Source organism: Phaenicophaeus curvirostris, chromosome 2 (assembly GCF_032191515.1).
Source record: "Phaenicophaeus curvirostris isolate KB17595 chromosome 2, BPBGC_Pcur_1.0, whole genome shotgun sequence".
Classification (NCBI taxonomy): Eukaryota; Metazoa; Chordata; class Aves; order Cuculiformes; family Cuculidae; genus Phaenicophaeus; species Phaenicophaeus curvirostris.
The window spans coordinates 797061-920025 of NC_091393.1; the positions used below are offsets into that span (position 1 = coordinate 797061).

The 122965-nt window shown below is 39.2% G+C and overlaps 1 protein-coding gene across 2 annotated transcripts; it reads left to right on the plus strand.

Annotated features, from left to right (window-relative positions):
* The first annotated feature begins 18687 nt into the window (after positions 1–18687).
* LOC138717583 (autophagy protein 5) lies at positions 18688–98110 on the plus strand. 2 transcript variants are annotated; one of them, XM_069851103.1, is made up of 8 exons: positions 18688–18760; positions 19300–19460; positions 25382–25509; positions 32738–32816; positions 38665–38827; positions 51058–51152; positions 70329–70446; positions 95776–98110. In XM_069851103.1, exons 2-8 carry the CDS (start codon positions 19353–19355, stop codon positions 95910–95912), a joined length of 828 nt encoding a protein of 275 aa, XP_069707204.1. In that variant the 5' UTR covers positions 18688–18760; positions 19300–19352; the 3' UTR covers positions 95913–98110. The 2 variants fall into 2 exon arrangements, with proteins under 2 accessions (XP_069707204.1, XP_069707205.1); XM_069851104.1 differs by lacking the exon at positions 18688–18760 and adding an exon at positions 18913–19022 and having other exon boundaries at positions 19292–19460.
* Positions 98111–122965: the final 24855 nt, after the last annotated feature.

Consider the following 122965-nt stretch of genomic DNA (forward strand, 5'->3'; position numbering starts at 1 on the left):
TCACCCTGAGCTTGGTGACTCAAATGCATTACACGTTTCCTGGTTTAATAGTTCTGAAAAGCAGAGTTCATTTTCTTTTTCCTATAAATATAAGCTCTATTTTTTTATGTTAATAGATGTTGATGTTGAAAGTTTTCAATAATGCATTTCAATAGCAAACACAAACATCATTAGACAACTTCAGTCACATCCAGAGATCAACATGATGTCTATTTTTAGGCAAATACTAATGTTTTCTGTATAATTAATACCCTTGTACATAAAACCACACAGAACCACCTTCTGTAACTCAGATCCCTCCGTCTGAACCAAACACCTGAGAAAGAAATAACCTCTAATGTATTTTTTTTATTAAATTCAGATAGCACAGACACATTCTCGCTACCCAGGTGCCGCTGTTAGAATCTGAGCAGTACTAACCAAACCAATTCCTGACATTTCCCCAACCTCAACATGCCCTGTTGTCAATTACCTTCCCCTCAACACGCTCTGCCGCTCAGCTGCCCCGGTGCCACAGAGTCACTAGGTTGGAAAAGACCCACAGGATCGTTGAGTCCAACAATTCCCATCAATCACTAAACCATATCCCTCAGCACCTCGTCCACCCGTCTTTTAAACACCTCCAGGGAAGGTGACTCAACCACCTCCCTGGGCAGCCTGTTCCAGTGCCCAATGACCTTTTCTGTGAAAAACATTTTCCTGATGTCCAGCCTGAACCTCCCCTGGCGGAGCTTGAGGCCATTCCCTCTTGTCCTGTCCCCTGTCACTTGGGAGAAGAGGCCAGCACCCTCCTCTCCACAACCTACTTTCAGGTAGCTGTAGAGAGCAATGAGGTCTCCCCTCAGCCTCCTCTTCTCCAGGCTAAACAACCCCAGCTCTCTCAGCCGCTCCTCATAAGGCCTGTTCTCCACCCCCCTCACCAGCTTCGTTGCTCTTCTCTGGACTCACTCCAGAGCCTCAACATCCTTCTTGTGGTGAGGGGCCCAGAACTGAACACAGTATTCGAGGAGCGGTCTCACCAGTGCCGAGTACAGAGGGAGAATAACCTCCCTGGACCTGCTGGTCACGCCGTTTCTGTCACAAGCCCAGCTGCCTTCCCGGCCCCCTGGGCACAGGGCTGTCACGGCGCTTCCCCGGGCTGCGCGCAGCCTGTGTCCTCGCGAACCTCGAAGCGCTCGACGGTCACCGCTCAAGGGACACTTCGCCGGGCAGCAGCAGCTTTGGAGCGCGCTGCAGGAGAAGCGGCGCCGAGCTCCCTTTTCCCCATCCCGGGAGAGGCACAAACCCACAGCCCCGCTCCCGCCCGCCCGCGGGGGTCGCTCTTACCGCGGGGCCGGGGCTGCGGGGGCTCCGGGGGCTGCGGGGGCTGCGGGGGCTCCGGGGCCGGGGCCGCCGCGGGGCCGCTGCTCCTTCTTCGCGGGGCGCCAGCGGGGGAAGGCGGCGCGGCGCTTGGGCGCGGCGGGGCGGCGGCGGGGGGCGGCGGCCGCCCCCTCGGGCTCCGAATCCTCGGACTCGCTGCGGGCGAAGAGGCGCTGGAAGCCGCCGCGCCGCGCCATGTCGCGCCCGCAGCCCCGCCGGGGCTCGCTGGGGCTCGCGGCGGGCATGGACCGGGGCGGCGGTGGCGCCCGCCCGCCCCGCCGTATGCGCTTTAAGAGGGCGATCCCCTCCCTCGCTCCCTCCTTCCCTCCCTCCCTCCCTGCCACCGCCGGCCGCGTCGGTCCCTCCCCGCCGAGCCGGCCGCGGCCCCGCCGGTCGCGCAGGAAGGGAGCGGCCCGCGTGTGATCCGTGCCCAGGGTGCGCATTACGGGCCATTATCTTGTTATTGTTCCCTGACGAACCCTCGGGTGCCACCCGGACACGCGTGCGAGGCGCGGGGAAAGGCTGCGCGCCCGCTCCGCATCTCCCCGGACCCACCGCGCATCTCCGCATCCCTCCGGACCAACGCCGCATCCCCCCGGACCGAACCCATCCCCGCATCCCCCGGACCGACCCCTCATCCCCCGGACCAACCCCGCATCCCCCGGACCGAACCCATCCCCGCATCCCCCGGACCATCCCCGCATCCTTCTGGACCAAACCCATCCCCACATCCCCCCTGACCGACCCCGCAACCCCCCGGACCCACTCCGCATCCCCAGACCGAACCCATCCCCGCATCCCCCTGGACCACACCCATCCCCGCATCCCCCGGACCAACCCCGCATTCCCCGGACCAACTCCGCATCCCCCTGGACCAAACCCATCCCCGCATCCCCCTGGACCAAACCCATCCCCGCATCCCCCGGACCAACTCCGCATCCCCCTGGACCGAACCCATCCCCGCATCCCCCGGACCGACCCCGCATCCCCGCCCGGGGCTCCCCAGGAGCCGGCGCACCCCAAACCCTGCAGCGCTGCTTTTTGTCCCGGTGCCCGCGACATTAATTAATTGGCTGCTGATCCCTCTCCCGGGGAATAAATTGTCCCCGGCCGCCCTGCCGGTCCTCTGCCGCCGAGGAGGGCGAAGCGTTTCGTGGGGAGGCAGAGATTCCCTCGCTGGGGCTCGTGTCTCTGCTGCCTTGCGATGGGGAGGGTCATCTCGGGTCGCCTCGCACCAGCCCCTGCCAGGACCTGGTGGTCCCATGTGTCCCTCGGTGCCTTTAGGGATCTTCTCTTAGACGACCCTGAGGTCTTCTCCAGCTTTCCTTAGGGCGCTTGGCATTCTGTGCTGTCCTAAATCATAGCTAGCGAGCACGCATTTGTCTGGTAGAAGGAGATTTTAGCATGTTTTTCTCTTTCTGATTTTGCTTGCTACTAGAGACTGTAATTGTCTGCTAAATTACTGACGTGAAATAATTAAAATGTTGGTGCATGGAAAAAACTTCAAATTCGCTATTAAAAAATGGTCATAATCGGCCAATAATTGACAAATTAAGATGGATAAATTAATGCTGAGGTTTTTACAGCAAGAAGGCAAGGATGTGATCAAGGCAGGGGAAGACACAACACAGAGGGGGGTTTGCTGAGCAGCTTAGCCTCACCTGTACGACTGTCTTACCCGAAGCAGTGTGTACACCTGTATGAGGGGCAAATTCAGTTATTTTCCTGAGTTGTGTATAATTTACTTAGCTAGTGGTTACCTAAACAGATTAACCTATGAAGAAAGTGATTTTCCACAAAATTAAAAGAGGTGATCAGTCACGTGTGTCGTGTCAAAGGTGGGGAGAACTGGAAAGGTAGACAGTTGTACCCTCAGGAAATGTACAAAGGATCAAGAAAAATATGTCACTTTCAGTAAAGCAATTTATACAAGCACGGAAATAATAAAATAATAGAATCACAGAATACTTGAGGTGGGAAGGGACCTCTGGTCTAGTGCAGACCCCCTGCTCAGGCAGAGTCCGTAAAAGCAGTTTACTCAGGACCATGTCCATCTGGGTTTGAAGGACCTTCGAGGACAGAGACTGGATACCTGATGATGAAAGGTAGCATGCTGTCCTTGATGGGTGGTTAGGAAGAACGTACAAGGTCCTCTTTGCTGTACCTGGATAGGATTTTTGGACACTGACTACGCACTGTGAAGATCCAGATAGCTATACCTGTTCTCTTATTTTAGCCTAAAGTTGTTCCTATTTCCTTGACTAGAGATCCACAACTGGCATAACCATGGCATTTTATGGCATTCACTGATGAATAAGCCAGATAAATGCATTACTAAGTATTTGTACTACATTTTCATTTAGGTCTCAGTCATAATTGGGATTCTGTTGTGCCAGTGCAAAGGTGAATAAATTGGTGTTGGTGAGCCGCTCGGCCAAACAGCTCTGAAGAGAAAGGTGTCTGGGCCACTGGACAGTCCTGGCATCTCCTTTCTCTGCCACTGTACCCAATACGTACCCACAGGCCAGGCAGCCAAGGATATATTCAGCAGACCTGTGCTACTTCATTACACACACAAAAAGATATGTATGGCCAGAAACCATACAGTTTAAATCACAGAAAAGAAAAAAAAGGAAAAGTGGAAAGCGTGCATCTTTTCAAATCCTTTTAGATTTTCCTGGCAGGGTCTGGATCAGCATTAGCACCATAGAGTACCTAGAAGAAGTGCAAAGTTAAATATCTCTCTGGAACGACACATCTAAGAAATAAGCCTGCAACATCAGCTTTGAGGTGTCCAGCATTTGTGCTTTAGTGCTAACTTATACTACAAAATCCTGATACAGAAAAGTAGGTGAAGGGGATTTGGTTGATAATACTTGTTCAAACTTTGGCCAAAATTAAAGTCTGTGTGTTAAATTATGGCACAACACATGATCTCGATCCAAACAGATTTGTGGAGGCTCTCTACTTGTAGCAGTAGTTGTTCTTAAGCTTGTTTAGAAGATTTGGATCTCTTCTTTCAGGAAAGGCATTTTAAAGACCATTAGTTAAGACAAAAATCCATTAGAATTAGCCAGTCATTTAGAAAACTTTAAATGATGGTCATGTTTATGTCAGCCGCCCTGACACATGCAGTAGAACAAGTCGGTCTAGCTTTTTATCTAAACCAACAAAGTTTTGCAACAGTTCATAGTAATTCCTATCATAGAAAGGTATTATGCAACAAATTATCTTTCTCCTGTTTGGTTTCATTCCAACATGGTGAAAAAGAAGATGATTTGGTATCCAGATTAAACTTTATCATATTCAATATCCACTGAGCTTGAGTGCACACATTTTTACAGAAAACCCAGATATGTGCTAAATTTTAAATTACAATGAGAATCAGACAATTATGACTCAAAGTTTGTGAAGCTGTAACAGCAACTAAATGACACACAAGTTGAGATAACACTACTCAAATCATTGATCTCCCTTTTTTTTTGTTTCAAAACAGAAGTGCTGTTCTAATATAAAAATGTTTCAGTAAATGGCACAACATATGTGAGAAAAACAATTTGAAGCCCATAAGCAAATTATAGAAAAATGGGAATGGACTATCATCAACTCTAACACCAAATACTTACGTGCTGTTCCAATAAAGGTTGGAATTTTCCTCCAGAAACAGTGCTTTGAAATTCAGGTAATTCAGTGTCAGAATATATGAGGAGTGTTTTGGGTTCCCGCACTTCGGAGCTGGTGATACAAGAGCAATAAAGTATGCAGAGGCCAAAATCCTGCCTGTGTCCCACATAAAACACCCAAGACTCAAACTATAGTCCTGAAATCCCTCATTCATTTGACACCTAACCCTATCGGCACCTAAATTCTAGAAATGCCTCCCTGTTTGTCTTCAAAGTCCACCAGGTACTTACAGATTCACGGCTTCACGTGCCCAGAACTGCCTCAGTCTTCACAGACTGAGTGTTGGGTACCCGCTTCTTGTCTAAGTACAACAAGGAGCTACAAAATATACATTTCTCAATCCCCGATGCGACTCCCTGTGCTTGGCATATTTAGGTCTTGTTTAATACATGTAGTAATAGCATGGTCTGTACAAAATGCTGTACTGGATTCAATTTTTTTCCAGGAGTTCAAGGTACAATAATAATGACGGAAATGCTAGCTGTAATTCGGAAATGTCCTACCTATAAGGGGACATTCTACCTCACGGTTGTGTCACCACTAATGTTTTCTTTCTGTCCCAACAAGACTAGAGGCTCCCTGGCTACACTTGAAAAGAGTAGGAGTGAGCCCCACTCCATGCCTTGAGAAAAAAGGCATAAATAATGTCCTCAGTAAATTATCAAACATGGCAGGATGTGGGTGATCATTTCCTGGTGGTTAAAGACAGCCTGGAATAAAAAATGGAAAATGCTACTAAATATTATGACCAAGGAAAGCCAAGGCTAGGAATTAAATTAGCTCAGGAACATGCTAACCAGAAATGTAGCCAGAGAATCCAAGAGACCCTTAAAACAAAGAGCAGAGCAAAACCCCATAAAGATCAGCAAGTCACAGGGAACAACTTTGGAAAAATGGCAAGCACTGATCAAACGAGACTAGGACTAAGGAATCTGGAAGCAAGAGCCAGCGATTTCAGCTTCAACCAAGAAGTAAATTTGGAAGCCAAGAAGAATTTGTGGGATTGCCTTATGTACCTGGTACGTGGGGCAAAACATCAATCAGGCTCAAAGAGCCTTCACTTAGTCAGAGTTGTTGTTGTGCCAGTTGCCATGACTTACCTTGGTCTGTCTGGAGGACACACAGCCAGATTGCCTGGGGATGCACTCAGGGAAACACACAGGCACTGAAGCTGAAGTAGATGGAAGCACCTCAGGCTCTGAGGGCCATTTTGGAGTGGGGATGAATTTACATAACCTCATGCTCTGAATTTCTTCTTACTTGAACACATTGCATGATTATTTCGGGCAGTACTTTAGTTTTGTATGCTGGATGCTTTTGGTGTTGTTTTGAGGTGTCTCAATTCCATCATGGTCCAGTTTGGGTTCTTTGCCATTTAATGTCATCTGTGAGCCGGTACCTCTGTTGAAAGCATGTGATGCCCATCTCCTAGGTGCAAGTATTGATCAGATCAAATAAAAAATGCATCAAATAAAAAAACCACATGACCCTTGTTGGGGCAAGATTTCACCTTAATTCTTATGATAACTTTGACTTAATTTGTTATCCAGTTATTCTTAGATAGTTCTGCCAAAATTATTGATGCTGTAAGTTTATTCCTTAAACAAAGTGGTCCACAGCAGATAGGAGTGGGCAGGATTTGTAATGGAAAATTTAATTATTCAATTCCATATTAGTATGGTTTCTTATTCTTATTGTTGCTGTAATATACAAACAATTTATCTGAGCCTTTGAGAATCATATATATTTATAGACGGAAGGTGTGATATAGACCCCCCCTGCTACCCACGCACCTCCTGTCAGCTACTCAGAGAAGAGTCTTGCAACCTATCTTTGGCCTTTAAAGGGGCTTTGGCATTAGAATCCTTACAGTCTAAGGGAAAGAAACAAAATATGACATGGAGTTGTATAACTCTAGTACTTACCCATTAAAAGTGCCCCACAACATAGTCATGGTGTAGCCTGTGATCTTTAACTAGAACACGGAGTTTTCCAGTGCTATCCACAGCAGTCCTATTTCTTTTAATGTAGAAGTGAACTACTTCTGCGTTAGTTACTACCTCCATGTAATACTCCCACCATGATGCTAACAGGGAGAGTGCTCTGTTTGATTTTCATGCCAGCTAGGTGCAGTCCATGAGTTCGGGCAGATAGCCAAGGAGATTTCAGTTATGAAACTGTTCAAGAGCTCCCAGTGTAGAACATCACTTCTATTCTTGCTTGTATAATCACGGTAGTAATTTTCATTCCTTCTCCAATCATCTCACAGAAAACACTGTCCCACAGAAAACATTTATTTCAGGGGTTTTCTTCTCTATTACCTGCTTTAAGTACTTCTATCATTCTGTTCGTGACAAAGCAGTGCTACTGTTCTCTTAATGGAAATTGCTTTTCATTGAAGTGTCGTGTTGGTACCAAACCAGGATAACACATACATCCCACTTCAGTCTTGCTCTTAGTATCCAAATATTGCGTTCTTCTGGCCCCTGTAAAAGACTAATTTTTTCTCTGTACATTTTTCATCTCATAGTTTCTACAAAGCTTTCAATCTTTTGACTTGCCAGTTTGTATCAAGAATTTACATAAAGATTCTGTGTCTGGTCTCAAGCTGATGCTCAAATCTGTAAAACACTATATATGTGCTATGTTTTTCATACCAGCTCCCTTAATGTCAACTTTGGTTCGCTATGGCACTTGTTTGGAATCTGAGGTTTTTTCAATTAGTAGTTTTTTCCTTCCTGAAACTGTAACAAGAGAAGATAAAACAGCTACTAGAAAACAGCCTCTATAACTAGACTGAAACAAATGCTAGGGATGCTAGAGATGTTACTCAGAGGAAAGAACTTTCCGCATTGAGGCAAATTTTCTGTTTCTTTCTCATCTTAGTGGTCCTGTAGATTCTGTAGACAGAAACTGAGTGGGAGGTGGAAGATGCTGCTTCTCATGAGGGCAGGATGCTGTTGACTGGCAGCATTGTACTGCTCTGTGCATCAGGGCCTGCAGGGATTTTTAAAATAATAATAATTTTTTTAAAAAGTTAGTCCTAGCACTTTGCTTTCCTGAGGTCACATCTCACAATTTAAAGGTATACTGGCAAGACCACAAATAACTACAATTAAAAAATACCAACATTAGCATAATAATAAGGCATATAATATAATAGGAATATAATACTGGTAAATTGCTAATTTACTCCTTAATATCAAGATATGCTCATGTTTTCCTAAGCAGGGATAACTTTGCTGAAATTTATATCTTTAGAGGTTAATATTTTTTAGCTCTGTTTCTCTTTTTCTGTCTGGTTTCCCACTAATTATTGTGCTTTGTACTGCTACAGTATTATGGTTGCCCAAAATCTAGGCTATAGCTCCTGTTCTTCCTCTGCATTTTAATCTAAATTTTAATTATTCTGTAGGCTGAAATGAATTTGGAAATATGACCTTAGAGAATAATTTTAATTTAAGTTTGACTAAATCAGCAATGCTATTCTATTGTATTTTCATCATATTCTCATAAAAATCTGTCAGCCAGCATAGCTTCAAGTTAGGATATGATCTTTCTCTTTTAGTTTTTAAAAAGGCAGGCAGAAACTACTGTGAAATTTAAAACTTATTATTTTATAGAAATCCCAAGTATATTACTTTATCAGCAGCCTTGGAAATTATATGCATAATTATTGGTTGCTTATTATTATTTATACTAACTAACAGAAGAGGTGAGAAATGTACAAGCATGCAGGAAGGCAGGTCTCTATCTTCAGCAATTTATAGTCTAGAACTGAAATGCTCAAGATTGAAGTGTAAGCACAGCTGATGAAATTGCTATGGGATATGAGTGTCCTGTGACAAATCCAAGAACTATCCAGACTTCTGTAACCTAGTTCAGTTCTAAAGAATCTGCAATTAAATATTAAGCTGATCAAATGCAATTAAAAGTGTAACTGTTCCTATAGATAGTTCTATTCTCTCCAGATAATACAGCAGCATTACTAGGAAATTGAAACTGTCTGTGCTTGAGGACACTGTGAAATCCATCAGCCAGTGCCACTCTGTGCAGCCATCAGCTCTGCCCTCTTCACAGATGAATCTAAACCTTGCACCATCCCATTGAAATTATCCAGAAGAGGAGGTGTTGAAATGGCCTGACAAAGAAAACCAGTTATTGGAAGTCCCAGGGAGTAGAAGCACGAAGTGGTGTTGCTGCATTTGCTTTTCCCATGATAATCAGTTGCAATCCCAGAGAATAAGGGTGTAATATTTAAAACAAGCACAGAGAGTGACTGTGAGAATGCAGGTCAGTGAATTTCTACTGTCGATAAACAATAATTAGGGAGTTATCTACTTGCTGGTCTACAAAAAAAGTATGATAGAGAATGAGTAAGCTGAAATTTATTCAGTCTTTGTAGCCATGCCCTTCCCAATTGGTTATCAAGGAAACTATATACTTCCAAGCTGAGAGAAAAAAGCTGTCACAGACCAAAAGAAAGAGTTAGAATAATGAATATGAGATGAAACAAGTTCGGAGGAATTCTTACAGGCTGAAGGACACAAACAAACGGACACTGTCTTTAAAGGACCTTGTGAGAAGATGAGAAACAAAGTAACAAGGAGGAACAGGACAGATCTAAGAAATGGAAAAATAAGATGAAAAAGTAGAACGAGATAGAAAAGCAGAACACATCAAGGCACAAAACCAATTGGTTTTAGCCAGTCATATGTATAGTTTAGGCACGTGAACAAGTAGCAAAACCCAATCACTGTAAAATAAACGGCGCATGTTTTACTAACTAACATATATAAAGAAGCCATTAAGCCTAAAAAGGGGTCTTCTGTCCATCAGACAGGAGTTTGTGCCTCAGTCCCCTCAATCTAGCAATGGACTTTCCCAAACACCTCTAATAATATTGTTCTTATTTAAAATATTTATTCATAGAACACCAGCTTGGAAGGAAACTCAAGGATTATCTGGTCCAACCTTACTTGGCAGAAGTATGGTCTAAACAAGATGGCCCAGCACTCTATCCAGATGAATCCTAAAAGTGTCCAGTCTACCACTTCCCTGGGGAGATTATTCCAATGGCTGATTCTTACAATGGTGAAAAATTTTCCTCTTGTGTCCAATCAGAATCTGCCCAGGAGTAACTTGCACCCAATACCCCTTGTCTTTTCTTCTGTGACTCCTTGTGAAAAAGGAGTCTCCATCTTCTTTGTAGACACCCTTTAAATACTGGAACACAGTGATAAGGTCTTTCCTAAGCCTTATTTCTCAAGTCTGAACAAACCCTTCAGTTCTCTCAGCCTTTCCTGATGTGGAAGAATTCCTAGTCCTTTGATCATCTTTGTGGCCCTTCTCTAGATCCTCTCCAACCTGTCTACAACATTTTTGTATAGCAGGAACCAAAACTGAACACAGTATTCTAGGTGTGGCCCAACAAGTGCCTAGTAGGGTGACTTCTTTATCTCTGCTGGTGATGCCATTGTTGATGCAACCCAGCATCCTGTTGGCTTTCTTTGCTCCAGCAGCACACTGTTCACTCATACTGAGCTTGTTGTCCACAGGAACCCCAGGTCCCTTTCTGCAGAGCTGCTTCCCACTTGGGTAGATCCCAGCCTCTAACTATAATTGCACCATTACCATATGTTTCTGCTCACCTATCTGGCCCCAATTGTGGCGAGACCTTGAGCAGGTCAAAGATAAATGCTGTCCTCTAAGTTGTGGTAAAGGGGCCAAGGTATTGTTCCTTTATCATCCTACCAGCCAAGGAGATAGGCTCAGTAGATGAGGATGCATCTTGCAGATCAAAGCCAGTGTGACTGGTGTCACAGGCGGGGCCTTTGGCTTTTGTGCCCATCGACTGTCTTCTGGGAGTAAAGACTGGTGGGGAGTGGTGGCACCTGCATGAGAAAGAGAGGCAAGAGCATTTTTCCCAACAGTCTTGCTAGTCTATTGAGAAAGTCTATTGAGAAAGGCTCCATCAGGGTATGGAGATCAAAGCCTAAAAAAAATTGGAGAAACGGGTTTACTTTAAGTTACTAAGAGAAGTGAGGAAAGTATGTAGCAGAGTAAAGATCCAGACTTCAGGACAGTGGATTTCAGTTTGGTGAAGCAACAGGTAAGCATAAATCCCTAGGGAGCCAAGAAAGAAAAATATCCCATTAGAGCTGATCTTCAGGAAAAATATCCCTGAAGCGCAAGAATGGTCCACTGTGATTGCACAAGAAGATGGGTAGTTATGACAGGCCATGTTGGCTAAAAACGGAATTTCTAGCTGAACTCAGACACAGAAAGGAAGCAAGAAGGAAATGAAAGCAGGGACATGCTACCAGTACATCTACTAGTGTCACTCAGGCCTGCAAGAGTCCAATCAGGAAAGCCAGGCTGGGGTTGAAACCACCAGGGAATATAGAGGGCAACAAGAAGGACTTCTGCAGGTGAGCAGCCTCAGAAGAAAGATGAAGAACAATGTAAGCTCACTGTTAAATAGTGCAGGGAAGCTAGAAAGAATCTAGTGACAAACTGTGTAGAGAAGGCTGAGGTACTTAATGCCTTCTTTGCCCTGTTTTTTACTGGCAAAGCCAGGTTTCCATGCCAGGTAGCAAGCTGGAGGAAATTAGGTACTACCCACCATACAGGAGGATCTACTTAAGGAGAATTTAAGTCATTCTGGACATGGGACTAGAAGAGATTAATCCATGGAAGCTGACATGGCTGATGTCTTTGTGAGGCTCCTCTTTATCATCTTTGAAAGGCTACGGCAACTATGGGAAGACCCCAGTTGCTGGTAAAAGGCAGATGTTACATGAATATTCAAAAAAGCCGTGAAGGAAGACCTACAACCTGGTCAGCTCCTGGGAAAATTAAGGAACGAGTCCTCTCCATTTCAGGCACATGAAGGACAGAAGGATGAATGGAATCAGCCAGCAGAGATTTGGCAAGGTCAAATCATCCTTGACCAACCTGATCGCCTTCTATGATGAAATGGCTGGCTCTGTGGATGAGAATTACAGATGTGGCTTATCTGAAGCAAGACTTTCAATAGAGCCTTTCATAGTATACTAAACTGAAGAGATGTGGACTAGATGGGTAGACTGCAAGGCAGATGAAAAACTGGCTGGACTGCTGGGCTCAGAAAGCAGTGGTTAATTGTTCAAGATCTAACTGGAAACTGGTTACTAGTGGCATTCCTCCAGCGTGAATACTAGGGCCAGTGCCATTTAACATTTTTATTGTTAATGACAATAAAGGACAATGAACTGCAATGTACATTTGTTGGCTTTTTGGATAATAAAAACTGGGAGGGGGAGTGGCTGCTATGCTGGAGGGCTGAGCTGCCACTCATGGAGATCCCAGCAAACAAATGGAATGAACCAGTGTAAAAATTATGGAGTTCAACAGAGGCAAAAGCAAACTCCTGTGCAGTAGTGAAGGCTAAACATACAGTGGGCTATGTTAGACACAGTGTAGGCAGTGAGTCAAGTGATTGTTTCCCCCTTATTCAGCACTGATGAGGCCACTGGTAATTACATTTCCTATGGAACATGATAGATTTCAGGGCTCATAAATTTTTTCCTCCATCAACACTAATATCCATCCTATTTTATATGCATGATGTGCTTATTTTTTTCCTGGGAAATCAGAGTAATTTAACAACTAGCACATAAAACGGTTGCGCAAATACAACAAAGAGGCAAAAAGAAAGAACTCGTATCCAATATTAATTTTAAATTCACTAAAAAGTCTTTGTAAATTTAAAATTTCTTATTTCATTAATGGATAAATAAAGTTATCAGAGTTTCAGAACTTGAGGTGTCAAGACTTACTACAAAACCATCAAAGAGACACTGGAATCACTAAGAATAATTCTTTCACTGAGTAAAGCTGCTGAAGATCATCCAGTCATAACACAAAAAATTATTTTGTCCGGAATAGAGAAATCCTGTATTTTATTACATATCACTAGTATTTCCTTTCAGAAAGCTGAGAAAGAAACTGTCGTCTATGCAGTTATGTTCAGGTGTAATTGACACACATCGTTAGTTTTACTGAGAATAGAAAATTACTTTTCTGCGGCTGTGGTGACTTGTATGGGCAGGGAATATGGCTGCTGTACCTACACCACACTTAGTACTGTGTCATCGAAGAACCCATATGATATTTGATAATTTATTGCAATAGTATGTCATCTTTCATAAGATGGCCAGTAGACAAAAAGTTGTAATGAATATGTGTAGATTACAGTGTCTAACTCAAACGCTTTAAATGATTCAATATAATGTAGTAAAGAAATTAAATCCTTATTGAAAGAATTTTAATACAATGCTGTACAGCAAGGAGTCTTCTTACCAAGATGTAAAAGATTACTTGTCAATAAACAGCATTTAATGCTAGTTTCAGTTCTGGGAGTTCCTAAGTACTGGATGATGCATGGTTGCCTAATGTCTTCTCGTACGAAGGACTGGCCTGCCCTTGTCTCAGAAGTTGACATCCCAACAGCATTGACAGGAGATTTCTGTTCAGATTAAGGGTGAAAAATCTTGCCAAAAATAAACAACCTAAAGGCTGTTCCAATAGCCAAACAGCACAGGATTATTATATTTTTGTTTTACTTCCTGGCCATGCTATGATTCAGCACTAAGACAGTGGTGAACCTCCATCATAAATGGCTAAATTTATGTATCAAACATACATAAAGCTAATCCTGTCACATACGGATAGTGCCGACAAAGCCATTAACCTTTCTTTGTTTCAGGATTCCCAACAGAAAAAAATTGCAATCACTGAGAATCATCATCCTACTGCCTTTTGAATACAAGACACTCCTCTTTGATAAGTGGCAATACTTGACAGAGAAAGTATTACTTAGTTAACATGCACAGGGATAAGAATTTCACTAAAGGAGTAAATGGCTGTTGGCATTTTTAATGCATTAAAAAAGAAGAAAGCTTGTGGTCTGATTTACGTTCATATGGAATCTCCATGCATACATATTGCAAAATCTTTCAAAATGGTGATTTTTCAAAAGTAATTTTTTTCTTCCACAAGCATATAAATTAAAATTGTATCTGGAAAACATGCACCATCAGATGTGGTACTTGTGTCTTGTAATATTTCCAGACAGGTCTGGGATGAATGAATCAGCTTCTCATGTAATTAATCAAATTAATTCTTACTGTGAGTAGGTAGCAATGAACTATTTAGCTACATATAAATAGCAGCATTATGAGTTTCATTTGACTCTTACTCACTGCTGCATGTTAAAAGGCATGTATAATGATTCTCACAATCTGTTTTGTTTACACACTCAAAAGACAATAGCTAAGAAATTAAAACAAAATATGTTTTGCTTTCTATTGAAAACTGTTAGGGAAATTAAGGGAAAATACTAATGGTTATGCTAATCAGTTCCTTGTAAAGCAACACTGGAATAAGTTAAGTTTCACATATGTGTGTGTGTCCTGCCATTGATTTAATGGAGTCAGGATTTTACACAAAGAGGAACCAGGCCTGAATAAAAGGATTTTTTTTGTCCACCTGCCAGGGTTCTTTGTTAGCCGAATGAATAATCCTTATTTTGTGTTTACGTAGGTGCCGTAAAATACCAGTTCTATGGAAGCAGCAATAAATTTGTTTCACATAATCAAAGCAACAGATATCAGTTATCCCAGCTATAGCAAATTATACAGGGAAATACCATTTCACATTTTATTTCAGGTAACTTTTCAGCAATGAAACATTGGTGTAACTTGCCTTCACCAACGTGATCTATAATAATTCCGCATCTACTCCTGCTTTGAGAAGGGGTGTTGGCCTAGAGGTCAGGAAAGGACTCCAAAGGTCCCTTCCCATCTAAATTATACACTGATTCTGTTTACAAATCTTCATCCCCACTACCATTACACAAAAACATAACTGCCCACAAATATGTAAATAATCTGTTCCATTTATCTTCTTTCTGCTAGAATTAATGCATCTTTAATTATAATCTTTTTCTTTACAAGCATCCTCACATTCCATACGTACTCACTAACAGGTGTTTTGATTCGAGTTCCATTAGGCAATGACTCACTGTGTATTGTCTGATGATGAAGTTTAAAATGGGGGAGTACTGCTTGAGGATCTTTAGAACTGGAAATATGTTTAATGAGCTTTTCCTCTTCCAGCTTAGGACCCATTCTGCTGAGTGATGATGCAACTTAAAGCATAAGATAGCAATGTGGAAACCAATATGACAAAGAAGGTACTTCTTTATTGTAATCGTTTTGACTTTTCATCCTAGCAATTCTTTTTAATGTTTGTATTCATTATTTATAGTCATATTAATATCAAAGTTGGCATTCATTTCAGGTTTGCTCTATTAGTTCAGTAGTTACACTACTTTTCATATGCTTACCTACAACCAAGTTCATCTCAGTAGCAGGGGCCCATTTACCTGTAGAACTATTGACTTTATAATTTGCATATAATATAATAATGCCCAGATTTTACAATGTATCTTACAGCATCTGTGCCTGGTAACTATATCAGCGGTTTGCTAGGATGTTTAAATAGGAAGATACTCTACATAGCAAGTTATCTTGTTTTGTAAATTACTGTGTTTATTCTCATCTCAGCATCCTGTATCCAGATCAAGCAAAAGACTTGAGCACTCAGTAGTATTTACTCTTCAGCCTATGGAGAGGAATCTCTATGCTGACTCAAGTCAGTGCCTATGTTGCTTACATTATTCATGAGAGAATAATGCAAAAGTAAATGTTTAATCTGTTTGGTAGCTGTCATTAGTAATTGACAGAATACTGAGCATATGCATACTATTAGTATTATTGCTAATAGCAGTGCTTGCAGGCTTCTTCCTGCTCATGGGGAAAAAATGAGTGGGAGCAGTTGTGCCAATGTACCATTACCTGTTGTGATGCTTTTAGAATGATCAGTCAAACCCTCAGCACTACCAAAACCACCCTTTCTGACAAAAGTAGTTTGAGGACTCATAGGTGGAAAGGACAAAGAATAAACCTGTGGTTCTCCTTGATTTCCTGTATGGAAATACAGATGTGCAAAGCTTTCTGAAAGTTTGCATATATTGTAACCAGAGCAAATTACTTTTTGTAGTGGTGCTGGCACCTCACAGCAGCTCCACCAGTCAATGCATCTTCATCAGACCAGTTTCAACAGATCTGTAACAGCATTAATGAGGTGCCTTGCAGAAATCCAGAGAGAAGCAATGGCCAGTACTTGTGGGATGGATGCCTTTGTAATTGTGGAATCAGTTCTGCACAGGTCTCCATGGAAGTGGCCTTCCGCATCCAGAAGTTTCTGCCATTCCAGGTCCACAAGGCAGTCATTTCCACATTGTCCTTACTACTTAAACTGTTGTGAGTGCAGAGAAATACTTCTTCAGGAACCCCTCCCCTTCCATCACCTTGGTGGAAGCATGACCTTTAGAGGTGCTGTCCAGAATGTTCACCCAAGGCAATTGTAAGTTGACTGTATTTAGGAGGATGAGGGAACTGGTCACTTGACAGCCTAAAGCCCCTGCAATATAGCATGTGCTATGTGCCATCTTCCCCTGTGCTTTAGGGCAGACCATACCAAATATGAAGTTTGCTCCAGGTATATACCAGTTTACTTGTGTTTTCTTTTTTAGTCATGTGTCAGAAAAAAACTTGGAGAGAAGACAGGGTAAGTTTCACCGTGTACATTCCAAATTACAGAATTGCCACTGCTAAACTTTTTGCATATAGAGCATTAACAAAAAAAGTTTGGGTTTTTTTCTAGTAATTTATAATAGGGATCGTGTTTGGAACATTATGTTTCATCAAACAGGTTATCATGACTGGACAAAAATAAAACACGCTTTTCAGATGGCTAAAAAAAAAGGTAAAATTCCCCAAATCATACGGTTGAATCAGCAACATAAAAATTCATTAAAATGCCCGGCTTTGGGCAAAATCCGCAAAAAGTCAGCGATAACTGTAGATAGTTCTTGAATTCCTTAAGACACCTTCAGCAGCAGCAGCCACTACGTGACATCTGGTGGCCACACGCCAGCATAGCAAGAACATGGCACTACTGAAATTGCAGTGTGCCATCCACATCAGGCAAACCCACATTTTACCAGTTTTATTTCAAATGTTAACTGCGAAAATATTGGTTGTGATAAATTTGCTACAGTTGTAGGTCATGCCACAGAAGAACCAACTTTGACAACTGCTAGCGTGTGACACATGCTAGGAAGGAATGTCTGATACATCTTTTCCTTGAAATTATAACACTGTTGCACTTCAAAAGTGCTGTACTTCCTGTAAAATCATAAAATCATTGAGGCTGGGAAAAACGTCCAAGATCATTCAATACAACTGTCAGTTGCAAGACATAGAGATGGGGATTTGCAGAGCAACAGAACTGCCATAGATGTTGTTTAAAATGCAGAGATGGCATTCACTGTGAACTTGCACCCTCTGGGCCAATAAAAACTGGTCCAGAGTGATGCTGTGATGAATGAAAGATGTTTCTGGTGGCAGCAGCTACTCCTCACCCTCCTGTGATCGTGGCATAACAGCATGCCGTATAAAATCTACTAAATAAAAAAAGGAAAAGGGAATCATAGAATCAGAATGCCTTGGGCTGGAAGACACCTTAAAGATCATCCAGTTCCAATCCCCTACCATGAGAATGGCCTGCAACGGCCTCAAGCTGCACCACGGAAGGTTCAGACTGGATATCAGGAAAAAATTTTCATAGGAAGGGTCACTGGGCACTGGCAGAGGCTGCCCAGGGAGGTGGCTGAGTCACCATCCCTGGAGGTGTTTAAAAGATGGGTAGACAAGGTGCTCAGGGACACGGCTTAGTGGCAGATAGGAATGGCTGGACTCTGTGATCATAGAATCATAGAATAATCAGGTTGGAAGAGACCCACCGGATCATCCAGTCCAACCATTCCTATCAAACACTAAACCATTCCCCTTAGCACCTCGTCCACCCGTGCTTTAAACACCTCCAGGGAAGGTGACTCAGCCACCTCCCTGGGTAGCCTCTGCCAGTGCCCAATCACCCTTTCTGTGAAGAATTTTTTCCTAATGTCCAGCCTAAACCTCCCCTGGCGGAGCTTGAGGCCATTCCCTCTTGTCCCGTCCCCTGTCACTTGGGAGAAGAGGCCAGCACCCTCCTCTCCACAACCTCTTTTCAGGTAGCTGCAGAGAGCAATGAGGTCTCCCCTCAGCCTCCTCTTCTCCAGGCTAAACAACCCCAGCTCTCTCAGCCGCTCCTCGTAAGACAAGAGGTCTTTTCCAGCCTGGTGATTCTACGATTCTATGAACAACCCCAACTCCCTCAGCCTGTCCCCATGGCAGAGATGCTTCAGCCCTCCGATCGTCTTCGTGGCCCTAGGGGAACAATGGGGCAAGAGATAACAGAAAGCCTAAGCGGTTACACTGTGCTAAAGATCCTCAGAAGAGCATTTAAACCCGCAAACACCCACCCTGCTGCCGCAGCCTCCTCACCGCCCTCAGCCCCGCCACCCGCTCCGAGGTTGAGACCCCGCCTCTCGCTCCGCTTCCGGTTTCCGGCGGGAGGAGGGGGCGTGGCGAGGCCGGCGTGGCCTGTGCTGGGGGCGGGGCCTCGGTGAAGGGGGCGTGGTCCGTGCTGGATGGGGGCGTGGCCTCAGCGAGAGGCGTGGCCTCGGCTCAGTTCCTGCCTGGCGCGCGCTGGTGGCGCGGCGGAGGTAACGCGTGCCCCGCCCCCCTCCTTCCCCCCCCCCCCAACCCCCGTCCCCAACTTCCCGCGCGGGCGGGAGCTCCCCGGGGAGAGCGCGCGCCGCCGCCCCTCGCCGTTCTCCTAGCGGCCGATCACGGCGCTGCTGAATCACCCCGGGCGGCCGGCGGGGAGGGCTGACAGACAGACAGATAGATAGAGAGACAGGCAGACGGACAGACAGCCCCACCCCTCGGGGCCTGGCCACTAGGCCCCCAGCCCCTCGCCCCGCGGTAAAGCCGGCGCCCCGGGGGTGGCGGGGGACGGGCCCTTGAGGGTCGGGGCGCGGTGGGGGCTTAGGAGACGCTGATTTAGTCGCCGCCCGCCCTGTGTTTGTAGCTGGGAAAGCGTCAACTCGGAGGCCTTGATTCCTCGCGCTTTTTGTACGCAAACTGCTGCGTTTAAGGTCTTGGTTTGCGGGAGAGCAGTGAGGGGAAACCTTTCAGCGAGGCGAGTTTTACTTGCGGGTGTGCTGACCTTTTCCTTTTTGGGGGGGCAACAGGGTTGCAGCTCTAGCAGAAGGAACGAGCTGATCTACATGTGCTTCACTGTCCATTGGAAGAATGACAGATGACAAAGATGTACTTCGAGATGTGTGGTTTGGACGAATACCTACCTGCTTTACTCTGTATCAGGACGAGATAACTGAGAGGGAAGCTGAACCTTACTATGTGAGTATTACAAAAGCAGTCACAGGTACTCCAATGCCATAGTTATGGTTGTTTCCTTCATTGTCATAATTTGTGCTGCTATGTGTTGTGGTAAAAAACACCAACGCGTTTTTTCTTCTTATGCTTGGTCCCTTCTGAAAGTAAACCCTATGACCGCTCTGTGTGGTACATCTCTTTTTACAGCAGTTTCAAAACTTTAAGCTTCTTTCACCAGTGAGATGAACTTATCACAGAAAATTAAGATCTTTAAAAAATTATGAAAAAGTCAATAAGTAACTAGGTACAAGGGGCAGGTTCTACAGGTACTCATGATGAGTTTGTATGTTCTTGGATAATGACCAGAAGATGAGAGAGAAAAATTTTCTATTCCCTTAGAACCGAAATAACTTTGGTCATAGCTTTGTGCAGTCTTAAACACAAATATCAGGTTTTTTTGTGACACAAAACTCATAGTGAACACTGGCTCCAACACTCCTGATTATGGACTTTTCCTACTAGTTTTCTTTTCTTTAAATGCTAGCAGCTGTGAAAGATACAGCTATAGGAAAAACAGCTACAGTGTCTGAACTGGATTGTTTTGATGATAAAAGTGAGGGTAATGAATATATTTGAATTGTAACTTGGAAGAGCCTTCTGTAATCATGTGGCACTTATTTATAGCATGCTCAGCAGTTTTCATCCTTTCAGCATCTAATAGATATTTGGTTGATAGAGAATGTTAGCTGACTTAGGGAAACTTAAATTTGAAACATAACAAGTATGTGGGAGGAATATCTTGTACTATGAGTTTTTACGTGATTCTGAAATCCTTAAATCTTGCCACATCCTATTCTGCTCTTTTTGAAAATATTGCTGGATAGAACTATTTTTTCTTCTGTATTTAATAGCATATTTATGTCATCGGCTTTCTCATTTACAGTTGTTCCGTGGGTTTTTGAAACCTTAAAGCATTAATGCTTTTCATTTAATAATGACAGCGCTCATCTTCCCCTATTCTAATTTCACCATTTGTAAAACAGAAGCATTTTTACTTCTTGCAGTTAACCTATTGCATCTGAGCTATCTGGAAGTCTGATTTAAAATTTTTTTTTACATATACATGTAAGTTTAAATATGTATTTATATATTGTATAAAAGTTACGTAAAAGGTATATGTTTAAATACAGAGAGACGCAGTCCTGATCTGTTTAACATCAGCATGGATATCCTGAAACCATGTTATCTTCATGGTGTGGAAAACTTTCTAAGCCAGGGTGGTAGTTTTAAGATGATAGGGTTTCTTTTATTTACTCTACTTGGAAGTGTGCACAAAAATTCTCATGGCTCGATTCTCTATTTCTGCAAAATCTAGTCATTCACTAATTGCAACTCTAAAATTTTAGCTTCTTCCTTTTTCAGGTCACATTGAAGTTGATAATATAGCTTTGCTTCTCAAAGAGACCAAAGATTTACAATAGTGAAAGGTACAATAACAAAGCTAAATCCTGGTTTAGTTCTCATGGTTTTGGAGTGCATCTGCGTTAATGTTTTTGTTCAGATTTGGAGTGCATTTTTGAAGCAAGTCTTCCCCCTTTCCACTTGCTGTGCCCAGGTTTGCATCATGCAGCAATCTTGTAGCCCACAAGTTGAATCATTTTCACGTGAAACTGAAGCAGATGATGTGCTTCAGCTGCTGATGGGTATTTAGTACGTGGGGTCAAACTGGAGCTAACTTGAAGTAAAAAATGTATATGTAGTGAACATTCCCAGCCCTCAACACCAGCTGTTCAGCTTTGTCTTGTCTTATCACGTCTCAGTACTTCTTAATATAGATAGAACCTCTGTGTTCCAGACTGCCTTCCATAAACGGGAAGGCTGCATGGAAAGGAAATACTGGCATCATTATGTTAAGGGGGGATGAGAATGCTGCTCTGAGAAATGTGCTTTAAAGGGGAGGAAGACAGAACTGGAGGGTGAGGGGTTAGAAAAGCAAATCAGAATCTATAAGAAGGGCTTCACGTTCTTGTGAGTGGTGTGACAGGAGGCCCTTGTCTCTTAGATGTACTAGCACCACACAGGAGTGATGTGTGGACCTATCGTATTATGACACTGCGTGGAGGTAGCAGAGGTGACTTAAAATAAGCTTGTCTGTCCTTTGGAAAGAGTAGTGACATCAAGACTAAATAGTTCCAGTAAAACACTGTCCTATTTCTTCCTGTAGATGAGTCAGGTAGGTTTCTGTAGAGTTACACTGGAAATGAATAGGTCAAGTTTCTTTGGAGTGTTCCAGATGCTTGTGTTTGGAGTGGAAGCGTAATTAGGAACAGCTAGGTTCAGCTACCTTTGCTGAACTATCTAATTTTTCTTAGTCCTAAAATTGTTAGGGTATTATTTTAAAATGGTGTACCATCTACCTCTTAGTGCAAACAACAGTTAAGAAATAAAATGTGTATGGGAAGCAGAGTACCATTAGCTGAGATTTCTTAGGTGTAAAGAACAAAACTACAGCAGAAGACAATCTTAGAATGATATTAAGGGACTAGGCTTTACTCGGCCACTCCTTAAGCTTCCCTAGTGCTAAAAGGGGTTTTTAAGATGTCTGTAAGAATGAGCAACATGAAGCCGTTCAATGTTAGGGTGCTTAGTTTTTTCATCCTGGATATGTTGATGATCAGACCAGTCAGGTTCCTGTTAAATCTAATTTTTTTTTCCTGTTTTGTAATCTGTTTTGTGTGTGAAACGGTGTTTTGCCTTCCAACTAAATCTGTCGTTTACACAAAGATATATTGCAAGTGTTGACTTGGGCATCAGGAGTTCCTTGCATTTCGTTTAACCTTGACAGAAAGCATTCCTAGTTATTGTGATTTAACACTGTATTAATACACAATATGCAAAAGGAAGGTGGTGTGGTTTGTGTAATTGAGGGGGTGGCATGTTTTAACCTACTAGAACTTATTCTACCCATTGATGTGTTTGGAGGTTTTCTTAATTTAATGAGGAGAACTCCTGATCCTGTTTGCTCTGCTCCCACCTGCCTCAGTTTTGTAGAGCTATTTTGGATTAAGCAGAGCATATATGAATTGTGGGCATGTTTTTCACAATTTCTTTCAAAGGTAGGGCTAGAAATCATAACAAAAGTAGTTGATTAAAAATGAGGCACAACAATAATCAAGAACTAGTACCTGCTTATTGTAATAGGATTAAATAATTACATTGGATATGGACATTGACTTCAGAATTTGGATGTGAATGTGTATTTTAGGCTTTTTTCGTGATCTCAAATGGTATTTCTTTAGTTGTTAGTACTGAGTGATTTGTGTATCTTGTCTTCATTACTGTTGCAATGGTCAGTCTTATCGCAACGGATTGTGAACATCTACTTGGTTTATACCATGTACTCTGACTACTTTGAGGGAGTTGATGCCAGCTTTGTGTTTTTATACCAAATGGGAGAGGACTTATACAACTAGGTTGCTGGTGGGAAAGGCACCCAGCCTCAGTTAGCATTTCAGGAATCCTTAGTCGGTGTTGACGCTTACAAGCAATTAAGTCACCTACTGACCGTTTTAGACTTCTCTTGAATCTTCTTACAAATCTGTCCTTTCTAGAGGAGAGGACAGGACAGATAGGACTCCTGAGCCACGTAGTTCAATTGAAAGTGGGGTTTTCCATTCAGATTTCATTGTTAAACGTAATGCTTGCCACTCAGTATGCTGTGTGTCTGCCATTGAACAGAAGGCAGAACGGCAGAGTCAGTTGGCAGACAACTTGGATCAAAACTGGACTTATCTACTGTTTAGTTCCTTGTGTGTTTTATCATGCACTTTCCTTAGTTATTTTCTGTCATGCAATATTTAAATTAATTATTAAATCTACGCTAAAAATGTACTCAGCCTATTAACAACTTTGTTACTACCTTGTCTGCATATTTACTCAGGCAGTACTGTGGGTCATTTAATTTATGATGGGCATTCTGTCTTCTAGTGTATCATGTAGTGATTTATCAGTCCTACATTCAGGTTGCAGTTGGTTCGTTACTTGCATTGTTGGATATGTTTGATTTTAATTAGTGTTGCTTTAACCTTTAGCACAAAGTCCACTGATAGAAGGTTATTTGTCAAAAGAAGACAAAAAGAAGGGAATTGAGCAAATCTGACCTAGTGGAATGAGTTTAACTTGGATTAGTATGTCTTGTCATATAATCATGTGGTTTTTTTCTCAGTTAGGTATTATTGTTCTAAACCAAGAATTACTCTCATCACTTATTCATGGCTGTTCATTCCCGGTTTCTAGAAGTATTGTTGTAGGGTAGCTGAAGGCTGAAAGGATCTCCCATGGAAGGGAAAGACTGTAACAAGGTAGAAGAGGTAGGACTGAAAAAGGATTTTAGTAGGTGCTGCAAATGCTCCACATCTCTGATAAACAGACAGTTCCTGCTAACCTGATTAACTGTTGGATTTTGTGCTCCGAAGAGGCCCATTGGGAGTGCTGGTCACATTCTGTTCAATTCAGTTAAATGCTGTTTGGTTATTGTCTGTGATCTCTAATTAGATTGAAATTGAAGCTGTGTTGTTCTTCTACACTACAAACTGAAGTAAAATATTTGGGAGAAGAAGTTAGTTATGTAGTTTAAAGGGTTACGTCAAACACTGCTGCAATCAGTAATGCTTTAATGTATTTATAAGTTCCTGCATGGCTGTGCTGCATGCAATATGTTGAAAATTGGCTTTTGTAGTAGTCCAAATGGGTGTCTCTATCGGAATATACCACTGTTAATTTGACTGTAAAGATTACACTGAAATAATGTGGAATTATTATGAAAAATGTTTGGGCTTGACTGGAATAGCCTAGGCTATATTGTCTTAAGAACCATCAGTGTAGATATGTGAAATTAGTTTAATATTTTATCTTTCTCTAAATATGCAAAATATAGTTTACGTCTATACATTCCTTTGACCTATCCATTTTATTAATTAGGAAATTAAAATAAGTTTGCAGAATGAGTACAATTAGTCTGTTCCAATGCTGTATGTTATTTTACAGGGAGGTTAATCTTTTCTCATTGGGGTACTGAAAGGCATTGTTCATTAAAGCTTGCAGACTGATTCATCTGAAGTAAATGTGCTATACAGTCATCATTTGGTGCGTTGACACAGTCTGCTTAGCTGCTTTTGGTAGGCATGAGACTTGACAAAAAGAAGAGAGAGGGGCTGCAAATAAAAATAACTTCTATTTTGGATAGCGCATAACATTACTCTTGAGGAAAAAAAGATAGTGTACTAGAAAGTTGTGAGGAGGTGTCTTGTTTCAGCTGATAAAATGTAGGCAGTTCTCTTTCTGATTTTTAGTAGCTGGGCGAACGTTAGTGGAAGAATCAGAGTTGTTTTGAGTAACGTTGAATTGGCCAACTCAGTGCAATGAAATTGTCAGCTATTGTAAATCCAAAATGCAAATGGAAACCAAACCATTAAGCAGCCAGTTTTCTTTATTTTTTTTTTTAAAAAAGAAAGGTATTTCCATTTTGAAATAATAGCTGATGCACAGTTGCTTATTATATTCAATAAGAAGTTAGAATATGTTCCTGTCTGTTCCTGTGAAAGAAGTTAAATGTTTGATTCTTTTGCGTGTTTGAATACAGAAAAGCAGAAATTGAATTCTGCTCTTCTCTCTCCCAGCACACTGAGAGATTCAAGAACTTATTTTTTCGCTAGTTTTTTTTGTATTAGTGTATGAGATGCAGAACAGCAGTATCCTCGGCGTGCATAACTTTATAGCTTTTCATTGACCATTAATAAGTGAATTGTCCAAAAGACGTCCCACCTTAAAGGGTGAGAGAAGAATGTTGACTGAATTCTTGTTATGAAAATACATGCTTGTTTCAGATTTTTATTAATTTACAAAATTCTATGTCTACTTAAAGCTTCTGTAATTTTTTTTTTCAGTTGCTTTTGCCAAGGATAAGCTACTTGACATTGGTAACAGACAAAGTGAAGAAACACTTTCAGAAAGTTATGAAACAAGATGAAGTTAGTGAAATATGGTTTGAATATGAAGGTACACCGCTGAAATGGTGAGTTTATTTAACTTTTTGTCTGTACTCAGTTTATCAGGTAATGAGTTATCAAGTTCAGCGCAGTGTCAGTACTCTTCCTAAACTAATCGCTCCATTTGGTTTCAAAGATGGCAAAAGAGGAGGCATCAGCTAGGGAAAACATGTTGTTTTAGAAAAACAGAAGATGGTTTATTGTTGAACATATTTTAGATTATTCTGCTTGTACTTACTGCATAAGGTAGATGTTATGCTGCACCTATTGTTTTTGTTCTAGTTATTACTGAAATAGGAAAAGCCTGTGGGTTTCGGCTTTACTGTTTCTTGCAGTCAAATTGCCAAATAAATCTTTGTTTAGCTTATTCTACCTTCTTAAAAGATACTTAGTAACACAGATAGGAAGTAGTATTTCTGGAATCTGAATGCAAATAGTATATATGCCTAAAGGTAATCAAACATGCATAACTTTCACTTTTCACTGGTGTGATACGTGCTTGTGCTGTAAAACAGCTCAAGTAATCTAATACTGATGCACAGGCTCTTGTTGAATTCAGTTAGTTCAACTTTATTGAACTAATTGCTCTTGATTCTTTTTTTTATCTGTTAAGTATATTTTTTTATATAATTTTATACTAAAAGTATATATTTTTTATTTTTTTTCCCTGAGAGACCGGGGAATTGGACTGCCATTATTCCATTTACTTAGTTTTCATAAATACTGTTCATCGGATTCCGTTTCTTTTTATTTCTGCCATAAAGAGATTTAAGGAAAACATCATGAGAGCTGCATTGCTTGTTAGCTCTCTGTAGATAGCATTAGCTGTCCAGAAAGTGTTTAGTATTTTGAATGTTGGAGTGGTATCATATCTCTTTCCTATATCACAATGGGAAAGAAAACTACCAATGCCTGGTTTAGCTTCTGGAACCTGGATTGTCTTGTGATTGTCAAGCATCACATCATGGAGCCTTTTAGATTTCATGATACAGTAGATCTCTTCTAGTCTTTTGCTTCTGAGACTGACCTGGTGTAAGCCTTGAAAATGTGTAAATAGAAAAGCATAAAAACTAGCCTTTTTTCCCCACTTTTTCAAAACTAATTGGCAAAACCAGCTTTAGACATCTATTTAAATTATCTGGAACTTAACAGTGATTGGTTTCTTGGGGTGCCATTGTGACCTTGAGTCATGGATACTGTCTAAATAAACAGCAAGGTACTGAGTTTATCCCAGTGTGTTTGTCATCTTAGATAATGGGAGGAGTCTTTGCAAGTTTTCATTGAAATTGTAACAAAAAAGGAAAGAGATGCTGTTATTTCAACTAAGTATGGATCTATATTTTCTGTAAGTTTTCAAATACCTCGATGTTTGAAATAGCATTTAAAGAAATGTATAGAATATAGGTGCAGAGTAAAAATGTAAATTATAATTCTAATTTTAAGTTAGTAAACTCACTGGACCTTGAAATGAAAATTAATAGTGTAATTATGATGTGTTAATTAGGGCCCTAATCTTTTGGAAAATCTAAGTGTATTCTGCTAGGAACAGCTCCATTGATTCCAGTGGAATTGCTTTTCTAGCGAAAGTGCTATCTGCAAACCATTATTTTAGGAGAATGGCAGTCTCCTAAATAGATGAAGCTTGTTCCAGCGAAGGCCCAAGTAGCAGAACTGAGAACTAGATTGAGCTAGTGGTTTGCTGAGAAAGAATAGCAAGTGTTTATGCTTAGTCTTTCTAAGTGTAACTTCTGTGTTCAGAATCAAATGGAACTTGCCAGTAATACTGTTTATTTCAATGATTTACTTTGCGAGGTTGTATTGCTTACAGTGTGTGTGGTTTCACACCTGTTTGGGATATAGTGTATCTTTTTCAGCTGCAGCTCTTCTATTTTTCAGCAGGGTTTTGGAGGAATTCTGAAACATAGTTTCAACTTCATGGTCTGCAGCATCGTCAGGCCAGGTTCCTGAGGACCATGCAGCTCTCTGGTCTGGAGTTATGGGGGCCTGGAACCTCCCACTCAGGCTGTTGTTGGGGGCCAAGGTGATCTCCTTGCCTGCAGGAAGTGTGTGCTGGGCGAGGGTCTGTGTTACCAACCTGCAGGAAGAGGTCAGCAGACTGTGCAGTGTCAGACTACAAAAGGAAGCAGATCAAATCTTCTCAGACACCTTGCAGCTACAGGAGCCTAAGCCTACAACTACACTGAAGGAAATACAGGGAGAGTCTGTGATTATTGGGTTGGAAAACAGTCTCCGAAGGTATGAAAGGGCTGGAAGCTTGTGACTTCTGGCAACAGGGGGAAGACTTCTCCACCTGCATTTCTATAACTACAGTATAGGTTCAGTGCCCTGGTTCCAGGGTCTGTGGAATCTTTGTCCAGGGATACATCTGAGGTGGCTGAGCCTGAACTGTGCAGGGGCACCAGGAAGAAGTTGCAAGTGAAGTGAAAGGTCAGGATTCTGCTTACTTCCCTTTATCAGTCTCTGCCATTTTATGGTCGCTGCAGCCACATCTGCCACTGATTGTCACATCCAGAACTATTTTGTCCAGCTAATAAATAACAGATTCAGCTGAATGTCTGCTCTTGTCCCATCAGATGCCTGTATCAAGAAATCTTGACTACTTGTGCCACCATGTTGCTTTTCTAGCAGATGTCACAAGATTAACAAGAATCAGATGCAAAACCACCTTGAGTTGTTTAAACACAGTCTATTTCCTTGGCTGGATCATGTAATCTGTAACAAACTCACTGTGATGTTGCCCTTGCTGTGCTGTTCTGTCCTCTGATCCTGAACCACGGATCTCAGCCAGTCTTTTGTCTGTCCCCTTGTTTCATACATCTAAGCTGCTCTCTTGCTTGGAAGACAGCCTTCTTCCCTCATCTGCCCTGCCTGTCTTTCCTGAGTAGCTTGTGTCCATTCATCTGCAACAGCGTTCCAGTTGTGCAACCTGACTCATCATATCTCATGTGGAGCTCTAGTTTCTCCTGCTTGTTTCGCAAGCTGTGTGCGTATATATATGTACACCTGTGGTAGACTGGTAGACTGTCTTCTGCCCTTTATTATCCTTTTGAGAGCTCCCTTGTAGCTCTCGCTTTTCACCTCTTGCTTTTCACCCATGTCCATTAATTTCCACTTCTCTGTGGGTTGTTATTCAAGCCCCTGTTGTTTATGGTCTAAAGCTCTCCTTACTAGGCTGGCCAAGCAAAGATACTTTTGTCCCATTTGGGTGGATCCCATTTCTCCCTAGCAGTCCTTTATTACCAAAGAGTGTCCTGTGGTTGTAAAAGTCAAGTTGCTGTTGTCACAGCAGCACAACTGGTTATTGACCTGCGGTTATCAAACAGCATTCATCCCTCTCTGAACCTTTCTTCTTCAGTGGTGAAATTTTGGAGATGCCGCCTTGCCCCTAGAGCTCTATAGTCGCACTTGCTGCAAGGGAACCTTGAATGTATCGCTCAAAGGTTTGTGCCCATGTGGTTAAACAGCAAAGGGCTAATGATCCCAGCACAAGACAAACCTTGCCAAGTCTCTGCAGGTAGCAAGAGAGATTGGCAGATGGGGAAGGGCTTTGTCCCCTGTAGGGAGGAGTCGCCTACCACTATGATTGCTTCCTCCTGGTGTGGATGTGCTATTTCAGTTACTCTGATGCTTCCTCAGAATTTCCAGCCCCTTGTCTGCCATCAAGACAGTGACTGCAGGTGGAGGAGCCTACTTTCTCTTGCTAGAGGCTACAAGACTTTTCCTCTCCCCCCCCCACCACCTTGCAAGTCTCCTTTCACCACTCCAGTGACTGCAGACTCTCATCTCTGCAAGTTCTCGGTGAAGATGCCATCAATCTCTCTTTATCTTCCCTGGAGTTGTGCAGCCCTCTGGCCTCATGCAGCTTCTTAGCTTGATGACGTAACTTCTTCAGTAACACATACCTCCTCTATACAAAGACATTTCCTCTGCTTGCCCTGAGGTCCCAAGCTCTCCTGGCAGCTTCAGACCTGGAGAGCTGCATTCTCTCTCAGGAGCAGTGCCTGAGTGAAGGTTTCTGATGTAACAGGGATGGTGTTTTTCAGCATCTGCTAGGGGATGATATCCTGTAGTTTGTTACTATCCAATTAGAGTACTTGCACATAACCTTCAGTAGAGTTTGTCCCCTTCCTGTGAATTGTGCTGTAGCCCTGGTAGTCTCATACATTTCTCTCTAGTACCAACTGGGTGGATGCTTGACCCTTCCTAATCAGGAATCGGTGGGAGACGAAGAGTCAAAGCACCGTTTGATCAGACACAGCTGCCATCTTGTTTGAAAATTCTAGTGTTTGCTTAAAAAAAAATCTAAGAAAAAGGAGGAGGTGAGACTATTTTCCAATGCAGCCAAAATTTCCCTCAATGAGGTGTTTGTTCATAGAAATACCAAACATCAGATTTTAGCCGCTTTATACCATTAGTACCCCAGACAATACTGGAGTATAGGATTAATTTTGTCCTGAACTTATCAGTTCATGTGGCCTATCCTACTGAATTACCATAGTAAATTATTGTAGTCTGAAAACAACCTACAAACTCATGCTATCGTTTTCTGTCTTGGGTTCAGGAAGAAGTTGTTAGAAAAGTGGTAATTAATTTTCCTTACTGTCTGCCTGTCACTTTCAAAAAGATTTTAAGTACTTAATGTGGTGTTTTCTAGGACTTCTGTCATGCTCTGAAACCACCTCTGTATAGTGATAAAAGCAGTAATAAATTGACCATGGCTAGTAGTCAATGTGCTGTTAGACTTTTATAGATTAAAGTCTTTCCAGAAAAACGCATTATTCTAGCAACTTGTAAAAAAAGATTTATGGTCTCTTAGACATTTTCTCTTTGATATTTTTCTCACTAGTTCCTTTGAGAAAGTTCTGCATGGTGTGTCTTGTCCTGGGCTCCCATTCTAGTTAAGACCAGTTTGAGTTCAACAATCCAATAATATTTTTTCCAAGTGGTGCCTTTCTGGTCTGCACATTCCCTTAGCTGTCATGCAGTTCATTTTCTTTTGCGGGGAGGGAGGGGAACGGATGGATGGACGAGGCTTTAAAGGATCTCTTGGGTTTGAATTCGTTTGTTTTTTCCCTTGCTTGATTTTATTTTTTAATTCTCCTGATTATTGTAGGTTCTAGAGAGCATTTGTGTGTTTCTTTAACTGCAATGCCTGTTTTTCAAGTGGAAGTACAGAAACAGCGTTTCAGCAGTACCACTGGAAGCAAGATAGTTAATGAGGGAGTACTGGCTTATACCACAGAGTAGATACACATTTAAGAGTAGAATGAGGGAGTGTTTTGGGTTTTTTTTTTGATTTTTGGCTTTTTTTTATTCCGTGTACAAATTGACAAGTCCTCTTTACTTTTCAGTTTCTCTTTGTGCCTCCCTTAATTCTCAATCCTAGTTAAGAAGCCAGGTTTTATTATGAAGGAAATATAAAGAATAGCTTCAGTATCATTACATGGAGAGCTATTGTTTCCAGACTCAAAACAAAAAAACCAAAAAAATAAAGAAAAGAAAAGCCTGCATTACGTACAGGCTTTACCTAAGGCTTCCGTTGGCTTCAGATTAAGTGTCAGTGTATGAGAAATGGAATTTGAAGCAGGGCATGTCTTATATCTCAGAATCACTTCACTCATATTCTGAAATTTACATTAATGGATGGCTGTTCTTCTGATTAGAGAATGAGTTCTCTCATGGTGTGTTGTCTTCACTAATCTCATGTGTTCTGCTGTGAAACAAAATTAATTTAGGGCTGGACTGTTTCAAAATAAAACCTACCTTTGGACTGTGCAAAAAGCACAGGGGTTTTACTGAAGAAAGCTTGAGTACATGAAATTTATTTTGTATTCTAAACCGGGTAGAAAATACAGAGTTAGGGCAATTACCGATCCTTTTTTTTTTCCTCTTCTGTATTTTTTTCCTCTTCCATTTTCTTGTATAAATTGAAAGTAAGTGGAAGTTATTGTTTGTGTTAAAACCTGAATATTAGCAGTGAACCAGGATAAATCTGGACATGCATTGTGTATATACAGTTCTCAGTACTTTCTTGATTATTCCTCCTATTCTTTCCTTTAGGAAATTCGAAATGCAACAGGCAAGTTCAAGAATTGTAGTGCTGTTTCTTAATGTTTGGGTTTTTTTTCATTTTGCTGTTATGGTGACTTTGTTTTAGTTTTGGGGTTAGCTCACCCGTAGAGGGTGCTAAAGCACCGTTGTGTGAGAGTTTAGCAGGTCAGGAAATTGGCTTGGCCCAGGTGGTTTTAGAGCAATGTTCTCCGTTTATTGCTTTGTGGACTTTCAAAACTTAATACATGCTTGGCTCTGCGTCCTGTGATGATTTCCACTTAATTTGATGAAGCAATTGAATTTACATTTAAGTGCATGCTTTTCTCTTTGTAGAATGAAAAGCTAGTAAGACACTTTTGGTTGACATTTTTGAAAGATAACAGAATGGAGCTTGTATGCTGAATGCAAACAAACAAACAAACAATTTATAAAAATCTTTCCTGTGTCTGCTTGTGAGAAAATTGCAGAAAGACTTCTCAGAGTGTCTGTGGAAGTTTTGTGTATGTGATGTGTATTCCTTATATTGCTGGAGGCTGTATTTTCTAATGAATCTTAAGGAGATAAAGCTAAAAGGCAGAATGGAATATTTGGAGGAAGCAGCTTCTCTGTATAAATCCTCTAATCTAGAATACCGCTGAAATACAAAACTCTGATCTTTTTCTCTCCTTCCATTCTTCTTAAGTAAAGATGTAGAGTTCATTTTGATCTATCCTCTTTCAGCCCTTTTACAGATATTTCATTTTTTTACTTTACTACTTATTCTCCACAATGACATCAGGCAGGTGGAAGGGGGAGGAGATGTTAAAGGTCAATGTGGTATAAAACCATGTTGTTTAAATATCTGAAAACATGTTTTTTTCTGTCAGACCAGCTCTTCCTACCATTATGAAGCTTTTTAACTAAAAATACTGTATTGAAGGACTCTACAAAGCAGCTGTAGGCCACTTCTTCTGTTACAAAAGTGGCAGTGTGGGCACAGCATAGGTACCATTGGTTTAAATAATGCTTGTGTAAATTCTGGACTAAATTCTGTCAGAGACACTGTCATTTATAGCTGCCTCTATAACTGAATAAGCAGTAATGAATGTTGTTTGTTTTCCATGTAAATACAGGTATGTTAACTGTTATATGTAGGATTAAATGCTCAGCTTTTATGTCAATTTAATATCTTTTAATTTTTAGGCATTACCCAATTGGTTTGCTGTTTGATCTCCATGCATCAAATACAGCCCTTCCTTGGTGCATCACAGTGCATTTTAAGGTAAAATTGGAATATGCCTTTACTTAAGAACAAGTGAGCATGGGATTACATGAAGTTTGGAAACTAGGAAAAGGTTTCATAACTATTTTATAAATAAGTGAATGGTATGACTTAAAGGAGAGAATGTTTATTCTTCAGGAATCATCTAAAGTTTTCTGTAAATCTACAGCTGTTTTACATGATTTTATATGTTTTCAAATGACTTTTCTCTGAAAATTATTTTATTATAATATGAAAATCCAAAATTGTTTTTCAAGATGTTGCGAGACTTATGTCAGGATACGAGGGAAGAACTTTGTATAATGTTTTTAATTCAGTCATCTTGAGTTGATTTAAGATTGAGAAGTGCTCATCCTTCTAGGCACATGAGCATGGATGAGATACTGTGGAAATTCTCAAAATCAGGGAAGGCTGTTGGGCTTCATGTGGGTCCCCTTCAGCGAACTGAGTGAAATGATTTTGGTCTTGTGACAGCTTCATCACAGGAAAGACATTATTTTGATTACACATTGTAAAACCATTAGGTATGGCTTCATACAACTAGTGCTCTTTGCTCAGAAGAATACTTGTGTGGGGTTAGCTTTGGTGCAGGATTCTTTCACATTCTGAAATGTGTTGAGACAGTAATCCCAGGTATGCTTTGAAGTCAAAATCACAACTAGAAATCATGGTATTTAACTTTGAAACTTTAATTTCTCTGTTGTAAATGAAACAATGCAATAAGAAAACTGATCCAAAGGAAAATGCTGGGTTAGTAGGCTTTACTTTGTGAATGAGATTTGAGATCAAATGAAAAGCATACTGGGAAGCAACTGTACTGAATGTTTTCATTCGAACAGTTCTTCTCTTGAAGGTGTTTTAGAAAAGGCCTTGCTAACAAGAGTATTCATTATTTTTGGAAGTGTGCGGTGAAATCATAGATTGTTATGACTTCTAGTTCCACATGTTGAAACTTTTATGATGACTGACTGAATCTGAAGTTGGGAATGTTTTTGAAACCACTGGAATTGTTACACTTCTGTCTGATAAATTCGGAAAGAGCAGGGATGAAGAAACTTTCAGAGTGTTTTGAATAAACTGTAGGGCATTTGGTTTCATAAATCATTATTTTATTGTTATATGCTCTTGAGAGCTATAGGAGATAAATAGTGGCAGTGTGTGGAAGTTGCCATCCCAAAGTAGAGCTATCTTGAGAAATTAGTTGCAGCACCACAGTGCTTTTCGGTTTCACATAGTAATGTGAACTGACTTTAATGTCCTTATTTGCTGCTTGTCAAAAGATCAGCTAATTTAAGTTTTTCTCAAATGTGTACATTAAAGATGGGCAGAAGCAATTTCCTGGTAAGGCAGCATTATTTTAAAAGGTGATGTAATTTTGTTTTTAAAAATATAACAACTTGGATTAAGCACCTGCTTAATCTCTCTTCCTGTTTTTAATGTAATCTGAAAGTTTATTAAAATAAACCTCTCAAGAATTAAAGTAAAAACATAACTGAAATTTATCAAAATATGTCAAAATATTGAAGACACTTCAAATGTAACACATGACAAAATAGTTTAGGTGGGATTCCTGCCCAAGTTATTAATTTTATTTGCATGTATTTATTCTTCAAAGAACCATAATTTTTATTTGGCTTAACTGAACAGTATTAGATTTTTCTGGGGTTTAATTTTTGCTGTCATTGCTTTCTCCTTTCATTTACCAAAGCTTACAGTCAACAATAGGTATCTTAAACATCTGTAAAGAATGTTTTTAAAGGTTTTTTCCCCTCATCAGTTTTCTTTTTTCATGTTTTTAAGTTTAAACGAAGTTTATTTCTGTTCAGCAGGAGTTTGGAGGTTGACAGATACTTGTAATTGTCCTCGTGTGTTATGTACGCATACCAAATAATAAACATGCTTCTTGTTTGCATTGAGTAAAGTTTGTTCATTTGTACTTCTGGTAGGCAATACAATAACTTGAATTTATATGTCTGGTAAAGTTGAAATACACTTGCCTTCAATAGTCATAGAAGGACAAGCTTGAACAGAGTAATAAAGTCTGAGAATCATGAGAAGCTGTAGTCTGGGAAGTTGCTTTTGTTACCCAGGTGTGGCTTTATGGGGAGGAGGGGAACTGTATCCCTTCCTGTTAAACTCATCTCATGCTACTCTGTAGCGTGCTTAGCACTATTCATGTTCTCAGGGTGGTAACCAACTCTCCAGATTTTGGGCAGTAGATGGAGGTGGTGAACTGCTCTGGAAATAGTAGCAGGAGAGGGAATTGTGCTGGCGAAAAGCTAGTGTTCTCTCTTTGCTGAAGTCTGTACCTACTGGTGCCTCCCTCTCTGGTCGTGACCTGATGCAGAGCAGAGAGACTGCATCTGGTTTTGTGTAACAGTAGCGGTTGTCTTGCTTTTCTTAGCTCAAAATTGGGTCAGGTAGAGTGAAAAGCATGTAAAATTCCATGTAGTGTATGGATAAATCATGGAACTGCTAGGAGACATTGTAGAAGACAAAAGGATAAATAAGAGAGTTTTAAAATTTATATTTTTGAAAAAAAGACCACTGATAGTAAGTAAACACAAATACGTAGATGCTCTCCTTGTTACTGGATGTGTTCCTTATGGTCTTTAATGTGTATTATTGGTGTAATTTTCTGCAAAATTGGCCTAATGCAACTAAATGTCACAATATAAAAAGATATTTTGTGAACTAGAACAAATTGATAAATATGTGTGGAACAGAGTTATGAAACCAGGCTGTTGAAATTGCCCATGATAGTTTTGCTAGTTTTATGTGAGATGTTGTTTGGTGCTTCTGTCTGTACAGATGATTCCCCCTTCTTTAAGACCAAGTTTATCCTCCAAGTGGCTACCGATATGTAGAACAAAACCAATATTACTTGTGCTTTCTGAGAAAATCAGAGACAACCCTTAACTCTTCTTTCAAAGATACAGAACAAGGAGAGAATAAGACATCACCAATAAGACTACATGATGGGACCTGTTAAAACTTTCTGCAAATCTCATGGTTCTATAGCCAGGGGTGGCCACAAGCTTGTTTACAGTTGTTTCTTTATTCAGGGAACTGAATAGTTATTTAAATTTCAAATTTCATCACTATTTCCTCCAGTAGAAAGAAGGCAAGTAGAATTATAAAAAAAAAAAATAGAGATACAAGCATACATGTTCTATGTGTAAGTATAAAACTTATTATTCTTTTCCCTAGTTTATAAATCGGTGGGGAAACCCTGTTTTCTGTTCAAAGTCTCATGTAGCTGAAAATGATTCATATGCATCTTATAGATGCAGCAATGTTGTTTTCGAAGTCATCACTTTTGTGTTTAGATTTTTCAGCTTCTACTCACAGTGTTGCATAGAAATGTGTCAGTGTTTTTCTTCTGAAGAAAAAGGGTTGACAGCACTGAGGTTGTAGGAGTGTTTTCCGGTCTTCTACAGTGTTATCCCTTAGAAGGTGGGCTACATTTGTTTCACCAGCTTAGCTAGCTTTAACCAGGTTCACATATCTCCTTGCCATTCAGCAGGCCACATTGTGTTCTCTGGAACACATCCCCAGGGAATGACATTCCCTGTAATTTGAAAATGATTGGAAGAAGGTCAGTAGGGAGATGCTTACCTGTAGAATGTCCAAAAGAGTCTGTGCAGTTCAGTATATTTTAACATATATGTAATAAAACTGTTGTTTTCATAAACTTAGCTAAAACTTTGGCTTTTAACTGTGAAAGTCAGTTTCTAGGTTCCTGTATTACTTGGCATTAGGTATATTCCACTGCTTCAGCTTTTTTTGAGGGATGCCAGTGTCTCACTTTGAATTCTTACATGTTAATAACTTTTTTGATCTTGAGATAGTCTATTTCTGACTGTTCTTTTCTTCTGGATTGGTTACCAGACTGCTTTTTTTTTATTTGAGGGAGTAAGTTAAATTTCTGAAAGTATTTTGCAGGCTGATACAGATGTCAGCTGGTGAGTAACAATCGCAGTAATGCATTCCGTTCATCTTGGTCCCAATTATGCCGTGACAGTTAACTCTGTAGGGAAGAAAGAGATCAAGGTCTGCCCTAAGAGGACTTTCCATTTTGTTCTTTCCTCATTAATGCCTTTATACTTGGCCATCCTTATATGAGAGATAAGTTTTATCTCCGTCCTTAGATTTCTAGTCAGCTCTGCATACATCACTCCTAAGTAAAAATAGTGTTCCCTTTGACTTCAACACCAAACTGTGTATGCTTCAGTGGAAAACATATTAGCAGCCTTCTGTTCCCTTTTTACTCCTGTTTTTGGAAGATACTAATCCTTTTGATGCAGTTTCCAGAGTCTCGATTCGCTGTCATAAGGAGGAATCATGTATGAAATTCCATTATTTCATTTCCAACTCTTTCTGATAACCTAATGAGGAGGGAACTATTACTCTTGTCCTCAGAATTTCCTTCTGGAAAGGCAATTCCCAGCTCACTTTCATATTGCCAACTATTAGTGGTTCTTGGATATTTTGAGTTCCCATAGTTTGAAGCAATCTTCACTGTTTTTCCTGGTTTTATGTGGAAGAGGGAAGGTATTTTTTTTCCAGCATTATATTGCTACTACTGTGGCATATTAACTACATTATAAAAGCCTTTGAAATATATCCTGTTACACGTACTTGTATTTCCAAAATGGTTTTGACAATCCCTCACAAATGCTTTTTTAAATAACCAGTTTGTAATGGGTTAAGAGGAAAGGTCTTCTTGTGGAATAACAGGTCAGAATTAAAGTATAGAAATACAAGTCAGGCCCTTTTTATGAAGGGGAGTATTAACGGTGCCACTGTGGTATGGCTCTGGGGATTTGCACTATTCATCCTGGTCAGAAGCAACTGTGAAAAGATGAATAAGGAGCGGATAAAACATGCTGGGTTTTTAAACCTTTGAAAATGAAAGACAATTGATTTGTGATACTGAATGCTTGTATTATTGTAAAATGGCAAGTGATATTAAGTGTTGATAATAGAAAAAATAGCAGAACAACCCTAACTGTATACCTATACAATGCTGAACTTCTGATTAGTTAACTTCCAAAGAAATCTTTATTTGTACCTGTGTGAGGTTTGCTACTCTAATTCCTTAATAAATGAATTAGGAAATGTAGTTGTCATTTGCTGAGGGGATAAAAGTTATTTAACTAAGGAGTAGGAACTGCCCATTTGCAATGCTGAGTGCAGTGTGCCAACTCTAACCAAATAAAAAGGGTATAGAATCAAGTCCTGCAGGCTAGCAGTGGGCATGTGTATTGGATAAAGTTGGAGTTGGCAAGCATTTCCAGTATCTAGAAAAGAAAAAAAGGTATCTAAGTGGTATATATGCTGTAGTTCATGTATGTGGATGATGATACTTGGAGGAAATATTTTTTTCGAAGGCCTGCATATATATGGGTGTTAAAATGCCATTGAGAGTCAGTAGGAACTGGGTGCTTGTCACTTACTTCTCCCCCTTCTCTCCTGTTCATTGCCAGAGAATTGAACAGCTACTTGAAAACATGTTGAAATGCTTAATTTCCTGAACTTTGGATATAAGGGCTTAAATACATCTGCTGATGTATTTAAATGTATTTATCAGATTGAGGTTGGGTGACTTAGAGTAATTTCTGATTTCACTGTAAGTTTTCAACTTTCATTTTTCCTGAAAACTTTTTCACTGTAAAATTTTTGTCAGCACAGTGAGAGAATGGATGTTACCTTCTTCTGTAAGTAGAAGATTCCATCGTGCTGCTTCTGCATAAATATAAACTTTATGAAAATTATAATTTATTCTTTATCTTCTGAGATGTGCGAGATGCATTTAATTCTCTTGATCTATCTCTTCTCTTTGTAGAATTTTCCAGAAAAGGATCTTCTACATTGCCATTCTAAGGATGTGATTGAAGCTCATTTTATGGCTAGTATAAAAGAAGCAGATGCTTTAAAGCACAAAAGTCAAGTCATCAATGAGATGCAAAAAAAGGATCATAAACAACTGTGGATGGGATTACAGAATGGTAAATACAATCCATCAAATATTAATTATATTTAGGTCTAACTTGCTAATAAATATTTTTTTCAAATTTTAGTCATGATACAGGATGCAGTATGTAATTGTTCTGCAGAATTTTAGTCTAATGTCACAAAATATCCTTTTTTTTAAGTTGCCATTTATGTGATAATTGAAATGTGGCATGAGTTATTCAAGGAAGTAAATTGAGTCAGAACTCTGCTGGTTTTGGTTTGTTAAAACAACGAAATAAAATAGATAAATATTGTCTAGTTTACGTTTGTGCAACTGACAGTCTTTATTTGGGACATGTATAATTTAGTATTAACTATCTTGGATGTTAATGTAAAAAAGGTCTTCCCTAGTTTATACTTAAGGTTTGTCATTGATAAACAATATAGGTAAACTTTCAAAGAAGTTGCCCAGTTGATTAGTAATTTTACTTTTCCCTCTGCCACATTCAATTTTATTGCTGATATTACCGTGTTTTTCACCAAGATTTCTACATAGATAAGTATTGACTTGAAAAAGTCAGCAGAATAATTCAGAACAGGATGTTCTAAGATAATTACTTTGTACAGATGGCATGAATCCATATTGCAATGCAAAACCTAACTTCTTTTGGTTTTAGTGTCTCCTCTTTCTTACCATGGTTCTTAGAGACCTGTAAGTTGATAAGTTTTGTGAGTATTTCAGAAACTGCTGCCTAGAATAGGTGATAATGCCCCTTTGAATGCATTTTCTTCATCTCCTGAAGCTGTCATATTGTTACTGGTAAATTTATTTTACGGAAGCTGTAAGCATGAAGATGTTTAGTATTTTGTATCTCAACATAGGAAAAACAGTTAAAATTTACATCTTCCCATGTATTTATAAGGTAAATTAAACAGGAGAAGCTTTGAATGCAAGACTAGAAGACTTGAGGCATGTGTTTGCTTTAGACAGTGAGGTTCCAAGTTAATCTGCATTTAATGTATATATTTAATGTGTGAGGCTATTCTAATTTTTTTATTGTTTAGTGGTACTGCCTTTCATATTAAAGGTATTTCTGTAATAATGTTGAAGGTTGAGTGCTTATTAGACACTCTGGTTTCTACTTTTTATTTAATTGGGGGAGAGTTAGAAATTTTGGTAATATCTTAATTTACCATTTGAATGGTAAGATATTGAGGGATGTAGTACATACATGCAAAACTTATCATGTAAGAAATTGCACTTTATCTGATTCAGTTCAAAGTACTTCTTGAGAGATTGTTTAGTATAGACTTTAGTCAGCAAACTTACTGAAAATATATCTATTTTTTGTGAATTAGCAGTAAACAAAGAGTTCTGGTCTACTGGAAGCCAGAACTGGTATAAAGCCAGATGTTTCCCTAAAGCTTACCTTGTTACAACTCAATTTAAACTGCAGTTTTAATAATTCTGTGAAAAAGAAATGTTCTGCTGTAATAGTGTTTTCCTTGCAAGCAATTTAGTTTCAGAGAAACCAAATGCCATGCCAGCATAATTTTGTTTTCTACTTCAAGAATTATTAGCTTTATTGAAGAAAGAAATCCTGTCACCTAGTCTCGGTGCTCAAGTGTTCCCAGCAATGCACTTTACGTGCTCTTTTTATTCACGTTTTTTAAAATTAAAACTAAAAGGCCTCTAGCAGGAGTTATGACTATAATGAGTTATAATGTGAGTATGATAATGGCAAAAGAGTTGACTAAACAATAGAATGGTATGCCTTAAAGTTATTTTCTTAACCGGAAGTTACAGAACCTCGATACCCTCAACATGTAAAGTAAGAGAACATGTATGCAGTGTGTTCTCTCTGTGCTTGTCTTAGGCTCTACCTTTTAGTTGATTATTTGTCTAAGAGTATCTTCAGTTGAAGGGAAACTAGATTTTTTTACTGTTTTGCTTTATAATATTAAGAACAGAGGTTGCCTAGCAAGGTCGATTTCAAGAAGGTTTCACTGTACTTAATGAGAAATCACACCTGTGGAATCCAACACCTAAATGAGAAGTTTAAACAATCTTTTGAATACTTTCAAATGCTAATTTTAATTTCTCAACTTTTCATAAAAGAGAAACAAGAAAAGCTTGTGAAACCAAGAAAACTCTTTTTGAGCATGTTCTATCTTTCAGTATGTTTTTATAGGCTTTCGTTTGAGATGTAATAATTTTAAACCTCTTTGTGAAACAGAATGAATGACCACAAAAAAGAAAAGAAAGTAGCATTTGTGATAACTGCCTTGTAAGTAATGATGTATCTGCAGCCTTTTTCTTCTGTGAAGCTTAAAACCATTTTCTTCAGTTCTTAAATGTAGGAAGTGCTATATATTTAACAAGTGATAGCAATACTTAGAGGGTCTGTATTAAAATCATGTTTTTGAGAATATAGTTATCCAGGTTTGCTTATTTGGAGCAATGTAACTACCGGTTAAAAGTGTAATTTGGTATAAATGTTTCTGCTAGGAAGTCCTTGAACAGGTAGCATGAGAAACTTCTCAGTTTTAAGGGAAGAGCTGTAATAGTGGATTTGTGGTAAAATCTTGTGCTGGTAGCAGCTGGTAGGTATTCCTAACAACCTTTACATGTCTCATCCTACTGTTTCTTGTTTTGTGTTAATCTGCTACCAAAGCGTGAAGGTAAACATACTTTTCTCTCTATTGTTTGTTCTGTGGTTTTGCTTGTTCTTCAGACTTCAGGTAGCCAATTTTTGTCCATAAATCAGAGAATTTCTTAACTAGAACACTTCTTTTGGGATGGGTTAATCTGTGTTGCCTTAATTTTGACCAGCGTTGTGGATTTCTGCCTGTGGTAGAGAAGCAATAAAGACAGTCTGCATAGCTGTACTAACCTCTGCTCCTTTGTAAGAATTGTTAAAATTCTTTCATCAGAATTGAGGGAAAATGTTACTGCTGTTCTTGCTTTAATAGTGTTATGATGGCCATTTTTGTCATGGTTGAAGAGGATTTTCAAGTGGGTGGTTTTTTTCTTCTTGCCTTTTGTGTGGAAAAATAAAAACTTTCAGCTTTGAAACATTAAGACTGTGGGCCTACTGGTGACTCGGGATCAAATGAAATCTCAAGTGGTTTTAGGAGAGAGCTGTATTTTTTGCATGGTTCTAAGAATTAATATCTATAACTTCAGTATATAATGGATAAAGGGGGGAGTTTAGATTCAACACAGCTGCTTTTCATCAGTTGTGGAGAGATATAAGCAACCATACCCTGAAATTTTCAAAGGCATCAGTTATAATGGGTGAAGACTAGTCTTGGTATTTCTGATAGATGCATGGGGGAAATAAGCAGTAAAAACTCATGGCCATTTTTTAAGGCTTCTTTATGTATTGTAAAATATAATGAAGGCATTACTTTACAGAAGATGTTATGAAAAAAGAATGTTTATTCATACCATCAGGCTTACCAAGAGTTAAGTGGCCATATTGAAGTGTTCTTATTAAAATACAAAAATTCTGCACTCAGAATATGCAGTATTTTATCTTTTAATGCGTATGATCTCTTTCTTGTCTTACTGACAGAATCAGGCATGTGTTTTCTTGCATTTCTTTCTAAATCATACCTAAACCAGTCCAGGGCTTTTGAGGGGCAGTTGTGGTTTTTCTCGGTTATCACATTCCTGTTTAGAAATGTTTGAACTGCCAAAAAGAAAGTGTCATACGTTATCAGCGTCATTCTTGTGTTGTGTACACATAGTCCACTCAGATTTGATTATGTATGTTTCTCCAGTTGTCTTTGCAGAGAATTGGTGGGAGCAATGCTGTTTTTTGTCTCAACCTGAGATGATGAGCTGAACAAATCTGTAATCTCAACTGTTAATTGAAACTTAAATTAGACAATATATACTTAGAAAATCTGTAAGAATTTAACAGGAGAATAAATAAATGAACTGTTAGTTCTTAAATCAGAAAGTAATCTTTTTTCTTTTTCCCTGTATCACTGTCAAACTGGTAATATCTTTCAACAGTCTATCCAGATTTGTTTAATTGTGAAGAAATATTAAACAATTCTTTTGAGCTTTGACGATGGCTGTATTGGTTAAAAGAGGATGAAAATTAAAACAGCCATTACCTTCCTGGGCTGATGGTTAAAAATGTCTGGAAATGCATCAAGTTTTCTTATAATTAGTGTCACTACCTGCTTATCCTGGAGTTAAGGTATCCTGGAGTTAAGGGAGCATGGCATACTTCAGACGTTGGGTTTGCTGATATTATGGAACCCAGTTGGTTTAGTTTGGACAAATTCAAATCACTCTGCACGAAGTCAGCCCAGTGCTCTTTTAGCACTGAGCTGGGGCTGGATTCAGACAGGCCAGACCTGCAAAATGAATCAGATGTATCAGAGCAGGCCTTCTCAGGGATTTTTTTTTTTTTTTGTGCTGGTGGTGGTTTTTGTTTGGGGTTCAATTGTTTGTGGTTTTTTTTCTGGTAATGGGTTGTGACCTAGACTTAAGTGTTCTGCAGAGTTTAGTGGTTTGTTACCCTTTCTGCACAAATGACTAAACTGATGTTCCACCTGTGTGGGTGCAGTATCATGATTCTAAACTGTCATCCCCCAAAACTGGCTTTTGCTTTGTTACTCTTCTATACTGGCCTGGTGCCACTTGATAGCTGCCCTTTGTCGCAGTACTAAGGTGGGGAATTGATGGCAGCCTAAATTCATTCACCCCTTGGCTTTCTCTGCTCCACACTCAAACAAGGGGTCACAGCAGATCTGCTGTGTTTGTGAGGCCAGAGAGAATTGGCAGAAGTAAACAATCTCTTAAAACAGACTGTACTTTTAAAATTAGCTTTCTTTAGTTGCTGAGGCAGTTTTGCTTTGCAATTTGAAATGTTTCTAAGTTACTTTCTGCCAGTAAACTCCTGAATTTGATGGATGTGTTAATATAATGGTTCCTTAAATTTTAAGGAAAGCTGTATCTTAGAAAAAGCATAGCACAGGTAAAGCCAAGTAGATTAACCTAATTTGCTTTCCCTGTGCTATGCTTTTCATGGATAGATACTGCTCTGTTTTCTTGTATGTAAATGGAGCATAACCAGAGGCAAAGTAAATATTAAAATATCGAGGCTATCTAGACTTGGGATGGGCAACTGGAGGATGGGTAGAATTGTCAGGAGTCCTTTTCCCATTGCCTTCCATGGGGAAGTCTGTAACAAGCCCTGCTGCTCGATTCCTACACAGCCTATGGGTTATTTGTTTAAAAAATGTATTGCACATTTTTTAGCAGTCATCAGAGCTTTCCTTTTAGTTTAAGTGATAATACCTACTGGGATCACCTGCTTTTAGGCTGCAGAGAAATCTTAAACTTGGTAGGGTGTATGCACTTTGTTATTTGAATGCAGGAAAGAAAGTAGTTCATCTTGATCATTTTCTTATCCTGAACCTTCTCCACATAAATTGATGACCTAGAAATAAAGGGAGGTGGTGTTGAGGAAATGGTGTACTTAAAGTGAAACTTCTGTTTCATCAGTGCATTTAATAAGTGAAAAGAATGTTGGTAAATCGGAGCTCCCTTAAAACAGGGGGAAAGGCCTTTTTGGATCTGGTAGTTAACCTGAAGAGTGAAATGCTGCTTTGTCATAGTTTTTAAAATGTCCTGTTAACCTGTGAAACCTAGGCAATACACTTTTATTTCTTTATCTTCAGAATGCTACTTTGCTATAAAAACTAATGGACAAATTGCAGCATGAAAGTAAATGTGTTAAATACACTGATCTGAAACCTGACTGTACAGTATTAGGGGAGGGATCCCCCTTTTTTTCTCATTGCATCCATAGCTACATTTGTAGTGTGGCTTATGAATTAGTTTTTTGAACTAGAATTAACAGCTAACTATATAAGGAAGTTTGTCCTAATTATTCTTTGATTGTAAATACTGCTGTTAAAAATTTGCTGTAGTGCATATAAACAACCAGAGTTGAATTGATATAATTCGTATACACTATAATAGGACAAAAAAGGAGTGACAGAGCTAGGTAGCCAACCTGGAGGCCCATACCACTGTACTTGGCTATTATTAGTACTTGAGCTAGTTAGTGTGACGTTTACTCTTGCAGTGATTCCATGTCTTATTTAGCCTGTTCAGGCTAAGTAAAGCCTACTTATGTTTTACTTTCAAATTTTATTTCTGCTGCTTTCTTGTGGTATTATATAGCAACATGCCAACTGAATGTGAATTTGGAAGGTCAGACTAGCAAGCACTTCATGCGGTGGAGATATTTCAGATAAAAACTTGTGTAATTACAAGGCAGAATTATGACTACTTTAGATATGTGCGTTCATGTTGAACGTTGTTACTTTGTGACATGAAGAATACTTCCATGTATTTCTGTAGCTAGCTTCTGTCATATTAAGTCAAAACAGTTCTAAGGTCCCATCTCTCTATATCTGATAGTTACTCATGCCTGAAAATAGTCTGAAAAGACTAGTATACTTGTGTGCCCTCTTCAGATGTAGATTTGTATCATACACCATGATCTGTCAAAATATCCAAGTAACTGAAGCATTTAATAACAAGAATAATTTAACTGTGGATGGTGCAATGTGTAACCTAGGGGGAAAAAAAAAGTTTCAGTGATGCAATAACAGCATTTGAAACCGTGTTCTCAAAAAGGCTGGCACTGAACTGCAGTGGTCAGAGAGTCAAATATGTATTGGAGTCTTCCTTAAGTCCTTGATAATTGAATTATCACTGGTCTTATTGTACAATAATAAGAATAATGAGTTTAGATGGCCTAAAGCCATTTAGAGACAAGTCTTTAAATAGATGAGAAATGAGAGCAACCAACTGTAAGTACTGTTTTCGAAAAGCGCAGTACAGTTAGTTTTAAAGTGTTTAAAATATTTATCTTTCATCAACAAAGCCACTTCATGCTTGAGGCGTACCACACAAAATTTAAGTTTTTATAAAATTGGTTGAACTAGCTCACCACTCAGCAGAACTATGTATGCCTGTACAGTCTTAATCCTCTTGGAAACAATGTGGAAGTAGCATTGATACTAAATTTTGAAGAGACTGCTTTTTGGCTGTAGCAGTTAAGTGCAGTTGCTTTAAAGTTAAGAAAATAAACCTTGTATCCTTGACTGTAGCCCTCTGTATAGTACTGTTTATTTGATTATGCATATACGATGGTTTAAACATAGCTATGGATGTAGTGAATTTATGACTAAAAGAAAAAGTTGGTGGGAGCGGCTCATAGACCGGAGGGCAGATCTGCCATTCACGGGGACTATGACAAGCTGGAGCAATAGCAAGCAGGAGCCTCGGGAGCTCACAGGCACAAGTGCATCGTCCTTCATCAGGGACAGGAAAAACGCTGTGCATTGGGGCAGGCTAGGGACTGGCTGGGAAGCAGCTTTGTTTAAGTGGGTAATGGCGAACAACAAGCTGAATTAAGTCTGTCATGTGATATTGCAGAAATAAAGATTAACCATGGAGCTGCTTTAGCCCTTGTAACCCCCAGAATATAGCCAGATGGTGAGTAATTCCCCTTGACTCAGCACTTGTAAAGCTGCACTGGGAATGCTGTGTCATCTTTGGCAGCCCAGGACAAAAGAAATGTGGGCAAACAGGAGAGAATCCAAAGGGGTACTGCTAGGATGATTAGGGGCTGGAACATATGCTATATTAGAAGAGACTGGGGGAACTGCCTTGTTTAGCCTGAAGATGGATCTAACAGCTGCTTTCCAACACCTAGAAGGAAGGATTGTAGAGCAGATGAAGTCAGGCTCCTCTCAGACATACCTCCATTGGCACTGGAGTTGGGCCGTTACAAAAGAGAACAGATACAAGTTGCGGCAGGAGTAAGTCTGATGGGATATTAGGGCAGGGGGAGTGAAAGCGGTTGAGTGGAAACCTGTGGAGGTGGTCAAACCTTTACTGAGCAAGGCATTAAGCAAACTCATTTAACTTTGTGTAGATAGCCATTCCTGGGGCAGGTGCTTTTATTCCAAAGCTTGCCCTCCAAACTCACTTCCAATCTGAAGTTTTTCTATAGTTCTGATAAATCAGTTGGAGAGTCTTTGGTGTCTTAGTGCTGTGGTTGGTTCTGCCCAAGTACTCCTGGCTGTGTATAATTTCTCTGGTTCATATGGATATTAGACAGTGATGAACCACTGAGAACAGACAAAAATTTTGTGTTTTTTAAACGTGAGGATTGGACACATTTTCAGGAAGGCTGCAAATTGGTATTGTCTGCATAGAGCTAGAGATAAAACTTAATTCCAAGCATGTATTTTTTTTAATTCACACAACTAGATGGCTTAAAGAAGAAACCATGAGTTGTGTAGACAAAAAGTTTGTGTGTAAATGGTACCCTGAGGGCTACACCTATGTTTTCACTTTTTTGATTTTCTAGAAAGCTACTTGAAGATAAAAGCCATGAATTACCATTTCCTTTTGAATTTAAACAATCTTTCCTTAATTTTTGCATTAATTCTTTCTGTAATCTCTGCAGTATTGAAGGCCAACCATGTCTGGTATCTGAGCATGCGGTGACTGCATTTCTAATAAATGAATGCTTATAAATATAATGATTTAGCTGATAGATTTTTCAACTGGATGGCTCCTCCGTTATTTGGTCACTAACTTTCTGATCTTTGACTTAAAATACAGGGTCCAAAGTTATATTTCCCTTTACGCAAAGTTACATAGCAAACATCCTCTCTTGTTTAAGTAATATGAATAGTGGAGTAATCTGAAACTTTTATACTGTCACTAATCTTGCTTCTGTTGTAATCTTATTGCCGTTAATTTAAATATTGTTATTCAGATATGAACATCTGCCTTTTGCAAGTGCTTGTTTTCGCTAATACAGAAAGTCTTTAACGCATCTGCACTTTCTGAAAAGCAGATGGATTGTGGAAAACAAAAGTAATCGGATTTGACTATTGAGGGAATTCAAATACTGTGTAGACTGCATAAGCTTTTCATGAGGGAGGGAGATGAGTGTATAAAGTGCTTTTGCTGGTAGGTACAGAACAATTCTTTGTTTACGGGCTTGATGAAAACTCAGTTTTGTTTTGATTGTCAAACTTCCGGCCAGCACCTTCTGTCTTTAAGTCCTGTCTAGCCAAAGCACTAATTAGTTCTTATAGCTTGTCATAGCATTAATAGCTTCCTTAAGTCTGTTTTGCATAAACAGGAGGTACTGACACACATAAATGGAAGAGTGATGAATTCTTTTGCTTATTTTTTCAAGGGGACTGGGAAGGGGGTGTTGGATGATGTTGGGTCTTTATGTTTGTTTGTTTTAAGCTTTGAATCTTAAGGGTTCTGTTAAAGTAGTTGGTTTGGATTTTCTATTTTGGAACTTCAGGATTCTGTCATTCAGCCAGTGCTCCTGATGCTAATACAAGCCTTTTCCAGGTCATATGTATGAGTATACAAACTGGATAGCTTTTCCTGCTGCTTACTTTAAAAATGTGTGTTAGTTTTCTTACACCATACTCTGTTTCCTATAGTAAAATGATTGTATCCATGGAAAGACATTTGGAGGACAGCAGTCTTGAGATTATGAGGATGAATTAGCTTAGATGTCTTCAGACAGTGCTATACAGACAGTGGAGATGTGTCTTAAAATAACTGACTTCATTATGTCTAGTTAATTTTGTAGTAAGGTTTTTTTTCCCCTGGAGTATCAAGTGAATTGACAGAATATACTTGATTGCAAAATGCAGCAAGTTCGTCATTCAGTGTCACAGGTTTATTACTGTTATGTTTAGAAACTACAGAAACTATTAGGAATTTAAACATCTTGATAAAACAATTGATTGTGTTAAGCATTGTCTGAGCATTCAGAGAATAACCTGAGAACTCTACATTTGTAAAAATAATTGCCTTGAATAAGGTTTCCTGCATGATTTCTGGAAGGTGAGGAAGCTGGCATGAAGAACTGTACTTTACCACTGTAACACTTCTGTTCTTCAAAGACTCCCTTGTTTACCATATATGCTACAAGGGATAATATACTGTAAGTCTGCTTGTTCAGAGTTTCTTGTTCTTCTGATCCATAAGATGTGTTGCTCCACTGTATTGAACTTTGAAAACAGTAAGCCGTTTACATAACTTTGCTAGTTACTGTAATGTGAGCATTAAATAATAAATGAAATCAATATTTGTTTTATTTTTGCCCAGGTAGGGTGTTTCCAAATATGTAGATTCCTTATTTGAGAGTCTGCTGAAGCTCATTAGCTTAAGTAGGTCTTGATTGTTTTGCTTTGTGTTTCACTATAATAGCTTTATCAACTGAGTTTGTAGTGGGATGTGGTAATTGAGTATAAATAGATCAATGCCTCCTGTAGGAGCCCTATCCGTGCAATATGTGGTGAAAGCTGTAAGCCATTCTCAACATTGTTTCCAAGGATGAGAGAAGTATGCTAGATCTTCACCTTCCCACTGACAGAATTCATCAGGAGGATGCAATCATTTTTTGTGTTGGACTTAGAATCATAGAATAGTTACGGTTGGAAGGGACCTTAAAGTTCATCTAGTTCCTACCCCCTACCATGGGCAGAAACACCTCCCACTGGATCAGGCTGCCCAAGGCTGCGTCCAACCTAGCCTTGAACAACTCCAGGGCTGGGGCATCCACAACTTCACTGGGCAACCTGTGCCAGTGCCTCATCACTCTCATAGTGAAGAAATTCTTCCTTATTAGTCTAAATATGCCACTCTCCAGTTTATATCCATTGCCCCTAGTCCTCTCACTACAAGCCTTTGTAAACAGTCCCTCCCCAGCTTTACTTGTAGCCCCCTTTAGTTACTGGAAGGTTGCTATAAGATCTCCTGGGAGCTTTCTCTTCTCCAGGCTGAACAAGCCCAAATCTCTCAGGTTGTCGTTGTATGGGAGGTGCCTCAGCCCTCTGATCATCTTTGTAGGCCTCCTCTGGACTTGTTCCAACAGCTTCATATCCTTCTTATGTTGGGGATTCCAGAACTGGACACAGTACTCCAGGCGGGGTCTCCCAAGGGAGGAATAGAGGGGCAGAATCACCTCCCTCGACCTGCTGGCCACGCTGCTTTTGATGCAGCCCAGGATATGGTTGGCCTTCAGCTGGCCTTTTGGGCTGCAAGCACACATTGCTGGCTCTTGTCAAGAAGCACTTGCTGCTAATCAGGAAACAAGGGTATGGAAGTACTTTCCGAGATAAGTATCAGGAAATGCTCCCGCAAGATACCTGGCATGAATTTATTTATGATTTCTTGGAAATTCCTGCATTGTGACAGTGAATAGATTTCTGAACGTTACCTGGCTTCAGGGCTCTGAATTCTCTAATGGTTATGTGGCCAAGCTTCTTGAGAGTCAGCTGAACATTGTGCCAAGGAGAGAAAATCTGACCACATGTTACTGTTGAAGAAACTGCATTTGATGTCTTGAAGAATTAGAGCGTGTAAGGAAACATATCCCTTGCTGTTCCCCTTCTGAAGCTGCCTTCTTCAGTAAGGCTAGTGGCAGTTCATCTTAGCTTTTCATGTTCCCTTCTGTCACTTTTGGTATTGGTTGTTTGCTTGATTTGAATAATTGATTTGCATGTATAGAAGGCTTTACTGTTCTAGACCTATGCTGTCCTTAATACATTTTAAGTGCAATAAACTATTCAGTTCTTGTAATGTCTGAACAGGATGAAATGGTGTGCTGCCTCAGGCTACTTCACTAAACCTAGTTATTTGGATAGTATTAACAAAAATGTGTTTCAAACAAACTTCTGTTTTCAGGTTGTCATGAAACTGGCAGTTTATTTTTCTGATTTATATAATACATTGTTGAAGGGTTCTTATAAGACCTGCGTATCCAAATAGAAAAACTTCTTGAGGAGTTTATACTTCTTTAGTTTGTCTGTAGTTGGGAACAATTAGATGATTTTAACAAACTGTGAGACGATGTGAACCAGTAGCAGTAGAGATGGAGGAATGGGCACTGTTAATTGAGTTAATGAAATCCGTAATTTATGGCCCAGTATCTACCTAGCAGTGGGAGATACGATATGAATTCATGTTGCTTTCTCTTTCAGTTCAGTAAGTTGCCATATCACTGTTTTCATAGGAGAATGCAGATGACTTACCTTTGGCTTCAGGCTAAACAGTGAAGGGAAAAGTGGGAAAAAAATAAATTCATACAGGTCAAACTTATGTAAGAAAAGCTTGCATGTTGTTCCAATCATGTCTCATGTACTTCTTTTAGATGAAAAGGTATGTTATTAACAAAATCCAATTTTACCTTCACAGATAAATTTGAGCAGTTTTGGGCAATAAATCGAAAACTCATGGAGTATCCCCCAGAAGAGAATGGATTTCGATACGTCCCATTTAGAATTTATCAGGTAAAAGACAGTGAAGTAAAACCACTTTTACCTAACTCTTCCACAGAGGTGTTGTATACCATAATCTGTTTTCAGAGTTATACATTCCCTTTTCTAACAACATGGTAAAACTTGTGCTTTTCTTTGCAGGACCCTTGAGTTGTATCAATTAGCAAAGACTAAATAGAGTGTGTTTGTTCTAATAGGTCATTATCATTCATTGTCGTAAGTGTGTAATACCTGAGAATGCTGAGGCTGCTATACATGATGTTAGTTTGTTTAACAAAGCTAATTCTGTCATTAAAAATAACTGCTGACTATGAAGACTGCTTTGGATGTAAAATGCTCTCTTTCAGAGTCAAACATTTCAGGAGCACCACTTTTTCCCTCAGCCACTGTGTAGGCTTTTTTCTTGTTGGCGTTGGTGAAAGTGACGGCATAGGTCTGGCATCTAGTTTTTACCTTTCTCTTCTAGTGGTATATTTTACAATCCTAAACTAGCCTTGAATAATTTTTTTGTTTTAATACACCCGTGCTCTATTTTTCCCAGCAGTTTATTTGGAGACATGTTTCTTGGAATCCTTACAATGTTTTGATGTCCTCTTAGTTTCTATAGCATTAAGGTCATGAAGAAGTTTGGAATTAAGTACAGTTAAAAGCTTTTACAGAGCTCCTGTAGCCTCTCTGTAGTTCTGCTCTGTTTTGTCTTTGAAATGTTTTCACGTATTTACATTCAAGTTTTGCATCTGTACCTATCAAAAAAAGTCATTTATTCATAGCACTGAATAGTCTGATACTACTTTATTACAAGTTTTAATGACCATGCAAACCTGCACAATCCTGCAATGGGACTGAAGTAACTTTAATGTTAGAAGACATTTACTGTCATAGTGAAACCTTAGATCGAGAACGGAAGTCAGTTATTTTGTCAGAGATCATAGCAGATGGCAAGGTTTGTATAAGTATCAAAAAATGTGTCAGAAAAAGTAGTCTGCTCACAGAATTTTGTTTGGTTGGTTGCCAAGTTGTTTGTTTGTTCTCTCATAGGGTTTTTTTAAGTCTTTTCATAGAAATCACTTAAATGGGTTTTCAAAATGGAGATTTTTTGCTGTCAGAATTCTGAATAAGCTGTGAAGGAAATTTTCTATTATGTCACATGTTTTCATGCTAGTAAAGCTTTAAAAGGAAAAAAAAAGACCTAATTCAGTAATATGTATCCCTCTAGCCAGTAGTACATACTTATCTTGATTCTCATTACTTTTTCAATTGGAAAAACTTACTTGCTCTACTTTGAACTCAAAATATGAAACTAAGAATAGAAGACCAAACACAAATAAAGATGTTGCTGGGACAGCCTTTGAGAAGGTTGGTGTATATTATTTTCAGTAATGCTTTTCTTAGTATTTCTAAATATTTTCAGTGATGTTCTGTTAGCATTTCTAAATATTTTCAGTGATGTTTTGAAGAAAAAAAAAAAAGAAAAACGGATGCAGGTGTTTCTAGCTTTGTTGTTTGGTTTGTTGGTTTGTGCACTGATTACTGCTCATCATAAAAGTTTGTTTGGAGGAATTTTCAAAAAGTGTTAGAACAGGTGAGATTGTTATTTGATTCCAAGCAAGTACTTAATTGCTGTAGTTTTAACATAATTTTGCAGTACTTAGCAACAAACTTGCATATAATTCAAAAATATTCTTAAGATATGTTTAACTCCCACCCCAATCGCATTTGATTTCTATTAGTGCTGGTAGAAGTTAGCTTTGCTTTCTAATTGATTGCTTGCATATCCCCACAGAAATACCTGAAAGCAAATTTACCTTAGGTTTGTATTACAGAGGACAATTATTCCCTATGTGTTTTCACACAGTGTTGTAGATACAGGTGGATAGCAGGAATTACTAAGCATTGCTTTCAGTGAGGGGAGTTTCTCAGCTTAGTCTCCATATCTTCCATCTTCCAAAAATTATTAGAAGGAAATTCTGTGAAGTGCACTGCCTAGAGTGTATTTTGGCAGTATGAGATGGGTGAATTTCTTTTCCTGCAAAGAAGTGTACTAGATTATGGTATCAACTAAGAAAAATCAGTCTTAGCAACAATTAAATGTTACTGGGAAATGTTGCTGCAGAAAAACGCATGCAATTAAGTGATCTTGACATGCTTTTCAAGGCTCTTTCAGTTGTAAAGCTTGTCTATTAAAATAAATTTCTAAAGAATAATATGAATCATGCCTCATGTGGTATCCAAATCTGATGGTGTGTGGGGGAAGAAAGAAGGCAAAAATACAAATGCTGTACTTGGGTAAGTCAGAACTAAACTAACCACGGGTAATTTTAAAAGGATCTATCCAGAACCTCTTCTTCTAAGTGTAGCAGCTAAGATTGGACCTAAATCTTGACATCTACTGTTAGCCAAGAGACCTTGGGGAGTTATTACCAGCTTTTGTAGTCTAAGCTGTGTCCTATGGAGCTTGTCCCAGATGAACCTTTGACATAGGTGGAAACTTTTTCTACCAGAGAAGGTTTAAAAATAGTGGTTATATTTTTGTGACACTTTTACTTACCTGCGTCCAAAAAAAAAAAGTGCCTTACTTCATCACTTCAGAGGTATAAGCTGCTGTGTCTTCAGTCAACAGTTGCACTAAAACTTCTTTGCCTTTTTATATGATAGTACTGTTGAGTAGAGTGCTATTTTCACTTGTTCTTTAGTAGCATAAGAGAAAATAATAGTAATGTTTTGTGTATATTATGTGTTTAAAAGCGTTGCTTTTCTTGTACGGTATTAAAGCTAGTTTGGCTTGAGGACTTTTTCCCTGTGTTTATAAGACCAGCTGGTTTTGCACTTTCTAATTGAATAAACTGTATGGCTGACAGTTGTCAGGAAGTTTTCATCAGTCTTTGGCTGCAGGCACTGTGATGGGGCATATTAGTCAGGCACCAGAAAAGTGTCTCTACGTGCTGATAAAGACTACCCTGAGGAACTGCTGTCTTACTCTGCAGATGGGAGCACTCTGACTCTCAGTTGTGCACTTAGTTTGCATTGATTCCTGAGTCTGGGTATTTTGTTCTCTCCCCATGTCGTATGCATCTGCTTGCTGTTGCTTGCTCTCTCCTCGCCAATCTTCTTTCTTTTCTCTGGAGTCTGCCCTATGACTATATAGGATTTACGAGTGTAAATAGCATTTAATTCTTGAGAACAAAATTACAAATTATGTGAAAGAAAATGTTTTAATACAATTCATGATAAGTTCTTCTGATCATTTCAAGAGTCACGCTTGGCTTAAGGCAGGCTGGCTGTTGTGTGTTTACCAGCCCAAATGAGGATGATCTGGGATTGTTTACTTGTTCCTTTATTTGAATACTGGGAAATGCCATGGTACTGGAATGAGCATTTCCTTTGCCTCTATTTTCTAAGAGATTTAGGTTAATTTCATTGCCTTGTTACATTGTAGACCTTAACTTTGAAAGGTTTTTCCTCCCTGAATAAGATGGTGTGATTAAATTGTACAGTCACAAATTGTTTTGATGTTTTTCTACCTTAGTAGTGTGAATGAAATTCTCTATACTTAATAGTATATTGATTAAATCTGACACTTTGGTCTTTCTGTCAGAGTTGCAGTACTGAGATGCCTAAATAGTTTTAAATGTCTGCCATGACCTGTCCGCTAAAAATAGCAAAGTGGGAGAGGGAAATTAAGTGCTCAAAGATGTTCATTTGTTGAGACAAATATTAATAATCTGAAGCCTAAGCATGCCCCTTTCCAAAGTAATAGAAGAATATTTTATTCATATTTCTGCATAATTGGTAGAGCTCAGATAATCAATTGCAAAACCCATTGCAAGTATGCAAAGTGGCGTCACAGTTTGACCCAAGTTGTGACAACTACTCAAACTGACCAAACCAGATTGTCTGGAAAGATACTGGGTCCACCTGTAAAGTTTTCAAGTTATGATGACTCCATTCTTTTTTGCTAGTGGGTTATTAATTTTTTTTTTTTTTTTGTGAAAAAGGCTCTGTTGCATTTCAAGGCTGAATTTGTCTGACTCCAGTTTCTAGATTTTGTTCTGCCTTATACCACTTTCAAGTTGTCTGACTTTCTGACCTCACCTCAAAGTTTGCTTACAGAATTATTTCAACAGCTTCGTTTTTCTTTGTTTAAGCTGGATCAATTGAGCTCTTTAAGCCCCTTGTCATGAGGCTTGCTTGCCAGTCCTGAAGTTTTTTTAAGTAATCTTTTCAATCACTGGCTGATATTTTGATAATCCTTAAAATTAGTATTAAAATTAGGAAGAAGTAGAGTCTGAAAGCACAGTTTATTTCTATAGGGTTTTTTTTAGATCAAAAATACTTCAAGAACTGCTAGGACAGAGGTGAACTACTACTTGAAACTGCAAATCTGAAAAAGTTTATGAAAGAAGTGGAAATGCAGTGAGTGGACGCATCAAGCAAAAGAACTAGAAAATTTAAGTGCTGTTAACCTGAAGAGGGCAGCACAACACAGCGAGTTTCAGGATCCCATTGGCTTGCGCAAAATACTCTTGACTAGACCTGTGTGTAATATCTTATTTAACTTTTTTCTTTTTTACTAAAAATGACGCTTTCTTAAAGGACCTGTAGAAAACAAATTAATTTATTTCTTAAAACCTTCCTTTTACCAAGAGGGAGTTAGAGTTAGTAGGAAAATAATGTGAAATGATGGTTGATCTGTGTAATAGAGCTGTGCTCAGCCCAGTTTCTGTGCTGAAAAGTGGACTGATTCATCAGAGAGTACACACTTATTCTAATAACTTAAACACCAGAAGACTTTTTACCAGTTTTAAATTACTTCAAAATGAAAGCTCTATGAATGAGAAAGTCTAAAAGCTGTGGTAGGTAAATGTTTTCCCTAGTGTCTCATTATTGTAGGAAAAAAAATTATATCGAGTATTACATATGGGAAGCATGATCCGTAAGTTTCTATGAATATGTGTTTTCTGAACTTGATTGCTTAATTCTGTGCTGAAAGTAATAGCAGTTTGACAAGCTTTTGCTTTGAGTTGGAGGTCACTGTCACCCCAGTTGAGGTTGCATAATTGCGTAAGCTTTTCTGGTCTATCTAAGTGCAAAGTGAAATGAGCTAGCTCAAGCCAGTGCTGCTAAAGATGACTTTTTTACGTGTTTAGTATTAAAGAATGTCCATGCAGTCCTTTTCTAAAAGACTTAAGGAACCCATATGCAGGATCAGCCCTGTGCTTTTAAGAATCTAAGCTCGGGATGAGGGCTGTCAATCAGAGTTGAAAAGAAAAAATCTGATGATATAAACTATATTTGCTGTTGAAGATGTGACAAAAGTTTACATACATACTTCCAAGTTATCTGTAAAACTGTCAATCTGCCTAGTTTGAACTGTTGTAAAAGTTGCAAAGAGCTTGGGGAAGGAGGCACAGAAGAGATGTGGCTATAAACCTTAAACTTGGGTAGCTTCTCTGAGCTATGGTCAAACTGTTAGCATGCTGGATAGTTTTAAGATAGCTCAAGCTCAATAGGAGCTACAGGTATCCTTGAGTTCAATGTAGATGTTGTTTGTATACAAAGAATAAAGTAGTTTTGCTTATGTGGAAAATATTTTGCTGAAGTTCTGAGTTACATTATAGCTAGTTTAAAGCAATTTAGGAATACATACTGGATTCTGCATAATGGGGAAAAATAGGTAGTATTTTGTGTTAAATCTTTTTTTATATTATGAGATTCTCTTAGGGAAGTCTAGGTGTAACAAACCAGTAGCATCTTGGTTGTTAATAAATTGTATAAGCAGTTATATAGGGAGTTTTTTGTTGCTGGCAAAAGATAAGGCAAAATACACTGAGTTACAATGAAATATTGAACTTTTTTGGCACAAAAAAATTGTCTAGTCCTAATATGAGAATGTCATAATCTTACCAAATATTTTATACACTCCCCAATCACAAATTTTAGTTACTTTTTTAGCAAATTGTTTTTGCATAAAACTCTCATTTGTCATCTTTTCTCTGAGTTGTCTTATGACAATGAACTTGGATAGAAATAAGTTTATGTAAATATTCATGCTACAAATTTGAATTTAAACCATGAGGTTTGAATTCTTGTGGCTCTATTTTCTTAAGTGGTTTCATTAAGGTAGTACTCCTGTATATTTTACATCATCCTAAATTTGTTATGTAAGTTAATATATGCATGCAGTTAAGAATAATTGAACTTTTCACCTCAGCCTTGAGTGTTAATTCTTAAGAATATGAATACGTTGAGAGGCTGGGATGAAGAATAAATGAAGCAGTAATCCGGTTGTATTGGATCTGTGTAGAGTTATTGCTGGACCTTGTAATTTAAATGCAGTGCTCACTAATATATTGCTGGCTTTCTTTTGATCATTACAGCTGTTTTACTCTGTTTAGTCAACACCAACTGATTTGCCACTTTCACTACATATCTTGTTATGTGGTCAGGTTCTTATTTTATAGCAAGAGGGGTTTTTGCTACCTGAAACTTGCAATCCGGAGCTGTATTCCTCTGAGATTTGGCTCTCGTAATCTCACATGATAGCGAAAAGAAAACCCCAGTTTGTGAACTGCAGATGTGGAATTTTTTCTTCAGAAGAGTGAAGAATATCATCTTTGAGGGTTGCTTATGCGGCTGTGCAGCGTATGCATTGCCTGTTGCTTAGGAATTAAACTAGAGCAAAGCCTAGCCTATGATGATGATAACGATACAAAAAGTTAACTCAGCATAGATGAAAGTCAGAGCAATGCCCGTTTTGATTTGTCAATATCAATATGCAATCTTATTCTTAATTTGCTTATTTTTAAGTAAAAAAGGTAAATAAGGCAATTTATTATTTGCCTAAAATTGAAGATTAGAAATTATAGAAAGTGTTCCCTTTTTTTGGAAGTTCAAAGACTTCTATTTACAATTCCCAGAAGACTTGAAAGCAAATTGTACACAGGTAAGTGTGGAATGAACAAACCTACAAGAAAGTGGGATATGAAGCCATACTTCAGGAATACATTATGAATTAGCAAATAAATTTCTGAAATTTTGCTCTTCTTGACTATAGGAGTTTCTTCTAGTTAATAGTTACTGCAGAAAGCTATGGAGAATTATTTGTTTTAATGCTTTTAAGTAGATTGAAAGTGTTATAAAGTATTGTACTACTCATTGCTCTTAATCAAACAATGTAATGTTTGCTTTTGTGGATGTAAGTCTTTTTCTAAAGTTGTTTGCTTCATAGGTAGTCAGTACTCAATTGTTTACTTTTATGCGAGGCTTAGGTTGGCATCTGCACATAAGAGACTGCAGATGTGAAGAGCACTATTGATTTGTTGTCACTGACTCTTCAACTGCCCTGATATTTTACCAATTCAATACATAAATCCTTTTCTGAGGAGGAAACTTAATACCTAAAGGCTATGCTTATATCATAAATGCCTTTGTCTTCAGTGCTCAATAAAAATGTTTCTTGGAACTGTTTCTTCTATTTAGGCTCTTATTTCTGGCCTTATGGCCATTGCCTGCTGTCTGTTCTGTGCATTATTACTCTTGAGCATTGATTTCCTTCTGCTTCTATGATCTGTGCAATTCACCTGAAGTTAAATAATGCAAATTCATTTTTTCAGGGAACATAGGGCTACTTTTCCTGCACAAGCAAATTTAATGGATCATTTGAAAAAACAGGCTATACGCAGAACGTGGTTCAGCCATGCTTGTTAGGTATTTTGACATGGAAGAGGTTGTGAGTGGTAATTCTGCACCTTTTGGGATGGAACAGGTAATGGAACTTCTAGCAATATATACTCTTTATAAAGATGACCTACAAGGTGTAACAGGACAGTTGCTGTGGATAATACTTGTTCCAGGTTGTCCTAAAACCCTTTTTTTTTGTCATGTTCTGCCTCTTGATTTCGATGCCCAGAGCTCTGTCTGTTTTTCTTAGACCTTTCTTATAATGCAGCTTGTAGAGCATCATCACCTTTCAAACCTTTGTTCATTTTTTCTTGCAACACAGACTGGGTAGCTTTCATAGTATTACAGATGTACCCTTTCCCTGTCAGCAGTGTTGTAGCACAGGTGGCACCCAATGAAATGCTTATTTAGAGAAGGAGTTTGTGTTTTTAGATTGTTGTGAAGCAAAATTGCTGCCTCTAGATTAGGTAGCTGCACTGTGTTTTGGATTACAGCATGTACCCCTTTAGTGCTAGAGAGTTTTAACCCTTTCTGGCAAAGGACACTTAGTTGGATATATTTACTGTATCATAGAATGGCTTGAGTTGAAAGGGACCTTAAAGATCATCTAGTTCCAACTTCCTTGCCGTGGGCTGGGACACCTCCTGCTAGATCAGGCTGCCCAAGGCCCCATCCAGCCTGGCCTTGAGCACCTCCAGGGATGGGGCAGCCACAGCTTCCCTGGACAACCTGTGCCTGTGCCTCACCACCCTCATTGTGAAGAAGATGAAGAGTTTTTCATTTACTTAATTACTGATAGGCTTCTTACAGATCTTGATCTCTCTTTCTCTTTCCTCTTTTGTGAAAGATTTTTTTCCTCTATGGGGATACGGTGAATAAGTCTGTTCTTGGTGCCTACATTACTATTATCTATTTTTAAAGCTTCAAGTAAATCTTTAAACCAAAAATGCTGGGCTATGCAAGCTCTTATAGATGGTCCTTCTTAAAGTGTTACTTAAAAGAACGTTACCTTGGTTTGGACTATCCTAAATACTTAGGGTTTTCCCAGGTAAATATTCAAGGTGCTAAGTTGCCAGAGTCTTGTCCATAACTGGATGCGTCCTAGACTGAAGCTTTATTGCATATTTGTGGTGTATTGTGGGCTTTGTCTTTTGGCATTGACTAGGGAGAGTCCTTTAGGAGAGTTCTTAATCTGCAAAAAACCCAAAGCACTGGCCACTTCAGTACAGCATATTTAACCATGTATTCAGTTAAGAATCTTCTCCGAGTTGGTCAGGATACAGGCAAATATTGCTTAGGACTGAGTCTCCCTCAGCTTTAGCAATGTTAGTGGCCATCTTGCAGACTTGTGGAGATTTTTCACACATTTGTTGTTTTTTGTTACGTTATGGAAAAAATTAACATGGCTTTGGTGGTGCTTCAGTCTTCAGTTAACAAGGGACTTTAGGACCATTCTCCAAGTGATCATGCTCTGTAAGGTGTACTGCTTGGAGTCACTCAAAGCGTAATGAGCGTTTTAAGGGTGTTCTTTAACACACCTTGAAGAACAGATGTACATTCTCAACCTATCATCTGTTCAGCTGTTTTCTCACAGAAATCCTGACAAAGTATGAAATTCTTGTTTGAGAATCGATGAAAGAGTAAACTCAATCCTTCCATAGATGATTTGGCAGCTTGAAGATTTTCTTTGGACATAAACCACATTTCAAATAAGAAGAATTACTATAAAATAATCCGTGTTTCCCAACACCAATAGAATTTTATCAACCATTTGCAGACTTTCTCAGAAACAAGAGTATGAAAATACCTTACTTATAAAGGAATATCATGGCTTTTCTTAATTTCACAGGTCTACAACCACTCTTACATGAAGTAGACTCAAGTATACCTAGTGGGACTGAGGTTCAATGATAAGAACTTTTTATAAAACGAACAGATCCACTTCATATGGAAGAGTGTACGATCTCTGGACATCTCATAATGATCTTCATGTCTGCATTAATAAATGTGAAGGTTCTCATAGATAAGGAATTGGCTGGATGGTCGCGCACAAAGAATTGTGATCCAAGAGCTCAGTGTCCAAGTGGAGACTGGCTATAACTGGTGTTCCTCAGGGGAATGAGTCCAGGGAAGGGCCATGAAGATGCCCAGAAAGCTAGAACGCTTCCCATAGGAGGCCAGGCTGAGAAAGTTGGGGTTTTTCAGCCTATAGAAGAGAAGGCTCTGAGGAGATCTTATAGCAGCTTTCCAGTACTTAAAGGAGGACTACAAGAAAGCTTATAATATGGTGATAATTCATGTTCAAAATCTAAAGGATTTCTAGCTTGTGTAATACTGCTAAGAGTGTTTTCAAGAATAACGGAATTTTCACTTTACTTGGTATGTGTACAGGTTGCAGTTTTGACCGCAAGTTTATATTTTCTTAGTTGTGTAAAGCATACAAATGTAAGAAAATCAGTTTGAGGTAATTTGGATATACGTTTTTATAGGAGAAAAATTATCAGCTGAATAAGTTTGTCTTTCATGTTATGTGTGATTTTTTTAACAGTATGTGACATTTTCATAGCTTGTACTTTCATGCGATTTCATGTCTCAAGTGTGAGAAGTTTTAAAGATGTATCCAAATACACGTTTTCTTTTGGCTATATTAAAGCATATGTACAGGTATTCATAGAATTATCTTAAGCTTCAATGTAATGATATACTTCTGCATTACTAATCTATGTGGCTGCTTTTACTATGAATGAAATATATGAAGTTTAGCCTGTTGATTTAATCTCTTTTGTTTTGTTGCATGTATCTTATTAGGGAGTATAAAGTTCCTGTTCGTCATCATAAAGACTTTTAACTTCATGAGGAAACCAAAGCTTCCTTCTCACCATGTAACTGCAGATATCCTAATACAAACTAATGCAAAAAGTAAAGGGTGCATTTTTTTCTGTAGTTTGTAGTCAGGTATATAATGTAATTTTTGCAGCCACTGAAAATATGTAATTTATAAGCTCAATTTAATATATATTATGGGAAAAACAAGTTTTGATTTGTTCTGTATGTTGACTTTACAACTAGTCCTGCAACTCTAATTGCATCTTGTCAGTGAGTGTCTTTTTCTGGTAATTCTAGGTAGGTGTGTTAAGCATATTTATACTCCTTTTTGTCTTATGGTTTTTAGTTAAGTAATGGTTTTATATGTCCAATATATAACTACTTAAGAAGTTTTGTCAGTTCTGTTCTGTAGTATGGCGTATCTTATTCTCTGAGCAGTGATGTGATGTTGCAGGTAAACAATTCAAAATTCTGAATGCTAACAAGCAGTGCTAGCCTTATTAAAAGCGCACAAAAACTACAGCATCCATTATATGGAGTTTTCAGAGGTTAATTAAAGAAATACTAGAAATAATCCTTTAATTTTCTTTAATTGTGTTAGTTCTAACAGCTTGGAGAGTAGGAGAAATGGAAAAATCATTGAAGGTATGTAGTAAAGCAATGAGATGTCTGGGAGGGAGGAGCCCTGTATAGCTTAAAAGATTTGAAGGAGGGGAGAGGAGCAGCGGTTACACAATAAAGACAAACCATGTTGTTGTGTTTTATGCCTCTTGTAACAGAAACTTAAAAAATCCTTATGACATTTGTAAGGTGACAGATTTCAAATGGATAAAATAATTCCCTTTTTTTGTGTGTATGTGTTTACTTTAGCTTGTTGAGCAGAATATCAAGGATGAACCTCCTGCTGTAAGAAAGCGATGCAATTTAAAGGATTTTCATAGATGAAGGAAAAGCGGAGTTTCTTTCAGTGTGTATATGTATTTCTTATTGAGTTTAACTTCATCCAGTCACAGACTGCTTGTGGTGGAATTTGATTGCAGGGGAGAGCTGCTTGAAATGTGGAGGAAGGAAGTTGTAACTTTCATTTAGTTTGTTTTACTGGGGCTCTGTGATGACTCTTACAACCTATTGTTTTAATATTTCAAATAAAGGCTAGCAGAGGGAAACGGAGGACAGCAGTTACTGACTTTTGTAGATGTTGTGCCCATCTACAAAAAGGGCCGCAGGGAGGACCCAGGAAACTACAGGCCTGTCAGTCTGACCTCAGTGCCAGGGAAAGTCATGGAACAGGTGATCTTGAGTGCTATCATGAAGCACATGCAAGAGAACCGGGTGATCAGGCCCAGTCAACATGGGTTCACAAAAGGCAGGTCTTGCCAGACTAACCTGATCGCCTTCTATGACAAAGTGACCCGGCTACTGGATGAGGGAAAGGCTGTGGATGTGGTCTTCCTGGACTTCAGCAAAGCCTTTGACACAGTTTCTCACAGCGTTCTGCTTGAGAAACTGTCAGCCTCTGGCCTGGACAGGCGCACACTCTCCTGGGTGGAAAACTGGTTGGATGGCCGGGCCCAGAGAGTGGTGGTAAATGGTGTGAAATCCAGCTGGAGGCCAGTGACAAGTGGGGTTCCCCAGGGCTCAGTGCTGGGTCCAGCCCTGTTCAATGTCTTCATCAATGATCTGGATGAAGGCATCGAGTGCACCCTGAGCAAGTTTGCGGACGACACTAAGCTGGGTGGAAGTGTCGATCTGCTGGAGGGTCGGGAGGCTCTGCAAAGGGATCTGAACAGGCTGGACCGCTGGGCAGAGTCCAATGGCATGAGGTTTAACAAGGCCAAATGCCGGGTCCTGCACTTGGGGCACAACAACCCTATGCAGTGCTACAGACTGGGAGAAGTCTGTCTAGAAAGCTGCCTGGAGGAGAGGGACCTGGGTGTGTTGGTTGACAGCCGACTGAATATGAGCCAGCAGTGTGCCCAGGTGGCCAAGAAGGCCAATGGCATCTTGGCTTGTATCAGAAACGGCGTGACCAGCAGGTCCAGGGAGGTTATCCTCCCTCTGTACTCGGCACTGGTGAGACCGCTCCTCGAATCCTGTGTTCAGTTCTGGGCCCCTCACCACAAGAAGGATGTTGAGGCTCTGGAGAGAGTCCAGAGAAGAGCAACAAAGCTGGTGAAAGGGCTGGAGAACAGGCCTTATGAGGAGCGGCTGAGAGAGCTGGGGTTGTTTAGCCTGGAGAAGAGGAGGCTGAGGGGTGACCTCATTGCTCTCTACAACTACTTGAAAGGACGTTGTAGAGAGGAGGGTGCTGGCCTCTTCTTCCAAGTGACAGGGGACAGGACAAGAGGGAATGGCTTCAAGCTCCGACAGGGGAGGTTTAGGCTAGACGTTAGGAAAAAATTCTTTACAGAAAGGGTCATTGGGCACTGGAACAGGCTGCCCAGGGAGGTGGTTGAGTCACCTTCCCTGGAGGTGTTTAAGGCACGGGTGGACGAGGTGCTGAGGGATATGGTTTAGTGTTTGGTAGGAACGGTTGGACTCGGTGATCCGGTGGGTCTCTTCCAACCTGGTTATTCTGTGATTCTGTGATTCTGTGACTTTTAGTAGAGTATCTGTAAAGGTATAAAATAAAGGTTAAATCTGGATAATCAGTTTGAGGTCTGTTATTTAGAGTTTCTTTAGTCTAAACTGCACTAATATGCTTTCTAAGAGAATGGTATGTTCTTTTTAGCAAAGAAATTGGCAAGGACAAATTGTATGTGCTGGCAACAGCGTAACCACTGCTTCTAAGGAAATGATTTAAAATAAGGGGACCGTGTTCTAATTAAAAATAAATAGATAAAAATAGAAAGAGGTATTTGAGTGTGTTTCATTCTGATCCTGCTTGAGCATTGAATTTCCTGATGGTAACCTCTCATTTTGTCACTGGCAAGTTCCATGTAGCATGAAATGCTGTGCTCCCCATTGGCTCCCACTGTGTGTTGTGGGTCTAAGTTAGACTTTGTGTAACGAAAAAAGTGGGTTTACTTTTTTTTTTTTCAACTGGGGCAAGCTTATAGAAATATTATCAGCATTTGAATTTCCTCCTTTTTGTGTGCTATCATGATCAGAAAGCAGTGATTTGCCAATGAACCCTTAGAGCATTAGCCAATAGTGTTACAGAGTGTTGGACATTGAAACAATTCTGAAATAGTTACCTTGTGTTCTTCTCACAAACTAAGCCAAAAAGAAAGGAATAAAATGAAAGGTATAAAGCCCATCTTTGTCTGAAAGTCTGGTTCTTGCACTAGAATTGTTTCATTGTAAACATGTGAGCATAAAAAGTGAGAGAACAGCTTTTCTTTAAGCTCCATGCATGCTGGTAACTTTAAGAGCTCCTAGAGAGTCTTTGGAGGTAAATAAAAGTCAGTTAAAGTGGTTTAATAACAGAATTACAAATTCCATCCACATTGTTGGGTTTTTTTCCTGCTCTGTGGACTGTTAGCATTGATTTTGATGTGTTGAAGTAAAATAATCACTTAAGGAAATGGAATGAGATAATTAATACCTCTAATGCACAAGTCAATTAACTTAAGGATTTAATTAAGCAGTAGGAATAATAGGTTCCTGACTGAAGCATTAAGTGACTGTTTATGAAATAGTCAGTGGAGGAGAAATAGGGTATAAATTTTTTTGAAGCAAAATATGAGGACTCCAGCTGACAAATCTTTCAGAATATAATTATTTAGAAGCTTAAACTTGAAGGAAGATATGCTGGGAAATAGCAGCAATTGTGAATAAGGAAGTATTTTAAGTTAAAAAACACCAATTAATAATAAGATTGAACCATTGGAGAACATATCAATTTAATGAGTCTCATGTATTTTTTAATTAGAGACTACAAGTGAAAGGGAGAATTTGAAGTTTAGCATAATGAATTTATGTCTGGAGTAGCATTTCCTTCAATATGTGCTTGCCTAGCTCTTCTTTGTCAGCTTTTATTAGTTGAATGATGAAACAGGAATCGCAAGTGTCAGTTAAGCAGTATTGATATTTTTAGCAATATGATCACCTTCACTCTGTCATGGAGTTCATTAGGATGCGAGTATCACAATAAAGTCTTCTGTCGTCCTAGCATAACCTTAATGTGTCTTAATAGGTGGAACATAAATTAATACTTCAAAACAATAAATAGGTTGTATGAACAAGAAATACGCAGGAGAAGGGGAGGAGGAAGGGACTACTGTAGGTCTTGGCCAGTTATTTATACAGAAATATTTTGCAGCATTTGATTTAACTTACGAAATTAATCTTTTTGAGTTACATTGGCCATTGCAAAAGCAAATAATGTTTAGTTTTCTTTTTGTTTAAGAAAGAGTCTGGTTGGAAATGGGAAGCTTAGAACAGCAGCACTGAGTGGTGGGGGAAGAATTAGAGGTCCATGTACACACAATTTTGCTTTTAAAACGTTTTAACATCTGCTGTGATCACCAGCTTATGAAGCCTGTGGGGATCCTAGTAATGCAAATTAATGAGCACAAGCTGGACTAAATCTGCTTTTGGATTTCTTTACTGTGAAGTCACCTGTTAGTTTTTTTTTTCAGATGGTGATAATCATTGTTTGCCCTACTGTTCAAATGTTCTTTTTCCTCGTATCTCACTGATGCTATTTGTTGCATAGATTGCCTTGCTGGATTGTTCAGTCCATCTAGTGTTAGCTCTTTACATACGTAAAAGCTCTCTCTGATGTGCTATTTTTTATTTATTGGTGATTTTTTCCAAAATCCAGTCAAATGTTTCTATTTGCCTTAATATGCAGGTATCGGGATATAAGAAATGAGCTTAAAAGCCAAGTAACCCCTCTTAATATATGACTAGTTTCTGAAGGAAAGCGAAAATATGCAGCTGAAGCAACTGTAGATAACATCATGAAAATCATAAAAATTCAGACAAGAAGTAGGGGAAGTTCAGGAGGGCTTAGGTCCTCTTTCTGCTTTTAGTTCTATCCCATTCTGACACCTTCTTTTTTACCTTTTTTATTGGTGATTTTGAGTCTTAGCTACCGCTTCTATTTAATCTTTCAGTCTGATAACCTGCCTGTATAATTTCTAGGGAATTGAGTCTTTTTTTAGCAAAAAACAACAGCAAAACAGAAACATTGTTTGTGCTGTTGCCTTACAATGAAGTACAGGGTGATTCTGGTCTAATATTAAACAAAGAGAAGCCCATCATACATACCCAGAAATACCAGCAGAAAAACTGTTTTGGCACCAGTGAAATAGCATTATTTCAGATGGGGCTTTGGAGGATCTTACTTTGAGACAGATGTTGTATTATGATGATTCTGTGACTACAGTAATTCATCATCTTTTTAATTAGTCACTTCATTGTGCATTCAGATTTGGAATTGATACCATTTCTACAAAGCAGAAGACATCTTAGAAAATACATAGAAAATGTAGTTTTGAGTAAATATTTAATAAGACTTAATTTTATTTTCAGGGAGTAGTTAATTTTTCCATACTTTCTTTTTTTATATAAAATAACATGCAAACTCGTATTACTTTTAAAGCTTCTTGCTTGAGTTTGAATCAGTTTAGACAAAGTGATAAATTAAAATTTAGTGTGAAGAGGTTTGTTACAAAACAGCACAAACTATGAACTTGAAAAGTTACTGAAAATATGATGGAAGGGAAATCTCAAGTTTTACAGTTTCAGGCTGCCAGTTTAGGCATATGTGGGAATTATAAGGAATTTTTTTTTTTTTTTTTTACTTTGTGGGTTCAATACTTACGACAACTTTTATTTGTTTGAATACTGTTGGAGTAGCAGCAGAGAGGTGTTTAGACAGGAAATCCAAATCCCTTCCTCTAGATGGAAATACTGGTAACTGGGATTTTTCTAGGTTAAACCCCAGCAGATCATGTATTCTGGTTTTCATTTTAAGATGCATCCTCTATAAAACATCTGACTAATTAAATTGTGGGGTTTGTGCTGTGTTTGATGTTCTGTTGATTCTTCTGTTGATTCTGAAAAGGACCAGACAAGCTTTTCTTTTTTTTTTTTTTTTTGGCAGGATGATAGGGAAGAAAAGAAGTAAAGGAGTTAATTGCTTACACAATACATAACTATATAGCTTGTCTCTGATGCTGTCAAGCTTTATGCTGCCTTACAGGACCTTTCAAAAACTTCCCTCACCTGTAACTCTTCTCAGTGTCAGTGAACCTAAATATAGGTAATTTTAATCTATTTTTTATCCTCACTGTAGTGTAGTTTTGGTTTCACTTGTCACTTTCCTATCACTGTTATTGTTTAAACCCTCTTTAAAAAGAGCAAAGTCTCCCTTTGTTCTGCAAAGCACAAGATTTGTGGTGCTTTGTTGTAGTATAGAAGAATGAGAAATTTCAGTTGCGATAAATCAGTCCAACTTTCTAGAAAATGTTATCTTGGAGATGAATATTTGCTTTCATAAAAAATCGATTATAAATTGAGGATGTGCTCAGTGTAAAATGCATTGCAAATTTTGGGCCAGGTGATTGTCGTGTTATGTTCATGTACTTGAAGGCATCTCTTTTGTATATCTGTTATCAGCAGTTACTGATTGACTCTAACCTGTTGTGTCCTGCAAATGCATCCAGCATCTTTTGAAGAGCTCACAGCTACACTGGGGCTAGAGTGTAAACTAAACTAAAAAGCGCTACATTCTGTTGAAGCCATGATAATCTTAGTAGGAAAAAACAGTGGACACTGTACAAATACATGCTTTAGGCTTAATGTAGGTTATTTAAAATCATTGTTAGTTAACAGTGATGTCTTTGTGGGCCAGTTTACAGATAGTACTGTTTTGCGTGAGTGATTAAGCAAATATTGTACAAAACAACATTCTGTAAGTGGTTACTCATGCTGGCTATTCCTTCATATGTTGTTATAGTAAATACCAGAGTAGAAAGCTGTAGTTGGGTTGGGCTTATATTACTAAGCTACAACACTTCAAAAGGGGTGATGGTGAGATTTTTTTTAAATTATTTATGCTCCTAGATGACTAAACTACTCTGAAAAGTTATCCTATAAACATTCTAGATAGTAGGATAGGACTTTTAACTCCCTTAATGCATAAAGCATCTGCTGCATGGGAAGGAAGATGTGTCAACATGTTGGGCTAATACTCTTCCTGTAGGATTACATTTGTTAACCACAATCTTTGTATAAAAACTTGAAGTTACTTTTATAATTTTAACACTGATGGAGACCAGTGATTTTTATTTACATTACCACATCTGTATCGCTGAGCACTTAAAATAGAAAATTGAGTTAATTTTCTAGAATGTTTCATGAGGATATTGCTGTGCAGCAGTCAGCAATAATGTGTGAGATGTTAGAAAATACACCTTTGGCTTCTCCTGCTTGTCATTAAATTATGACAATTAGGAGAAATTTATTGTAATTTATTAGTAAATAATGAGAAACTGCACAATGCATTTAAGAAATTCTTATCTTAAAATTCTATTGATGATAACCACCTTCACCTGCATCCCTCTTTTGGTGTTTATTTCCACTTCTACTACTTGAGATGGTAAGCATTTGGGATTCTGTTTAGACTTCTGTTAATAATTGATTATTTGCTAAAAAATAAACTCGATAGAAAAATGTTTTCAATATAACAGTGTTCTAGGGTTTTTATCCAGTTTGGGAGAAACATTCAGGTTGTTAGGAAAAAAAAAACATTTTCCTGTCCTTTCCTTATCAGGTGCTTGCTGACCCTGGTATTGCTAATGCAGATATTCAAAGAAGGGGATTACCTTAACATGACTGTAATTCTGAAATAGACACATCAGTAGGTCCCATAAGCTATTTTGCAGCTTCTTCTGCAGTGTTGGGAATCTTACTGCCTGTGTTGTGGGCAGTGACTGCCAGTCGATTTGCTTTCTTTGTCTCTAAAAGAAGTTGCAGTGATGTGCAAGATCTAACAGGACCCATCGTTGAAGTCATTCTGAATTTCTGTGCATATCTGTGGCAGAAATGGGGCATGCATATTCTTTCTGACTAATTCCTTAAGTAAGCAGAAGGCCCTGGGTTGTATCTCAAAGGACCACAGTTTTGGGATTTTTTTTAATTGTATTCTGTTTCTTTTGGTTGAAATAATTTGATTTTTTTCTTAACATAAAATCTGGGGGGAAAAAAAAATTCACCTGGCTTTGAGCAATAAAGGTACTTGTTTGCCATTGCAAATGCTTAATGTGTTTCTAAAAGAAGGAAGACTATTGCAGGAGGTATTGGGTATTTGTTACAGTATTGTTCTGATTTGGCAAAACATATAGGCATATGTTGAGCTTCTGAGTTTGTGGTCACTGCTTGTTTTACCTAAATCAAGAATATATTGAAATGTTTTTTTCAAACAGATCCTATTCCCTTAACAGAAGAGGTTTTGTAGAGTATAGAAAAGAAAAAAAAAAGAATATTTTAACACTTTTATGTTCATAATACTGTTTTTAAATTATCTTTGCAGTTTTCTGGAGTGTCAGCTTACTTTCAGTTGTTAACAAACTCCCCTACTTCTTGTTATATGAATGGAATGCCAGAAGTGGGGAAGAAATTGAATGAAACGTATTGTTCTGTCCTGTCTTCTGCCTGTCTCAAATACTAATAATACAAACTTGGATGGTCCTTAAATTGTTGATTTTGCTAATTTTGTTATTTATACAGGCAACAACAGAGAGACCTTTTATACAGAAGCTATTTCGACCAATTGCTTCGGGAGGACAGTTGCGTACTTTGGGAGATCTGCTAAAAGATGTTTGTCCTAACGCTATCACCCCTGAAGGTATTGTAGAAATAGCTCTTGTCCAATAAGATCTTTTTTTTCTGTTGTTTCGTTGTTGGTCTTATTTTCATATGAGGATTTTGGAGGTAGAACTATGTCTCAGTACCAGAGTTTCAGATTTCCTTCCTGGCCCTTTAGTGTCCCTGCTATACATCACCTGTAGTGTTTGGAGGGGACGTGATTGAGTCCTTAGGCACTCCTGAAAAATTAATCTCTAGAGTTTTATTTTAAAATTTATGTACTCCTTTGCAATCATACTGCTCTTACTAAAAGCATTCACGTGTTATTTTCTTCATTTTTAAAAATATTCTTAAAACAAAGTCAAGAGAAGTTTTATTTTAAGTTATCTTTAACGTGATAGTGCGTAAACTTTTCATATGTAAAACTCCAAAATTTGTAGAAATTGAAGATGTTTTCAGAAGCTCAACCTTAAAAAATGTAGCAGAAAAGAAATTGTTCTAAGTAAGTAGTAGTTTATGTGTGGTTACAAAGGAGCATTGCATGACAAGATGCCAATTGGTTCATGTAGCATTGCATAATTTCATACAATGGTGTTTGTTGATCAGTAGTTATTCAGAAAAACAAGCATTTCTGGTTGTTATTTTAGCCTCAAATATTGCAACTATTGGAACTCTGATATACTTTTTAGATGGAGTAAATGTAAAAGTTATGTAGTCTGCAAATTAAGATCAAAATTATTTAATGTGAAATGTTTTTCATCTCGTTCTTGCTGTTGTCTTATTGGTACCTGTAGATGGCTAACTTTTTCCTTCAGTACAATAAATGTCAGTTTGTTTTGAGAAATGTCTGGTATTCTACAGAAGGTCTGGGACAGTATTTACTGCTGTAATATCACCACCTTTTGACAGTAAAGCACTAAATATAAAATCAGTGTAAAAATCTGTAAGATGCTCATGTACATAGAGGTTGTGTAATCCAAAATCAAACAGCTGTAATGGATTTCTTCAAGTATGGTAGTTGTAGAGATTGACTGAAAACTCAAAGTATTTTTTAACCCGTGTTTAATACTTGTTAGCACAAGGAAACAATATCCAAAAGTAATAAAAGGTAAGAATAATATGGAATGTTGCTAACCATGTGTCCATTTTTCCTAAAGCTACTATAAAGTTTTGAACGTAACTTTAGGTAATGCTGTCCAAAAGATAAAGCAAGTTACAAATAGATACTTTACTATCAGCACAAGCAAGTTTAACCATCTTTAAGTACTTAAGAGTGAGAAAGCTACAGACACTGGTGAAAAGATACAAAGTGAATTAAAGAAAAATAAAGAGTAAGGATGGTGCGTTTTTACTTGGAAGGCAGTGGAGCACAAATTAGATGAAAGAAACTCAAAATGCATTTATGGAAAAGTTATTCCAGGATATAATGGATAATTTTTATGTGGATTTGCTAAACCTGCATGTGGGGAATGTGGTAGTTCCTGCCTTTATTAAAACTGAATATAATGTAATTTTATCTAAGTACCAATGACTTGCTTCCCATTAGCAGACCAACTTTTCAGATGTTAGCAAATGTGTTTTTTTAATTTCTTAAAAGCTAAAAAACCAGCCCCTGTAGTGTTGAGTCAATGAGGGGGAAATGATGATTACTTGGAAGAAAAGAAACTAAAATAAGCACTATCCATACATTTAGAAGTGATTTGAAATTTGAAGGAAGGACTGCCTTTTATTGGAATAAATCTGCTTAAATTTGGCCTAATTTTGATCCTTAAGATTCTACTGAGCAACTTGCAAACTTAGTTTAATGAATTTGATCGCTCAGATAGGTGTGAGCTATCTAGGATTCAGCAAAATTTCTCCTGTAATCCAGCTTTGTATTGTTGTGGTCTTCAGTTGTTCCTCATATTCTGAGTGTTCTTTTCCTCTTCTGGTAGGTAACAGAAGGAAAGCTGTCTGGGCTAAATGCACAAAATAATGTGAAAACAATATGAACTCCTGAGGAGATACAAGGATAGACTAATACCTAGAGCTAGAGGAGGGGGAGGCAGACTGACTGAACTAGTAATTTGGAGAAAAATGACAGATCTGGGAGTCATTATATGTGATGGAGAGAATGACTATAAAAAAAGTGGTAGGATGAAAGAGATTGGGGCAAAAGCCAAAATCAGACATAACTGTGAACACCTGGACCAAGTAAGTGCAATAGGAGATGGTAAAAGGATGAGGGAGAAAAAGCATGGTGCATGTCGATTATACACTGAGATTGTGCAAGGCATCCGTGAAGGAATGGGAGTGGAAGACCTGCTGGCGATGTGATTTGGATGGTCTGGAGACTTGTTTGATTAAACAAATTGAATCAAAAGTTGGAAAGGATGGTTTGCACTAGCAGAATGAGAAGATTCAGGTGGATAGGTGGTCAGGTGGAGCTGGAGGATAGTGAGATAGGAGACTGGGGAAAACTTGTTCAGGGTTTGCTTTACAAGTAGGATGCACAATGCAGGAGTACAGAGTAGAAAATTCAGCATGCAACATAAAAGAAAAGAAAGACCTAGGACATAGAACAGGAAAAAGCAGAGGAAAGATCAGACTTATGGAACATGACCTGAAAAGATGGATGCCCGTGACAGCAGTGATTCTTACTGCTGAGGAGCATGCACAGGTAATGTCAGTGTGCTTAAGAGATGGAAAGGGCAGCAGTGGTTTAGGCTTGACTGCCTCATTTCATCAACTTTGCCAATAACTGAACTTTGATTATTCTCATTTGGTTTACTCCACTCATCTCGTTCGCTATTCAAGTGTAATGTGCACCATATTAAGTGTTCGTGCTCTAATAAAACTTTGAGCTATTTAAATATCCCATTAACTCACCAGAGTGCATAGTGCCTCTTCTGAGTTTTGCCTATAGAAATGTTAGCAGCCATAATGAGAATACACATCTCCCTTTTCTAAGAAGTGAACTGAACTCCTGAAACTACAGAACCCCAGCATGCCTGTACTGCTGAAGATTCTGTGAACCCCTGTTCAGTAAACACGTTTTCTCACTGATGCAGGTTCACCAAGTGTTCTACAAGCTTAATTTGTGAATAGGTACCCCATTGGTTCAAAATGCAGAGGAGACTAGAGCTGAGTGTTTCTGCCCATTGTGTGGGCATATGAGAATTCAATTTTGCAAGCATTTTTTCTGAAACCTGGGAAACTTATGCATAAATGTTTTTCTTCTAATGTAGTTGCATCAATTTAAAGTTGAATACTTGAAATTTAGGAGATGTCGGAGTTGTAGGCTGCCTGTACAACCTCAGTTTCCATACATAAGGACACTGATGTCATACAGATTATAATCCCTCTCCACCTCTCATCTACCTTTTTTTTGTGTGAGACTTCTGTCTTCCTCTACAGGCTGCGCATGTTTAGTTCCAGGGCTGTGAAGTGAAAAATCTTCATTGTTGAAATGGTGGATGGGGAGTGGATGTACTTTAGGAAGTATTATAATTCAGGTGGCTGAATACTGCCTTTAGGAATTGAATTCAGTTCTTTCTCTCTTAGGATGTTCATTAATATATGATACTAGGGAAGCTGAGTGTTAAAAACCTACCCATTTTAGAGAGGAGCACCAGGAAAATCCAGTGATCAGTGTGAGAGTTCTGCTGAACAGCTTGTCTGCTTGTACTTTGAATCAGCAAGAGCTCTGGAGCTTTGAGTGTGCAAACACCAGCCACTCTCTGAAGTGAAGTTCTAGGCCTCTCATTACTCTTCTTCCCACCCTCCAAAAAATGAATACTTCTGGACATAATGTCTCTGACTTCAGTATGTGATCTATGAAATGATGATAATACAGTCTCTTTCCACAGGAAAATCTGGATGAAACAGTTTGAGGGAAAAATAACTTGTGGTCAAGACTGTTTGAAATTCATAGTGTTAAAAAATGTACTCTTTGGACCTTTTTTGGTCTCTTCCTATTTTTGTTCTTGTAAACTTTTATCTTTTGTCTTAATCTACAGTTTATATTTATTCTAGGCAAGGCATTAAAATAATGTTGTAACAAAACAGAGTATATTATCAAATTTATATTATAAAATGATAGCAAACTTTTCCATATCTAGATTTTCAGACTTTATTCAGTGTTATCAAATTTAGATGTACTTAATTTTTCTCAACAAAAAAAAAAAGCAGTATCTCATCAAAGATATGCCTAAAGACATACTTGATATTGGTGGACCAAGTTGTTTTCAACCTTTTTCACTCTTGTTTTCAGAAAATAATTTGGCTGTCTTTCCAAGACTGCTTTTTACCACCCCCCTTCTTAGTGAATTAATGCATCGGTGACACTAACTGCATCTTTTTTGTCAATGTAACACAATAAATACAAGCTTCTCTTTCTGTTTTTCTCTCTTCTGTTGAACTTCTTTTCCCTTTTCTTCTCTGACTTTCTCTTTTCTGATGACTTTTCATTCAATTGGAAACTTCACGGTAACTGTGGTGACTGCTTATCTATGGCAATGTCCACAACTAAGCTTTATACTGTGGGAATACAGAGAAGATACGATTTTCAGACTCAGGATTTGTAGTCATATATACGAGCTGTTCCTGCTGCCAGATACTTGGGGACCACCACAAGAAGAGGGAGGGAAGGGTTTGAAGAACCACCCACAGTGTCTATATGCCTTTGCTTTAGGAAACATGGATGTAATTAAGTCACTCTTTTAACTGTGCTGAGAAAAAAATTTTCCATGAAAAATATATTTAAGTATGTGTGAATTGAATATATATGTTGATTACCAACTGTTGAAAAGACAATGTAAAGGATATCGTCAGAAGTAGAACAGGTTGAATAGTGACATAAAAATGCTCATAGTGAAAACGGTCTTTGTAAAACATTGTGTCAATACTACTTTAGACTGTTAAAGATTATGGGTAGCTGTTTAAATACTGTGTTTTATTTAAATTCACTTATGAAACTATTTATTCAAGGCTTTTATTGTTTGTTGAAGTGCTTTAAAAAATAAAAACTTGAGCAGTTACTATCCCCAACTGATACTTTCCTGTCTCTACTCAAACTGATTGTTTAATTATGTGTATATTGTCCTGTTTAATGAATGCTGTACAGTGCTCACCTTTCATGACTGCTAAATAGTTTAGTCTTTTTAAACTGTTGGTCAGAGGTTAGCTGATAATAGTTAGATAAGGCTTTTTGTCATGGACATTGTTAGAACAGAGGAAAGAGTGGCTTCTACTTAGAGCTTATCCTTTAGCTTTTCAGACAGCAGTGGGTGTTAGCTTGATCCTTTTTTGCCTTTGTGAGCATAACAGTTCGGAACTCATTTGTCAAAATGCATATGAAGAAATTTATATATTACTAGTAATGATCAGAAGGTGTGAAGAAAAGCAGTACTTTGAATTAGAATGAGCACTAAGAAGACAGTGTAATTCTCAAAACTTTTAGCAATTACATTAATTACCTTGACTGTAAAGGACACTCTGTTCCTCTAGAACATGAACAGCCACCTGTATTAGTAGCAAACATCTTTAAGAAGAATACAGTGTTAAGAGAACATTCAGAGGAGATGTGCTTTTCTTTTTACCCTACGGTACTCCTGCACTGTTGTATGGTACTTTCTTCCAGGAGACTAGATAAAAATTGATCTAATGTAATGCTCTCTAATCACACAATGATGGAATGGTTTTGGTTGGAAGGGACCTTAAAGATCAAGTTCCAATAACCCTGCTGTGGGCAGGGACACCTTCCACTAGATCTAGTTGCTTAAAACTTCATCCATCCTGGTCTTGAGCACCTCCAGGGATGGATGGAGCTCCCACAACTTCTCTGGGCAACCTGTCTAAGTAAGTATTTAGGCAGCAAATATGTTAAATCAGTTATTTTCTCACTAGCCAAGTAGTTTTTTTTTTCCTTGGTGCTTATATTTAGTTGCTTCACAGGCAGTGGTTATGGTTATGTGGCAATAGAAATAATAAGACCAAGTCATCACAGAAACTGCATCACCTTGCATTTAATACTGATGCATTTGATTTGCTTCATTTTTTTTTTTCTGTTCTGATCCTCCTGTATTGACATGAAGTTTAGGAAGCTATGAAGTCCTATTTGTCATGTTTAATAAATACTAAAATTAATATTCTCAAACACAAACTAATCCAGTAATCACTTATTCTGTATTGCAGCCTACTGTAATCTCTCTTTAAGACATGTTACTACTTATCTTTTAGTTACTGCAATAATAAATTTTAATGTATCAGTTACACAGCAGCTGAAAAGTAAAAGATGGACATCTCTGTCTGAAATTTTACTATGGGTAAGCCTGTGTTGTGTATAATTACCCTTCTTTACTATATTTCTTTAACTATTCTTTACTTAAATTTGTCTAAAGGCTGCATACCATTAAGATCTAACTTGAGAGTACTGTGTTTGTGTCAATAATACTTATCTTGGTATTCATGGACTGCTATTCTGGACCTTCTAGAGTTACTGGCAATCCTTACTAAAAGGTGTGCAATTTCATTTGGAATGAAATTGGAAGTTGGAATTTCTAGGTGGAAGTGTTGATGTGCTGGAGGGTAGGGAGGCTCCAAAGGGATCTGAACAGGCTGGACCGCTGGGCAGAGTCCAATGGCATGAGGTTTAACAAGGCCAAATGCCGGGTCCTGCACTTGGGGCACAACAACCCTGTGCAGTGCTACAGACTAGGAGAAGTCTGTCTAGAAAGCTGCCTGGAGGAGAGGGACCTGGGGGTGTTGGTTGACAGCCGACTGAACATGAGCCAGCAGTGTGCCCAGGTGGCCAAGAAGGCCAATGGCATCTTGGCTTGTATCAGAAATGGCGTGACCAGCAGGTCCAGGGAGGTTATTCTCCCTCTGTACTCGGCACTGGTGAGACCGCTCCTCGAATTCTGTGTTCATTTCTGGGCCCCTCACCACAAGAAGGATGTTGAGGCTCTGGAGTGAGTCCAGAGAAGAGCAACAAAGCTGGTGAGGGGGCTGGAGAACAGGCCTTAGGAGGAGCGGCTGAGAGAGCTGGGGTTGTTTAGCCTGGAGAAGAGGAGGCTGAGGGGGAGACCTCATTGCTCTCTATAGCTGCCTGAAAGGAAGTTGTGGAAAGGAGGGAGCTGGCCTCTTCTCCCAGGTGACGGGGGACAGAACGAGAGGGAATGGCCTCAAGCTCCGCCAGGGGAGGTTCACGCTTGACATCAGGAAAAAATTTTTAATGGAAAAGGTCATTGGGCACCTTCCCTGGAGGTGTTTAAAAGACGGGTGGATGAGGTGCTAGGGGCATGGCTTAATGGTTGATAGGAATGGTTGGATCCGATGGTCCTGGAGGTCTTTTCCAGTGTAGTGATTCTGTGATTTCAGTTTCTAGACTTTCAAAGTAAGACTTCGCAAGTTCTGCAATTTCAGTGTATTAAACTGTATTTAATTCTCAATTGTACTCATCTCCTGTTTGGAGCAGGATGCTTCATTTTATTTTACCTTTGTTTCTCCTTAGTTGGTCGTACTTAAAACTGAGGCAACCTGTTCTTTTGGATTTTGGACAATATTTAATAATTTCTGATTTTGATCCCAGCATCGTGGAAAAGTGGCACTTATTTTTCACCACTTTAACTTACACTGACTCATCTTGTTTTCTTTCATGTCAGTGGTTCTACAGCTCTTTCCTTTTTTCCTGTGTCATATTCTTTCATTACCTCTATTCTAGTCATATGGAACTCTTACTAGCTTTTGTTACTCTTTTAATATCTGCTTTTGCATCTTTTAAAATGGCTCTTCTACTTCTTTGATGAAGTTCACCATAATTTCAATAAATATCTTTATGGTTTTTCAAACCTAACTTTTTTTCTTAATACAAATAGGTCTAGATCTTTTAGGGAAGTAGCCAGTCATTGTCACTTCTGCTTTAGTTCTTTCTTAGAATCAAAGAATCACTAGGTTGGAATAGAACTCTTGGATCATCGAGTCCTGCCGTTCCTATCTGCCACTAAACCATGTCCCTGAGCACCGTGTCTACCCGTCTTTTAAACACCAGGGATGGTGACTCAACCACCTCCCTGGGCAGCCTGTTCCAGTACCTGGTGACCCTTTCTGTGAAAAAAATTTTTCCTAATGTCCAGAATCGCTTTCCATCCTTTTGTCCTATGGTGCTTCGTTATCTATACTTCCGCTTCATTTTCCTTGAGATTTCCAACATTGTTTTGTACCACTGAATACCTAGGGACACTTGTCTCTCCATCACTTTCTTCCATTTCCAAGTTTAGATCTCAGGGTTTTCAGGTGTTGTCCAAGAAGACTAATGTCCTGGTTATTCAGGTAAGTCCAGAATAAAACTGTCCAGTGCTCCCCTTTTTGTTCACCATTTTACACTCCTAAAATTGTAAAAAAAAAAAGCCTTTCCAGTCAAGTCCTGGTTTTATTTCTCATAGGCTGTGCATTCTGTAGTTTTGAATCTAAGCTCATAAAAGATGCCTTTTTTAATTTAATATGGAACAGCCATTCATGAGGACTCCAGGGCTAGAATCATATTATTCTGATTATTCATGCTATAGCTTGCAAATTCATTTTCTGATCTTTTTCCTGTGCTTGTGGATGCCACTTGCAGACAAAAGTTGATCCTTTAATTGGACTGTTCTTGTGTGGTAAAGTGGAATTGTCAGCAGTAGTTCCAGTCCCAGAAAATTAGGTGGTCTTTTAAATAACTTGAGAGTTATTACTATTTAGGAGAAGATTTAGTGTATTATGGAGGAACAGGCTAAGATTAGTCTTGATATTGCTTGTGGTCTCTTAGATTGCACAGTCATGCTTTACATGCAGGTAAGGAAGATAAGATGTTAGAGACCATGTTGTTGCCTGCAAATATAGCATAAGGTCACATATTTGATGTGGTAGAACATTTTACTTAAGCATGTTCTTCCCGCAACTGCTTAATGACAAAATTATCTGTACCTGAAGGGAGATAGCACTGTGGCCCTACTGTCTAATAGCCTCTGTCTTACTGAGATCTGGTAGGTTGTCTGGCTTACAGCAACCATGTCATTTATGACAGATTAATAAAATGGTTATCTATCTATCTATCACCACTAGGGAGGTCTTCCTGCATTTCCCCACATTTTTATGCACCAGGTGCATAGGTGTTCTTGCCAATTAGGGAACCTTTGTTTCCATAAGTAGTGATACCAGTTCTGAACTTCAGAGTTTATCAAATTTGAAAAAAAAAAAGCTAATAATTCACAGCAATTAAAAAAAATTGAGTAAACATTTGACGTTCATGTAAAAGAACATATTGATTTTGAGAACAGTTCACTTAGAAATAGTTATTCATCTTATTCGGAGAAGGGGATGAAAACAGTATGATCTTGCATAACTACAGAGCAACAACTGCGAGAGGAAACAGTGTTGAGTTCAACAGAATGCTTTGAAGAGGCAAAGGGTTAAAATGATAGAAAACAGAGTGGTTCTGGGGGAGGGAAAGACTACTTTCCTCTTCCACATCAGAAATTTAAGACATTGTGCATAAGGCAGAGATACAAATTGTAGACTGCAGAAGGAAACAGTTTTCTTCCACTGCTATCATGTCTAAACAATTCTGGATACAATTTTAATTTGTTAGTGTTGTTGAAGTCTTCACAAAACTTGTTTTGATTTTTGTCTCATGCTTCCTTGAAGACTCAAGTGGTAAGCATTTGGACATAATGACGCAAACAGTAGGTTATCAATCAATCCCAGTTTTCACAGCATTGTTGTTCATTCAGAAAAGCTGTGTGAACTGACCTTTTTCTATAGCAGTGACATTAGTTCTTTCAAAAATAAAACCACCATCAAAAAGACTTCCAGGATTTTTCTCTTAAGACTTGCTGTACTGAACGATTTTCTGAAATTAGGGATCAGCTGTTTCCAATTAACTCTCAGCTTTTTTTAATGTATGCTGTATGAGAGACTACACATTAATTGTTTTTGTTTTCCCTCAGTTTTCTAAGCTTTGACTTCCAGTAAATTAGTCAAACAGAAAATTGAATTTAGATTACATTTGTCATGCAGGCTCCTAATTTCGGTGTGCAAGTGACAGATAGTGCAATGGAGGAAGTAAATGTATACAGCGTGAAGCCTTTGGAATGACATGAAATATAGCTGGGCTTGCTCAGACAGAGGTCAAAATTAGCTGGACCTTGGGTTTAATGTGGGAGCCTTTCCATCTTTGCCAAGCAAAGCAAACTTGGGAAGCTTTTGCTCCCCATGTATAGTTATTAGTTTGACTGCTCCTGCTCTTTGCAGGTTTGTCTCTGCTTTTCAGTGCTGTGGAGGCAAAGTGAGGAAATACTTTTCCAGGCCACCTAAATTTAGATATATAATTAGCTCTGGTCATTTTTAGGCAGTTTAATGGCTACATTTTCATCTGACATGGATATGACAGTATTGTGAAGGGTTAGTGGTCTCAGTAGTGTAGTGTGCTGGCATACTAAAAGATGATTAAAACCTCTCCAGTGATATGAATTCTAGTCCACTGTCTCCTCTACTGGGAGTCATCTTGCAGGTCCGAAGTGACCTTCAGACCACTACTAAACCCATTCTACCCTCCTTGTATCTTTGACTCCGTGTTCAGAGGTGGTCATCACGTACATCTTCTTTCTGATGTGAGTCATTATTTGTGCCTGTTTTCTTTTCCTGACCAGACCATCTACTTGGATTATACTTCTGCAACTGCCTTTCATCTGAGTTCTGACTTTTTTATTTTATTTTTTTTCACACCCACGCACCCCTACCTGCCCCAGTTGTTTTTTGGTTTTTTTTAAGTTGAAATGGAAAACTTCCTTTTTTCTGTGTTAAACTTGCGTGTCTTTTGATTTAGTAGTCCCTTTTTGATCAAGAGGGGTGGAAGTCCAGAGATCAGCTTGACACTGTAGAATTAATAGTCATGACTACAGAATTAATTAATATAGATTTAATTTGTCATGACTACACAGAAAGGTGCAAATAATCTTGAGAGTTAATAGTGTGGTGGCTGTGCTGTTTATATGGCTTATTAGCCATCTTAATTTCTAAACAAACTCTTTCCATATCCAGAGGTGGCTTCTATGCATGCAGAATGTTCTGGCTTGCTTGTTAAATTAATTGAGTGCATCCAGACAGAGGCAACAAAACTGGTGCGAGACTGGAGGGAATGCCCTGTAAGGAGCTGCTGAGGACTTTGGGTTTATCTGGTTTGGAGAAAAAAAGGCTGAGGGGCAATCTCACGGTTCTCTACAGCTTCCTGAGGAGGGGAGGTGGAGAGGGAAGTGCTGATCCCAACTTCTTGTGACAGGATTTGTAGGTATGGTTCAAAGCTGCGCCAGGGGAGGTTCAGACTGGACATTAGGAAGCATTTCTCCACCCAAAAGGTGGTCAAAACACTGGAATAGGCTTCCCAGAGAGGTGTTTGATGCCCCAAGCCTGTCAATGTTTAAGAGGTGTTTGGGCAATGCTCTTAACTTTAGGTCAGCCCTGAACTGTTCAAGCAATGGGACTAGAATGGGGTCATTCTAGACCCCTCCCAACTGAAATATTCTAGTCTAGTCTTTCCTCTTCCATCCAGCAACTTTCCTAATATCACAAGAGTAATTTGCTTTTTCTTTGTGACTTAGAAGTGGTTTCTGGGCACGCACATTCAAAAGGGGAGAATGTAGGAAGAGGTACAGCAAATAGAGAAATAATCCTGTTTTTCAGACAAGCCTTTGGAAATTTGTTCAGCTAAATTTGTTCTGCTGGCCACCCAATAAGTTTTATTAGTATCAGACTCCAGCCTATTCTCTTTTAATTTGTCGGAAGGCAAATGACTTTATTCAGGCACAACAAAGTTTCAGTCTATGATTAGCAGTAGTAGTATGAAATAGAGAAAGTAAAATCCTTCACAGAACAAAGCAACTTTTTAGAAATTTAGCTTATTCTGTTTGGAAATCACAAGTCAGCACTTATAAAATTTTCTGCAGAAGAAAGGTGGCATTTTTCATCCTAGAGCAGTCTGCTTCATGGGCTGTGGTAGAGCTGCACTTCCTGGGAGCATAAGCATCCTATCCCCAAATCCCTGATGGAATGCTATGGATCTGTAAATCTAGGCAGTCAAACATTCAAGAAAAGATTGTAGAAAATTAATAGAAATTGGGCAAGTTTCTGTCAGTAATCTGCTGTGCATGAGACTTTTAGGAAAACTGTTGTAATCAAAGAGTCTTGACAAAATATTTTGGTTGTGGTGAATTTTCAGTTTTAAAAGGAGTATTTTTTGTGTTTTATGGGGAGACCACAGGTGTTTCATGCACTGTATTGCGGTGTGTTCCCACAGAATTTGTCACTTAGACAAAAGATGAGTGAAGAGAGACAAAAAAGGAAGGAGAAATTAGAGACACAGAGGGGTGATACGGCTTGCACCTGGTCACACTGAGGTCAGCAGCAGAGTTAAGAATTGGATTTTTTTGAATCCTGATCTAAATCAGTCTGTCTCATCCCAGGGAGATCACAGAGGTCACTCAGTATGACTGAGCCATCAAAAACTTCACAGGAAAAAAATCAAACCAAACTGTTCTTCTAGTTTCTCATATATCCTTGCTCATAGAAACAAGCATGTCAGCAACAACTAAAATACACAAAGTATACAGGCTTAAAGGGTAATTTTTACTGTTAGTTTCATAGAAAATGTGGGAGTGCTCCAAAATTCTTTTTTCAGTAGGGGTCATCATCCTGTTAATGTTCATATGCTGTATAATCACTGCTGCCTTTAGTGGTGTTACTAGTGCAAGTGTAACTGGAGAACTTAGTGGCTGTACCAAAGCTTTCGGGAGACAGCAGTAAACCTCTGTGAGGACTTGCAATGTGAAGTTCTCAACCAGGACACTGCAGTGCGCAACCAGATTTAAACATTGTGGTATTGGTGTTCTTATTTATACTAGGAAAGATAAGAGGGCCTTAACAGCTGTTGTTTGTGCTGTGTGACTGTTAGCAGTTATTGGCATAATTTTCGTCTAGGCCAATTAGTACTGTCCCAGAAAATTTGAGCAGTGTTCATGCATAAACAGTCTAGAGACCATTCTTAGTAAGCAATATGGAGGGGGAGATAATATAGCTGAATAGGCATGAGATGTTCTCTGGCACTTGCCCTGAAGTCTAGAGAGTGGGTTGTGGTTCAATTTTATGAGCTACATCTATACCTTTACATTAGGTGTACATGCTGTATCTTGGAGAGAGGGGGCTGATTAGAATCATTACCGTCTTCCTTGATTCTCTTTTGCAGTCTTGTTCTGTTCTGCCTTGATGTGTGTAAGTATAACCTGATTTTCCCAGGAGATTAACATCTTACAGGGCTAAAGAAGAGACTGTGGAAAACTAAAGGACCTAAAAAAAAATAATGAGAAACGTAGCAGCCTTACTAATTATGTAATACAGAGTGATCCACTAATAAACTCTATTTACTGTGTCCTCTCTCTCTTCTCTTAGGATTCAGTAGCACCTGTTACTACTAGTTGGCCCCTTTTTAAGCACCTCATTTTAAAAAGAGATTTTGATAACTTCACATTCAACAGATAAATTCTACTTTCTATATTTTTTGGCACCTGTAGCAATTTGGAGAATATTTGTAAGAAAATAGTAGTAAAAACCTTTCCTTACATCAAAGCTGAAGTCTTATGCTTGGCATGTGCACAGAGGTGCTATAGCCATTGAAGATTTGAATGCTTCTTGTGCTCATTGCATAATTAGCTGCTGCATTGTACTGTTGTATTTGCACTTTGGGAAATGTCACTAAATCCAGTATCTTAATGCAAACTGGTACTCGCTGGCAGTTTAAGCAAAGCAGCCCCATGTGTGGATAAGATACATAGATGCCATTCTGCCATTCGTGATGTTGGAGATCAGTATCCTCAGATGGAAGGGTGATTGCAAAGCCAGCCCTCTTTAAAATCACAAACTAATGTGGCAAAATTAGCTGTAAGTTACTTCAGAGCTATGTACCTGCAATGTTCTGTCCACATAGCTCATGATTCATAGTGAGATTGCTAAGTAATTATTGATACTGACTTAGCAAATTCTGTTTGCAAATGCTGCATGTATGTGTTACAAGTTTTATGGATGTACTTTGCTGCTGTAAAGTGGAAAAATATTTTCTGAACTTTAAAATAACAAATACTTAAGTTACTATTAAAACTTTTTAAAAAATAAAGATTATACGGTAATCTGTCAGTTTTGAAGCTAACTGTCAGTATTTTGGAATGGAAAAATGAAAATGAGCATTTGATGAAAATTCACTTCCAACCTTAGCTCTGAGCAGGTAGCTGTTTGGGGTAGAGGTTTGTTTGTTTGTTTGTTTTAAAGATACTGTTCGGTGTAAAGAACCCTTCAGATGTTCCATTACTCCTTTATCCACCCTTTCCTGTATTTTTCAAGACTAAATTCCTTAATTTTAATGTGGTAGAGATGTCTAAATATTTTAATCTGCTAGCCGTTCAGAAGAACTTACAGTATGTGTACAGAAAAAGATATTTCATGTGCTCAAACTCTACTGTCTGCTCATTAAAGAATTTATTTTTCAATGAGTAAAGGCCCGGAAGAAGCTAATGTAAGTATTTTAGCAAGGGTTTGTATTTCTGTGATAAACAGCACTCCCCTTCTGTTTGTGATCACAGGATGAAAGCTCTCTAAGCTTGTATATGTACATTTTTACTGCTACATCATGTAGTGTGCTCTTAAGATTGAGATCTTATTCCCCAGGAAGCATTTCTGTCTAAGATTAATTAGCCTTTTAAAATCAGTGTTTGATGTATTCCTTTGGCTATATCCTGACTCACTTTAACCCTCTTTGACCTGACCTCACTGACTATTACCACCATGGCTGAAGCAGAAATCCTTCAGCTGGATGTATGCAGTACAGACTTCAGCCTGTGGTTTTTCACATTGATGGATTCAATTAGCAGTTTTTACCGATCAACTTAGCTGAGGTTGAATTATTTGTCAGACACGAAACAAAACTGTCCATACTTTAGAGTTAATTGAATAGCTCATCTCTGTTTTCATACATAGTTTGCTTGTGAAATTGTTTTCCTTTAAATTCCATAATAATGTTGCTGGAAGTAGCCTTTTTTAAAAAGGCAAACCCAGTTTGTTTTTCTCTAGTTAAATGGGAGGAGGTATTAAACATTAAATAGCAACCATTAAGCCTTTGATCTGTATGTATCACTTATCACTTTTCGGGCAAATGTCGTTAAACTGTAATTATGTCCAAATGTTCACTTTTTAATTTGATTTATTAAACTGGGCAGATAAACTAACATTGTCATCATGGCTTGATGAAAACAGGTAAAGGTGCTGTGTATCAACAATGTTTTTTGCAGCAGCATTAATCCTTTTTTGCTTTGCCTTCCTAGGAGTAGTTCATCATTTGGTTAGCTGAAAAGTTCATTAGGAAAGATGAACGGCCATTAGAATTTAAGAACATTTGCAGGCATGATGTGAATTATAGTAACTTGAAAATGAAGGAAAATAGAGGTTGAAAGTTCAAGAATACCATTAAAAACGTTTACAAGTGTATGAATGTGCCTATGCATAGGGAATATATAATATGATTGTATAGAGAATTTGCTCTTGTTTGGTGTAACAGTATTTTGAAAACAATGACATTGTAAAAGTTCTCACAAACTATTAGCAACAAAAGGTTTTTTACAGCAAATTGAATTGCATTCTGCCAGTCTTTATAAAGAAAAATCTTTATCAAATGTTACTTTTTTTTTCAGGAACCATATTGATAACCTTTAGCTCTCTAGCTATATACAGAGATAGCCTTAATTTGTGAAGGTCAGTTGTACACAGTGTAGAGGGAAGGGAAACCTCAAATCTAATTAAGGGCATGGTGAATGAAAGGGTTAACCTTGTAAGTCAAGACGCCTGCTGTTTAAAAAAGCTGTATAACTCCTAAAAGTGGTTTAGCTCTCCCTCAACAATAGATAAAAAAAACATATCATGGATGAGTTGGGTTCAATTTGTCAGGTAGTCAAAGTGCTTATCTTTTAATGCACACCTTGCCTGTTCCTTGTATATATAAATACATTGTGTGCTCTTATTACATGGAACAGCAGAATGATTTGCATTGAACTTTGCCACTTTATTCATATGCCTATAGCCAAACTTAAACGTATTGCAGAAATCTATTTTATAAGCTTCAGTTGCTAACTTCAGTCTTTCATAAACTAGCACAGGTTTATTGCAGGTTCAGGACTGAGGTTGAGTCACTGAAGCTAAGGAAGAAGGGGTCTAGTTCCTGGGAGTTTCGTCTTATAAAATCTTTGATTTTTTTTTTTTTTTTTTCTGCCTAAAGCTAGATGTTTGATGGGAAATATTTCAGGCTCAGTCATTATAAGGTCTTCTAAAAACTTTTAACTAGTAAGAAGTTTAAGGAAAATATTTTAGGGTTCTGTCATAAATTAGTTTGGGGCTTACTACAACAACCCCTTTTAAAAGCTTCTATTAAATATACAAGAATAAAAATGAGAAAAAAAAATCCCAACAAAATTTAGTTAAGTAAAGCTTTTATTTCCATCCTCTACCTGCTTTTCCATTGAGCTGCATGAACTCTTTTACAGAAGGAAAAATCTCCTTGCTTGTCTCAGATGGCATTATCGTCAGTGTAAACTGTTTCAGACTGCATGGAGAATTCTCAGACAACCTGGACTTACTGGTGTTTGAAGCCAAATTCACTTTCTCTGAAACCTTTTTCAACTGGGTAGAAGGAAATTTGTCATTTTGTTGACGTACTTTGTGGCTGCTATGAGATTAGAAGTGTAACCAAAGTTCTTATCAGCTGCTCCAAAGTGTAATAAACTCTTGCTTGTCTTGATTAGTTTAATCCACATTTTCTGTTGTGTTTCAGAAATGTGGTTATCTAACCTGAAGATGGACTTCAGGTAGAAGATGACAGAAAATAACAAGAGAGGAAAAATTGCATGGAGAAGAAAATTATGAATAGGGATGATGCCAAGTATTTAATTTTATCTCAGTATTTAATGATACTTAATATAGATTATGATGTTGCATATTCACCTGCTTTCATTCTGGGGGTAGAGAAAGCTAGGATTGTGCTGGAATATAATCCAGGGAATCTAATAATACAAAGAAATGTGGTTAAGAAACTTTTCTTTTCCTTTAAATCACATATGTCTAAAATGAAGTAGGAGATGTCTATGCCATGAGAAGATCATGTAGAGATCAGCCAACTGGCCCATATCAAAGCCATGGAAAGAAATAGAGCAGTAATTAAAGCTAAATCAGTGTTACAATGGAGCAACTCTTTAGATATCTTGCCTATTGTTAGGCTTTTGTAGTCGAGTACTCTGCAAGGGCAGAGTTCACTGAGGTTGATACAGGTCTAGTTCTATCATAGAATTTTGGACATAGAAGCAGGAGTTCTTATGAAGGGCTCTGGTAAGGTCACGTCAAGGTGCTGTAAGGGTGAAATTGAGACACTTAGCCTGATTGACGAAACATTACAGGATGGAGAGAGACTGATGTTTTGAACTGTTTGTTTTGGAGAAGAATTTAAAAAATCAAAATAATGAGTTAGAAAAGCGAAGTTAAGCATTCTTGATGGGCCAGGCTCCCCAGAGAGATTGTGGTTGCCCTATCCCTGGAGGTGTTCAAAGCCAAGTTGGATGAGGCTTTGAGCAACTTGATCTAGTGGAAATTGCGCCTGCCTGTGGCAGGGGGCTTGAAACTAGATGACCTTTAAGGTCCAGGTCCCTTCCAACCCACGCCTATCTATGATTCCAAGTTATCTGTAATGTGTTATTCAGTAAACCTATTAAAAATTAGCGTTGTTTTTAAAGAAGATTTTTAAACTAAATGTGAAATCATGGATTTTATGTACTATCAGTTGTCTTTAAGGCTGGAAACTTGCCTTAGTTAAAAGCTCTCTGGAATATCTGTGCAGGATATCAAGATATCTGGGGGGGTATATCAAGAATATCCAAAGCTGAGAATATATTTAGGAAAACTGACCATCAGTCTGAGCAGTTGAACTCATATTACTATCAATGGTTAAAACGAGAGTTATTCTTTTGTTGCTGCCAGTTAACCAGATCTTCCATGATTGTTTGTTTATATATATATTTGGCAGCTGGATTATATCCAGGAACTGAAATTCTTATTGTCTAAACTACATCTTGTGTTTAGAGTAATGTTTATTCCAGATATGGAATCATTTTGAGGGAAAATTGTTCTGAATAATACATTGACCATATATTTCTGTGTGAGTTCTTCACCTGAAATCACTGTCAGTGGCCTTTCTTGAGGCTGCTTGGATATGTAGGTGGGGAGGAGAAGTCAGCCCTGTGCTTTTGTGTCACATATCAGCCTCTAGATTTTTGAGGTCAAAGGAACCTTTTGTTGTGGTTAGGCTATTTTAGACTCAACTCAGCTTTGCAGAATTTTTTGTGTGTTCTTGCTCAGTCAGAGGATACTGAACAGCATATCTTGCCAGTTGTGATCCTATGTGTCATCCATGTTTCTGTTTAAACTGATAATTATTCCAACTGAGGGAGAGAATAAGGATTTTGCTAGTTTATGTGTGATTAAAGTCAAAAGTATGCTAAAATTGCTGTGGAAGGTGAATCACTTCTAGCAATGGAGCCTACTACTGTGATGAGCAGAGTCGTTTTTGCAGTGGGGTGGAATTCACAGAGAAGTAAGAAGAGCCTGGGGTGTGATGACTGGAATAAGCTAGCGTGAAGCTTCTGTAAACTTATACTAAGATTTTATTCCTTTTTAAAAAATTATAACTAACATCTCCACCCCAGCACAATAGAATGTGTAGTAACCTTAGACCTTGAAGCTATAATTTCTTAATATAAAATATTTTGTATCAGTAAAGAGAACTTAAATGTTCACTATCTGAAATATGTGTGCTGAGTTCACTCAAAGAGCAAGTGATCGTTTGGCCAAGATTTTACCAAGCTCAGCTTTTTTTGCATGCAAAGTCCTGTAAGTATTAAACACCTCTTAGTACTCAGCTTAATAGTTAGGATTTGTTTAAAATACAATTTTGTTTTTTCTATTTGAGACCTTCATATTGAGGTTGTCATTACTGTGGAATCTGAATATCTAATGATATTTCTGTACTTTGGTCACTATTACACATACATATGCCAGAAACTGTGGAAATGTTTCAGTTAGATTTGAGTTTATGGATGATAAAGCCTGAATGAATATGTTTTAACTTCCAATATTTTTTAAAAAAAAATGCTTAAGCAAAATGTGAATATTTGATTTATGGATAGGTTGAATTCATTCTATAGCTAAATCTTTTCACTGACTAAAAAATACTTTTCCATAAATTAAAAAAAGTTATGCTATTTCCCTAAAGTAAATATTACCCAAGTGGTGTGAAAATGTTCATACCTGCCCCAAAGCTTAATTTTTTTTGAGTTTGTGGACATTTTATGACCACATTATTTTTTTAGCACATGCAATGAAAGTAATTGTGAAGTTTGTCTTGTGGTGAATGGCATTCAGATATTGTGAGTTTTGATATTGGACCTCAGAGCTATTTTTAGTTTTGGACAGGTTGCTGTTGAAGAGCTTGGTGGTATCAGTTGAAAGATCCGTATCTCAAATTGAACCATTACTGACAATACTGGAGATTTTGGGGTTTTAGATATGTTGCCTACTTAAAAGTGCAAGAAGTGGAGTACATTCATCAAGTGCTTGTTTATTTATTTCCTTCTACTGTTGTGGAAGTCACTGGAGTACTTGCAGACCATGCGGATTGTCTGGGGCTGTCTGTTCTCTGTATGACCTACAATATCTGACCTGAGGTGCTTAGAGAAGGGAAGGGTAACCAATGTCCAGTTCGTTCTTACCATTCATGGCTACAGGTTGAAACAGTCTTTGAATTTGCTTGTTAATATAGTGTAGTCTTTTGTAAACAATGCACATAGTTTCATATTCGATCCTCTGTGCTAGACCAGAAGTCTAGTTTTCAAGAAGCAAATTTTCACCTTTTTGCTTGCCAGGGACTTGGTCCTACCCAGCCTTGTCTTTAGGCTTTCAAAATTGAGTCAGCAATATCTGTCAGTAATGAACTTAGTGGCAGCATCTACATGTGAAGCACATTACTGAAAGCTATGTATCTGTAAGCAATTCCCTAGAAGATCCTAAAGAGGTAGACGAAAAAATTCCTGATGAAGATGTTATTGCGCCTCTTTGGATTCAGAGATGTCTGACACACCAGCTGTGGAGCACATGCTGTCGAGGAGTGCTGTGGCTGCTTCAAGATACACGCACCTAAAAACCTCTTGTCCTGCCTGGTAATTTGAAGAGCAGGAGAGGTGGAAAGGAAAGCAGCCAAACCACAGCCACAAAAGAACTCTGGTCCTTGTAATGCTGACCCAAGATAAGTTTCCCTGCAGTGAATATAACTGAATGTCTGTTATACATTTAGTATCATCTAATCCAGAACATGTGATGTATTTTGAGATAAGGAAGCAAATATTTGTGTCCCACTTCATAGCTGAAAAAGCTGGAAACTAGTTCTGTTACATTATTACCAGGCTGCTACTGCATGACACTTTCCTTGGTTATATTTACTACTTACACTTTTTTTAGTATCCTTGTCTAGTATAGTCCTTTGGCCTTGTATTGTGCAAGAAGTGCTTTCTTTGCTCCTAGTTTGGAGCAGAGGGTTCTGTTTCCCTTTTTATGATTTTAAAGCTGATTCTGTAAATGGTACAGCCCCTGTAAGGTAAGAAGCTGTGGATTCTGCCTTGTCCGTTTTATGAATCTAATTGAAGAACTGCAGGATTTTTGCTAAATCCTGAATATCTTGTATTGTCTATTAGTGAAAGAATTTAAGCCAGCTAAATTGCCCTGACAGGTGATTGCTAGAGGCTGCAAATAAGAACAGAGGTATTTCATCCCACTAAAGAATTTTAAGTGGCGCATCACAGATGTAAGTCTGACTAGAGAAGCTAATCTGGTGTAGGTGAAAGGGAGTATGTAGCTGCAACACTGGTGAGCATTGTGGTGCTAATCTGAGTGGAAAATGGCTGAAACATGTACCTTTGCCAGAAGTAGTCCCTTCTGACTTTTCTGTTCGTAGGCACTTGAATATATCTAAAAATAGTCTTTTATTTTCCCTCCATCTTTAACCATTCCTTTTTAAATAAAAATATAATTCAGTAAAAAACTTTATTTAGATGGCATTGGGGTTATGTGTTACAATCTGAACTGATGTTGAATATGCTAATTAAATTCTTTTGTCTCCTAATTTTGAGTGGTTTACTTTGCAAGAAATAACTTACATAGCTAAAGGAAATAGAAAAACTTACCATGTGCTACCATGGCATTTGACATTGCATGTCTTCCTGCCTTCTCTGAAAACTGTAGATTTTCTCCTCTTTGTTCTTTCTCTATTTCTCACCAATTATTGAACGTGGAGGGTTTTTAGAGGAAACTTGGGGTTAGCAACAGCAAATATTGTAGTGGTTAGAGCATTCTCCTTAAAGAAGGGAGAGCAGACTCAAGCTTCCTCAGGCTGAGGAGGGCTTTGAGCCAGTGTCAAGGACTCCAAGATGCAGAAGCCACTCTCTCTTGCTTCCTTCCAGCAGATTCCTGTCTGCACAAGAGTCCTTTGCCAGTACTTTCTCTGGCTGCATCAGGGTGGCTTCCTAATCAGGAACACTGAGGCACCTTCTAGATGACAGAGAAGTAGACCTCTTCTTAAACCCTTCATTTACAGACAAATAGACAGCTTTGATTTTCTATAGAGTACGAAGAATGCTGACTTGACACGATATGGTTTATATATGTTCAAATTAAGTGATCTGAAATGTCTCAAAAATGTCTTAGTACACAACATGTAAGCAGAGTTACCTGCCCTCTGAAGACGGAATATTGTTAAAGTTTACCAGAAAGCTTTATAATCTGTGCTTATCACTTGCCACTAGTGACTTTTGGTGGCTAAAGTGCCTTCTGTACTCATGGATTTCCACAAGGAAGGCAAAGAATAATAATTTAGTCCTGGAACAGCCACTCTGATAGGAGATGACAATTAGTCTTGAGACTTCTTTTTGGAAATGCCAAATGTGTGTCTATTATGTGTGCATCAATTAAGTAATTTAAAAATACTCTGATTTTAACTAAATAGTTGCCATGTGCACAGAAAACATACTTATGAAACATATATTGCTATGCTTTTATTTTTCAGATATTTCCACTTTATCTTCTTACTGAGAATACTAACAAAATAAAAGAAAGCATCTTTAGATTGTTACGTCTAAAATGTAACTCAGTTCTATTGTGATTTTAAAATGAAAAAAAGAAGTCAATGAGATGACTGGAAAACTATACTTCCTGGTTTTGAGGAAGTTCTGGTGTTTTACTACATTACTCAGCAGTGTAAAATTTTTTTTGACAGTAATGATATTATCAGGTCTGGACCCCGCGCACTATAGATGAGCAGAGTTACTTGCCCTAATTTTTATAGGCCTATCCCAGTGAAATGGAATTAGTCTTCTTTGTAATTAAGTAATTTAAATCTTACACCACTCATTTAAGTATGTTATGTTTAGCAGCTTGTACACTTTATTTATAGAGGCATTTTGTCAGTCTAAAAAGACTTCTTGCTGTCATAGAATATGGGATGGGAAAGCAGAGGACAATGCTTGCTCTATCAAAATGCGATACAAAATAAGCTACAACTCTTAAGACTTCTAATCAGTAATGGAAGGAAAAATATTGTGTAAAGTCTATTATACCTATAAGCAAGGTGTCTGAAGCTTTTATGATAGCTAGTAAATCATTCAGAACCCAGATCATAGTGCTAATGGAGTATACAGATTAGACAGGTTTTGAGAAAACAAAAGTATTTTCAAGTAATTTGCTGTTGACAACTTTTGGCTGCGTAAGGCGGAGGAACCATCTATTTGAGAGAAACTTTCTGTGATTCAAAATGGGGAAGTTACTGAAAACATTAAAGTTGAGAAAAGTTTTGGTACTTGTGACTTAAGTGAGAGTTTATGGTCCCTAATAACAAAAGGAGGAAAGAATGCTAAAGGAAAAACAATAGATTTCGTGAAAGAAGGCTACAGTAAATACAGAATTGGTAGATAAGATGTCTTTAGTCAAGCCTCAAGGGGAAAACGAATTAAGGAGAAGTGGTGCTTTGTCAGAGGTAATACTAAAGCACAAACAATGCTAATGCAAAGAATTAGTCTTTAATTAAACTGTAAATTCTTCATTTACCTCTAAGACTTTCTCAGTTTGAGGAACAGAATAAAAGATTTGTATGAGAAAGAGACAGTGTTGGGTAGGAAGGAGGGAGTGGGGACACCCAGATTAACTGAATTTCATTTTTAAGCAAGAGGTTTCAAATTAATACACACATGTGCACATCCAAAAATGTTCTGTCACGGACTAAAAGAGCCAAACAACAACGTTTATAATTTATAAGCCTTTCTTCCAGTGACAAGAAAATGATACTGATGTTCTAAAGCTTTTAATCTATTGTTTGTACAAGTTCTTGCTTGGAAGAGCCAACTATGTATAGGTGGCTAGCACAGTACTAATGCTAAAACAGCATTCTGCCATCTGTCTGTATAAACAAATTAGTTACTGAAAAGTAAATAATACTGTGAAATGTAAAGGAAGTCAGTGACTCTGTGGCTAATTTATGGAATACCGTAGATTAGACTTTAATTAGAAAGTGTTAGATACATAAAATTGGGTGTTACTTTCATATTCAAAATACTTAGAAATTCCCTAACTTCTCAGTGATAAAAGAAATTAGTTTCTGAGATCTTTTCTATTGCAGTTTGTACTCTTCATAATCTGACTGGTAATGTTTCAGGCCATTAAACATCTGCTTTGGTTGAAAATACCTGAAGTTTCCTTTTAAATAATGTGTTGTGTTCTTCTGACCTGTCTGCAATAAAACCAGAAAGCAGTAATTGTTTGTGGTTAATTTAGGGTGATAATGTGTATACTGTACCATTTAGAGAATCAAGCTTTATATATTTAATCAAGAATTTGTACAGTATGTTGTACTGTATGTAGGTAACATGTAACGTATGATGCTGTATTTTAGCATATGTAAATTTCTGCTTCTGGAAAACTTATTACTATAGCATAAAGTAAACTGTGTATTCAGGGATGATTCTTCCTATTCTAATTTAGCCTGTGCTGGCATAGATACCTGATAACACAGACTTCTTCAGGCAGTTGTCTAATCATTTTGGTTACCAAACAAATCAGATTTTATCTATGTTATAAAATAGGAATTATGCTACAACTAGGGGAGCTGAATGAAAGAGCCAGTAATGGTACCTTCACTTCCAAATTCTGCTTTCTTCCATGCAACTTTTGGGGAGCAAGGTGATTTGTTATGTAACATAGACAGCTGAGAGGGGCATAAAATGCCAGTTGGAGAAGGCAGTGGTATTTTTCAGCACTGAATGTGGATTTCACTGTGGTAGGTCCATGTGAGAATGCCGGAGTATAGTATTAAAAACAGTAAAAGGTCACTGCCTACTTTTTTTTCTCTTAACCATTATTTGGAGCATAGTTCAGATGCTCTTCTCATCTTAAGGCTCTGAAATAAATTTTCATTTTTGTTTTTTTTTAGTTCATTTCATGACAGTTATGTCAGTTGGTTTAGCTGGTTCTCATCATTTGAGCCAAAGGATCAAAGTACTTGCATCCTCCGGGACAAGTATAAATAAAAAGAATTGAAATATTCTTAGAAAATATTCTTGTCATACTGGGAATCATTTGCTTACTTAGCTTTTACAAGAGATGCAACTAAGTGAGAAAAAGTTGGTGCCAGTTCGGCCTTCTGTTGCTAGAGACTTAAGTAAATTATTCTTAGCAAAACAAAATTACTTCAGGAATATTACACATATTACATGTGAGACGTGTTATACATAGTCCAGCTCTTTCAGGAGGTCGCAGTATTAAGAATACAACTTCACTAATATGTTTTAGGGAGCTTGAAATCTTAAGCATGATCTGTAAAATGTAAAATTCATATGGCTTATAGCCAGCTGAGATGGAGATGCCTTAACCGTGTTGACATCAAGCTGCGATCACTATAGGAAAGAAAAGTTGTAACTAATAAAGAAAAGTGACACTTGCATGAAGTTTCATTTTAACCAAACCTTTTTTTCTTGGAATTTATTTTAATTCAAAGTTTCTAGTTTAGATGATAGAAATCTTAGGTTTCTCCATACCGATATTTCCTGCTTTTCATTCTGTTAAACGTTAAACTCTGTAACTCCAATTAAAGCCACCATAAATTAAGTATAAGTAAATGTTTAATCTTCCTGTGAACTTTGAATGATGTACTAGTGGTTTCTCTTTTTCTTTGAATTAGATGGAGAGCAGAAGACTCAAGTGATGATTCATGGAATTGAGCCAATGCTGGAAACGCCCATACAGTGGCTAAGTGAACATATGAGCTATCCAGATAATTTTCTCCACATTAGTATCATTCCCCGACCTACTGATTGAAACTCAGCTATATTGGTATGAAGATCGTTCTCAAGCTGGAATTGTGAGGGCATGTCGACTTCTTTCTTCTGTCAGTCTCAACAGAGGCAGCCTGACCAGAAAAAACACCAACAAAAACCGAAACAAACCAAGAAGTCCTCACTGCTGCAAGCCAAACAGGAAGAGAGATCCTATGATCAGATAAGGGCAATAGGGCTGATCTTATTTTGCATCACCGCTGCTTTTCTTCACCGCTGTAATTAAATCAGTTGTGATATGAAAGAATTTACAGGACCTCTACAAGTCTGCTGTTTTCTTGTAAAATATAATGAAGCCGAAACTGTCAGCTGAAGAGCAAATGGAAATATGCCACCTGATTGTATTTCTGATTAACAAATAAACAGGGCTGTTTCCTAAAGCGGTTTTATTTCAACTTTAAGAGTGGAAACGTCGGTTTAATTTTCTAGAAAGTAAGACACTGAGAGATTCAGTTACCAATAGCTTTTTGTAAAAGATCAAATTACTGTAAACTCATCTTTCCTTAATGAGAAGTTCATGTTTACAGTATGTGTATTGGTATGCAAATGATCTTTTAACTTTGATAACAAGCAGTGAGAGATTTTAAAGTAAACCCGTGAGCATGTTTTGTCATTTAAAAACATGCACAGCTTAATAATTTACAAATACTTTTGATTTGTATGCTGTCACTGAATACTCCAATATGTTTATTATTCAAACCAGTTTTCACAGACTAGCAATGATGTAGGATAATTTGTCTCAGGATTTGTCTTGGGATTTCTTTGTGCTCATCTGATTTTTTTTTTTCTGTAAGAATATTTTCTTAATTTAGTTTGAAAAGTTAAAAAGAAAAAAGTAAACGGATGTTGCAAACAATTGTATCCTGCTGTTTATTCCCATAGACTAGAAAACAGTTAAATCATAGAATGGTGAACAGATGTATTGCTTTTTAATAATTTTGAATTTTGGAAAGCTGAAACATTTCCAAGCTAATACTTCCTTACATCTGCATTTAGTTTTTTACTGTGGTCCCTGAGCAATCAGTCTGAAATTTGGAAGCTTCTAATCTCATTGCACAGATTTATCCTTAGTTTAGAAGATGTATTTTTAGGTTATTGGATGACTTTGGTTTTTAAATGTTTGTTACCATTGCAGCTACTACTAGGACTCTACCATTTTTTTGTGTTACGCTGAATTCATCAAACTGTGTGCTCTATTGCTTTGTCTGCAGTTTGTGGCTGTTTGTGGCACAAGACTATCTTAATAGTAGACATATTATCAAATATGTCAAAGATTATCAAATATAAAGCAAGCATGGCATTTTTATTTCAAAAATAGTAGCTGTTGAAGTTCCTGCTCAAAGTCTTGGCTTGCAAATGTCCCCAGAACTCCCAGTGCTGTTCCCATTCTGCTTTGTTTTCATGCTCTCTCTATGGTAGGATACTTACCTGTATCTGAAAAAGAAGAAAATGAAAATCAATCAAACAAACAAAAAGCCTCTTCAGGAAGCCAGAGAGGAATGATCTCCTTGGGTGGGGATAGAATTAAGGCTAAATAAAAAAGCCCTAAGGGCAGAAAAAGTCAGTAGTCAAGTTAGATAGTGTTTTAAATGTAAATGAGGGAATGGAAAGGAAAAGGTGACAGTGAAATAAATCTTTGCTCTATTCTGCAGGTCATGAAGAATTTTTGAAACAAACCAAACCATACTGATCTGTGTTTGTGCAGAACTGAAACAGAGTTTTCTTAGAGTGGGATGATTTGAGTGAATTATTATAATTTCCTGTTCTGTTTGGAATTTTTGTTATAACATTGGATTGGCATTTATTAACTTTCTTAGGCAGACACATCTAAATATTCTGGAGAATTTTAAAGTTCTGCCAATGGATAAAGCAAATATTTTGTAGAGTCTTCACATTAAAAAAAAATCTTTTGTAGTTTTCCCTTTAGTCAGGTTAAGAGGTGGTACTTTTAAAAAACTATAAAGATTGTTTCCTTTGTTTTAAGGTAAGCTGGGGTAAGTACTAGCTATTTTACTATATTCTACACCAGCATTTTAAGTATACAGCTCTCTTCTCATGGCCTATATTTGCTAGTAAATCCAACTTCTAAGGCCTAGCATGGAGCAAAGAAATAGCTTGGCTTTGAAACATACTCTTTCCTCTTATTTTAATTATTTAAACTTTATTAAAAAATAAAACAAAGTTGGAGTCTGTCTTTTATTTCCAGGTAAATAAGGATCATTGTCATGGAGTGATAAAAACATTTCATTAATACTTAATAAGTAGGATCTTCTTAAAGAAGAACTGGTTTGGTGATGTATCTAAGCAAAAGCACAGCATTACAAAAATCAAGTGGTGTCTCTACCTGATTTAAATCACATTTTTGTAGTTTCTTTTACTTACTGTGTGAATAACAATAGCAATAGAAGGTGCATTGTGGTTTTAATTAAATACTTTTCTTCACTTTGAAATGCTGTAACTTCTGGAAAAAACCAGATTTGGCATAAGTTGGTCAGGATGTAACACAGTGCTCACTAAATTAATTTCAGTACTATGGAAAAGTGCCAAATACACACACACACACTCCTCTACATTTAGAATTTAAGTGTATCTGGTCAGCAAGTTAACTCATAGTTTATGAAAGAGCAAAATGCAGAACTTGTTGCTGTCATCAGTGTATTTCGTGTTGTTTGGCCGTGGCTACCTCCATTCTTTGAGTGTTCTGTGAAGGAAGTTAATTTTCCAATGATTTCTGTGATAACACTGGCTGTCAGTCAGCACACAAGTTGATGCCCTTTCATTAAGAGCTAGAAATTGGATATTTTAGTTTTAATTTAAATTTCCATTAACTCTTCAGCAAACAAACAACAGCAAAAAATAAAAGGAGCGTGCTCAATAAAATACATTTGTACTAATAAAAACTTGGATGATATTGTCAGTAGTGGGAAGAATGTGAACTTAGCATCTGATGGGCTGCTAGCCCTGAATAATGGAGAATGGGTAAAGATGTTGAACTGAACACAGAGAGTGGGCATTGGCACTAAGGAGGGTTTCTGCTGGTGCATGTAGAGCTCGTATAATAGTGTGTAATGTGTTATGTTCCTAAAACCCACGTAATCCTGGGCTCTCATTAGGTACATGATATTAAGGAAAGAGGGGGAATTGTTAGCTTGCGGGGACAGTGTTTCTCACATGGAATATTGAGGGGGTGGGTTTTCACAACTCTGTTCAGAAAGGAGAGAGTTGGGGCTGTGCTGCAGATGCTGGTGGGTAGGTGTATTGGCGCAATTGGGAAATCCTGCAGGAATTTGGTGAAATATTATATCTTAAAGACTTATCAGGCACAGAAACATGGTATGATCTAGCCATTAATAAATGTATGGAAAGGACAACTATTGAACTGTTTCAAATTACTTCACTAAGTTTTAGGAGAAAGCCGATGTGAAAGTAAAGTTATGAAGATGGTAACTGCTGCTTGCCTATGATAGCAAGTCAGTAGCTAGGTGTGTCCTTTCAGTTCTGGATTCTTGTGTGGTTTGCATCAACAGCCAGATACCTATTGGCTCCCGAAGAATCTTATCATCTATTCCAGTATTATTTATATCCTGCCTAATAACTACATCCTCTTTTTCTAAAGAAAAAATAGAATTCCTTCTATAGCGAATGATATCTGAGTGACATCTTGTTTATAGCACTCAAGATAGCTGGTGTTTTTTCAGTTTTGATGTTTAGGAAAATCTGCATCTTTGCCGTAATAGTAGACATATCAGCACACTCTTAGAAGACTTTAGGGCTAAAAAAATGACTATTCCTTTCAGAGAGTGTTTTAAGCAACTTTCACAGCTTGCCAGCGCTAATTTACCAAATCAAGGAACCGGACAAGAGGAGGATAGATTATCCCTTTTGTAGGTACTTTCCAAAATAAACATTTTTCATGTAACGCATTTAAAATCTCCAAGGAAACTAGATGTTAGTTTGCTTGCAAATTTAGCAGTAGCTGACAGAACATATTTATTTGTATGTTACCATGTGTACAGATTAAAACTGGCTACATACTTGCATAAGTCTAATATTAATATTGATTATTATCAAATTATGCCAGAAAAAGAACTTCATTAGTGATCATGAGGTCTCCCATGGGTACTGTTGTTCTGATGCTGCAAAAAGGTGAAATGTGGAGATTGAATGGATCTCTAGCAAGTACTACTGCTTTTTCAAACTTCAGCCTTCCAGCAAAAATAATATTACTCTGTCTTTACTGAGGAAATAATGTTGTTCTCTTGACATGCCAAAAGTGTACTTCTGGGACAATATTTCCCCCCAGAAAAACGATTTTTTATTCAAAATTTGTGGTTCTATCAGGATAACAAGGCTTTTGGAAAGTGATTTTAGCCATTGAAAGAGATTCCTGAAGTGATTTTCTCCTTTCTGTAGGTTGAGAAAGGTTATGCACGTAGGTTCTTAGAATATCATGTTACATATAGAATGGATTTCTGAATTAAAGCAGGTAGGTGTCTCTTCTGAATTAAAACTTCTGGTTTTGAGACGGGGATGGTGACATTTCAAAATGTCACGCTAAACCTGAGTAATATCTCTTGAGAGAGTCAAAAAGATGTGAAGTTTCAAATGTTCAGAAGTAGATTGCAGATTTCTGTACTTTCAAGTCATGATATCAAATTAGCTTATGGAAGAAGAGTTAAAAATGAGATGTTTTCTTTCCGCCCTTGCCTTTCATGTCTGTGCAATTCAAGTAATTAAATTGTTTTAACTATAAAGTGAAACACTAGTTTCTCTAAACAATAGATTAAAGAACACCACAGAATACAAAACTTCTTTCAAATACAGCTATGCAAACACGTACATGAAGAGGAGTTTTGGGTAGTTCAGGTTTTTATGTGTATAAGATAACTACCAATTATAGGAAGTTTAAAGATATGAATTTCCATGCAATTTTAATAGTATTTGTAAGGACAAAGAAAACACAGGGTAGAACGAGAGGCAGACAAGATACCATAGTAGGGCTGGAGGTTGGATGATCTTGACTTTACTGCACTTGAAACTGCCAGAATGTGTCATATTTTAAAATAGCGCTTTCCACTGAAGTATTAATCCTTGCCTCATTTCACTAATGTAGGTCAACGGATACAATAAAATTTATATGTTGTGGGAACAAATTTGCAGTAGTCATTGAGTAGCGTACAGAGGAAAGGGTAAAGCTGATGTGATATTCTTTGTATCTGCCAGGATTTGGAGGATGGCTTCTTAGACTGTCTCAGATATGTCTCGCAAGTTCACATGCATGTCTTAAAAGCTGCTAGAAGTTAGGTCCTCTTTCAAAGAAAACCTGGCTGTGGTGGTGGTGAAAAAAAAAAAAAAATCAATAATGTTCACTAAACCTCTCCCTTCATGGGGTGCCTTGCAGTGAAAGGCATGTGGAAAGAGTGCACGTGCAAAAGCTGGTAATGCCTGATTTCATACAGATAGGTATAAGATTTTTCCTTGATTATACTGAGATTTTGTTCCTTATGGTCAGTGGTGTCCCAGCTGCTGTAAAAAAGACAATTTGTAATTCTTTCAGCTAGACACAGGCTCTCATGAGTGTTTTCATCACTACAAAATTAAAGAGCAGAATGGAAACTATCTGGCTGAAACTTGCACCTTGCGTGCTCTTCTAGCTATAATTAAAATGATCTGCACTTCAGAAGTTTGATTTCTGTCAGTTGTATGTACCCACACCCTTGCTGGATCTTTTTTCCACAGTTCAAAATTAGCAAAATAAGCTGGTGTTCCTTCATTTTGAAGTTTATGCAAGTCTGTACAAGGCAACTAGGAGGCAGAGATGAGGCCATGGGAGTGGCCTGCGAGCTCCCAAGAGCCAGCATGTCCTAGGAAGTCATACAGCTTCTTCATGATTTCCACCGTGACACTTTTAACATAGGCCTTCTCTCTCTTAGTTGCAAACTCTAATTTGCAGCTTCTCCTATTTTTAGCTAATCCTTGACCTCAGCTGTGACCAGGGATGAGGTTTAGTTGCACATTGGCTCTCAGGTGCCTGTCTCCTGCGTTCTTGCTGCCAGTAACTGCAGAGCAAGTGCAAACGCAATCCCGTTGTCTGAAGCACTCGGTGACCCTTTCTCACCCAGCTTCTCCTTCAGCATCTGAGGTGTGAGTTAGTTTCTGCTGGTTGCCACAAACTGGGTAGCCCTGTAGGAAAACAGTGAGAGAAGGGGGCAGGGGAGCAGAGAGGGAAACAAGAAGTAAAAAAACAGTGAAGGTGGAGCCTGAGAGAAAAACACTTTGTGGGGAGTGAAATTACAGAACTGGATTCTTGATCTCACCCAGGTTTCTCGTTTGCTCATCATCTTACAGCTCCCACTGTGTGCTTTCCTTTACATCCTTTCCATGAACATGATGGTGTACTGGCTCTCGCCTGTCAAGTGTAATGTCTGGCACATCTGGTAACACCATCTGTGACAGATGTCTCCTCCTTGGAAGATGCAGGGCAATGAGGAGGGTGCATTTAACTACGCTGGTTTAGCCCATTGCTTAAGGCCTTTATTTAGTATAATTGTTTCAGAGCTTCCTCTGCACGAGGAGGTCCTAGGCCTGGGTCTCCTTCAGCTACAGGGAATTGACACAGTTTCTCACAGCGTTCTGCTTTGGAAACTGTCAGCCTCTGGGCTGGACAGGCGCACACTCTCCTGGGTGGAAAACTGGTTGGCTGGCCGGGCCCAGAGAGTGGTGGGAGATGGTGTGAAATCCAGCTGGAGGCCAGTGACAAGTGGGGTTCCCCAGGGCTCAGTGCTGGGTCCAGCCCTGTTCAATGTCTTCATCAATGACCTGGATGAAGGCATCGAGTGCATCCTTAGCAAGTTTGCGGACGACACTAAGCTGGGTGGAAGTGTTGATCTGCTGGAGGGTAGGGAGGCTCTGCAAAGGGATCTGAACAGGCTGGACAGCTGGGCAGAGTCCAATGGCATGAGGTTTAACAAGGCCAAATGCCGGGTCCTGCACTTGGGGCACAACAACCCTATGCAGTGCTACAGACTGGGAGAAGTCTGTCTAGAAAGCTGCCTGGAGGAGAGGGACCTGGGGGTGTTGGTTGACAGCGACTGAACATGAGCCAGCAGTGTGCCCAGGTGGCCAAGAAGGCCAATGGCATCTTGGCTTGGATCAGAAACGGCGTGACCAGCAGGTCCAGGGAGGTTATTCTCCCTCTGTACTCGGCACTGGTGAGACCGCTCCTTGAATACTGTGTTCAGTTCTGGGCCCCTCACCACAAGAAGGATGTTGAGGCTCTGGAGGGAGTCCAGAGAAGAGCAACAAAGCTGGTGAGGGGGCTGGAGAACAGGCCTTATGAGGAGCGGCTGAGAGAGCTGGGGTTGTTTAGCCTGGAGAAGAGGAGGCTGAGGGGAGACCTCATTGCTCTCTACAACTACCTGAAAGGTGGTTGTAGAGAGGAGGGTGCTGGCCTCTTCTCCCAAGTGACGGGGGACAGGACAAGAAGGAATGGCCTCAACCTCCACCAGGGGAGGTTTAGGCTGAACATGAGGAAAAAACTTTTCACAGAAAGGGTCATTGGGCACTGGCAGAGGCTGCCCAGGGAGGTGGTTGAGTCACCTTCCCTGGAGGTGTTTAAGGCACGGGTGGATGAGGCGCTGAGGGACATGGTTTAGTGATTGATAGGTATGGTTGAACTCGATGATCCTGTGGGTGTCTTCCAACCTGGTGATTCTATGATTTTATGAATTAGGAGGTCCTACACATAATGGTGACATTGTTTGCACAAGTGCCTCTTGTTACTGTTTTAATATATTGTTGTGCAAAACTGAATCATTGGCATTGCTTTTTTATTTGCAGAGTGGCTGATGGAGTTAATTGGGGACCTTTGTGTTCTGAAAATTACTGTATCACGGTTCTGAAGTTTTACTTTGTCCTGTTATGGACGTTTCATACAGAACAGCAGAATGCATTTTCAACGTGTGTGATAAACATCAAACCCGGGTTTGGTCAGAAGCCTTTTCTGTTTCATTTTCCAGTCAGAACAAGATTCCATTTTATTTGGTTTAATTGTAGAAAAATATGTCAATATTCATAATCAGGCTCTATAGGCGGTAGCAAGAGGACGTGTCATTTTTAATCATCAGCATTTTTACTCTTTACAAGTTGACACCTTTCAGTAGAAGACTCACAATAAATTCTACTTTTCTGCTGAGGCAGAACCACCCAGGCAGTTTCTCTGCCAGTTTGGGGGATCTGCTCCATTATGAAAGACATTCAATTATGTTTTATTGTATATAAATTTATCCTTGACCTCTGTTGAGGAAATTATTGGAACAATAGCTATAGTGGCAATAATAATAAAGAAAAAAATCAGCTTCATTTATGGTTCAAACGTCTGTCCCTAACAAACCAATTTTTAGTGAAATTAGTGGTCCCATTTCTGGTTGTGCATTAAATCATTTCGATGGTAAGAAGGCACAATCCTAGTGGGTCAGCTTACAATTTCCTTGAAATATATTGTGTGCTCTTAATTAATATGCCAATAAGATGAACTATTTGGTTTTTACTTTATCTCTTACTGAAACTTAAAGGCATTTAAGGGTTTTGCTGCAATTGGCTTCCTTGGGGGAGGTGTTCAGGAGCCGTATTCCCTCTGGCCTCCATAAATCATGTTAGGTTCAGTGTCTTTTGGGAGCATGGGGGAAAATATTTCAGTTCTCTGAAGCCCACCTACTTGCACACTTCCCTCTCTCTTTCCCCAAACCAGATGCCACAATTTTCCGTAAAGCAGCCTTTCCTTTTTTTGTTGCATACTTTCAACTACAAAGCAGGTGAACTATAACTGCTGAGCATAATGATTAATTCTTCAGCTAACACTTCAGGGGGCTCTGAAGTTTAGGTCTTTTTAAATTTTTGAGCCATGCCTCTAAGAGAGACTTGGTTTGGGGTAACCACGCAAGTTTCCAGTAAGATAGCACAAGTTTTAAATTGAATTCTCTTTAAAAATTGAAACTGAAGTAAATAGAAGTATCCACAAAGGCTGATACCTGTCTTGGTTCATGCTTGTTTTGCTGTCTCTGTATAATCAGTTTTCTATGTACTTTCAAAAAACAAACCTAATCAAGATTATGTGATGGGGTATGGAAGAGACCTGTTGCAAAACTCCCTTCCCCTCTGCCAGCACCCAAGTCAATCCTTGCTTGTGTCACTGCAGGCAATTAACAGTGTTTCAAAGCTACCTGTGGCTCCTATTCCACAATGCCATTTGATGGTATCAGGAGGCTTGACAGTTCAAAAAAAAAAAAAAAAGTTTATTTCTTAAAGACAGTTTGTTCTTCATCATTAGAAGATGCTGAAATAATTAAAGGTATTGAGTGTGCAGCCATCAACAAGTAGATCTGTGCTGTAAGGTATTGTCTGGATAAGATAAAAAATGTGTTCTTCATCTTCAATATGTAATTGAAATGAACTGTAACATATTTAGGTGTTCTACTTTGATCCTAATGGGTTGTGAGACACTGTGCTGAAAGGGATGTGGATACCATTGATAAAGGAGAAGATCCTTAACATCTTAATGTATGGGCATATCCCACAGTTGCCACATGATAAATAAGGGTGTGACCTTTTCAGAGCTACCCTGGGACAGGGAAATCTTACCTCCTGTTGTCCCAGGGTAAACAGGTTGCTCGTGTCTCTGAGAGCAGCAGGGTGCTTTTTCCGGCATTGGCCAGGGACAGAAAACATGAGAATAAATATTTACTGTGGATTTGCCAGATGCTCTGTAACCACATGTATGTCTTGACCTGATAGTACCAAATCTCAGTGTTCAACTTTACCTGCAGGATTTCTTCTGATGGATTTTATTATCTACATCAAAGAGGTTTTTCAGGGATTTGAAGTAACCTTAGGACAGCGATCATTTTGTTGACTAGTATTGGTGCTAATTATTTCAAGTAGATCAGTGGCTGGGATTTTTATTTAATTTCACTGTGCAATGAGAGACAATTAAGTGTGAATGGTGTAGCTGGAAGTATCTTGAGAATTATTTGAGAATGCTCCCGGCTTGTACAGTCTTTCTGTTGCGTGTTTTGTTGGGTCACTGCTTGCCTGGAGCACTGAAATATCCCTCTGCCATTCGAATCATGTAGTAAGAGTGTTGTAACAGTGGAAAAATCTTCTTCCCCGGAATAAGGGCTGACCTGAACCTGAATCTAGTCCTTTTGAATTCTATCATTAATAACGCTAATATCCCGAGCACAGCTGTGTTGTTTCTTGCTCTGTACAGACTGCAGCTTTATCTGGATTAATTGCCTTGCAGAGATAGTGTGCTGTTTAAATCCTACCTCAACAACCGAAGAACATCTTAAAAGTTTTTTAAACTAGAGGCAGAAGCCAAGAGCTAGGACGAGCTAGCAGCAACTCCTGTGATGTACCAGAAAGAGAGGAGCTCAAATGCTGCACTTTCAATCACTTCACAAATTTCTCAATGCAGCAGAAGAGAAAGATTTCTCATTCGGTTGTCTGGTGTTCAGACAGGGAAGATAACTAGGAATCTACCGCTGTTTATGTCAGTACCTTCCACTTTGCAAGCAGAGTGTCCCAGCTCGTGCTGTGAAATCTGCAGTCCTTCCTCTTTAGGAAGACCGAAATCCAACTTCCAAGAGAACTGTTATTTTTGTTTTAGTAGAGGAATGAATTGGCAGAAATTTGAGGATAAAAGACCATGCTTAAAAGGCTATTTATGGCAGAAGGTCCCTCTCAAAGCTCAGTTTAATCCTGCTGTGGAGCAGGCGCAGGTCAGAACTGCAGTTAGGTTGAACCAGACGCTGATACGTTGAGTGCCTAATATCTTGCTTGTGGTTTGGAGCTCAAAAGGGTCAGGTGCTACCATGCTTTGCAGTGCAAAGTTGAAAGGGCACGCAAATTCACAAGAGGGCACAGTTTGGTCAATGGTGCATGGTCTGTAAGCTTTCTTTACGGGATGAGTCTTTCATAGTATGGTACTCCATTAACATGAGAAGGATTGTTTTCATTATCTCAGCTGATGTTCCTCTGAAACTGCTCGGTGGGTAGTTTTAATGGATGTGGTATGGAAATTGTTCCACCGGCAGGTACCGTATCTATTCATCTTATTTTCTTACAAATGTTCCAAGCAATCAAATGTGACACCTTCCTGAAAATGTGGTAATTCGCGCTTGGCACTTAGGCCTCTAAAGAAGAAAACCTTTCTATTGAAACATTAAAGGCAGACGCTTTGTTTTAATCACTTGCCAAACCAGCTGAAAACAATTATTAATTAATAGGAAACATTGACTTTTAACTTTGCAAGCTCTCCAAAGAAGTGTCTGTGATAACTTGCATCTGGATTTATGGATTATTTGGATACAGGGAAACTGGGCATCATACTGCAAAGGTTGACTGCTTTAAATTCATTTTAAGTGTACACATAGCGCTCTTAAAATTAATATGTTTATAAACCAAAATTGGTTCAGTTGAATGCCTTTTGTTCTCTTTCTGGCTTCATTTGAAGCAACAACAAAAAGCTGTGCTTGTTTGTGTGTTTAACCAAAATGTTAAATGCCATTAATCCACCAAAAGCACACAAATATTTTTTGAATAATAGAGGCGCCTCTTTCACAGTGTCTTTGGTATTTAGCACTATGGTTTGGAGAGTAAAAGGCAACTTTTTCACATCTCATAAATAAAATTTAAAAAATCTTTTGCTTGGCTTTTTTTAATTTGAACCAATGCAGTGCATCACCCTCAGCTTTTCTCAACTGCTTTGATAAGGCTGAGGTTAGCATGTGTGGTTAGGGGGAGGCGATATTCTTAATATTTTAGATTCTGGATCTTACTTTCCCTTCTGGAAAATATTGTGTCTGGCAAATGCATCTCCTAATAAATAAGAAGGAGGGGTGATGAACATTGCAGTTTGAGACAGAGTTCCTCTTTGATCTGACTTGCAGGGTGATTATGTGGGGATTCATCATGCATATCTCCCGGTTTTTCTTCTTTTGTCAAACAAAATAATAGAATTCCTTGGACTGCCAGAAACAGAGAATATTCAAAATATTTCAACAAGATGAGACCACAAGAACTAGTTATCTTAACTGAGAATCTTGAGACATCCCAATTATTTTAACAATGGGAGGGTGGCTGCCTAGTCTGTCTGCTTCTAGCCAGTCCAATTCTCGGTTATTGAGAAATTAATGAGGAATACTGTGACGAGTTTAGTAACTGCAGATTTTTCATCAGTTAAAATCTCTTTTCTAGCAAGCATGAGAGCTTTGCTTTATGCATTTGCTACTAAGACTCTCTCTTAAAAAAAAGTGCATGATCTCATCTTTTATCTAAAATTCTGCTAGTCCTGCTAAACCAGCAATTCACTCTGCCAGGTAACTCAATCTGAGCTCGCCTCCTGTGTGGGGGGCTGAGTATTAACTGCTGAGGGCTGGCTGGTGACACCGTGTAGCTTGGGCGACTGACAGTTCAGGTGGGCACAGAGAGCTAGACTTCAGCTATGTTTTTTGAAGAAAGGTCATCTGTTTCTCTCTTTAGCCTGCTTCCTTCTCAATTGTTTATAGTGTTTGGGAATCTGCTCAGCTGTCTTTGTGCTTTTGATCAAGATACAATATTCACAGCTATTCACCAAGTCAGGGAAGACAGAGAGGTGGGTCTATATAGTCCTATATTCATGGTTAAGCATAACTGGCATGCTGTTCAAACGCTAAGTTGTGCCTTCAGCTAATAATGCTTAGCTTTTCCTTCACAAAGAGACTGGACTGATCCTTGTTTTAACAAATAGTTAGGGTTTAAATAGCTATGGAAATGAAGCTGACAGCTAGTTTCCTTCTCCCTTCTCCCCACCTAGTGCTGTGCTCCCTTGGAAAGGGGGATGGATGGTGCAGGCGTGGATGCAGCAGCTTATAAATCAGATGTATAGGAATGAGGGGCAGTGGTGGTGCATTGATGGAGTGACAGCTCTGCTTGCATTGATAGTGGTCAATAATCTCAGTATCAGTAACCAGCTAAATATTGGGGGGGGGGGTGTTATGGGCTGAACTATGGCAACTGCACTGCTTAAACTGGGCATTTGTGCCTGCTGAAGTCCTACACATTAATCTTGAAACTACTTTTATTGCAAACAGTGACTGCACAAAGAACTTAATTATCTCCTTGCAGTTCTCTTTCTACAAGTAGTTAATTGGGTCATTACCAGCTTTTCCTCAAAAGAAGGGGAAAAATTGACTACTCTAATACTTTTCAAATGCAGATTGGAAGGAAAGAGTAATTTCTGCAGTGGGGCAGCATTTTTTGTACTTCTGTTTTCTCCCACCTGCTGCTTTATATACTAGTCAGTCTGGAGACATAGCACTAGACATCCACCCCACCAAGGGTAGCAGAACAGTGAACTGCACCTTTCACATCTCCAGAACATTGTGATCACTGACACAAGAAAGCAGTAGGTTCCTTCTGGCTACTCACAGGTGCATTAGATTTCTACTAGCAGAACAATTTTCAGTTTCTAGGTAGCGTGTGGCAGATGGAAATAATTACTTTCAGTATGCTCTGGGGTATTGGTCTCTGAAAAAGACAGTGTTGCTTCCCTTTCCTGCCACCCAGGGTCTGGGATAGGCCTAGTTGGAGTGCAAAGAGGATCTGGTTTGATTCCCGAGTATCATTTTCACGTTTTCCGTTATTTACACAGAAGCAGCTGAGGGATAAATGTAAATTCCAAATGTCAGCTTCCAGGGAAGGTGTGAAACTGATATGTGACAGCACTTGTTGAGAATGAATTTGGAGTACTCTTAATTTTAATGCTTGTTTTTCACATGGGCCGTGAGGATTCGGAGTTTGTCCAGACCAGTAAGGTTCCTTTACACTAAGGTTGGTTTGTGAATTTTGAGCAATGTCCTTTCCAAAGGCTGTGCCTCTGTGTCTCATCCCCAGGCACAGCCTCCATGTAGCAGAAACCCTCCCCAGCTCCTAAATGTGTTCCTAAATGCATTCTGGGATTGCAGCATCCTCTGATGCTTCTGCCTATAAGAAGTTATTTGGATTTGGTCTATTCCTCTCAAACTCTTCCAATCTGCCAGCTCTGTGATGGTAATGAGATGTTAAAATTTCAAAATCAAAACCCAAAACATGAGGCAGTTATTAGATGTGCCAACTTCAGAAGACAACTGCTGATTACAGTACACCTTTCTGCGCTGCCTTCTTTTTGTGTTATCCTAAGCTTGCATGCCATGGGAAACAGCAGATATCTAGGTATAGAAATCCAACATTTAAGAAGTGATTTGTTCATTTTCTGCAGTTGTCCAGAAGGTAAAATGCATTCTGCAACCCCATAGGAGTTCTCACTATTTGCTGTGGTATGTTGTTGAAATCCTCAATTGTTATCAATCAGAGCAAAAGGAAGCACCAATGCTGTTAAAAAAAAAATAGAATGATTTGAAGAAAATCAACAGAAAATTATGCAGGGAGCTGCTGATGTGGAAAATTTTCATACCATGCCAAGACAACCGTCTTATCAAGGTTTTTTTCTTTAAGGTGTCACTTTGCAAGGTTCTTGCCTATTGCATGCTGATGCTAATGTTTTGCTGCTAAAGCTGGAGGAAATGAGGTTGATGAAATTTTTCTGTGTGAAAACCTGTAGCAGTTGACTTCAAACAGACAAGCACCCGCAAAATATGAACGTGGCAGAGATGTTCCACGGGAATATTTCAGCTATCAGGAATATGAACAGCGTTGTGAGCATTTCCCCTCTCAGATTTGCATAAATGGAGATAGGTTGATTCAAAACAGACGGATTTTGATGAACAGATATTAGCTTCAGCCATAGCTGAGTAAAGAGGAAAAAAGGTAGGTCATGTTCAAAACAACGGAAACTCAACAGCTTAATTATACACTACAAATGGTCCTACTTCTTCAGTCAGCAAAGATGGAAAATCCTGTATTACATGCTAATGGTACACATGAAACTGCCCTCTTCAAGCCAATGCCAACTGCTTCTTAAATCACAACAGCAAATACTGCAAGCTATGCTGCAATTTCTTTTCCTGACATCATGTGTTTTAGCTTACAAGTGAAACTTAATTCGATTTGGATTCAATAAATAATTTTGTATATATTTTATGAACTTTTGTTGCTATTCTGCCTTTTCAGTCAAGGAATACTAAAAACTTTGGACTAGAGGAGTTAGTGAAAGTAGTGCAACAACTTAGATAATGTAACTTTCTTGATGGCTAAAGGATGGCTCAGCATCAATTATAAATGATCAGTAATAAGAGTAAACTAAAATTATAGCCTGACAGTGCTTAGGAGGAGACTTTAAGGATGTGCATAATGTATTTCTCTCCTTCCAGAACTTGTTGGACCAGCAACCTGACTACAGGAAAATAATTGTAATTTAGTTTTTGTTGGCAGTATTGGCAGTGGAAACTAGGGCATAAATACATTGCTTTGTACATAGCCCAGATCTAACACAGGATTAAGTGAAAGGAAAGTTTGCACTGTTGTCTCATCTCCTTTTCTTAAACAGTAGCAACTCAGGTTTGTTCATGCTGGAATGCAGACGTGCTTAAAAACATTACCTTTATTTTATCCCAAATATCCTATTCAATGGAGACACGAGCCTGTGTTGTATCTAGTCTAATGGAGGGATGCTCTCAAGCTGCTTTGGAGGAGGCACATGGGGCAACGTCTTAGTTCAAGGAATCAGGCTGGGCACGGGGAAGGCAGCTCCCATTGCACTCAGCCCCCCTCTAGGATGAAAGCAGTAATCTAAATTGTGGCCTGCAGGTCGAGGGAGGTGATTCTGCCCCTCTACTCTGCTCTTGTGAGACCCCCCCGCAGTATTGTGTCCAGTTCTGGAATTCTCAACGTAAGAAGGATATGGAGCTGTTGGAACGGGTCCAGAGGAAGTATACAAGAATGATCAGAGGACTGGAGCACCTCCCATACGAGGACAGGCTGAGGGAGCTGGGCTTGCTCAAACTGGAGAGGAGAAGGCTGCAGGGAGAACTTACAACAGCCTTCCAGTACATGAAGGGGCTACAAGAAAGCTGGGGAGGGGCTGTTTACACGGGCATGTAGTGATAGGACTTGGGGGAATGGCTGCAAACTGCAGAGTGGCAGATTTAGACTAGACATAAGGAGGAATTTCTTCAAAATAAGGGTGGTGAGACACTGGAACAGGTTGCCCAGGGAAGCTGTGGCTGCCCCATCCCTGAGGGTGTTCAAGGCCAGGTTGGATGGGCCTTGAGCATCTTGACCTAGTGGGAGGTGTCCCTGCCTGTGGCAGGGTTTAGAATTAGATGATCTTTAAGGTTCCTTCTAACTCAAACCATTCTATGATTCTGCAATTCTGTGCTCTCTGAACTGTCCTTATGCCTCACATCTGAGACAAACATTCTAATTTCCTTCAACCCAGTTACGGTGAAACATCTGATGCAGCTCATGAGCTTCGCTTTGTGGTATGTCTGAGGCAGAATTTGTTTCTTATGGTAGGTAGAGACTACAAAGAAGGAGTACTGTGGGTCTTGGTTTTAAATTTTGGAAGAGGAGGATAGCCAAGCAGTATGATGCATTCTGTTCCACCTCCTGTGAGCTAAGGATGGTGACATGTTTTGCCAAGTAAATTAGTGTAAGCAGATTCAGGCCAGCCCCGAGTGTGTCGTTGTCTGCTTTGGTGGACCTTTTTGCCCCATTTGTAAGAAACCAAGGAATCACTGCAGTCTGGAGAGCCAAACACTTGAGTTTGAGCCAGCACACACCTGTTAACAGGGCTTTGCTGAGGTCTTTGACCTCCAAACATAGATAAGCTGCTCTTGTAGGTTAGGAGATTTGAAACTGCTGGGCTGAAATCCAGCACGTTACAACCCAAGCTCTTTACCTTTTCCTTGGTTAATAGGTGCTTGAACTATTTGGCAGGGAACCAATGAGGTCTGCTAGGCCTGTGATGGGGCAAGGAGTTACGTTAAAAGACCCAGTTTCTAATTAATCCAGAGCCTTTGTAACTCTATAAGTGGCTTGACCAGAGTCTCTCCAGCACAGGGTCGCCCTTGCCTTATAAATGCAAGACTGGGTAGATGAGGCCTCCTGTTCTAAACACTAAACTTCAGTACAAATCATTAGCATTTTGAAATTATCCATTGAAAATTGCTAGAAAATTACCTGTGTGATTATTTCTTGAGCGGCAGAAGCCAGAGCAGAGGGAACTGGCTGATGTTGCTCTCTTGGGCTGGAGTTCAGCATTGCCCCATGCTCTGTGCTGAGGTTGTTTTTTGAAAAAAAACCCAAGAAATTTGCATGGAGCCATTCTGATGCAGCTTGTGTTTAGAGGAGATGAGAATGAGGGAGGACTCGTAACCAAAATTTAGCCTAGTGTGTTTTTCTTCTGTCTGCATTTCTGATGGCAGAAAACTGCTTTGCTGGACCAGTTTGGAAACATCAGTATAGATTTGACAGAGACTGCAGGAGATGGTTCTTGCCTTGGCTTTACTAAGCCATGTGATTGTTTTTTACATACTCTTGATTCATGACAAGTATTTTTCAAAGATAATCCGTACTCTCTGACGCTGAAAATACGATGACCTGATAACTCTAATACATGACAGAGCTTTTCGTTGTAGACGGATAATACTGGATACCCTTTTCAGCAACTGGGATCTGGTTTGTTAGCAAAATACAGTACTTGTATGGTCAACTGATCACCAGATTCAAACCCATGGTTAGCAGTGTTGGCAGTGCAGGTTCCGCTGCTACCATTTGTAACTGAAACAGTGATCATCTGCTAGAAATGGCAATTCAGTGTAGACACTTGATATACCTGCTAATGACTTTAATAATTCACCTTTACAAGGGATTTCATGTCCTTCAAATTTTACTTGCTCAAAGAGAATTCATTTAAGGAAAACCAGGCAGATAACAAGCCTCACACAGGAAGCTTATTTTGTTCATTAATATAGTCTTCATAAATATAGTGTGTTTGTTAATATGGTAGAAGTCGAGTTGAGATAAAAGACCTAAGAAACGGAACTTGGGTTGCATGAGTCCTTTGTGGTATATATTTAATGAGTTTTCACTTAATCATCCATCCATTAATATATATGATAAAAATAAACATGGCAATTGAACAGCACAGTACTGCATACCATTCTGTAAGAAAGCCACACTGAGTAAACTTAAACCAACTACATTTCTTACTTCTCTACACAGTACATTTCATTTAAATTGAGAATTTATAGTATTTGAAATATCCTACCACATACTGAAACTTTTAGTGTAAACTGCCACTTTCTGACTATCACATATTGAAATACTTGTGGCGCATAGTGAAATTTATGTTACATAGTGTAAAATATATAGTGAAACCAAACTGATGTATAATGAGACACACATGTGCCTGCAATGACTTAACAGTTCCATTATTTTCTAACTAACATTATTTTCACGATCAAGTTTTTCTGGGTCAGAGGAAGACCATAGTGAAGAACAGGACTAGTATTACAATGCAAAGTGTAGACCAAAACTTGCACAAAACCCCTATTGAGCTGAGTTATCCTTTGTCCTTCTCTGGGATAAATGTGAAACACAAAGTCTGCTAATGGTTACAACATGTCTCTTTTTCTCTGCCAAAGCTTCATTATGAATATCAACATCGCCCCAGCCAGGGAAATACCACCAGCCACAAGTGCAGAGCCCAAGTGCCCAATTCTCAGCAGTTTTTACCAGGCAGGGGGTGCTGCATGAGAGACCCTGGTGAGGTGTGTGGACCCCATAGGAGCACCCCAACACAGCTCAGGTTGTTCAGATCTATTCAGGCCCTGTTAGGAGGGGCCAGCTGGGCATCTCAGACCTGACCTCCTTCATCCACCAGTGCTCTGGGCCTCCTGTGAAGGCTCAGGGTGGATGGGGAGCACCTGTTGCGGCTGTGACCTGCAAAACTTCCTTCTCTACTGCTTAGATTGTTTTTTTTTCCTGGCTTAAGCCAGGTCCTGACTATGCAGTCAAGCAACCTTGCTGGGCAGGGTGGGCAGGCTGGCTGGTGGGTGTGCCCTGCTGCTGTGACAGCCGGTCAGGCAGCTGCTGGCCTCCTGACAGCCAGGAATGCTCCTCTGTGGGGCTGTTGTTTCAATTCATGCATGGTCTCCAACCTCAGCCATGGTTTGGGATGAGGATGTCATCTCCTGGGCTGTCTGGCTTGGGAGGTGGTTTCATCCCTGTTGTGGTGAACTGCAGTCTTGCAGGTCGCACATGGTGCAGGGCTATGGGATTTGTCCAGCTCCTGCCCTTGCTGGAGCTTCGCACCAGACATGGACCACAAACAAAGCACCTTTCCTGAGAGCTGGCAAAAGAAGAGACTGAGATCCCAATACTGCTCAACCAAAAGAAAGGGAAATCAAGGACAGATCTCATATCTCCTTGACCAGTCCTTATCCAAGCTCTGTCAGAGGGATTTTTCTTATATGGGTTGTCTTTTACTTGATTTTGCACCTTTTTATTTGCCTTTAAAACCTGGAAAATTGTAACAGCAAGGAAGTTCCCTCTTTGTGATCTTGTCTCTATAGCACTTGAATCAGGACGCATTTGTTCCGTCCTCACCGTAGGACTACTGGCCTTTTGCTAATACAAAACAATCTAGGCCATACTGAAATTGAAAAAAAGACCTTCTTAATTTACAGCTGTTGAGCAATCAGTGCTCATCAAGGATGGTTGAAGGCACAAGGCAAAACACACCCTGCATTTGAGGGTAAGGTATATTAACCTTTCCACTTGGAATGCCTAATTGCTCATATATTGCCAACATTGTTCAAACTGCCAGATATGTTAGGGAACAGGCAGAACTGGAGGGACAACTCTGTATAAGGGGTATGACAAATTTGTTGGGTAAATTGTATGGGAGTGCTTAACCCTGGTAAATTGTATGGGAGTGCTTAACCCTTAACTCTGTTCTGTTTTTTTGTAAGGACAACTGTGAAGTAGAGCTGATCATGACTAATTTGTGTGAGGAAATAGCATGGAGAAGGTAAACAGCAACAACTAGTTTAATTTCACTTGATACCAATAAGGCTTAACGAAAGGACACGAAAGGTAAGTTCGTCATTTGGCCTCTATGTTTTAAAAGTTGCAAGAGAGCTTGAAGAGAAATAGGTTCTGTGTTTTTAATACCACTTCTGCCTTTAAAGCAGGGGGAGGAAAGAAACAATTTAATTCCCTTATGCACCAGGACAAAAGTTATCCAGAGCATCAAACTTGTGTTTTGGTTTTGTTCTTCCCCATTCATGGCTTTTTAAAATCATTCTAGAGAGGTATATTAGTTATCCCTGAAGCTAGCAGAGCATATATGGGCTCCCATGCATGTCAATACCAAAACTGACCAAGATGATTTAGGAACAATAGAGAAGAAATTGCCTTGAGGGAGAAGGAGAAGAAAGCAGGAAACATACCTTAGGTACCTGAGCATCAGTTCTAGGTAAAACAAGATATTAGGCATGAATATTTCAAGTGATACAACCACCTGCTACCTCTTTTTTTTTGACCTGTCTTCCTATCTCCCCTGAATCAAAGGGTGTGACAATGGTCATGGTGAGTGGCTGATGCAGTGTTTATTTAGACAACATTGTAGAAGATGATCTGTCGACAGGGAAACAGAAACCTTTCATAATGCTAGAAAGAAAAGTCATACAGTAATCCCAGAATAATAGGGTTTTAATCCTTAGTTGTTTCCTTGTATTATACGAAAAATTGTCAGACACTCCTTTGAACCCCTCTGCAATTTCATTGAGATAGACCATTTCCTTTAGAAAGATACTCATTCCAGCCCAAAACATTTACTGACTTCTTCATCTCTGTGGCTAGATTGGTTTTTTACTAAAACAGAATAGAGCAAACCCACTGCATCTTTTCAAAGGCAGTATATAGAATTATTATCCCTTTGAGCTAACTCTGGTAAGACAAACACATGGCTGAGCTTTCATAAGATGAACCTTAAACACAGTTCTCTTCATTTAAAATGCTTCTGCATGAACCAATCTTGATCTAAATGCCCGCTACACTACACGAGTTGTTGGTGAAGACTGTCCAAAATCAGGCTGCCAAGCTGGATCTGCCCTCTGCTGAGCTACGTGTGTCCCTGTGAGAAAGCTGAAGGCAAATGACTCTTGCTTAGCAACTTAGTAGTTTTCTCAACATGCACAGGAAAGCTGGTTGTCATCATCTGCCAGTAAAAAGGATGCTTTTCTAGTGTGGGCACAGTTATTTGCTTCCCTGACTGCCTGTATCCAGCTATGGAGATGTCAGTGTTTTAATAAGGGCACCAGCTCCGCACCACTGGGTTTTCAGCTCCAGGGAGAAGTATTAGCAGAGTAAAATGCATCAAAATAAAGAAAACCTTAAAAAAAAGAAGTAATTTGGCAATATCAACCCAGAAAAATGAGCTCAGTGAGGTGGCAGCAGACTTCTGAAGAGCCACAGAGCATTGTGGATGTTATAGTTTGTCAAGTCATGGGTGAAATTTCATGCCTTGCAGTAAAGTCAGAGATGAGAAACTCTGAGCCTTTCAATGTGGGAGAGCTGAATCTATCAAAATAGTTTCACTTTGCATCTACAGACTGTGAAAAGATGTTCTTCCGTTTTTTTTTTTCTCTTAGTGTTTTATTGCCCTTAGTTGCCTAGGTCCCCTCTCTTAAGGGACGCCAGATTTTCCAAAGAAAAGGCAGAGTTTCACCACTTCCCTCCACCAGGTTGTGGCTGGTGAGACTGAAGAAGCCAGTGGCCAGCATCGTCTGTAGTCATTGTGCCAGCAGGGTTGGCAACACCAGCAGAGTGCTGAGAGCCCTGGGGATGCTGACCAAGAAGGTGAGAGGATAGATCTGGGTGCAGGGAAGGAGGAGATTGAGGAAGGTAATGGGAATGGAGAGAAAGAGCGTGGGGCTCACCACCAGCACATGCTGCTTTACATTATGGGTGACAGGTTGCTCCCGGCAGCAGTGCCAACAGCCTGAAGAGCTGGTGGCTGGATTAATGGAAATATGCCAATCCTTCTGCATTGTACTGATGTCCCCCAGGCCAGCCACAGAGTAGGATGAATCTGACCAATTCATGTGCTTTCTAAAACCCAGAGGCCTGCCCAAGCAGCCTGTGAGACCAGCACTGAGGTGGCAAGCTTGGGCACTCACAGGCTGAGAAAAGCCACCCTTAAGGCCAAGTCAGACCTAATCATGTGGTCTTTGCAGGACGCATGTTACCTTTCCCTGCAGCCTTTGCCATCAGGAACTGATGGAGGCTCTAATCCGTAAACCTCACAGCTTGCTAGTTCTTGGTTTAAGTACTCCGTTGGAAATTGTTGAGGATTCCCAGTGATCCCTGAAATTAAAATGAGCTATGCTACAGTCAAATAACCTTTCAGTTGGGATAAACTGCCCTGGAAAATCTGAGTACTTACAGAGAATATTGTATTTTAAATTCCTGTATTCTTTTTCCGTCATGCAGAGGAAACCTTCCTCTTTGATGTGGGCACTGAATGATACAGGTGAAGCCATCAGTCATCCTCCTGATGGGCCCACCAAAAGGACTGAGGAGCAACCAGCTCCAACTGGAGAGCAGGGCAGGCACACGAAGTCCAGAGCCATCTGACCAGCAATGGGTATGTAGACATGAGAGGAGAGGGAGAGCATTCCTGCCCTGTCACGTGTAGGATGAGCGTCTCCCACCTTGTGCACTGAGTGAGGTAGAAGTCCCATGGGAAAACCATCATGTGATCCTGTGAGCAAGGGCCACTCCTGAAGCTTACCTGGGGACAAGCTTAATTAATTCTGGCATTTCATAACTATCTGATGCTTGACATTGCAACCTTGCTAGCATTGTGCGGGGAGAGAGGTGAGTGAGTGAAAGTAGTGTCAGTGTTTTGATTAGAACAAGTTTTCCATTAGATACAGATACATATCCAACCCGATACCTGATTATTTCCAAGTGATGTGAAGTCAAGGCCCAGTGCTCAGTTTCAGCACATTTCTAGGGGCCTGGGCTTTTAATAGCATGTAATATTTCTGGCAACAGATGAGAGCTAATATATTGTGTTTAAATCTGGGATGAGTTGCTGACCAGCTGTGGTCTATGAGCAGAGATATCAACTGCTTTTCTTTGGATGTCAATTCCAGCCTGCAACCCACGTGTGGGTCAGAGGCAGGACCAAAGACCGGCAAAATAAGCCACTTAATGTCACAAAGCCACCTTTTTCCTGCAGTGCATTTGGTGAAGCTGTCCTCTAACGATTTAAACATTTCAGAAAGTTCTGGATGAGCTGGCTGCTTTTTCAGTGTTGCACGTTGGTTGATGCTGGTGGGAGGTTTCTGCCCTTCTGTCTGCAATGGAGAGGTAAACTAGTTAAGCAGAGGCATGAATTATTTGCATGCAGCTGAGGTGGTGAATGTGTTATCTTAACAGCAGAAAAGGAAATGGTTCTCTATAGATTATTAGTTACTGAAAAAGCACAGGGCCTGTCTTTTGTTGTCACCACACCACTGGTCTGACTGTTGAGTAGATACGGATCAATATCCCCCCATCTTCCTCTCCCCCCTCACTCTTCACATTTTCACTTAGGCTGAGGTGAAGAGGTTTCACTTTAATTTATGTCATTCTTGTATTGCCAAATGGCATGCCAGAGCAACCGAACCGGGCGTGATCTGACTCTCTGTTGTGTGCTCTCACATGCAATCCCCTTGTGGGAAAATGCTGAGAGAAAATGGAAATTTAAGCTCTGCACCTAGCCACTGTGGTTTTTCGGGTTTTTAATAGTGCTTTGTTTGTAAGCTCCTTGGGGTAGAGAGTTTTTGTTGTGTACAGGGTAGTCATAGCCCATAAAGTGAGGACTTCTAAATATTATAATACTGCAGATAGTGCTATAAGCAACCTGTTCTCTCTCTATGAACAACAAAAATACATGCTTGGAGGGTCTCAAAATAAGGTACAAATATTAGTCTTTCACCACAACTTGCACAAGTCTTGTTCCTGTTCTACAAATGAGTTGGGCACAGCATGGGAAGGTCAACTGACTTGTTCCAGACCTTGCTACCAGTAAGTGAAGGTAGCAAAACTTGAACCCAGCCATCTTGGCACCTGGGTCTCTGTCCTTCCTGAAAAACTTAGCTCTGGCCTTGAAATACTGAAATTTCTAGATTAAAAAAAATAGGTTTTTTAAATGTCCATTGTTAAGATAAGCTTAAACTTGAATACAATCCCCCACATAGGTGCACATCTCTGCTTTAGTGTTTAGGTTCATCTCAATTACACTGAGAATTAATTAAAGAAATGCATTAGGAACGGCATTGATAGGCATTCCCACACTTAAGTACCCAAACTAGAGGGGTATATGAAAAAATAATAAGGAAAATATGAGTACCTGCAGCTGAATTCTTGTGTCTGAGTCCATCCCTGAATGTATTTTTGGAATCAGATGCACATGGAATTGAAATATTCCCTTGTGGCTAATGGGTGCAGAGGTAGTCAGCAGGCAGATGGCCAGAAGCAGAGGACTGGGATTCAGGACGTTCACATCCAACAAGGCTCTTAGTGTTTTGCAGGAGTGTGTGCTGCTTCAGGAGTTTGATGGTCAGGGAGGGTGCTTGTTTTCTGACCTCCTTAGTTTGGACACGTAGATGAGATTTTGAAGGAAAGCAAAGAGAAGATACAGTGCCTTCAGTACAGTCTGCACCTTCAGCTCCTCAGCCTGCCTCTCTGCCAGGTGCTCACCAGCAGAACACGGATGCTAATCCCTCCCCCTGTAGACAGCAGAAGGGCCTGTGCCACATTGCTTCTGCCCTGAAGGAGCCTGAACTGCTCATACATAGTAGGGCAGAGGGAGCTGTACCTGCAGCCAATGCTCCACCTTATCTTCTGAGCTCCTTTGTGAGCTCAAGCAAGACAAGTGACTGTGCAGAAAATGACTGTATCCAGGGGGTGGGGATTAAAAACCTGAAGGAGATCTGAAGGAGGGTGGAAATCTGCATGTAGCTCCTGGCTGTTATGTAGGTCATAACTTCATTGGAGAAACACTCAAATATTTTGTGAGCAAGCATTCCAGTGAACTGTGGTTCATGGCACCTAAGGAGGGTGGGAGGAACCTGGGCATCCCAGGTGAACCATACTGAACTCATACTGAACAGTTCCAGATTCAGGGAAACTTCTTTCTGCAGATTTCAGCAGCAGCTATTGAGGTTGCTGTGGGGTCTGTCTCTGCAGGGAACCAGCTTTTCTTGAGGGTGGTGGATCACTGGGGCTGCTGCCATGGGGCTGGTGGCCACACAGGACCCCCGGGCAGGAGGTGCAGGGATGGAGGAGGTGCGGCACATCTGGATCACAGTCCGCCTGGGGATGGTAGAACAGGTAGCATGGACATTGGTGTGTGGTCTAAAAGACAAGCTTTTTTAGTAAATAGATGTAGAGATAGAAATGCTCATTTGGAAATCGGGTCCATGACTGAGCACAGGGGTTACTGTTAAGACCACAAGTATTTGGAGACAAACTAGAGCCACTTCCAAAGGGCTGTGATAGTACCTTCCCTTCCCTTGCTGCTGCCTTTAATCATAAGCACAATTTTGCTCAGTAGTTCACAGCCAGGCTTGCTCAGGGCCAGCCTGGGAAGGAAAGGGGATGGACTAGGGCTTCCTGCGGCTGCCCAGTCAATGGGGCCAGGACAGGCCCTCGGCACTGGGGCATTGGCAAAGAGGGCTAGAGAAGATGGTGCAGGGGTTTAGGGTAGCAGGGATGTAGAGAAAGAGCCCCAGCTCCAGGGTCCTGGCTCTGCTTCCTGGGATCCTGGCCAGGGCCTCTTGGGGTGGTGCTAAGGTTGCTGCTCTCGAGGCAGCTTATTGCCCCGCTGATCCAAGCGAGAGCGTTTTGGCCAATTGGGATGCTCTGGTGAGAAAAAAAAGCTCTGGTCGTCGCCTCACTCATTTTTGTGTGCTTACTGCATGTTTTCTCAGTTTGCAGTGTCAGGGGGCTGGGCTCACCATGAATCTGTTTGGATTCTGTCTTGATAAGGTGAGTGCAAACTGTCCCCACGGCTCTCGAGAGCAGAATCAAACTGAAACTTACCACTCAGAGTAGAAAGCACATAACACCCACAGCTACAGACATGCACAAATTGCTGCAATATAGGTTAGGAAAGGAGCCCCATTCTGCACACTCTGATCTCATTAAAAACACATGCATACATACAAAATCTTCTCTGAATGACTATAACCACCAGTGTGTGTTCCCTTCTAAACACCCAGCTCACTTGTAACGGTTTATTAAAAAGGCAAATTTTCACTTTTTATGTATCCTTGCTCCCTTTTGCACCTGGTTGCAGTTTCTACAACATTTTTAACTTTTGTTTTTTTCGTGACAAATAGTGAGTAAAGTGAGAACTCTCAGGGACACCACCCAGCTTGGGTATCTGTGTCCCTGCCTGGGGACACGACCCCAGCACAGCCAGAAGAAATAAAATCTTCCCTGCTTACTAAAGCTCTAATGCCAAGAAGAATTTCTGTGTGGCGCTTGGAGGCTGACAACAGGAGCAAATCTTGTCAATAAATACCTGTCCTTTTTTTTTTTTTTTAAGAAAAAGGGCATCTGAATACACAAGGTTGACTGAGGACAGGGGAAAGCAAAGGTTCTTAGAGGGACAGTCCTCACGCAGAAAGCATTGCGGTAGGAAAGCTGCAGGGAAGCTGGGAGCCAAGTCTATAATATCACAAAAACTGTGATAAACTCTTCCTGCCTGCATTCCTCTTCCTGCCCAAAAGCTGCTCTCTGCTTCACTCATATACATTAGGATGTACCGTGTAAATTGTGGTAAAGACAGGAACACTGGGGATAAGCCCAGGCTCCTTAGCATGGGTGAACTGGGAAAGTGGTCTTCAGCCTTTGATTTTTCTGTGCATGGTTTCAATATTGCAGGAATCACTTCCCAGCACAGTGCAGACTCCGTGGGGCAGGAATGCTGTAAGGAATCTCACTCAGTCCTTGGATAAGGAAATGATGAAGGACTTGCCTATTCACAATTAATGG

Bases quoted from the DNA above. Each gene is read 5' to 3' on its own strand.
- LOC138717583 (XM_069851103.1), top strand. From the start codon at position 19,353: ATGACAGATGACAAAGATGTACTTCGAGATGTGTGGTTTGGACGAATA. The intron at 19,461-25,381 runs GTGAGTATTACA...TTTTTTTTTCAG, and splicing joins GGGAAGCTGAACCTTACTAT to TTGCTTTTGCCAAGGATAAG. The intron at 70,447-95,775 runs GTATTGTAGAAA...TCTTTGAATTAG, and splicing joins TAACGCTATCACCCCTGAAG to ATGGAGAGCAGAAGACTCAA.